A 144,179-nucleotide genomic window follows, 5' to 3' on the forward strand; every position below is an offset into this window, starting at 1 on the left:
AGGAAGAGGACTGCTGCAACTCCTGGACGACCGGTGATGCCCTGCTGCAGGTCTGAATTGCCTGAAACTCCATCGACAGAGAACCCTTTAAGGTTAACTTCTTCCCTTGAGTTTGGTGGGAACAACCAACTCGCCAGCCACATGGACACCGTCCCCATCTGTCGAATTCTCAACAGAGTGCTGTTGAAAACCGGATAGCCAGATGGGAAGGAAACCAGCCTGTGAACTTTAAGGCACTCACACCTTAAACTGACATCTTCCTAAAGCTTTTGGCCTCATCCCTGGGCAGTGCAGGAACCTCCCGATGTCCTCCTTCTTGGCCCCACGACTGAAGCACAGGAACAGCGAGATCTGCTCGAATTGCCAGTAACAACTGCCTCAGCTACAGCTCTTCTGCATTAACAAGGTACTATGCAAACGGGGTCCGGAAATCTTTTCGGCCATCGAGAAAGTGCGTGAAACTTTCCTCAACTATGAAGGCTTGTCCTTCCCTTAACATTCATCACACTTTTTGCCTAGCTAAATTCTTCTAATCTTTGTGGCAAAGACTTAATCGTTATCTACCAGAACTGTGTTATCCTATACAAAGACTCTGAACCATTGACTTTGGCCCAGGCCTATTGAGAAGAATTGCTGGTTGTATTTAACTGAAACACTTTGCCCTGCCTATGAATGTATTTGGGCTGTTTATTCTTATAACCTTGTCTTTTTACCCCTTTATTAAGCATCTGAAGTGCCATTTTGCTCCCACTTCAGGGGAGCTAAACTTGTTCATTTACTTACTGGTTGTGTCTTTGTGGTTTAATAGTGTGTGATATTGAGCGGCTCTTGCTAGTGTAATTTTTTCTAACTGACTGAGTAAATAAATGTATATTCTTTTACCAAGAAACCTTGAGTAAGTCTATATTTGAATCACTGTATTTGTTGGTCCTTTGTGTAACTTGTTCTACTGCTCACTTAAACTCTTGAGATAAGTCTGGCTGCTCAGCCATCGCTACCACTTTACTGTGTAGTACAGGCTTGTGCCAAAGGTGAAATTGTGCTTACCCTTGTAGTCTTAATTGCATGTAGTGTTCCCAAAGGATACTGCATGTAATTCTGCCTAACATTCACCATTCCCAGAGGGCCCAGCAGAACGCTCAGTGGCACACTGAGACAGCGATCGTTGGGCGAGATATGCCGAGTACAGACCTGGCAGACGAGGAGGAAGAGATATTCTTTATCTCGAGTATAGACTCTCTCAAGAATAACAGTAGGCAGCCCATGTGCACAGTGGCCGTAGGGGGAACAAATACATCCATACTTTTGGATACTGGGGCATCACTATGCGTGCTAGCAACCCACCACTATGAGGCACTACCAGGGCCCCCAACACCGGTGAAAGCATGGTCCAAAATATTTTCGCTTGGGGGCACTCAACCGTTACCTCTCAGGCGTGCGTTCGTGGCCAATGTTGCCCATGAAGGAAATGAAATTCAAGCAAAATTCTTTGTCACAGACATTAGCATGCATTCCCTATTTAGCTGCGCAGCAGCGAGGCCCTTGGCATTGTACACTTCACCCTCACCGTATCTGCTGAGGATATCAATGAGATTCTCGAGAGGTTCACAACAGTGTTTCGAGGTGTTAGCAAACTAAAGGGCGAGCCCATTAAGCTACACATAGATAACACCATGTGCCTAACGGCACTAAAACATTGTTGAATACTGTTTCACCTCCGATACCAGGTGGAGAATGAATTGCAAAACCTGGTGGACATGGACATCATAGAAAGGTTGGAGGGCCTCACCCCATGGGTGTCCCACATCATTATGGCAATCAAGCCAAAGCAGGCAGGATCTGTTCGCTTCTGGGTTGACATGAGGCTTCCCAATCCAGCCGTCAAGCGTGAGAGACACATCACACCGACTCTGAATGACATGGTGGGAGAACTATAGGGGGTGAGAGTGTTTTCAAGACTAGACCTGCGGTCCGGGTATCATCAGCTGGAGCTATACCCAGACTCGCGCTACATTGCTACCTTCACAACCCACCAAGGATTGGACCAGTACAAACCCTTAGGTTTCTGTGTCTCCTCAGCAGCTGAAGCTTTTCAAAATGTCATATGAGGGACTTTAGCTGGTCTCGAAGGGGTCATAAACCTAAGCAACGACATCCTAGTCTGCGCCACATCAAAAGCCGAACACATGGCTCGGCTTGTTAAAGCTCTAGAAAGGATTCAGAACCTTGGACTTACCCTGCACTGCGAAACGTGAGAGTTCCTGAAGCACAGCATTGAATTCTTTGGTTTTGTCTTCCATGAGAAGGGTATCTCCCCAGACTCGCAGAAGATCAAAGACATTTAGGATGCAAAACCACCAGGAAACGTCAGAAGCTTCCTAGGGATGGTGACGTACTGTGGAATGTTCATACCCAACCTGGTGACCCTCTCCGAGCCCCTCAGGATGCTGACAAGGAAAGACAAGGTCTGGGAGTGGTCGGCAGGGAGCAAGAAGCATTCGAGGGCATAAAGAAGGTGCTCATGGGGAAGGAATCGATGGCATTCTTCAACCCGCGGAAGGAGTTTGAAATCATTGTAGACGCCAGTCCGGTCGGACTGGGAGCAGTCCTGTCACAGCCGGATGCCTAAGGACAGATGAGGCCAATTGCTTACGCCAGCAAGGCGCTCACCAGCACAGAACAACGATACTCCCAGATAGAGAGAGAAGCGTTGGCTGTCCTATGGGGATGCCGGCATTTTAGAATATACATACTGGGGAAACCCATCACGGTGGTGACTGATCATAAACCGCTACTTCATATCATGGCGGGGTCATGGTCTAAGCTGCCCACCAGGATCGAACAGTGGATGCTGGACCTAACTGAATATGGGGTGGTGCTGACCTACAGACCCAGAGCCCATAATCATCCTGCTAATAACTTGTTTGCGACAACCGAGAAGTGGAGGAAAACAAGAGGAAACAGCACCTGTAGAAGTCGAAGTGCATGTTCGTCTGGTGGTGGGAGCAGCAGAACCTGTGGCTCTCACCATTCAGGAAGTGGCAGACGCCTCGAGAGAGGATGAGTGCTTTCCAGTAATCCGGGTGGCCATGATTAGTGGTGAGTGGAGAACTGTTCTATCTAATACCGGTAGCAGGAGCCGAGAGAAGCAGCAAGATCTAGATCAGCTGTGGCAAGTCAGGCACAAACTGTCGGCAACGGACGATGGATTTTGACTAAGAGGACAGCAGATAGTGATTCTACATGCACTGGGGGAAAGAGTACTGTAGTTGGCACACTGTGGCCACCAGGGAACAGCAAAGCCGAAAGCACTTCTATGACAAAAGGTCTGGTTCTCAGGTCTGGAAGCGAAAGTGGATGGACATGTTGCAAACTGTGTTTGGTGTCAAGCGACCACCCCAGCAAACAGAGAACCGAGGATTGAGTCCATGCCCCCGAGTGACCAACCGTGGGACGTCATCCACGTCAACTTCGGGTCCACAGGAAGAGGGATGTATTTCCTTGTAATGATAGACCAACGGTCCAGATACCCAGAGGTCGAGCTGGTGGAGTCCACCTCATGTGATCAGGTCATACAAGTCATGGAGAAAATATTTGCTATACATGGCTTATCCAGGATTATCAGCTCGGACAATGGACCACAATTTCATGGGGAAACTTCATGGAATTCATGGCGGACTGTGGAATCGAACACAGGAGAGTCACACCAGGATGGCCCAGGGCCAATGGAGAGGCTGAACGCTTTATGCAAACACTGAATAAAGTATTGCGCATACCCCAAGGCCAGGGAAACGAGTTTAGTTTAGTTTAGTTTAGTTTATTTATTTATAGAGTACACCGAGCCCTTAGACAACTGGGCGCTAATCTTACATGTTCCATAAAGTACAGGCATATAATAGGAAAACAGTAAGTTACAACATTTTACAGATATACACTATGAGAGCATAGAGTAGTACAAGTCACAGCATTTAGTCTATACATCAGATCTTACAAGGATATTTACAAAGAGAAATAAGTCAGATGGTTAAACCATCGAGGTGGTGTCTTGCTCCTGGAGCCAAACATTGGTCTTTTTCCGGAATGGATGGTAGGAAGGTTCTCCTAGGGAGAGAGGGAGGGCATTCCAATTTCTAGCCGCAAGGGCAGGGAAGCTAACCCCACCGGCTCATTGTTGTTTGAATCGGGGTATGTTGACGCAATGCCTCATGGCAGTTCTGGTCGGCCGAGTTGTTGTGTGGCGTGAAATGGTGTAAGCGAGGTAGATAGGCGCTTGGTTTGAGAGGCACTTGTGAGTGAGGGACAAGGTTTTGTAAGCTATTCTTTGCTTGAAGTTAAGCCATTTTAATGAGGTTCTGGTTTCCGAGATGTGTAGGTTCCTTGGGATGTTTAAGGCTGCGCGGATGGCGTTATTTTGCAAGACTTGCATCTTGTTCAAGTTTTGTTGTGAAGTGCCAAGGTATAGTGCGTTACAATAGTCGAGCTTAGAGAGTACTAGGGCTCTTGCTAAGGTAATGCAGTAGGCTGTGGACAGATATGGTCGACAGGCTGTTATAAGCTTACAGGTGTAGGCAGAGGAGGAGGCCAGGGCATTGGTTTGTTTATTAAGTGTCAATGCTGAGTCGATATAGATTACTGGTGTTTTCACTACATTAGCAACTTTAATAATGTTGCCATCAATATTGAATGAGGCGAATGTTACATCCAGTTTGTTCAAGTTTGCAGGTGAGCCGAGGAGGAGCAGCTCTGTCTTATCGTCGTTAAGACAGAGCCCATGCTTCGCGATCCAGGCTTGCACGATAAGATACATGTCATTGAGTGTCCTGCTATCTGCAGCATAATCACCAGTGATGGGGATGAGTACCTGGGTGTCGTCCGCATAGTTAGTGTAGGTTACACCCAGATAGTCAAGCTCATCAAAAAGTGGCTTAGTGAATACATTGTAGAAAGTAGGAGACACACAGGATCCTTGTGGAACCCAACAAGTGACTGGGGAAGGAATGGCAGAAGCAGAGGGTGTGAAGATCTGTTATTGAGGAAATATTCAATCCAGGCGTTGGTTTGGTTTGAAAAATGCACAGCTGATGTGAGGTGTTTGCATAAGATTTTGTGGTCCACTAAATCAAATGCTGCTGAGAGGTCCGTGTAAGAAGCAGGGCTAGATTGCCCTTGTCTTTCAAGGTTTGGATTTGAGTCTTGAGGTCAATAAGAGAGGTTTCAGTTCCATGCCTAGGTCTAAATCCTGATTGTCTTAGGCCTGGTAAGTTGTTTGATTCCAAATATTGCTGTATCTGTAGATAAGTAGCCCTGTCCAATATTTTTAGCAGAAATGGGAGCATTGTAATAGGTCTGTAGTTGGCTGAGTTGTTGGGGTCCAAGGAGGTTTTTTTTTAGCAACGGGAGTACTCAGGCGTCTATTAAGTTGTTGGGTACTGTGCTGGATTTGAACGAGGCGTTGATAACTGATGTAATGAAGGTGGCTAGTTCCTTCACGGCTTCCTTAATAAGAGGGGACAGGCATCTCCCTGACAATTAGATGGTTTAAGTTTCAGTATAATACTTTCCACCTCTTTGATTGATAGAGGCAGAAAGTTGAATTGCGGCTGTGCGTTCCTCATCTCGGAATGTGAGTTCTGGATGGGGTCAGCATTAGAGATAAGAGATTTCTTCATAGCTATTTTGTTTTGGAGCATTGTGATTTTGTCTTGGAGTGCATTCTGAATATTGGTACAACATTGGGTGTGCTTAATGCACGTGTCGGGGAGTGGGGCCGGGGTTTCTAATTCTTTCAGGATGTTAAAGACTTCCTTGGTATTGGACTCTGCTTCAGAGAAATGGGCATTGTAGTTGTCTCTTTTAGCTTGGATTATAGCTATTTTATAGTTGAAGGAGGCTGCGGCAAAGTTAGTCTTATTTGGCACTGAAGGTGTGTTCTTCCATAATGCCTCAGAGGATCTTTTAATTTTCCTAAGCTCCTTAAGGTGAGGGTTATACCAGGTATTGAGATGAGCACGTGCTTTAGATTTGCGTAGTTTCATGGGCGCAGGTGTGTTGATGGCCTTAAGGATGGTGTGATTGTACAGGTCGACCAGCACTGTGGGGTCAGAGATATTTGTGGTGGGGTTGGTGATAGGTTCAAGTAGAGGGATGAGTTTATCTAGGGTTAGATTGCGTTTATTCCTAGCCATTGTGGCTGGTGCTGTAGTATTTGGAATATGTAATACAGATTCATTAATATTGAACAGGATGAGGTGATGGTCGGTCCAGACGCAAGGGGGTATTACAAAGGATATCGATATTGCAATTGAAGTCCGCTATCCAATCTAGGATTCTACCTTTATTGTGAGTGGGTCTGGAGATGCGATGGATAAGTCCTAGTTCAATCATCGTGTTCTTAAGAGCAAACGCTTTCTGGTCATTGGAGTCAAGTTAGTCTAAGTTGAAATCGCCCAGGATGAAGATTTGAGAGTTATTCTTGGTATTGGTGGATAGTAGGTGAGAGATATCATTTTCAAAGGTGGTGGTGGGACCTGGCGGATGAGAAACAAGGTGGATGGTAATAGTAGAGGTGGGTGACGTGGATAGCTTAACTGATAGAAGCTCTGCTGATGGCAGGTGTGAGTTGGAAATATTTGTCAGACCCAGTGAGGTTTGGTGTATAAATGGAATGCCTCCTCGGATGATCAAGCAATTGTCTGGAATGGCGAGGGCGAGGGCGGGACCTTAGGCTGTGTGTAGCCAGGTCTCTGTAATGGCGATGAAGTCTAGGTCGTGTAGTAGTATGATGTCAGCGATATCCAATGCGTGAGCCTGTAGGGATCGGGCATTGATAAGGGCACCTTTAATGGGAAGTGAGATGATTTTTTGTATACCATTAGAAGAATCCAGGCTGGGTTCCAGAGCCTGTGAGGCAGTTCGATTAGCTGTATTGGTTGCTGTGGTATTGACCAAGGTAGTGTGGGCACTGTGTTTGTGTAGAAATCTAGAACTAAGTCTATAGTTTATATGGTTGGTAGAGCAAGGCTGGGTAAGCGATGCTATGGGTGTGTGCCCACAATGTAATTGGCCATTAGAATTGCAGGGAGGGTTGCTCACATGTGTAACTAATATGCTATTGGGTGATCCACCCAGATGCAAAGCTTTGTGATTGGTACTTGATCTTAATGCCAGTACTTTTTGGGAGTGATTGGGTGTATAGGCCATACAGGATGGTACGAATTTTGAAGGCGGTATGTGAATAGAAGGGGGAAGGTTTGATGACATTGAGAGGCGATTGGTGGCCATACCATGATTGGGCAGGGACCCATATGTATCGTATGGACTTTGGCTAGGTTGGATGCTGATGGAATCATGTTCTGATGGGCAAGACACCAAATGAAGAAAGTTAGAGCTAAGTCTGGTGCCTTCATGGCTAAGGGGACCAAGTCGTGGGCCAGGCTGCTGTGATGCTGTTTAACATTTGGGAGCATTGATTACTAAGGAAGCCTAAGCACCAGGGACAGTCCATCCAGTACAGGAATTGCAATGATTTCACAAGCGGCAGGCAATGTGGTGATCGCAATTTGAGATGTAAGGCAATAGCATGATATGTAAGTATACTGCGGTCTTGCAGAAGCCCAATGGGAATCACCTGTGATGCACTCCTGGAGAGCAGAAGCCGCACAGTGTTGCAATACAGTCCAACAATGGAAAGGAGTGCATACGAAGGAATACATATCTGTACAATACCAGAGAATCAAACAGTGGCAGGAAAAACCAGTAAATGCTGGACAGTGCAGAAAGTCGAACAACGGCGATAGAATCGTGCAGAGAGTATCACAGTGTGTATATGCCGAGCAGTAGTCAGTCGATCCCTTAAGGAGAATGCCGGATAGCACCTTCGTGGATCATTTAAACGCAGTAGACGGGACCAGAGTTTGGAGTTCGCCGGGCGGGACAATGACCTGATACAATAATCGTGGTAGGCCCAATGTGCTTTCAGGATAGCGCGGAGGTCCTGGTCAGGTGCAATAGTCGGCGAAGTGAGTCAGCTGTTGTAACGTGATTAAATGCACGAAAGGTGCAGAGGTGCTGGGCGGCGCGAAGGTGCTGGGCAGTACTATTACAGGCAGAGCCTTGGGCGGCACAAATGCAAACAGAATGCTGGGCAATGCAGTTAGTGTCAAAGCAATAGGGGCACAGTTAATTGTGTGGTGCTCACAATGGGAGTGGTAGCAAGCAATAGGCGTCACAATTGAAGAGAGGTACTGGGCAGTGCAGATGGAAGCAAGGTCGTGGGCGGTACTCATGCAAGCAAAGTGCCGGCCAGTACCGTTGGTAATAGGCAATGGGGACGTAATTAATGGCGTGGTGCTAGGCAGCGGGATAATATGTGGCATGCTTGTGAGCAGGGTGCTAGATTGCTCAGTTGATACCAAAGCGGAGGGCTGCTTAAGTGACATCAGTGGGATGGAGGGCACGGTTGACCCCGTGGCCGAGAAGTTACGCCGATTGGAGGCAAGCGCAACACTATTTATACCCTTGCAAAAAGTGCTTCAATTGAGGGCAAGGTGGTGGCGTCCAGAGTGCGGATCGGTAAGATTATGGCGACGGCAGCACAGGTAGGTTTAATGACGACAGCGAGAAGTAGTGAGGAGGCATAAGCTTGATGGTTTTGGTACGGGGCAAAAAATACCTATGTACAGTTACGATACCAGTTGTAATGACATTAGGCGATTGAAGCGCTGTAGGCCCGCAGTTCGTTAGTGCACGGGCACATACATTAGTGCAGTGGCAAGAAATAGTAGTTACACATGTTAGATGGAGGGCTGTGCTTCTTGGGCCAGTACAGCGTAACAGGATGTCCTTAGGATGTGGTTAGGACTTGCGTGCAGTGACCTAATTATACAGGCCGCATTGAGCAAGTGGTTGCACCAAGTCACTCGGGTCACAGATGGGTGCAGGCCGTTAGGAATAAGGCTGTTGCCGAAATGAGGAGACTTCTTTATCAATTCCTAAGAGAATACAGAGCCACACCTCACCAATCTACAGGCGTGCCCCCCGCAGAGGCACTCTTTCGGAGGTGCCCACTGCGTCTCCTCCTGGAGGCGGAAGATCAGTCTCCAGGTATCATCGATGATAATAAGATGACTGAGGATTGAAGAACTCATAATGAGGGGGAAAACGTTCAACGGCACCTTAAACCACCGGACATAGTGGTGGGTGACACTGTACTGGTGCGACATCGTCATCCTGAAGGGAAGTTGTCTCTCACCTACGAGCCCTCCCCCATGGGAGTGGTCCAAGTCAAAGGCTCTATGGTGACTGCCGCCAATCGGAGGGGCACAGTGACGTGGAACACCAGTTTCTTTCGAAAGTTGAGAAGAAGAGAGTGGCTGCGAGAACGAGCGGGAGAAGGTTCCCCAGCCCGAATCACAAGCGCAGAGCGAACACCAGAAGAGAGGGTGGATGATGCAGAGCCCACACCAGGCGGGGTTGAAGGAGAGGCCAGGGAGGCGCCGGTAGGAGAAAGATAGCCCCGCCGAGAGGGCAGGAAATGCCCAGTGCGATTCCAAGACTACACAATGGGCGACCAGGCCGGAGAGGACTAAGTGACCTACTATTGCCCATGTTGCCATCACAGTTTGGTATGTTACTATGTTGAAGTCTGTCCTGTTGACATTGAATATGTCTGAAAAGTTATGTTTGTTATTTGTTGTGAAAAAGGAGGAATGTGATAATGTCACGTGGAGCGACGGCAACGCTCTGCCGTCGCATATGCATTACAATAAAGGGTGCGGTCCCGCGTCACAAGGAGCGCGCGCCGGGAGCCCAAGACAGGAAGTTCTGTGTCTGCTTCCCTCATTTCAGGCACTGGGGCAAGGCCTTCTCGACAGGAGTCCTGGGGCTATTATAACCATCACACCCAGGACCAAATTGGTCCTGGTCAGTTGAGGTGCGTTCTACTCTGCAGCGCCCAGTTTATGGGGTACATTGCCTCCTGATTTCAGGAGAATTACCTCTTTGGACATCTTTAAACAGGCCCTGAAAACCATGGCTTTCTACTGAGTTTCCTGACTTTTTGCTGTTTCTGTCCTTGGATTCGCTTTTTTAGTACTTGCTTGATTATTTGTGTGTTCTTTGTTAATTTAGCGGCCTGATGCCTACGGGCTTGGTCTTTTGGTGCTTTACAAACATTGAATAAATAAATAAATGTCCTTGCCCCCGTCACTCCTCCTTCCACCTTCCTCACCCTGCTCCCTGCGCGTCTTTGCAAAGACTCCTTTCCATTGGAACCCTCCGCGTGTGGGGAGGAGTGGGTTTGAAGCTGGTATTGCGCAGACTGAGGTGGTCCATTTCTTGGAGGGTTCTTTTAGCTTGGTTTTGTACCACACTTGCTGTTTCCCTAATAAATAACCAGTGGGTGGTCAGAGACCCCCTGACTATGGAGTCCATGTAGTTGGCCAGGAAGTGTTCCTGGATCCATGTGAAAGACCTTTAGCACCATTGAGTGACTGGTCTGCCAATGATGACTGCTCTGCAAATATATAGGTGACTGAAACTCCCTGTTAAATGACATGTCCAATCTGAACACTTTTTCTAATCTCTTTGGTGGTTTCTGCTGTCAAATAAAACACTTAGCGCTGTTGAAGAGTTGCTGCCCCAGCAGCCTGGCCATGGTTTTGCATCACACGTCCGAGCTTATCTGTGCCCATGAAGTTTCCACAAAGCAACCTAACCACATCATTTCCCCAAAAAACACTGTTCTGCAAAAGAAAAGAGGAACTGGGTTGGGGACTTTGGAGGAAGGAGCGTTTGCACAGTCAGCTGTCGCTTCAGCAGGGGATGAGAGCGTGTACAGGGAGGTAAGTCGGATCAATTTCTCTTCTCATATGCAGCATATGTTTTTTGTTGTTCTAATCCAGTGATCGAAGTGAGCGGGAATGGTCGGGAACGGTGTTCCACTACTTTTTTCTGTTTACCATTCCCCTACCTTTTCAACCCTATTCACCATTCTACACAGAGGATCTGTCAACTCATGTCCCTGTGTAAGTGTAAAGTTATAATAGGAGCCTTAGTTACTAGTCACTTAGACTATTGCAAGACCCCGGCTGCAAAACCTTGTCAAATGTTGCACTAGGCTTCCACCTATCCTCTCCTGCCGAGACCACAGTTCCACTACTTTTTTTGGTACACTTCTACCACTGTTCTAATCACATTTCATTGATGGGGTGTAGGAGGGCACACGCCCTTGCCTGGACCTAAGAAGCAGTCAGCACAGTATACCAATCGAGATGCACCCCAGCAATGAAGGGAGTGTTCTATTAGGTTAATATGCTTTTATACTGCGCCAAATCACCACTGTAGCTCCAAAGCGCCTTGTCTTGTCTGTGGAGGGGCATCCTGTGGCCCCCGCCAGGGCTGCTGCAGAAAGGAAAATGAGCGAGGGAAAGATGTTGTCAGCAGGTGGGCTAGGTTGCAGGTTTTCTTTTGGTAAAATGTATTGTTATAATTAATATTGCATAAACTAAGGGTATAGTAAATTTTTATTAGAGTGGTTGAGGATAGTGCTGGGATTTGCCTAAGAGCCCATTTGGTGCTTTTTAGTTCATAATATCCTTCACTGGTGAGTTCCAATTAACCCAGATTTGTTTCTAAAGATTTGCTCTAACAAAAAGCCAAAAAGAAATCGATAAATTAAAAAAAAAAAAGTGTTTTTTCAAAAAAGAAATCGACATTGGTGTAAACAAAAGCATTTTTATTCTATGTCCAGGATTCTGTATTTATTTCGCTTGCACAATTATGTTATGGTGTAATTTAATTTATACAGCACACGTCCACCACAGGGGTATCATGGTGCTACCCGACAGCAAGGCTGAAGGGGAAGAAGGGATTAGAGCACGGCAGAATGCCAGATGGTTAGGTAAAGAACGCATGGTGCGAGGAAGAGAATTCCAAAGAGCGGCCGCCACCACCGAGAATGCGCGGCCCCGCACCTGACAGAGCCCGACCCTAGGGACTTGCAGAATAGTGACAAAGATGTTGCAGTCTTGGGAGGATAGCTCAGGGGCAACATGCTCGCCTTGGAAGTAAGACGACACGGAGCAACACAGGTTCGATCCCTGCAGGTGATTCCCTAAAAAAAAGAAATGTGAGTTTGTTGAAAAGATGGGTGAGCGTGACACCCCTTTTTTTGCGCATTTCTGGTATCTTTAGCCCAAATAACCAATAGACATTGAGATCATTAAGAGGGATTGGCGGAGAAGATATCATGTGTTGGTACTCAGTTAAAATGACCCAGGAAATGGGGTAGAAGGGAAGTAGACATGATAAGTGTTATAGTTTGGGGAGGACTGGCATCAAGACAGAAGCAGGATGGGCGAATGCCCGATCCCCACTCCACATTTCAAACATGAAAAAATTCAGAATGTCACGAAAAATCTTTGATAGGGTTTCAAGATTGTTGAATGGTTTTCTGAAGATGTGGTTGTTAGAAGGTACTCTCAAAGGTGGATATTGAGAGATATCAAAAACGTAGACCCTGCACTCTGTGGTGCCCGTGCAATGCCCTTTTTGCAGAAGTATTTCAGTGGGAAGATTCATAGACTCTTGTTTGATCGCAGGTTTTAGTTTGGTACGAAAGGATTTCCAGCGTTATCCTCTCCTTCACCAGTGATGACAACATCCCAATTCATTTTAATACCAATATCCAGCCGGTTAAATGCCAGAATGTCTTAACTATATGCCTAAACCACCAATACACGTGGATTACAAACTGGTACCAAAGCTCTGGGCAACACCAATCGACATGATTAAGATCATGTAGGCCAAGATTAAACAGACTTTATAAAAGGTCGCCAAGGGACACACAGCATGCCACAGGCCCCTGATATAGTAGAAGGGCCTTGCATTAGGGAAAAGGAAATGGCTGTCGCCTGGAGGTGCTAGACATGGTTTCATGGAATTTTCTGACTGTGGTTTCTGTCGGAACACAACGGTGTATAGCCTTCCTGCAAGGCAGTAAAAGTTCTATACACACAGAACCAGGCTGCAATGCACACACATGGCCCCCTGCTGGGAAAAAAGGCACCAAGAGACCCCAGACAAGGTGGGCTCCTCTCGTGCTCCTATTCAGCCTGGCATTGGAAAACTTGGAGATGGCGCTTAGAGCGGGTTCGAAGATTGCCGGAATAAATTAAAAAGGCGTGGATCTTAAAATGTTGCTGTTTGCTGACGATCTGCGCCAGACAGTTAAAAAAAAAACAACAACAATACCACACCCAATGCAAGGAGTCAGCGATTTGCCTCCTTTGCAGAGGAGAAAAAAAGGAAACTTGTGCAAATCAGGCATATTTCTGATTTCACTTAATGTCAATAGCTCTCATTACCCCGAGTGGTCTTGGAAGTGGGTTGGAGAGTCCATCAAACACCTAAACATCTTCAGATTGAAAACAGCAGGAAAACACAGCCACCAAAATGTGACTGCTTGTCAAAGAGACAGAGGAGGGCATGCAAAGGTGGCACAAATTGCATAGAACCCATCCTAACACACTCTGTGCCCGACCATATATACTAACCTTGGTGTTCTGTTACACTTCGAGCGAGGTTTTAATTGAGTGCTCTCAATCACCCATTTATCACGTATGTATCACTGTATTCCTTGAGGCACTTGCTCCTTGTAACCTGAGCATTTCCTCCTGTCCATGTAACTAAGACATCTCTTTGAAACAGCACCTCAATGCCTCTGGGCTGTAGCGTACATTACCAATCCAAAAATAAATAAAAAATGAATACAAATTAAATCTTAGTTTCTGGGCAAAAATGCGCTGTGTTAAAATGAACATATATACTTTATCCAATACATTATTTATTTATTTAGTCATTTGTATAGCGCACAAAACCCAGAGGCATCCAGGCGCTTTTAACTTAAGAAGTTGGCTACGTCATCGTTGGTTGGTTATGCCAAGTGGAAAAGGCGGCTGCATGCAACAGAATAAAAAAAAGCGCCTGAAGCACTTCCTTTCATAACATCCCCCCATAAAAACCCTGTGATCTCAGACACAAAGTTTAAAATCATGTAAAAAAAGATGCAAAAGATGCAATAAAAACATTTTTTTAGAAAAATCAGTTTGTGGCAAAAACGAATCAATTCTTTAGTTAAATGTTTTTAATTAAAAATATATATTTGCCAAATATATTGGCCGGAAATACACTTATGGTAACGGTTAAGTAGTTATCCAGCGCAAATCTAGGCGATGAGAGGCAGAGAACTGGTGAGCCAATAGGAAAGGACGACTAGAACAGATGCGTTTTCGAAACCCCATAAACCCAATGTGATCAGTAATCTCGCGTAACGGAGGAGTCAGAGCGCTCCACAAAGATGGGGCCAGCACCGAGAAGGAGCCACCACCTAAATGCACTCTACAATGGCGAGGAAGTATTAGAGCATTCTGAGAGGCAGAGCGTAAGCACCTAGTAGGATGGTAACGGTTCACCTTTTCGTTGTACGTACTCTGCGCCTACGTGGTGAGTTGCCTGGTGAGTGATGCACAGCGTGTTACATTTAATGCCGGAGTTCACTGGAAGCCAATGAAGCTGATGTAGCACGGCCTGTGATGAAGTAAGACGCGGGGCAGCCAGCGCCAGCCACGTTGCCGAGTTTGCCGTCGCTGGATCCGGAAAGCAGGTTGACCAAGATATATACCACTACAATAGTTAAGCGACCGCATAATGGATGACGTGACAACCTGTACTCTGCAATCGGAAGGAAGAAAAGGAAGAATCTTCCATGATGGTTTTTAATTTGGCGAGACCGGCATTGCATACTGACGTGATGTGTGCGTCTCTAGAGCCGGATAGCAGGAGCTTCACGCCTAAGCTCTTTAGTGAACTACTAGGAGCAGGACACAGCCCCAAGGAATCAGCCCAGCATTCTGTGCTCCAGTCGCTATTAGGACTGGGGAGCTGATCACCAAGACTTTGGTTTTCTCCCCATTCAGTTTTAACCAGTTCTCTGCCCTCCAGTCCCCAATTGCTGAGAGGCAAGTTTTCAGTGTGCCTGGGGCTCAAGAACCGGTTAATCGAGGCGAAAAACTAGCTGCGTATCATCAGCATGTATAAGTGTATAAACGCACCGCGTGTTGAGACATGAGATCCGCCAGAGGGCAGAGATATAAATTAAACAGAGGTGGAAAGAGAGAAGAACCCTGGGGGACACCACAAGAAAGAGTAGTTGGTGTATAGTGGTAAGAACACAGGGGTACTTATTGCAGATGATCTGATGGAAATGAGGATAACCATGCAAGTGAAATTCCAGAAATGCCGGCCTGTTGCCGTCATGGCAGAAGGATCGCTTGATGAACTGTATCAAAGGCCACGGAGAGGCCAAGGATAGTCAACACCCCGACGTCCCTGCGTTCCAAAAGCAGCACAAGGTCGTCTAACGTTGAGACCATGACCGATTCTGTACCCATGCGAGGTCTAAAGCCAGACTGAAAAGAGTGTTAAAGTTTATTAGTTTCCAGGAAGCGAGAGAGCTAAGGTGTTTGAATCAGAAGGGGGGCTATAGGACGATAATTAGCTGATAAAGATGGGTATAAATGAGGCACTTTTCAACGAACAAGGAATAGTAGCAGATAAGCAAGAATGTTGAAGGTCATCAGTGAACAAAGGTATGATTGTTTCAGGAAGGGCCTGAAGACTATGGGCCTCTTTATGAGGTCGGCGGTAAGGGGTTAATGGCGCCGGTAAGGATGCCGGTGCCGTTAAACCCTTACCGCTGCATTACGGGGTCCCTTAGCGGGAGCCGCTAGAGGACCAGGGAGCTAATAACGGGCCCGCTATTAATAGGCACGTTGTTAGCTCTCTCCCCATTCCCATGGAGCCCTATGGGGGCTCGAATGGGAATGGGGATGGCTTCCCTGAATGGGGAAATACCGGGTCCTCCAAGGTTGGAATGACTCTGTAAGTCCCCAATCAGGGGACCCGGTATGCGGTATGGGGGTAGCCATGGCGCTACTCGTAATGAGGCCCTACGAAGGCGGATTGGGTGTATTGGGAGGCTGACTTCAGTTTGTTAAGCACAGTCACAACTGTCTCGTCAGTAACTGGCTCAAACTGAGAGGGTTCCGCAGAGCTGGTCGATATGGATGAGCTAGCCCTTATTGAAAGCTCAGAACAGTTCCTAGTATCAGTAGCAATAGATTATCGAGTGTTGCCAAGTTTCTCTAGAAAGACGGCACTAATTGCGTCACATCCTGATAAGCAGAGGCGTTGGTAGGGGGGGCTAAGCGGGCTATAGCCCCTGGTCGTTTGGTTGTAGCCCCAGATAGAATCTCAGGAGCTACAGCCAAAAGGCTAGCTAGCCCCCAGTCGTGACAGTTCCGACATTAGCGTAGCCCCGGGTCTTTTCCAGACCTAGCAACACCCCTGCTGATAAGTGATGTCTTAATGAGGGTGGCGCATATAGCGCTTTCGCAACTCTAAAGAGCTCTCTCGCAGAGCGACGGGCGGAAGCTATACGATTGGCGATAAAAAGAGAGTTCGCTTCTTTAATCGCGCCCTGATCAGGGTACACTGTTTCTGTGCTAATGTAACATCGGATCAGATCCAGCGCGCCATCCGCGTTCTGCCCACCGACAGACCCGGGTACAGGCCAGCAGATTTGGGGTGAACCGGGGCACCGAAGGCTTCGAGAAATCGGGGTTCCACTGGAGCCAAAGTGATGGCAAAACATGTATTGGGCTTTAACCCAATTTGGTATTTGAACGAAGAAAATAAAATGGCCAGCTCTTGTAGTGATGAGTTTTAGTAGCCATAAAAGGAATTAAAATAATAATAATAATATAAAGGATATCACTGCTATTCAAGGAAAGTCTAGTCAGTGTCTCGTCCTTATCACACCTGCACTTTTCTCGTCTATTCAAAAGCTCGACCGTTTTTCTCGACTAGCCTTTTATCTCGTTCCTCCAGTTGGTCGCCTCTGCGGCATTCAGGCACTCAGCAGAAATCAGAGTCTACATACGTTCGTTGTCACTTGGGAACGGATTTTTTAAAATTTCCCCGTGGGTAAAAGATTGAAACGTGCTCTGAGGAAGGTGCGTCTCAAGGTCTTATTTGGGAATTTTTTTACATATTCCGCAACTTCCTTTCTTTTGCGCACTATTTGAGGTAGATGAGACAGTAGTTTGTTTGAAGACACCTGATCTAGGGTTTTGATCCAGTCTACATCCTCCATCTTAGTTTTTATCCTCACCGGGTTGGCCATCAACTCGTCTTCTGTGCACGCTATTGAATCCAACAGAGTTCTGTTTCTTTCGCACCAGCCAGATAGTTGGGGACACGTCCCTTTAGTGGCTTCCTCTTTGATCTTGAGATAGAGCGTCAGACTATCCAGAAGCAGGTGTTTTCTGAATAGTTGGATTCTGCTGTTGTTTAATGACGCCAATGGAGAAAGCAGGCCAAGTTCACGTCTAATCACCAAAATAGCTGTTGACTTGGGGATTTTCAAGACTGAGCGCCAAAAGAAGCCCTCCAATTTTGGCCATATAGTCTCTGGCATTGACAGAGAGGCGTCCATGCCGTATATCATTGACACGATAACCTTCGTTTTGTAAAATTGGATGGCCGGCAACAAGGAAAACCTTCCATACTTCTTGTCGAGCGTTCTTGCTTGGGCGGTGAGATTGCGGATCTTGGACCTGAGCACTCGCTGCATCTGGGACTCGGATTTGGAGCAGTCGAAGGTGACACCCAAATATTTAAAATGGTCGACTGACTCCAGCTTTAATCCTTCCAAGAACCAGACTGTTTTTTTTTTTAGCGGGGCTTTTTCCATAATCAGGATTTTAGTTTTGTTCTTATTAATCTCCAGATGGTTTAGAGATAGATAGGACGCCAGATTATCGAGCTTGCAAAGGAGCCCGATCGGGGTTTGATCGATCAGGATCACATCGTCCGCGTACATTAGGTACGGGATCTCGTATGAGCCAATTTTGGGCGGAAGGCCCGAACTTGAAGTGCCGAGTCTTTATAGACCCCCAGGTGGGCAGCCCTGTTTGACCCCTCCGAATGATGGAATCTCTGTAGACATCAAGCCATTTTGGCTTAGGCAGACTCTCATGCTAGTTCCTGTATGGAGAGCTCTGATGGGTGCCAAGATGGATGGTGGGCAATTCCAGGCCACTAATTTCTCCCAAAGCTTATAGTGATCGACCCGGTCAAATGCTTGGGTTAAGTCCACGAAGGGGAGGTACACTCGCGGAGCACCTGCTCAAATTTTACTTTTCAGAATGTTGAGAGTCATGATGTTAGCCGATGTATTGGTATTTTTCAAAAAGCCGGTTTGAAGCGACTCCGCACAGGCCGACGATTTGGCCCAATGTTGGAATTTTCCAAGCAGTAGCGAGGCAAAGATCTTACCGATGATATCCAAAAGTGCTATCGGCCGATAGTTGGATGGATCCTCTCTCATGCCCTTTTTAAAAATGGGCTCTACCACCGTTGTCGTCCAAGATGGAGGAATGGTTTTGAATTCAATACAGCATGCGAAGATTTGACTGATCAATGGTGCCCATTCCTCTGGGAACTTCTTTAGGTCCGAGTTGGTAAGGCTGTCTGGGCCCGGTGCTCTGGAGACTTTTAACTTCTGGATCTTCCTAAGGATATCCTCCTTGTCTGTTACATCTTCCCAAGGGACCAAGATGGATTCTTTGGACCATGTAGGGACATCTGGAATTTGGGCGAAGAGATTCTTGAAGTGAAGCACCCACTTCTCTTCGCTTACAGAATTAGTTATTATCTTGTTGAGTTGAGAGCCCAAGGGCCTAACCAGCGACCAAAATTCCTTTGTTTTTTTTTTAGCAACAACCTGGAGCATACGCTCGGCATCTTGTTGGTATAGGATGATCCTGTGAGATTAAAGCCAGGCGCTGTAACTCTTGCGTTCGGTCGCAAATTGGGACCAAGCTTCAGTAGTGTTTCAGAATAAGTCTTTTAAGCTGTCTTAGCTTGCGACATTGTTGAACAAGAATAGTATTGTAGACGTGCAGGCCTTTTGTTTGGCTGAGTTTAGTTGGCAGGCGATGCTTCATATGTAGAGGATGGTAGTCTACTATTAGTTCATTTCCTTTGTCTGAATTAGCTTTAGACTGCTGCTTATTTTTTTTCACCAAGTCGATGATGGTAGCTGATGATAGCTTGAGTCTTGTTTGTTGGCGATTAGGTCTGATGGTAATATTCCATGAAGGGTTTTGGATACGCCAAGCAGACCAGGTTATGGTCACCAGGTTGTGGTCACTTTCGTCTGTCCTCAGCACTTCAAACGAGTCCAGTATGGCCAATAAAGCTGTGGAGACAAATATGTAATCCAAGGTTGCAGAGGATGCTGCTCGTTCCAATGCAGGTATCATTTGGTCGGCTCGGGAAATAGACGAGGCTTTGTGTAGAGATCTGGAGCTCATACGCCTCTGCCATTCAGCTCCTCTTTCATCTGATGCTGACCTTGTTGATGTTGGTCTAGTACATGGATTGGAGCAGGTAGCATTCAAGTCGCCACAGATGAGGATATTGGATAGTTGGTGATCAGACAAGAATTCGTCTCATGATCAATGTAACGCGGTGTTGCCCCCTCCTGCCTGTCTCTAAGTGTCTCTTTTCCGTGTCCTGTGGTTGCTCCTCATTCCAGGGTCCTGTTTGTGACTCTTGTGTTCTCGTTCTGTGACTATGCGTGCGTGTGTGTGTGTGTGTGCGTGCGTGCGTGCGTGCGTGCGTGTGTGTGTGTGTGTGTGTGTGTGTGTGTGTGTGTGTGTGTGTAGGTTCTATTTCATACCTCTTTGACTTAATTCTCATGGCCCTGTTGGTGACCCATTGCATTACTCATTTCTTAGTTCTCCTGTGTTACTATCCTTACCCTGGTGTTTATGTCTCTTTTCCTTGAGTTTGTGGTTGTTCTCCTTTCCAGAGCTCTGTATGCAACTCTCTCTCTGCCTTTCCATGGCTTTGTCTCAGTGCTGCATGCACGCGTGTCTGCGTTTCTACGTGTGTGCTTGTGTGTGTGCATGTCTGTCTGCGTGTTGAGTGGTGTTTCTCTGTGTGTGTGTGTGCATATATGCTTGTGTGTAGGTTCTATTTCACACCGCACTCTTTGACTTCATTCTCATGGCCCTGTTGGGGATCCACTTAATGACTTTGTGATTGGTCCAGCTTTCTAGGGTGCAGACTTATATGTCTCTACCGATGCAATTTATGGCGCAGCATTTGACCTAGGTGATATCATGGGGGAGTGACATCAAGTGAGTCACGCCATAGGAAATGACATCATAGGCCTTTAGTCAAGATGCTTTCTATGGTCATGTGATGCGTGACAACCACATTAAAAAGTGACTATTGAAAGTTGTTAAATGAATCATAACCACTGGCCTTACTTTGGCTAACCTCACATACAGTAATTATTCTCACCTGTCGGTAGCTTGACGACTTGCTGGCTAGGCTTGCCTCCACTGCCACTGTGATGTAACTGAATATCCATGTATACTGTGACTGGGAAGAAATATAGCCACACCTTCTCAGAGAGGTCTAACTCCAGTCCTCGATGGCCAGGGACATGTCAGATTTTCATGCTACTCCTCATTAATATTCATGGTACATTTGCATACAATGCTTCTAAAGGCACCTTTTCCTCTCCTGAATATTAATGAGGGATTTCCTGAAATCCCATCAGGAGAGCGGCCCTTGAGGCCTGGGGCCTCATTACACGGTAGGCGGTAGGGGATTACCGGCACCGGTAAGGGCACTACGAGGTCCCTCAGCGGGTCCCGTCCTTAAGGTGTGGTCTGCCCAGGCGTTATGGACGGTTCCCGCTGAGAGACCTCAGAGCTAATAACGGTACTGCAAATTGCGGTACCGTTATTAGCTCCTTCCCCATTCCCATTGAGCCCTATGGGGGCTCAAATGGGAATGGGGAATGGTTCCCGGAATGGGGATTTACCGGTCCCGCAAAGGTCGGAATAGACCGGTAAGTCCCTATTCCGGGAACCCGGACTCCAACAGCGGTAGGGGGTAGCCTTGGCGCTAATAGCACCATGGCTACCGCCTACCGTGTAATGAGGCCCCTGGAGTTGGACACCCGTGCAGGCTATGCCCTCACTTCACCGGAACATGGACCTTCTCAGATGTGTTTTGGACTTGTTGAACCTATTCAGAAGTGTAGAGATTGATTGCCTGGGTGTCACACAGACAAACTAAAGCCAACAGGTGATGGATGCAATGCTTCTATGCATCTTAACCGCTGCCCTTGCTCTTACCATGGTATGCCAATCTTCCCTTGGTCCTGCCATTAATGGGAGCTGTTCGGCCCAAATGCAAGACCACAAGGCCAAGTTATGTCCGGCATTGGTTATGTTGTGGAACATAGGTTGTGGCCAAGTTGTTTGTGCTTGACTGGCACCTTTGGTGGCAGCACCAAGACTGACATGCATATAGTGGACCACAACAGGGATGGCGCAGATGGACGAAGAATGATAATATGGAAGGCTGGCAAGAGCAATGACAGTGATTATAATTAATTCTAAGCCTTGCGTTCATCACATTGCGCCAAGAGGCTGTCTTCGGGAGGATAGCTCAGTGGCAACGTGCTCGATTTGGAAGCAAGACGACACAGAGCAACACAGGTTCGATCCCCGGTCCGCGCTTAGAAAACTCCGGGTATTAAGCGCGTTATAAATAACCTATCATATCAGCAAGTCCCACTCTAGCGACCCAGTTAAAATGCATTGCTTTTGGATTGCAGTCTGCTTTACACTGCAGCATTGGATGCACGGTGTAAGACGCCTTATTGTTTTCACCTACCGTTTAGCATCTACACCTTAGAATTCCTTTGCAAGGGAGCTCAGTGGATTGATGCACATGCTGCAGTGATCTGTGTTTAAGTTGCAGGTCACACATCTGTATCCTGGATGAGCTGGCTAGGCATGCCATCCTTTTAGCATTTCATACAGTCACAGCGCTTCCTTGTTTCTTTGTTTTCACTCTTGTGAGATGAGAACCATGGCTCACAGGTCGCAAGCATTGAACATGAGCAATGAACAAGCAAAGGGAAAACTCAGTCTGCCGCATGCACTCTGACACGATCAATGCTATCTCATATGGGGAAAACACTCTAGTCCATTACATTATTTCTATTTCTATATATTTGTAGAGCGCCAAAGTCCTCAGGCATCCAGGCGCTACATAGAAAGACTAACAGGCGAGGACATGACAAAATACAATAGCAGGTGATCGTATAGATATATTAGCTATATTTTTTAGCATTTATAGGTGATTTTGGAGGTACTTGCTATAAGTATAGTCACTTCTCAGTGCCCCAAAGGGGAAAGAGGAGTGAAGGGGTGTAGGGACGGCTTTGTAATATGAGGTTTAGTTACGTGTAGCAATGGGCGGAAAAGAGGGAAGTAGTAGCAGAGTAAAGCAAGCGAGAAAGGGCCAGCAACAAGCACTTGACTGACTGAGCTGTTTCCAGGCTCCACCACTTACATGCACCACAATTCTGGCTCTGTCTCCGGTTTAATGAATCATTCCTTTCTCCTTTGAAATAATGCCATCAAGTTGTCACTTACTGCATCAATTAAGTTTCCTCTCTCTTCTAAGCGCTTTAATATACGTGCTATTATTACCCGTGTCAATACTGCTCAATATATTGACCTGAGGAGGATGAAGGACTGGTGGGCTCTGAGCTTGCACGTGGGATGTTGGCCCCATGTTAGAGGCAAGCACGTACTCACTCTGTTACTCACCCACTGATTAATTCATAACTCATCATTCTATGCAAGGAAACCACTTTTAGTAAGATAGGTAAATACTCCACTGTGTACTATGCACTCCTCCTTGTTTATATTATCTTGCAGAAGGAACTTAAAGAAGTAGCGTTCTCTATTACTCTATTTATTTGAGTGCTGCATTGTCACCTTGCGACCCTCTGAGGGCGCTTAAATATCCAGGTGTTGGGCCTGTTACTTGTCTTATTTCGTACGAGCATGTATGGAGGACCAGCCAACATCTGGCATACGTTTTAAGGCCATTCAGCCCTGTTTTTTTCCCTTTGAATTCTGGGATTTGTAGTTTTTTTCTAATTTTTTTAATTTTATTTATATACTTGTTTTATAGCCAATAAAGGCTTTTACAAGACGTAGATGATAGAAGAGTCTGAAGTTTACATGACTTATTCCATATGTCTAGAACGTAGAAGGACGGTTAGACTGAAAAGTAGAAAAATTGGTCCACAAGATCTGGAAAGTCAGAAGAAAATGCTTTGTTTAATTTGCAGTAGAAATCACAGGTTAGAGATCTGCAATTTTATCCATTGGCAGATTTAAAATTTTTGCCGCTGCAATTGTCCATTTAGTGTTATCACCAGCCAGAAGGCGTGTCCACCAGAGGTCCTCCTCCAGAAAATCACTGTCCAAGAACAATGGCGAGAGATAGGTCTTTCTAAGAGTTTGCGTAGCTGGGCATTTCGTCATTAAGTGGTCGCTGTCCAGACAGAGTCTACATACGTTCGTTGCCACTTGGGAACGGATTTTTTAAAATTTCCCCGTGGGTAAAAGATTGAAACGTGCTCTGAGGAAGGTGCGTCTCAAGGTCTTATTTGGGAATTTTTTTTACATATTCCGCAACTTCCTTTCTTCTGCGCACTATTTGAGGTAGATGAGACAGTAGTTTGTTTGAAGACACCTGATCTAGGGTTTTGATCCAGTCTACATCCTCCATCTTAGTTTTTATCCTCACCGGGTTGGCCATCAACTCGTCTTCTGTGCACGCTATTGAATCCAACAGAGTTCTCTTTCTTTCGCACCAGCCAGATAGTTGGGGACACGTCCCTTTAGTGGCTTCCTCTTTGATCTTGAGATAGAGCGTCGGACTATCCAGAAGCAGGAGTTTTCTGAATAGTTGGATTCTGCTGTTGTTTAATGACGCCAATGGAGAAAGCAGGCCAAGTTCACGTCTAATCACCAAAATAGCTGTTGACTTGGTGATTTTCAAGACTGAGCGCCAAAAGAAGCCCTCCAATTTTGGCCATATAGTCTCTGGGATTGACAGAGAGGCGTCCATGCCGTATATCATTGACACGATAACCTTTGTTTTGTAAAATTGGATGGCCGGCAACAAGGAAAACCTTCCATACTTCTTGTCGAGCGTTCTTGCTTGGGCGGTGAGATTGCGGATCTTGGACCTGAGCACTCGCTGCATCTGGGACTCGGATTTGGAGCAGCTGAAGGTGACACCCAAATATTTAAAATGGTCGACTGACTCCAGCTTTGATCCTTCCAAGAACCAGACTGTTTTTTGTTTTAGCGGGGCTTTTTCCATAATCAGGATTTTAGTTTTGTTCTTATTAATCTCCAGATGGTTTAGAGATAGATAGGACGCCATATTATCGAGCTTGCACTGGAGCCCGATCGGGGTTTGATCGATCAGGATCACATCGTCCGCGTACATTAGGTATGGGATCTCGTATGAGCCAATTTTGGGCGGAAGGCCCGAACTTGAAGTGCCGAGTCTTTATAGACCCCCAGGTGGGCAGCCCTGTTTGACCCCTCCGAATGATGGAATCTCTGTAGACATCAAGCCATTTTGGCTTAGGCAGACTCTCATGATAGTTCCTGTATGGAGAGCTCTGATGGGTGCCAAGATGGATGGTGGGCAATTCCAGGCCACTAATTTCTCCCAAAGCTTATAGTGATCGACCCGGTCAAATGCTTGGGTTAAGTCCACGAAGGCGAGGTACACTCGCAGAGCACCTGTTCAAATTTTACTTTTCAGAATGTTGAGAGTCATGATGCTAGCCGATGTATTGGTATTTTTCAAAAAGCCGGTTTGAAGCGGCTCCGCACAGGCCGACGATTTGGCCCAATGTTGGAATTTTCCAAGCAGTAGCGAGACAAAGATCTTACCGATGATATCCAAAAGTTCTATCGGCCGATAGTTGGATGGATCCTCTCTCATGCCCTTTTTAAAAATGGGCTCCACCAACGTTGTCGTCCAAGATGGAGGAATGGTTTTGAATTCAATACAGCATGCAAAGATTTGACTGATCAATGGTGCCCATTCCTCTGGGTACTTCTTTAGGTCCGAGTTGGTAAGGCTGTCTGGGCCCGGGGCTCTGGAGACTTTTAACTTCTGGATCTTCCTAAAGATATCCTCCTTGTCTGTTACATCTTCCCAAGGGACCAAGATGGATTCTTTGGACCATGTAGGGACATCTGGAATTTGGGCGAAGAGATTGTTGAAGTGAAGCACCCACTTCTCTTCGCTTACAGAATTAGTTATTATCTTGTTGAGTTGAGAGCCCAAGGGCCTAACCAGCGACCAAAATTCCTTTGTTTTTTTTTAGCAACAACCTGGAGCATAGGTTCGGCATCTTGTTGGTATAGGATGATCCTGTGAGATTTAAGCCAGGCGCTGTAACTCTTGCGTTCGGTCACAAATTGGGACCAAGCTTCAGTACTGTTTCAGAATAAGTATTTTAAGCTTTCTTAGCTTGCAACATTGTTCAACAAGAATAGTATTGTAGACGTGCAGGCCTTTTGTTTGGCTGAGTTTAGTTGGCAGGCGATGCTTCATATGTAGAGGTTGGTAGTCTACTATTAGTTCATTTCCTTTGTCTGAATTAGCTTTAGACTGCTGCTTATATTTTTTCACCAAGTCGATGATGGTAGCTGATGATAGCTTGAGTCTTGTTTGTTGGCGATTAGGTTTGATGGTAATATTCCATGAAGGGTTTTGGATACGCCAAGCAGACCAGGTTATGGTCACCAGGTTGTGGTCACTTTCGTCTGTCCTCAGCACTTCAAACGAGTCCAGTATGGCCAATAGAGCTGTGGAGACAAATATGTAATCCAAGGTTGCAGAGGATGCTGCTCGTTCCCATGCAGGAATCATTTGGTCGGCTCGGGAAATAGACAAGGCTTTGTGTAGGGATCTGGAGCTTATAAGCCTCTGCCATTCAGCACCTCTTTCATCTGATGCTGACCTTGTTGATGTTGGTCTAGTACATGGATTGGAGCAGGTAGCGTTCAAGTCGCCACAGATGAGGATATTGGATAGTTGGTGATCAGACAAGAATTCGTCAATCACTTCTCCTACGGTTGCACAGAAAGCTTCTGTTGATGTTCTCTGGGGGTTCCAATAAACAGTGATTACCCCCAGTTTTATTTTCCTAAGCGCCATTTTCAGATTGTCCCAGGCGTCCCAGGTTAAGAGGGCGGCTAAGTGGCCATAGGATTCTGATGTTTTCTTGATCAGGGTTATCCCCGAGCCATTACGAACAGCTAGAAGCAGGCCAGATGAGGGTCTGCCCAGAAGGCCTCTGGTTGCAGGGGAGGTGATTATTGTGAAGCCGTCGAAGAGAGGAATCCCTTCCAACCAAGTTTCTTGGAGGCATATTACATCGAAGGCGCCAAGGTCAATTCCTCCTGGTTGCGTGAGGTGCTGGTGCCCTCTCGTGTTCCATTATCCGAACTTCAGTCGTGACTGTTTTATTTGATCTTCACGTTTGTCAAAGTTTTTGGTGAGAATCTTTTGCAGCGCCCGTGACTGCTATCTCTTGATCGTTGGGTCAAGTGATTTCAGTAACCATGCCCATATTCCTTTCCTAAAGCTTACTTCTCGATGATTTTCTGGAGACGTGGGTTCCAAAACGTTCCGTTCCATGGACCTATCTGATCTTCTACGCAGGTATGGGCTCCTATTCCGACGTGCTTGTGGGGATCTTGACAATTGATCAAAGTCCTTAGATATTGTGTATGGAGTAGGAGGGACCTGCAACTCACGATAGTCTGCATCACCGTGATCAATCTCTGTTGGCTTAGAGATGTCTCGTTGGTTTGTAAAAGACTCGGAATCCTTTGTGGCTCTATAGGGGCCTCTTGGGAGTCTTCCCCACCTTGAATTCCTGTATAGCTCTTCTGTCTTTGAGATGAACCGGTTGTTTGTTCCACTTTTGGGGGTGGCATCTCTTCCGCAGGTCGTGGTCAATCTGCTGGTTTGTAGCTCTGTGAGTCAGAAACCCCGGGATTCAAGATTGTGATAGGCATCCGAATGTGTGCTAATGAGAGACAAAGTTTTAATGTGCAGGTATGCTTTGTCCAGCCCTTCTCTGTGGTAAGGTTCGATAAGGATGAAATCCTCAGTTTTCAAAGTTTTCATCTTGGCTGTTTTGGAAAGGAGGCGTAGTATAGTCCGCCTGTTGAGGATCAAATTCTCCTTTATCTTTGGAGTTTGTTCCAATTTGAAAAGGCGAGTCGTTGGATTCATCTTTTCGCCTTGCTTTCAGTCCTTATGTGGTTTTGAAGTCTCAGAGATTCTTGTGAGGTGGTGGTCGTAGTTTGATCTGTCTTCTTTCCGGATGTTTTCGTGAATTGATATTTTTTTTTCATATCGGTCTCTCACGGGCGATCTTTGTTGTTCGACCTTCGGAGAGCTCTCTGAAGTAGAGGGATGATATCCTCGGTGGATGGTTGGAGTGTGGTCAGTAGGTCTCCGGGAAGTTTCTTTATTGTGCTTCTCAGAAAGTGCCAAGGTTGAACCTTTGAGAGTTGGAACCGCAAGAGGAGGAGCCCCCTGTTGCTCACAATATTTGCCTTGGATGTTCGACCGAAGTTCAGGAATTGGCGTCTTCTGTACTGATTTCGGGCTTTCAGCAGGTTCGGGATGGATGGTTAAATCCATTGAATCTTTGTCCTGTATGAAGTCATTTATTGTGACAGGTGAAGATGGCAGTAAGCCCCTGTTGGGGGCAGAGGCTATAGGGTTTCAAGAGTCTTGTTGAATAGTGGTTAAAGGAACAAGGTTCAATGTTGAGGGCTCCTGGCCACAAGAGGTCCTTTCTGAGGGTGACAGAAGTTTTGTAGGAATTTGCAAAACCACTTGTCTCGCGTTTTCACTAGGTTTTTTAAAGTTGGCTTTTGCCTTTTCAAAGATAGAGTAGCCTTCAGAAAGACCACTAGGTAGAACCAAGCCAGAAAGTTGGGCCCTCGGCGGTCCATCCTCAAGAGATTCCGTGGAAAGGCAAGGAATCGTTGGTGTGTTGGTTAGGTCAATTGTCATGGCAGGCTGCTGTTGAACCTCTGAAAACTTTGGAAGGGTAGGGCCGAAACCTGCCTTCTCCTCTGAGGACAGATTGCATTGCTTACCTTTAGAAGACTGACAACCCTGGGAAGGGACATTGCAGGACTTCTTTAAGTGAGCCATTTGGAGGTCGAAGGTGGCCAAGTATTCTTTCGACTTTGATTCCATTGCAGTAATGTAGCCCTCCAGATAAATCATCTTTGAGTGGGTCATCGCAAGAAGAGTTTCTGATCTTTAAGTGATTCATTTAGGGCTTCGTACAACGTACTGAATGGTGCTAAGGCTACAGTTACCGTTGCCATTATCGACATGAGGTCTGGTTTCTTGTTAGGTATGGAACTTGGAGTAGCAGAGTTGAAATTGCGTCTGATAGATTTTGGGCTGGAGCCACGAGACAGCCGCCTAGGTGGTGAAGAGAAGGGGAAGTCTACATGTCCTTTTTTGGTTAATCGCCCCTGGGTCGACACTCTGTTGGATGTAGATTCCTATTCCATCTACTGCGGAGTGACATGGTCTCGTTGTTGAGGATCCAGAAACTCCTGCGCCATCTGTACTTCCTCCCTTTCTAAAGGGTACGTTGGATCTGAAGGCCGTTGCAATCCTGAATTGTGTGGAGAGATAGGAGATCTAGGCCAGAAGGAACCTCCCTCGCTGTTAGCCTCCGCGGTCCTCGTCATAGGAGAGAGGGACTCGTGGGTAGGTGCAACCGGGGTTTGCATGGCCCGAATATCTGAAGATATTTTCGAGGCTATGGGAGGGACGCCAGCACTGGGCAGGGCCAGTGTTTCCAAATTTGAGTCGTTGGTAATCTGGCCTATTGTTTGGTTGTTAGCTTCCAATGGACGTGAAGCACCTAGTCATGGAGAAAGTTGAACAGGTGTAGGCAAGAGGCTAGTCGTACTTGTTGGAGGAGGTTCGACTCTACGCTCTTTGAGAGGTGGTAGGTCTTGAATAGCATCCAGTATTTCGCTGTCTGAGAGTTCCGAGGAAGAATCAGATTTCCTCTTGCATTGTTTTTGAAACATTTTTTCAAAGCCTTTCACAATAGTAGAGTCGGTAGAGGTTTTGCCTTAGGGCCTCCTGTTTTTCTTTGCTGGACAGTGGAACCTTTGGTGGAAATGTTCCTTCCGTCCAAAACTTCCTGAGTTTCCGCTAAATGGTTCGTGGTCTTCGAGTTTCTACTGGCTCTTGGCTTTGTTTTACTATGTCCAGTTTGCCCTTGTGGTCTTAAAGATGATAATAAATCTTGCAGTTTTGTTGATGGCATACTTGAAGAGGTGTCAAAGGGTACTGCCAAGTTAGAGGCTAGGAAGAGCTGCAGGTCAGTGGTAGGCTGAGGGTGTGGATCTATACTGCCACATGACATGTGATCTTTATCTAAGGAGTCCATGCAGTGAACATGCAAGGATGCATATTCAGGCGTAGCATGGATCATCGCCGTTGTCTTGAGGGTCTTTGTCCCGCCCGCTCCAGCGGGAAGGTTGTTTCTATCGAGCAGAGGTGGAGCAGGGGGCAGAGTTTCACAGCTCCGTGTTTTGCTTTCGCTTTCGTCGTGAGGCGGAAGGTTGACGCTGTGGATGGGCTGGTCGGGCTCACTAGACGTGAGAATGCCCCATCCAACGTCAGCTGAGGCCAAAGAGGGCCGCTGGGGGACCGCGAGAGCCCTGTCGCCGCTCGGGCCAAGGAGAGCACAAGGACGCTCCAGACCGCCCTGAGGGAGCCCATCAAGAGCTCCGGCAGCGACAGGCTCAACGGCCACCCCCAAACCCTCCTCCAACTCCCAGGCGGGCAACCTGCCATCAAAATCAACATCGGCAAGGCAGAGGGGCAGTTTACCTTAAATTTAGGTAAACTACAAGTTCCATAATTCAATGAGTACAACGGGACTGGATGGCCTTCTAATGCATGGCAATGGGAAACTTCCTGGCTCTGGTTCTTGTGAGTAAAAACCTGATGATTTACCCTCAGCTGGGGGCAGAGTGATGGTGGGCCTTGTGATGCCACTTCTGTGCCAGCTTGTTGGAGAGGGTTCTTGGGCTTCTCACGCTTACTTTTGGTGTTGGAGAGTGACTTGTCTGAACAGAGCTGGCTTCAAGATAATACAAGAGGATACAGCAGGCCAACATGATCTATATAACCAGATTGTCACATGCTTGGACTACAAAGGGTGCAGAAAATACAATGCAGTACGAACATGTTTTATTGTCATGACAAAAAAATAGGCATTGCCAAAGTTGACAAGAATCAATTGTATCTTAGATGGAGCAAGCGCCGGCTTCTGGCAGACAGTGAGCGGTGTGAGCTTCAGGCGTTGGTGAAGCATTGGCGAGTAGGTGGTGCCAGCGAGGTGGTGCCGGATCTGACTGCATCCTGCCCTTGCATTTCACTAAAGCCTCAGAGAGGCTGCTTGGTCTCAGGCTCTCTTGGTTGTTGTCGGTTCTTTCGATGCATTCTGCTAGCGTCTGCTTTCTGCTGCTTTGCCTTCTGTCTCTGCTTGGGGGATTTGCATTTTCTGCTCATCTTTTAGTTTTGGGAGGTTTCTGCTATTCTTCATTTCTTGTGTCTTTGTATTGGTGCAAAAAAAAGGAAGTGGGTTTCCCCTTCGATAAGTACCATGCTGCCCTAGGGGCAGATCATGTGCTCGTCAGTCATCTGGGTTTGTCTGTGATCTCTCAGCCTGTAATTAGCCTGTATAAGGTTGTGTAATTTCTTCAATAGGCTAGGGCATTTCATTTTGTTCTGTGTCACTTTCTGGGTTTGCCAGTGGAGTACACGTGGTGTTTTCAAATAGGGGCTCTACGAGTTAATTTTCCACATTTTGGCCAGTTCTCTTTTATGCAGCAGTTGCACTGTTATTTGTGTTGAAAGTTTTACAGACCAACCCACTTTCTTTGTAAAACCTGTTATCACAGCCAACTACTGGAATGCCATGCCCCCTGAGCTAAGGACTGACCCTTCACTTTTGTCATTCCGCAAAAAACTCAAAACCTGGCTCTTTAACCAAGACATCAAAAATCATCCCTAAGCACTAAACACCCTCGTAGCCCCCTCAGACGAGGCACCTCTAAGGGTTCTAGGAACAATTTGGCGTATCATGTTTATTTGCTTGGATATGGGCTAAGCCTGAAACTTAACTTTAGTACAACGTACCTGCAACTGTACTTGCACCCTGTACTTGGACCAAGCACGAATGTAACTGGTTGTAACCAATATGTGTTTGCATTTGGATTTGGACTAAGCATGAAAAGTAACTGGATGTAACCATCTCCTTAAGCACAAGACTAAAATGTAACTGGCTGTAACCATATTCTTATGCACAAGCACCCTGATGCCAGAGGGTTAGGTGCGCTATATAAATGTTTTAAATAAATAAATAACCTCATAGATTGATTTAGTATCCCTTGCAAGTGGTTTGCACACCTCTAATTCATTTATCATGCTTTATTCGACAGTTTTGCCATTAGCAGACATAATTCAATACATCACTATTCAGTACTCACATGTGACATCCAGGATACATATGTCATACGTTAAAAGCAGAAAATATTCAAAATCCACACAATATATACAGTATACATCTAAGAAAGATTAAAAAGCGCTGAAGATCAGACCTTGTTCAATTTCCTAATCAAACAGTTCCTACGTAACCATGCTCGATAGATAAATCTTGCAACAAAATATATCTTTGATGGGTTCAGTCGACTGACATGAGACTGACGCTTCCACGGTGCAATTAACACAGGCTTTCTTAAAGAGAGGTAATAGGTACAATCTTCTTGAGTCACACAGCGGCCAGTATTTGGAATTATGTGCTTTGCAGCGCTATCTGCAGAAATGATTGAATACAAAAATACCTAATGAGAAATGACCACATTCTTTGGGCCGAATTCATTACGTATTGTTGTTCATTTGTTTTTAAAATAGATGTGGTGGTGGGTAAGGGCTTAGGTTAAGGTAGGGGGAAGTGAGGGAGAGTGGGGATCTCCCCCCGCATTATAAAAAAAGAATTTGATCCCAAAAATGGCGGTAATTTCTCAGTAGGTCATTTTTTTCCAACCTATCATGGTAATCCCTTTCCAGCCACTGGTGAATTGCGCCGTTTTTTTGAGTACCAGTTCTAAATTCTATAAATAATACACGTGCATATGCCGGTGTACTAAAATCTGGGCAAACGTTAATAGCAGGGGATGCAGCTCTTTCTCCATTCTCTACAAAAAATATTTCTAAGACCATTGCTGTTTCTTTTAAGAATGACCAGTGATTTTTCCATCTGGGCAGGCCATGCCCCACTGTCAGTGAATCTTACTCCCAAGTATTCGCAATAATTGACTTGCTCGAGGTTAGTCCCATCTACCTTCATGGGGCATAAACAGGGCTTCAATTTCTTCGGTCTGAATACCAGTATTTTGGTCTTGTTCTTGTTTAGGGTTAAGCCCAATTGGGAGCATTTGGTGACAAAACATTCCAGGCAATTCCTGATCCCCACAGGGGATGTTGACAGCAGCAATGCATCATTGTCAAAAAATAATGCCGGAAGCATGTCTGTGCTGAGTTTCGGGGGATCAAATCCAGAATGACCTCATTAATGTAGAGGCAAAACAGGAGCGGGGCAAGGACGCAGCCTTGCCGCACGCCCCTGTCCACCCTAAAATGATCGGTGGTTGCACCTGCAAGGCCCCACCTCGCCACCGCTGTGTTGTTAGAATAAAGTTGGTGAATTACAGCTACCAATTGGGCCGTCACCCGCTGCTTCAACATTACCTGCCACAGCTGATCCCTAGGAACACAATCAAAACCACTCTGGAGGTCTACAAAGACCGGATACACCCCATCCTCTTCAATACCATATAGTTATGTAAGACAAGGGACAGGTGAAAACTTGATCCACCCTGGTTGTCCCTTGCTGGAAAGCAGCCTGAAGGTGGAACATGAGTTTGTTTGAAGTCACCCAATCCTGCTACTGCTTTAATGCAACCGTAGCTGATATATTTCCGGTGGCATCAAGTAGTGAAATAGGCCTATAATTGCCAGGTTTTTCCCTGCCACCTTTTTTAAATCAGCACTATTTCAGCGGTTCGCCAGGAATCGGGGACTTTGCTAAGTTTGACGACTGCTAAAATCATTTCAATATAATAGGAACCAAAACATCTGGTTCATCCTTCAACAAATCGGGCAGTATCACGTCTGGACAAGGGGCCTTCTGGCTCTTGGAGTTCAAGATTGCACTCTTCTGGCAATGTGATAGTCATTGTTGGTCTATTGCATTCAATCAGCTCTGTACCTGTTTTTGAAAGACCCTCAATTTTCACACATTCATCGGTCGCACCATCTTTATGAAACCCACAACAATGGTTAAGCCAATCCTCAGGGGGAATGTGACAGAGGAGCCCATTGTCAATTCCCTTTTTTTCTTTTATCAGAGAACAGGATCCAGGAGGTCTTGACGTCCCACCTGGAAGCTGCCTCTAGAAGGTCACCCCACTTAGCTTATTTTTTTTTTCTTTTTTTTTAATATCCCCACTTAGCTTTGTGGTGTCCCTCTTTTCTTCCCCAGATTTTACTTTTATAGTTGGTTCTGCAGGAGCACAGTTCCTCTTTCTTCACTTTGCTTTCTTTTACAAGATCATGTGACAAGGCTATCTTAGCCGACCCGCACTCGTCATCAAACGATTCAGGCTTTGCCAGCCCTTTCCGCTTTATCTGATTTTCTGGTCTTGTGAAAGAAGAATAAATGCCTACAACCAAATGATCACACTCATCCAAGACCTCTGCATTACTTAGATCCCTGCCGCAAATACTCTCAATGCTTGTCAATACCCTTTGTTGTAGCCCACCCCTCTCTATTTCATCCAATTTGATAACACGTCTAGCATTTCCAGAGATCGTAATCGGTGCGGTCAGCACCGGCGCGTCACACAAGTCACCTTTTAGTCTCATAAACAAAGAGGGGGGTTTGTGGTCACTTTCTCTATGATCAATGACAGTGAACTCCTCAACAAGTTCCCAATTGCTCATTAACACAAGGATGTAATCCATCCGTCAAGAACAATCAAACCCAAAAAACGTATTCCTTCCGGGACGATCACCACTGCACCCGCCATTGCATGCCCTTAGATTAAACCCTTGCAATATCCAGGCTGAGTCTAACGCCTGCCTGTGCACCCAGGGGGATAACCTGCCTCTCTAGCAGGGATCTCCCACTCCAGATCAACTTCATCCCATAACCCTACCAGTTCTCTTAGGGGCTCAACCTGCAGATTAAAATCACTCTTGGCTAAAATATGTATATTCCTAGTTGTCGTATGATCCCGGCTAGTAATTAACTCCTGCAAGAGTGTTAAAGTCCTCAGAGGGTTACTCTCATAAGGTCTTTTATACAAATTAAATAAAAGTAAGATGTGCCACTCTCTGTTTTGACCAATTACTAACTGCAGATCTGGTGAGCTCTGACCACACTTTTTAATTTGCTACCCTGAGCCTACCGCTACTAGTGCCAATAGCCCCCCCCCCATGGTCTCCCTTTAGCACCTTTCGTCGCTGGGGTGTTTAATGCTTTAGACCCCTGTATCTCACCAGTGATAAAGCCCAGGTTTCCTGGATACATATGATCTCACTGCTATGTATTAAGGCTATCAAATCTGGGTCCATCAGGTGCCTTTCAATCCCAGAAAGGTTTCAAGACAGCACCCTTCTTCCCTTGGACTTTGTTGGGGCTTCTGGGATGGGGGCAGAGATGTCAATCCACCTTTTCTAGTTCTGCACCCATTGGAAGTGGATTACGCTTGCCTTCCGTTAGCAATTGCCTAGTGTTTCTCTGTTGCTACCTGCTACAGGGTAAGGGCTTTAGCAAAATTGATGTTCCAAGTGGAGGAGAGGTTCTTTCCTCAATTGCCAATAACCCTGCAACCAATGTCTTATCCTTCAACATGAATTGATATAATCATTATGCCCATTAGGCATAGTCCCTCAATGGCAGGTAATGATGTCCTCTCCTATGTCAGAAGTACATCCTCTGACGTGACAAACCCAATGGAAACTCTTGTTAATTAGCATCTCTTTATTCTCATAGGATCCTAATCTTAGTTTGGGGACGTTACACATATAGACAGGCACACTACTCTTGACCCCAACTTGTTTTCTAGTATGAGTAGTAGGGCTGGATCATTTTATGTAGGGCGATGGATTAAGCCTGCCATTGCAACTTGGCGGGTGGGTAGACACAGGCTTATTGATAGTATCTGTTATTGATTTCGCCCTCTGAGGGTCTAGTACTAGCCTTAACATTTGTCGACTCCTGCTCATTAATAAAACTGTTGGCCTCGCTCTGGTGCAAGTGAAACCCCTTATCTGTGGCTTGTTTTACATCCATCGCAGGCAGGGATATCGAGGGGTGGAGAGACATACTCCTTTTGTATCCTCGAAAGCTACTCCCCCTGTTAGTCGATTTAGCCACCATGTCTTTGAGTCTCCCACCCTCACCTATTATCTCCTTTATATTACTGCTTAGGTTGCATTTTCACCCACCAATCGGCAATACTTGTTCTAATTGGGAGTTTGATGGCAATCTTTTTGAGACATCTTGTGTCCCCACTCTGTATTTAGGTGTTGTTTTCCTGAGACTACTGCTCTCCATTGTTGTATGGCTATTTTTGCCAACCTCACAGTGGCCAGCTACCCTTGCTGTTGGTACATTTAAAATTGCACTCCACTGAACCATTTCACCAGAATCCTCCCCGGCTAGGGGAGAGATCCTGTTCTGCAGGTGAATTTCGGGCGCGATTATGGTGGAGCTAGAAAGCTGTACAGGACTTACTAAATTAAACATTTAAAACAAATCTTGCATCTGGTCCCATCATGCTTGCCCCTCTAGTTCATTAAGAGCATCTGCTCCCATCATGCATGTCATGCCCCTCTAGTTCATTAAGAGCATCTGGTCCAATCATGCATGCCCCCTCTAGTTCATTAAAAGCATCTGGTCCCATCACCCATGCCCCCTCTAGTTCATTAAGAGTATCTGGTCCCATCACGCATGCCCCCTCTAGTTCATTAAGAGCATCTGGTCCCATCACGCATGCCCCTGCTAGTTCGTTAAGAGCATCTGGTCCCATCATGCATGCCCACTCTAGTTTGTTAAGAGCATCTGGTCCCATCACTTGTGCCCCCTCAAGTTCATTAAGAGCATCTGGTCTCACCAAACATGCCCTCTCTATTTCATTAAGAGCATCTACTCCCATCATGCATGTCATGCCCCTCTAGTTCATTAAGAGCATCTGGTCCCATCACGCAATCCCTCTTTAGTTCATTAAGAGCATCTGGTGCCATCACGCATGCCCCCTCTAGTTCATTAAGAGCATCTGGTCCGATCACGCATGCCCCTGCTAGTTCGTTAAGAGAATCTGTTCCCATCACGCATGCCCACTCTAGTTCGTTAAGAGCATCTAGTCCCATCACTTGTGCCCCCTCAAGTTCATTAAGAGCACCTGGTCTCACCAAACATGCCCTCTCTAGTTCATTAAGAGCATCTGCTCCCATCATGCATGTCATGCCCCTCTAGTTCATTAAGAGCATCTGGTCCCATCACGCAATCCCTCTTTAGTTCATTAAGAGCATCTGGTGCCATCACGCATGCCCCCTCTAGTTTGTTAAGAGCATCTGGTCTCATCATGCATGCCCGCTCTAATTCGTTAAGAGTTAGGTCAGTCAGAGCCATCTCAGAACATATCATTTTTCCCACTTGCTCTGGTTGGGGATATACTGCAATCATATTACTGGATGGGGAACCCAATGATTTAGACCCATGTACGGCAATAAATTAATCCCCCTTCCCTTCCTGACCCCTGGTTTTCTCCAATATAAATGTATCTAGTGGGTCCTCATTGCCGGGTCTCCTTGCACATCTTGAGCTCATTGTTCTGGGGTTACTAAAAGCAGTTCCACCCTCATCTGCTACCTCTATGACATCCAGTGCATTTGTACCCTCATATACAAGTGCACAATTAGATGTTATTGTTCTTGGGGCCCCCGCACCCCCCGTCAATATCGTGCAACAGGCCTTTAATTTCCGAGATGAGTACATTTACTTCGTTAATAGGCTCAAAGAGTTTATTTACTCTTTTTGGACCACCCCCAGGCGAGATTGTAGTATTAGCTTCATACTACACCATCCTCAATATCAGTGTGTTACTCCTCTCTGCATCAAAATCAGCAGCAGCTGATTGAGAACCAGCACCTGCACAGCACAGCGCCTGCTGTATAATACTCTACAAGGTCCCCAATCTGTTCTAAGACTTCACCACCAAATGGGAACCCTTTGTAGTTGCAACCTCCCCAGTCTCCAGAAAAGCTGCTACCAAGACTGGTACTTCTACTTCAAAGAGGTGCTTTAGTGTTTCAAAATGCAACCTCCCCTGCTACCAGTGAGCTGCCTATACCGCTACTCCTCTAAAGTGCTTTTCTATCAAAGTGCTTTAGTGGTTCAAAGTGCTTATGCAATGTGCAAAGTGCAAAGTACGGGTGACTAGAATATGCAAATAGACTAGAAATATGCTGTCATCTGACACCCCAAAGAAGAACTATACCTAGAATATATAAACATATAAAAAACCTTCAGGTCTACAGTATAAAAAGCTGTGCACAGCCTAGTATATCAAATGTGCAAAAATGCAATTAATACGAATCTGAGCCTCCAGATAATTTCCTTTTTCAAAAACTAACCAATGCTATTAAAAGCTTTTTGAGATGTTTTAAAATGTTTTTACAAGATTATTCAAAACTCCTGAATGTCTGATGAAACAGTAAAAATAGTTAAAAAAGCGAAGAAATAAAACGCGTGGAGATCAGGGGTCGTCGCATAGTCCGTCTCCCCCTCCCTGCTCCTCCCAACGCTTTTTATGAGCCACTGTAGCTAAAACGTGGCATTCAGGCAACGCTAGCCTCTTAAGAGCAGGTACAAAGTGCCATTGTCCCAATGTCAATGAGATAATTATTCCACTGTAAAATATGTTGCCTCTTTAGGGCAGTGACGGGCCACAGAGAAGTTTGTAGCTGGTACTTAATAATAGCTTGACAAATGAACACGTTCCATAAGGTTGATTATCCCTGCAGTCTTAGAGCCTTGCAGTCTCTGGCGCAGTCTACAAGGTATAGTGTCCCGCTCTCGGGGCACCGGAGCGGGTCACACCAGTAACCAGGACCAACCGGTGGGACAGAATGGCTGCGATCACGCAGCGGGTTCCTGGCAGCGGTCACCCTGCTGAGGTCGGGATTACCTGACCGAACAGCAAGGCTGGGGGCACCCAACAGACGTTAGCCTCGGCCCTGTGATCTCATTATTGGCTCGAGTCACGACAAAGTTATGAGTCGTCTTCTTAAAGGGGCAACACGCCCCAGTTAAAGGGCCGACACACCACACTCCTCCTTTATCATAACAAATCCCAACAAAACAGTAACAATGGCTGTGCAACCGAGCCCACAACTTTGGCGCATTCCAGTCCGCACACCAGTGCTATCAGGCATGTATTCAAACAGAGCACACTTTGGTGCTTCCCAGTCCGAGCACCCACTTCAGACCCAGCGGCCCTTTATTCCTGGATCAAAATATTCCTGGATCAAACTGTCCTCCCTGGGGAGTCATGCTCCCATCGTCCTGCCTTCGCTGAAGGCGCCCCTGGCCACTTGTATTATTACAGGACAAGAAGAATACATCCCCGTCTTCGTCATCCTCCGCGTAGTCAAACTGCCTTCTCTGGTTCTCTGCCACCTGAATCGTCTCTCTTTTGGGCGGTTTCCTACCCATAGCTTGTCTCAATTCCTCCCTCGAAGCACTCCCTGCTGCTGGCCCCACTGGGCTTGCAGGTGATGGGTCTGGGCACATCCTTGAGAAATGATCTTCTTTCCCGCACCTCCCGCACATATGTCCTTTGGCTGGGCACTCATGTGTGTGCAGCAGGCCCCATCTTCACTGAGGGCATAACTTGACACCCGTCTACTTTCGTGGCCACTCCCCTTTTCTTGCCGGCTTACTTCCTTGCCATTTTCCCACGACACACACATCCTCCAATTTCACCCGCTGCATATGGTCTTCCAGCTTGAGCTGCTGCCTGGAGATGTTCATGGCCAAGGCACGCACCTCCACCAGCTCCTGGGCGCATCCCAAGTTCTAGGATTCGGTCTAAACTCAGCCCTAGATCCCTGAGGACCTGCTTCTGCAGCATGGGAGAGCTACAGCCATAAATGATCTGGGCCCTGACCTTGTTATCCCCAAAGTCACCCAGAGCGCAGGACAGCACGATATTCCGTAGCGTGCCATGAAACACGTCCAAGCTCTCCCCTTTCTCTTGTCTTGCGCATCTCATCCTGAACCATCCATAGTCACGATTGATCATGGGCATAAAATATTCATTCATCGCAGCAATGGCTGTGGCATAAGTTTGGTTTCTAGGCCGCAAAGTCTTTTTTGATTTTAATAATTTTTATTAATATTTATAACACAACAATAATGTAATTGTTAGAAAACAATGCAGTAATCCATTAAGCATATAAGAAGTAGAAAAATACTGAAGAAAGAGCAAGAGGATGCTCTTGAAGGTGTTCTACATATGTATCACAAGAACATTAAGCAATTTTATTTAAAGATGAGTTATATGGAACCAAATATTGTGAGAGACTTTGCAAAGAAGTATCCTGCAAGGCAGCTAAGTAAGTGGGGGGAAGACAAACGAGAAGACGAACAAGTTACTAACAAGAAACAAAGGGGAGAAGAGGGAGACGGTTACCAGTCAAATGGTCGAAAACATTTGGTCGACAGGACAATTGGTCGACACCATTTGGTCGAATGCCAAATGGTCGAATTTTTTTTCTTTTTTTTTTTTTACCCATTTTTTGGTTTTTTTTGGGGGGGTCCCCCCTCAACCCCCTTTTTTTTCTTTTTTTTTTTTTTCCCCACACGAAAACCCACAAAACACATATATATATATAAAAAAAAAAAATTCGACCATTTGGCATTCGACCAAATGGTGTCGACCAAATTGCAGTCGACCAGTTTGTTGTCGACCAGTTGACTGGACACCGAGGGGGACATAAGGAAGCAAATAAAGAAGATATGGCACATTAGAGTTTCATGAAAACATTCTATATGGCATCAGGCATTATATACAAGTAAATATATCCAAAGAACATCTGAGGAGTTTGAGATACATGTAGAGGGCACATTCCATGCGTGGTTACATTAAAACAATCCAAATAGCGGATGAAAAAAGCCCATTTAGCATTGTACTTGGGAATAGAATGTATATTGTTTGTCATGCATAGTTCCATTCTTTGTGTGAGACATATGTTATTCCACCAGCCTCTGATAGATAAGGAACGAAAGTCTTTCCAATTGGCCGTTATACTCTTCAGTGCCATAATGATGAGACGATCGTAGAGTTTGGCAGCTTCCAGTGGTAAGTGGGTGGTTATAGCAAGGCTCCCCAAAACAATGTTCAGAAAAGATAATGGGACCTCAACAGAAACAATAAATTTCAGGCATTTCCATACCTGTTGCCAGAACTTGAAAGTAAAGGAGAAGTTAAAAAAACATATGCTTGTAAGAGGCGGAAGCGACGCCACATGTCCAGCATTTTTCGTTGTTGCTTATCTTAGATGAAGATAATTTAGCAGGTGTGATGCACGCTCTGTGTATAAAGAAGAAAAAATGTTGTGTAATATTAGCTGACACAGAGATATATCTAATTCTGGAGAAGAGGAGGGACCATGTGTGGTCATCAAAAGTGTAAGCAAAATCATTTTCCCATTTTAAAAGCACAGAACACATCATAAAGGATGAGGTGAGAATGCTGTAGAATTTGGAAGCCTTGATATCAGAGAGCATTGTTAGCTGCAATAGTCTGAAGGCATCAGGAATAAGAATACCATTAGAAAAACTATGAAGTGCGTCAAAACAAGAGTTGACTAACTTGTTGTAGAAATTGAAATCAGTATTGGGAATGGAAAATTGATATTTGAGTTGTTGAAAAGAAAGAATAGAAGAGCCGTCTATGATTTGTTGTATAAATCGAATGCCCTTTTTTAACAAGGATTTTCGGTTCAAGGCTCTGTTATTGATCAATATCTTTTTGTTATGCCATAGTAAAGGGGAGAGGCATTTATTTGGGAGTTTTGTATGAGGAAAAAGAAAGAATTGTAGGGCTGAGATGGAGGCTCTAATGGGGTCAGAGATAGCCAACGAGGAATGATTAAATATGTAGATATGGTCTACTATTTCTTAGGGATGAACTAGATGTTTCTCTAAGGTACACCATGTAAGAATATCTGATATTCTGGGATATGCAAACCAACACCTGGATTGTTTCAGGAGAAAAGCAGAGTGATATAATTTAAAATCAGGTAATTTAACCCCACCCTTATAATAGGGCGCTTTCAGTTTGACCAAGGCAATCCATTTACTTTTACCCACACCCCAAAGGGAATTTAGTAGGATAGAGTAAATAGATTTAAAAAAGGAAGGAGCTGTAGGGACACAAAGGAGTTGCAAAGGACCCGTTCAGTGCACCCACTCCTATTTCACCTCTGAGGAGCAGGTGAGTGTTCCCCCCCATGAGCGACCCCATTTTGAGTGATTTTTGGGGTTTATTTGCTCCCCTGGGCCCTGCGTTGCCCCGTGCTTTCCCGGCCTCCCCTTCCCGGTTTCTCCCTCGCTCGCCCGCCTCCCAGCCCGCCCCCCACCCCTGATTGGATACCGGCAACGGTCGCCTGGGTCTAGCGACCCGTTCAGTGCACCCACTCCTCTTTCACTTCTGAGGAGCAGGTGAGTGTTCCCCCCCCATGAGCGACCCCATTTGAGTGATTTTTGGGGTTTATTTGCTCCCCTGGGCCCCGCGTTGCCCCGTGCTTTCCCGGCCTCCCCTTCCCGGTTTCTCCCTCGCTCGCCCGCCTCCCAGCCCGCCCCCCACCCCTGATTGGATACCGGCAACGGTCGCCTGGGTCTAGCGACCCGTTCAGTGCACCCACTCCTCTTTCACTTCTGAGGAGCAGGTGAGTGTTCCCCCCCATGAGCGACCCCAGTTGAGTGATTTTTGGGGTTTATTTGCTCCCCCAGGCCCCGCGTTGCCCCGTGCTTTCCCGGCCTCCCCTTCCTGGTTTCTCCCTCGCTCGCCCGCCTCCCAGCCCGCCCCCCACCCCTGATTGGATACCGGCAACGGTCGCCTGGGTCTAGCGACCCGTTCAGTGCACCCACTCCTCTTTCACTTCTGAGGAGCAGGTGACTGTTCCCCCCCATGAGCGACCCCATTTTAGTGATTTTTGGGGTTTATTTGCTCCCCCAGGCCCCGCGTTGCCCCGTGCTTTCCCGGCCTCCCCTTCCTGGCTTCTCCCTCGCCCGCCCCACGCCCATCAAGGTCCCGCTCCCGCCTCCCAACCCGCCCATCCCCTCCCTTCATCACTGGTCCTCCCAGGGCAGCCCTCTGCCCGGCAGCCCCAGCAGCTAAGGGCCCCGAGGCCAAGGGCGGCCCCAACAGAGGCGGCTCCAGAAAGTGTCTGCAGGTGTCCGCAGGGGACGCCAAGGAAGCCAGCAACCAACAGACACCAACGAAAACCGTGAGTGTGGCATGGGTGGGGAGTAGAGCAATCACTCTACTCCAGAAAGTTCCTGCCACTCTAACTTACCTATAAATGGCCTAGACTGCTACAGACCTGCACCATGCATTATTAGAGAGATGTGACCACCAGCCCAAACCTATTAATGGCGGGACAGCAAACACTGCCTGCAGTATAATGCTAACCATACCACGAGTGAACCACAAAGACTAGCCTGCGCCAAATCTAGACAGAAATATGATTGTTAGCATATGCCACACTTAGATGGGTTCTCAAGTTTTATGAATCTTAGCATGTCCACACTTAAATAGAATTATGAATGTTAGCATGCCCACTCTCAGATGGAATTGTGAATACTGGCATGTCCACTCTCAGATGGAATTGTGAATGTTAGCACTTAGATGGAATTGTGATTCTTAGCATGCCCACACTTAGATAGAATTATGAATGTTAGCATGTCCACTCTCAGATGGAATTGTGAATACTGGCATGTCCACACCTAGATAGAATTGTGAATGTTAGCATGTCCACTCTCAGATGGAATTGTGAATACTGGCATGTCCACACCTAGATAGAATTGTGAATGTTAGCATGTCCACTCTCAGATGGAATTGTGAATGTTAGCACTTAGATGGAATTGTAATTCTTAGCATGCCCACACTTAGATAGAATTATGAATGTTACCATGTCCACTCTCAGATGGAATTGTGAATACTGGCATGTCCACTCTCAGATGGAATTGTGAATGTTAGCACTTAGATGGAATTGTGATTCTTAGCATGCCCACACTTAGATAGAATTATGAATCTTAGCATGTCCACACTTAGATAGAATTATGAATGTTAGCATGCCCACTCTTAGATGGAATTGTGAATGTTGGCATGTCCACACCTAGATAGAATTGTGAATGTTAGCATGTCCACACCTAGATAGAATTATGAATGTTTGGCATGTCCACTCTTGGATGGAGTTGTGAATGTTAGCATGTACACACGTGGATAGAATTGTGAATGTTGGCATGTCCACTCTTGGATGGAGTTGTGAATGTTAGCATGTCCACACGTGGATAGAATTGTGAATGTTGGCATGTCCACTCTTGGATGGAGTTGTGAATGTTAGCATGTCCACACTTAGACAGAATTGCGAATGTTGGCATGTCCACTCTTGGATGGAGTTGTGAATGTTAGCATGTCCACTCTTGGATGGAGTTGTGAATGTTAGCATGTCCACTCTTGGATGGAGTTGTGAATGTTAGCATGTCCACTCTTGGATGGAGTTGTGAATGTTAGCATGTCCACATTTGGATAGAATTGTGAATGTTAGCATGTCCACACTTGGATAGAATTGTGAATGTTAGCATGTCCACACTTGGATAGAATTGTGAATGTTAGCATGTCCACACTTAGATGGAGTTGTGAATATTGGCCTGCGTCGCATCTAGATGGAATTGTAAATGTTAACATGTGAAAGATGCATTAAGAAAGCGTGCCCGATAGCCTCTCCATGAATTTAGAAATGTGCCCAATAGCCTGTCTGGTAAACTGAATTTAGAAGTGTACCCAAGATCCTCTGTGACAGTTGCATTTAGAAGTGTGCCCAATAGACACTCTGGAAAGTTGCATCTAGAAGTGTGCCCAATACCGTCTGTGAAAGTTGATTATAGAAGTGTATCCAATAGACGCTCTGTAAAGTTGAATTTAGAAGTGTTCCCAATAGTCGCTCTGTGAAGTTGAATTTAGAAGTGTTCCCAATAGCATCTGTGAAAGTTGACGATAGAAATGTATCCTATAGACACTCTGGAAAGTCTCATTTATAAGTGTGCCCAATAGCCTCTAGTAAACTGAATCTAGAAGTGTGCCCAATAGCCTCTCTGTGGAAAACTGTATTTAGAAGTGCGCCCAGTACCCTCTCTGGGAAAGTTGCAATTAGAAGTGTGCTCAGTGAAAGAGCATATAACCGATCATACCACACGACCATGCTTACTCTCTCCTTACATCACCACTCAACTAGAACACAGAGATACTATGACACCATTCGGTATAACTGTTCTCATACCAACATTCCGCCGCTTACTCCACATCATCCTATGTAATCACTGCTGGTTCCACACCCCCAGCCAGGCGTTTTCCTCAGGCTTAACGCAGCCACATCCGTTCCGGATAAATCATGCCAGAACAAACACATTCTCCTGATCTCTCAACCACCACACCTACCGCTAAGAAGCAGCTATTACACGAGTACCACACGAGCTGCACACATACCCGGTGCTCACACGCACCTTTTGACTCTCCCTACTCTCTCTACTGATCTGAACTTCGGTTCCCAAGGGCGTTCAACCTACAAGCGCCTTCAGACCATACCAATGGTATATAAGGCGCTATATAAGTGCAAAATAACATAACAATAACATAACATAAAATATAAGACAATTGGCGACATCATCACTTTAATTGTGTTGAGTCGTTCTCACCATGAGAGATAAAGGGGGGACCATCTAGAGGTTATATCTCTTAGTTTATCCAACAAAGATTGGGTATTAAGTTTCATAGTATCATGGATTGTGGGGGCAAAATGCATACCTAAGTACTTTATAGAGGAACTACACCATTTAAAACCAAATGGGTCAATGTCATGTTTGAGGCAGTAAGGATTGAGAGGCAGGATTTCAGATTTGTCTTTGTTAAGTTTATAACCTGATACTTGGCCGAATTGAGATGGTACATTGAGTAGACAAGGGAGGTGTAGTTTAGGATTCTTAATGAGAATAAGGATGTCATCGGCATACGCTGTGATTTTAATATGGGATATTTTTATTAGACCTGATTAGTTCGAATAACGGATCTAAAAGAGAGGATGTATAAGCTAGGTGAGAGGGGACAACCCTGTCAGGTACCTCTGAGGAGAGGATAGAAGGGGGAGGATAAGCTGTTAATACATATTGAGGATTTAGAGTAACTTAACAAGGGAGATAAACTTATCACCACAGCCGTGCCAATGTAGTGACTGAAACATGAAGTCCCAATTGAACCGATGGAAAGCTTTTTCTGCATCTAATGCTATGGCAGCAAAGCCCTGCCTATCCTTTTTATATATCAGGTTTTATTAAAGCAGGAAGAGAGGATTTGATTCTGTTGGCTAGGATTTTCGTGAAGATTTTGCTCTCCACATTGATAAGGGAAATGGGACTGTAATTGCCAGGGAGTGAAGGATCCTTACCAGGTTTGGGGAAAAGTACAAGTAGGGCTTCAGAAAAAGAGCCAGAGGAGAATTTTCGGGAAATAAAATAAGAGAATAGATTTTGGAGCTTGGGAGTGAGGGCTTGAGATAGACTTTCAAAGAATTCAGCGGAGAGACCATCTGGGCCTGGTGCCTTGCCTCTACCCAGGCCTTTAATGGCTTTGGAGATTTCTGGAAGGGTAATGTCATTATCTAAGTGGGAGAGATCTAACTTAGGATCTGTTGATGTTATCAAAAAAAGAGGCAATATTATTATGGGGAATACAATTCTCAGGAGTGTATAAATTAGCATAAAACCTTTTAAAGCAGTTTAGTATATTGTTAGGATGATGATGTAAGTAACCAGATGTATCTTTGATATGAGAGATAAGCCATTTTTCTTTTTTTGTTTTCAAGTAAGAGGCTAATGCTTTACCGGCTTTATTGGATGTTTGGTAGATTTTTGTTTTGTATTTAAGAATGGTCCCAGCAACTAGATCGGTGATCTCAGTATTGATTTGGAAGCTTAGGGCCATGACCTGATGGATATTATTTGGGTTAGAGTTGGGATAATACCTTTGCTCAGCTAAAGTAAGCTGGGAGTAAAGGTCATCAAGATGCTTTCTGCGCAGAGCCTTCTTTTTCCCTGAGAAAGCCATAATGTGGCCTCTTGGAGCAGCCTTGAACGCATCCCAATTGTTCACAACCGATGTATCGCAGTCTAGATTATCAGTATAGAACTGTTGGGCAAAGGATTTAACGGATAAAATGAATTGAGGATCTTGTAAAAGAAAGTTATTAAGTTTCCAACGAGATGAGGGTTTATGCACATCTGAAAGACTAAAGGAGGTACATACAGGGGCATGATCTGATATTATAATGTTAGCTATTTTTGAATCAACAATGGAACCTCTAAGGGTTTTGGTGGAAAAAATATAATCAAGGCGAGAGAGAGTGTTATGTGGTGATGAGTGGAAAGTATAGTCAAGTTGAGTAGGGTGAGATAATCTCCATGAATCTATAAGGCCGGTTTCAGCTAAACACCCCAAAAAGGATTTGTGGAACTTGGTAGTTTTGAACAAGCAACTGGATTTTCTGTCAAGAAAAGGATCAAGGACCTGATTTGTGTCCCCACACATGATTAAATTGGTGAAGTTATTTTGAATTATCATTTGTTTAATGGAAACCCAAAAATTGGGGTCAGGCATAGTAGGACCATGGATGTTTAGAATGGTAACGTGTAGATTCGATCAGGAGTTCAACCCAAACCCATCTCCTAATATCAGCACCTTGGTCTAGGATTTTGAAGGGTAATGTTTTACTAATTAATATACCTACTCCATTTGTCTTACTAACTGCCGGACTAGAGATGATTTCCTTGACCCAGAGGGATTTAAGCTTCAGTGCTTCTTTGTTGGATAGATGTGTTTCTTTTATACAGGCTCTGGAAGGACTGGATTTATTGAGATGAGGTACGACATTACATATTTTAATGGGGTTATTGCAACGTTTGATGCTGCACGTAACACATATAAAGATCATTTTAACATTTAAAAAATTATAGTAATATAGCCTGAAACCGTGTAAATACAAATATGAAGTGCCAAAGAGATATATCTTCAATCACAAATATTCAGGGAGAGACATGAGGAAGACACATCGGGTAGAGGGAGGGGGGGTAGGGAGTCTGATCATAGAAAAGTTAATAGGGTTCTCAGGTTTAAGACAGGGACAAAGATCGGACAGGATAAGGGAAACAAAGGGAGAGTAAAATTGCAGGGATGTGTGATGCCTGCTGAGTCGTCAAAAAGGTAAAATAGTGACTCAGGATGGAAGAAGGACACTGCAACGACACCCGTCCCATCAGCTTATAGTAAAAACAATAATCAAGGCATTAAGTAGAAGACAGCAAAGCATAAAAAAGGATAATACATTCAAGTAATAGAGGAAGTAGAGGTACTGGCAGGAGAGGATGTGTCCATGCCTTCGGAATGATGGAGCGTATTAAAGCTCTTAGGTCAGCAGGCTCATCGAGCATGGCGGTACGACCATCATGTTTTACTTTAAATGAACAAGGGTGGTATAGACCGTAATATTGAGCTGCTTTAAGGCAGAACGAAAGAATAAAAATACTTTTCTAGGTTGGACCAATTCTATGAGAATGTTGAATGTTGAGTACTATATCTGAAGATAAGTGAAGTTAGGCGGGTAGACATTTTGCAAAAAAGCAATGGTATTGATTCCTTCTGAGCCCTGTGGCAGACCTGAAATCCTAAGATTGTGACGTCGGCTTTGATTTTCTAAATCTTCATTATGTCTTTGAAGATCTTTGATAGACTTCTCAAGTTGTGCCACTTTAGGGGATATCTCCTCCACAAGACCAACTCTTCTTTCCACCTCATCCATTCTGTTTTCGAAATCCTTCCATCGGTCGTCTAATTGTTGTAATTTTTGATTTGTGGTCTCAATGAAGGGTTCGAGTGATCTGATTTCTGATAAAATGGCATCAATGGCAGGGTCTGAGATGCTTATCGGAGGTGGTGAGTCCCTTTTGGGTCTCTTAAGGTTAGAGGCTGAGACATTGGATTCCTTTGTAGTAGGCATATTTATTTTATTGGTGGCCATGTTATTAGCTGAGATAGACAGGAATATGTAGAATGGCAAAATACTTGAATAAGTATATGGATGCTGGAAAGCAAGGAAATGCGTACATTAACTGTAGCTAAAGCCAAAGTCCAACAATGATGTAGTACCACTCTGATGAAAAAATGAAGTAGTCTTCAAGAAGGCTTGTAGTAGTATATTCAGAACAGAATACACTCCTAGAGATTGGTCTGTGAGACGTTATATCCTACAGTTTACAATTATTATATCCATATTATGCATGCAGTGTTACTCCTGATGAAGGAGATAAAATGGGAACACCAGAGAAGAATAAAGAGTAAACTTAGGAGAGGGTTATGAAGTGCCACCAGTCATGTAACAGTGATGACGCACCAAGCTTGCACAATCAAATAATTGAATAAGGATCAGTGTGGATTTACAATGACATCCACCTCCAAGTGTATTCCATCAAGTTTGAGCAAATAGTTCAAGTATATTCAGAGGCGGCAGGAGGCAATCAGATATTTTCAGGAGAGGCCAAAAAATAGCAGTAGAAAGGGTGATAGTTTATAGCATTACACAATGACATCAGTAAACTGACAGCGTTGTGTCAAAATATCTTGTAGAATGTCACTGTGTTTCCAACTATGTTTCCCACTGCTTATCACAAAAATAGTCTTGTAAATATATGTATTATAGAAAGACAATGCTGTGGGCAATATTTTTTTCAGATGCCGTGAGGAGATATAAGATGCAGAGGGCATTTATAATGAAAACTCCTGTACCTTTAAACGCTCTAAGGCTTAAATTAAGTTACAGAGCGTTACGTTGCAAGGAATGTTCTTCTTTGCGCTGGCCAATGCAGTTGAGTGCAGGCACCAGAGGCGGCGATGTTGTGGGAGAAGGGCTGACTAGGCTGCAACCGGCACGTCACAGTGGGCTGATGCTGGATATTGCCTCAGGGAACCCGGACACTCGAAGCAGCAGCCGTCGGAGTCAAAGCTCAGGAGCAAGCAATGAAACAAAAAAAAGGCGGAGCAACGCCAGAATAGAAGCGGCAGCTGGAACATGCAGCTTAGACCATATTATTGAAGAAAGGGAGGTAAAAAGGTAATGAAACACAAAGATAATGCCTTATATTATGACACGTGGGACGGAGCGTCAAGGCTATGCGGCCATCTTCTTTGGCATCAGACCACGCCCCGGCCGCAAAGTCTTAAACAGTTTCTGGACAGCTGGGCCCGCTGAGTATAGCAGAGTTGGCCGCTTTGCCCTTACTTTGATCTCCACTGTCTCAAAATACAGCTCGAGGTTCTCCAACCATACACTCAAATGAGGTCCCAGACTGGCAGGTGCTCCTACCACATCAAAAGGATACTCTGGTGCATGATGTCCATTCTGCCGATACACCCCTTGGCCATCATTCTCCTCATCCCGCATGATGGGCACCTGATGTTGCACAGTTCCTTGTCATGAGCACTCGCTAGGAGCCGCTACCCGCCTGTGATCCCTCGCTAGGAGCCACTACCCTCGTGTGATCCCTCGTTTGTATCTCCCTGTTGCTTGAGCCTGCGCCCTCCACAGCACCTCAGGGCCAAACTCCGGTCTGATGTGCTCCTCTGACCGCACCCCCACCCGGAAGAAAAATGGTTCACCCTCCCTTTCAGATCTGGGGCAGCAGGGGCGGGGCTCTACTCCCTTTTAGGGTTTGCACCACTACAGAGCACCGTGCACCTCACCGCCAGGCAGCCCGGTTAGGTGTTAGATGTGGAGCCCTTTTTATTTCCTACTTTAGATGTGGAGTCCTTTCTTTTTCCTGCTCCAGGTATGAATGTACACGACACGTGCATCCACATTATGTCCTTTTCCTTTCCCCTTCTCCTCAGGACTGCTGGCAACTGCGGACAAAATGTTGCAGTACAAGGCAGCCACACCCCCTTCATCGGTGCTCACGGTGGGAGTGGGCTGAAACAAACACATGGCTCCTCCTTGTCCTGGCAGAGAATTGCTGGAATTTCACCTAAACGTGGTGGGGGATGGACACACATGACCATGCAATTCCCCCCACAACCAGCAGGACAGGGAGAATGTCAGTGGCCACAGGTCTTACCACACAGCTCCACTTTGCCTCACCCTGGTGGGCCCGGGAACTTCCTGACAACACCAGGCCTTTTTTATAGTGCGGCCGACACCGCTCTCCTCACCTTCGGCCAATGCCGCTTCCCCGAGGCCTTCTCCTCCACAGACGCTCAGTAGGCCGCACAGGGCCCGTTCTCCTCTTCAGCAATATAGTGTCCCGCTTTCGGGGCCCCAGAGCGGGACACACCAGATACTGGAACCACCCGGTGGGACAGAATGTCTGCGATCATGCAGCTCATGCAGCGGGTTCCTGGCAGGGGTCACCCTGCTGCGGTCAGGATGACCCAACCTGGGGGCACCCAGCAGATGTCAGCCTCGGACTTGTGATCACAGAGGCCGGGGCTCTGACACAGGCTGTCGGCACACGGCGAGCACACCACAAAAGAATACACGGACACAGAGTTGTCGTTTACTGGGTCTCTGCTGCGGGGCCTGCACAATTGGCTTGAGTAATGATCAAGTCAAGACTCATCTTCTTAAAGGGGCGACACACCACAGAAGTGTTTGGAGGGATTTGCTGGACGCACACCAGTTCTGCTGCGCAGCGCAGACTCTCCTCGCGACCATAGCTGAACACCACTTGCCGTCCAAACAATCCGGTAAGGTGTGCCGAGTTCCGAGTGCCCTCCCCAGCTTTCCGAACAGCTCATGAACAGCAGTGCCCCTTTGCCGCACGTGGCTTCGCTGCTCCGGTGGCTATGCTGCAGTTATGAACTCAGGGGGGTGTGTGCACACACCGTCATTTATAGTTGAATGAAGCTGAGTGACTGGAAGGAAATGCCAACACCGCCCTTAGCTGCACCAGGCTCCACCGCTCTTGGGCTACGCTGCAGTTTTGAACTCTGGGGGGGTGTGTCCACACACTGGCGTTCACAGCTGAATTAATCTGAGTCTGGTCTGCTTGCAATGACGTGGAGGTTCTGTGGCTGTCGGGCATTTGCAGACAGCATAGTAGGTGCATGCTTTTTGTTCCATTGTCGCACTTGACAAAGGTTTGCTTGAGAGTTATTTCCCACTCCTCGCTTCCAAACAAGAGAATTGGCTTAAGGATGGAATCAAATAATGTTACACCGATTCTTACGGATGGTTCATACTAAACCAGCGGTTTTGGACTACAACTACCATCAACCTAAGCAGTATAGTCGATGGTGAGGGGGTCATGGGATTTGTAGTAAAACATATCTGGTGAGCATCCGTTATTATAACGCTGATGCAGTATGCATTATTTGGCAGAGGTAGCCCCTTAATGCGGTTTCATATAGTATTGTGTGGATATCAGCATAGGTTTATGACGCTAACCGAAAACAATGCTGATTTTGAGTCCACACAGCACTCATTGAGGTAGAGGTCACATATTTTGGGTTCTATGACTCACCTTTATGAGCCTGAGACATTTCTACATGGGCTTAGATACAATATAATACAATTAATGGCCCATGGTTAGATATATTTTCTGCATCCTAAATACAGGATGTTTTCTATAGCGATGTTGAATCTGAAGATCCAAAAAGTATTCGATAGAATATCGGGGGTTGTCTGTGTTTTGGATGCATTTTTTATAAAAGCTGTAGAACTTCTTTGCATAAGTGACTTGAATTAAATGTTCTGTTTGTGGCAGTGTGTAAACACCAAGGGCACGATTCACGGAAATGGGCCCATAGATCCTGCAAAGCCTGCGCGCCGAGAAGGACCCTGCATGACCCATTGCGCATAAGACAATCTGTGCGCCGTGCGCATTCATTGAATTGTTCACGCAGTGCTGGTTTGGGGAGGGGTGTTCGTATAGACTGGTCAAGAAGGGACTGGTGCCATGTAAAACTCATAAGGGACCAGGCCGCCAGTCACAGCTGCAGATGGGGGCATTAGCAAGGGAGGGCAAGAGGGAAGGAAGTAGAGAAGAGCAGGGTCGTGAGAAGCTTCTGCAACCTAAAGTGGTCAGGCTCAAGTCTGGGAGGGGCCTGCCGAAGAGAGAGATCCACCCTCCACTCTTTGCTTGGAAAAAAAGTCTGATCTGCAGATAATTGGAGCTAGAGGACCGAAGAGCTCTAGCAGGGAGGTATTTAGGGAGCTAGAGTTGGATCTAGCAGGGTCCCAGGCCCCGGAAAGCCTTGTGGAGGATGCAGAGTGTCTTGAATTTGATCATTGCAGCCACTGGGCACCAGTGGACAGATGTTAGGACTGGAGAGATGCAATTCCTGGGTGACGCCATGGATAAGTCTTGCAGTGCTATTCTGGATTAGTTGAATGGGGCAAAGAGTGGAAAGAGGCAGATTGAGGAAGAGGCTGTTGCAATAGTCCAGCCTAGAGAGGACCAGAGCTCTGGAGACATTGAGTTTCTGAGGAAGGTGAGGAAGGGGAGAATGCCTCTGAGGAGGTGAAGCTGAAAGAGGGCCTTCTCGGCAAAGTTCATGATGTGAGGAGAGAGAGGAGTCAAAGATGACACCAAGGATTTTAGCCTCACAAGATGGTGAAAGGAGGGGACCCAAGGAGGGTGGCCAGAGAGTGGGAGGGAAGCAGGGAGCAGGGGTCCCAATGAGAGGAACACAGGCTTACTGGCATTAAGTCAGAGATCATTAGCCGTGCATCATGCCTGATTAGTAGTCAGACAGTCAAGAATGAGAGGGGAAGAAGAGGAAGTAGTGAAGGGAAGCTGGAAGGAGAGCTGTGTGTCATCAGCTTAACACTGGAAATGAGGAGAGAATGAGGAGATCAAGTGAGCCAGGGGGGCAAGATAGATGTTGAAGAGCCATGGTGATAGGGTAGAGCACTGAGGGACGTCGCAGGAGAGAGTGAGGTGGAGGAGAGAAAAGGGTCCAGTTGCACCTGGGAACTTCGGTTAGATAGGAAGTAGGTCAGCCAATCCAGTGCCAGGTCCGTGATACCACAGGAATCACGGATCCGCTTTATGAGTATGCCATGTTTGACCGTGTCAGAGGCAGAGGACAAATCGAGGAGGATGAGAACAGGAGAGTTGGAATCAAGGTTTGAGAGCAGGTCTTCATGGGTGTTTAGGAGAGCGGTTGCCGTGCCATTGGATGCTCTGAAGCCAGCATGATGCTGGAGGTAAATCCCCTACTCCCGGGCCATACTCGGAATATGGTGGTGTGGGAAACGTGGCAGTAATTCCGTTAGTGCCACTATTTTCCTGCACCGCCAGGCTTGTAGTGAGGCCCTATATAGACTTGTACATTTGGGAATAAGATTACTGATTGACTGACTGATGCAGAAATGATTTCTCTTCTGTTCTAAGAATTCTGCAAACTGTTGACAACCTTCTATAAACCTCTTCCTTTGTTGCCCCGCATTGACTTTTTTAAGAAATGTGTAACTATGGGCTACGTACATCAACAAAAATGAATAGGATGATGTCACCTATTGACCGTCCGGTCTGTATGACGCGGTCCCTGAATTGATAGAAATGGTAATAATTTGGTTTGTGGAAGTCTACATGAAGGCACTTTTGCCTTGAACTGGTCATAAGTTGTTGTAGATTGTGTTTAGTATTATATGTTACATGTTATTATTGTATTCTGTTTTTTTTGTATTGCTGATTTTGTAAGACGTTTTTGGGACTGCTGTTATGTCTGAAATAAACTTACTGAAGAAGACATTTAAAAATGTGTTCATATTTTATTTTCATGACACTTCTGCTGGGATGAGTGGAGTGCTGCACCTATCATCTCATACTTTGTACATTCTTTTATTTTATGTAGACAAGACCCCTTTAAATCCTTTTTTTAAATGTATTTTACCCCACGCTTAGCTGTCAACGGCTATTATTGAAAAAGTAGTTGACTATGAGTTTACCTGGGAAAGCTAGGCTGCTTATGCCGACTGCTAACCTCTGTTAGTCAACTATATTAAGCATCTATATTTTATTTGGTTTTTGTAGAGAAAAGGATGCAAGCATTTGACTTGTAGACCTTTACATCAATTGTACATCACCTTAACAGCTGTGACCATCACCGTTCATTTATCCTACTTAAATGCCAGGTCCCGCTGGCACCTATTCAGCATTTATGGATTAAAAGAAAGGGAGTAGATCGACTTGAAGTGCGATAGGTGTCCTAGAATAAGTGTTTCAATAGACAACACCAAATCTTGTCAAAAAATATATATATTTATTTATATGTATCTTACAGAAATTCTTATTGTTCTCAACATCCACATTTATATAGCACCATTCATTCCATCATTCATTCACACTCTCACAAAACTTGTCAATATTCCACACTTAGGGTACTTGGTCCACCAAGAAACATATATATGTACATAAATGTCAACACTTCTTTGTAATTACAGTAAGTGTTAACACACACAAAAAAATAGCATCCTGCTTAATTGATATAACTCAACATATGTTTCGGTCGTCATATGTTGAGTTACATCAAATAAGCAGGGTGGTATATAAATAATGGTGTTATATAAATGTGGATGTTGAGAACAATAAGGATTTGTGTAAGATACATATGAATAAACATGTATATTGTTTGACAAGATTTGGTGTTGTCTATTGAAACAGCTGTTCTGATCTCATTTCGCCCAGGTTCATTTTTTGTTGTCCCATTATATTTAGCCTGAAGGACCTGTGGCAGTAAGGCATTCCCTATTTTGAACTGTCCTAGAATAAGGTAAGGCTGGCTGCACCACTAGACCCTTGAGGCTCCACTCATAACCTCAACAAAAGAAAAGAAAAGAAAAAAAAAGAAAAAAAAAAAAAAAGAAAGAGTGCGGCTCTGGGTAATTGCACTAGCCTGAAGAATAGTTGAGTCCAATGACACAATTCAATTATTAATCAATTACACAAATGACACATGTATTTTCAAGAACTTGATAAGGTAAGATTCAATGAATATGTGTCACAGAAATCTTTATTTTCAGCCTACGCGTGTTTCGACAGAAAGGTGTCTTTGCCAAGGCAAGGTTGATTCTTGGTAATGACCTGATTGGTGCGGCTAAAGAGTCCCGTAGTGTATTGGGTCGTAGTCATATATGAGTAATCAGATCATACAACATTTCAACATAGTGACACAGATATATTCATATATTCCGTGTCCAATGGCTCTGTTCCAATATATGTCCCTAATGAGAAGGACGAGGGCCGCAATCTCTGTTGGTGTTATATGTTATAATGTTACATGATCTGATTGCCCATATGTGACCATGACCCAATACACTACAGGACTCTTTAGCCGCACCAGTCAGGACATTACCAAGAATCGACCTTGCCTTGACAAAGACACCTTTCTGTCGAAACACGTGTAGGCTGAAATGAAGATTTCTGTGACACATATAAATTACATCTCAGTGTATCAAGCTCTTCATGATACTTGTGTCGATTGTAATTGATTAATAATTGAAGTGTGTCTTTGAACTCAACCAATCTTCAGGCTCGTGCAATTACCCAGAGCCACACGCTTTCTATTCGGCATTTATGCATCAGCTACCCCGGCCACAATGAACAGTTGCATATTGCCATGGAAGACTTTTTCTGGGTCCAGCTTCCAAACATACATATCAGTGTGGTTCGGATTGCTTGAGTTTGCCATCTCTTTTTAAAAACCGCTCTGATCTTCTCCTTCACTCTCTTCTTTCCCCTTCTGAAATCCCATCTTTTCTTTCCTCCTAAGCCCCCCAAGCTACCTGCGGCTATTCTACTAGACCTAAATTATGGGGCGTTTGTATTGTTCTCTGTCCAGAGCTGAGACAGTCCTGGCTGGTAATTTAAGTAGTTAATGCCAAGTGTTTAATGTAAAAAAGCAGAACCTATAACCATGTGCCAAGATAAGTGCTGCGGATCAATAGCGCGGGGGAGTTATTCCTAGGGGTCAAGTCCTAAAAATTAAAATAGGGGGGGCTCATCAACAATCTCAATGCCAGAAAATAGAATATGAAGGTGAAATATGCACATTTCATTAAATTAGCTTTGGATAACAATGCAAATTAAACAGGACGAATGGCATTTGCCTTTCATAAAATCAACACACACAAAACCAAGAGAGGATATTTTATTCTAATAGTGTTTTTGAAAACTTTAAAAGATGTGCCTGTTTTAAGCTCCAAGAACCAATAAAAATGTTTTACCAGGAACTTGCAGTACCGAAATGGGATATTTCACCTTGAGTTGTTTGTTATTTTTCATCAAGCTATATAGTGTAGTGGTGAAGTGTCCGGCCTACAAATCTTCCGACTGCCGAGGATGGCTTTAATTCATCAATTCAAAGAGGATATTCAATGTTTCTCATTTTTGCTGGGGGAGGGGACTGAGTCCACCCTCTGAATAAAGTGGGTGGACTCCGTCCCCCCGCGTGTACCCTCAACTTGAGCCCTGGTTATTCCAAATCAGTTGATGTCTTGCCCCATTTGTTAAGAGTGCCCATAATCAGACAGGTCCAGGACATAGTTTCTTGTGTGATGCAATATATATAATATATATATAAGTAGGAAAATCCATTGGAGATGATTCACACACTCCACAGTGCCCCTAGTAGCCATCGCTGGTAGTTCAACTCCGGTTCTGTGCCCCAACAGCAAGGCATTGTGGGTATGCAAATTAGCCCACAACACTTTCTTGAGGAAGTTGTCTTTGTCTAAGAGGGGAGTGCTACTTTATGCATAGCTTAATCAACTCAAGACACTGAACTTCCAGCAATGGCCACTAGGGGCGCTGTGGAGTGGGTGAATCGGCTAAAATGTATTTTCCTACTTTCATATTTCAGGTGAAAGAGTTTTTTCCAAACCTTTTTAAACCCACCATAACTTTCTTGGTGATATCTATATATATGTGGCCATTGTTGACAGAATGTGGAAATCTGAAAGAATTAGTAATTTGCAAATTGGTTCTTTGATGCCCGGCTGGCTGGCTTTGCGGACTGGGTAAGTCCAGTAGCAACCTTAACCCATTACTTGTCTGGAAAATATTATTTATTTATTTGATTTTTATAACGCCTTCCACCAAAACACTCAGCTGCCAATACTAAGTGGTACAATAGAGGTAAATGCAAAAATCAGAAAGATTAATCCAGGCAGGAAAAACAAGATGGTCCTTAAGCCGGGTTTTAAACAGAGGTAACGTAGGAATAGAAAGAAAGGAGAAGTGAAGAGAATTCACTTATTTGGAAACAAACAAAGAGAAAGATCGCAATTGAGAGGGCGTGCATGGAGGACGAGGGACAGACGAGAAGTTGAGATTGAGACTAGAGAGTATGACTAAGAGTGTAGAAAGAGACGAGAGAGGGGAGATACGGGTGCAAGGAAATTAAAGCATTTAAAGACTATACAAAGAAAATCGACCAGTAGGCGGTGGTGTAAAGAAAGCAGAGCAGGAGCAATTGACTCGAGTGAAGATAGAGAAAAAAAGAAGCGTATGCAGTGTTTATATCGAATATTTTATATGGAAAGAACATATATCGAATATTTTATATCGAACATTTTTATAGAGAATACATCTAGGGGTGGGGTAAAGGGTTAAATATTTTTGGGAAACGGTTGGTGTGGGTTTTTAGGGGTCAGACCCCCACCCCCAAAAAAGTGCATTCACTATAAAATGTTTTGTTATAAAAGTTTCAATATATAATCATTCTTTATATAATATCTCGATATAAAGATAAAGACATGTAACCAAAAGAAGGTGTGTAGAGGAATTGTATATTGAACAGAGGAGGGCGAGTCTGTACGCAGGAAGGGAGAGAGGATAGAGGAGCAATAGAATAGGCGACGGAAGAACAACAAGGAAATCTTTGAGAAATAAAGGAGAGGGAACAGTCAAATTCGACATTAGAATGAGTTAAAGATTATATGAAATTGAATGCTATTTACACTACTTTAATCAAACCTTTGATTTTCCCATATACCAAGGCTAAGCATGTTTACCAACGCTTGTCCATGATAACAAATGTGATCCTTTTTTTAATAAAGAGTTAAAATGCTTATTTGAAATACGTTCAGTTATAGAACAAGCAGATTTGCAAGTTAGATCTGGTCTTCATTTACAGAAATCTGGGAGAGCAGTGGGTAGGAAAGGGTGTATTTATTATTAGCACTCTAGATAGATGCGACAGCCAATCAGGTTGCTCCATACATGGTCTGAAGCTCATGATCAAAGACATGGGGCCTCATTATGAGCTTGCCGGTCCGGATACAACGGTACCGGTAAGCTTGCCGGTACCGTTGTATCCGGACCGGCAAATTCTGAGCTGTGCTCGCGGGTGCCTTTCATTCCACCAGGTCAGAAGGCACCCACGAGCACAGCATGTCGGATGCACAGCCACCGTTATAAACGGTGGCTCTGCATCCGGCTTCCCCATTCCCATTTGAGCCCTATAGGGCTCAAATGGGAATGGGAAGAATTTTTTCCGGCCCCCAGGAATGGGCAAATACCGGGTCCGGCAAGGCTGTAATGACCAGGTAATTGCCCTTTTCTGGGTGCCGGAAAAAAATGAATACCAGCGGCAGCTGTGCCTGTATTACAGGGACGGCTACCAACAGCCTCGTAATGAGGCCCATGGTTTGGAACAACCGCATGCTGAACTCACTCACTGGCCATCTTCGCTTCCTCTCTCCACTGCTCCCACACCCTCACCAGCCCTCATTTACCTTAGCTGTCACTGTGCCCCCGTGCTGTATTGCGAGACTCCGCCTGCTCCGGTACCCATGACGATACGAGAGGGCCTACGCAAGGAGTCCTGCCCTTCATTTCCATATTGGACATGTTGGGTGATAATTGATTTGTCAGAACAATGAACCGTGTGCTCACCACCACTAACCAATAACGATTCCTGTCAAATTCATTGCTCTTAGCACTGTGTGGCTTTGGCTTGGGGTACCGTAACAAATTAGCACCCTGTCTGGGGGTTTTATCTGTCAGTAATTGCACCGGGGCCCAATGTTAAGGCCCTCATTTTGCTTGGGCCTATAACTTGGGCCCTTGGCCCTTACCAGTTGGTGAACACTCCAGAACTGGTGTTTATTGGTATAAAGAACTATTGATTTTCTGTTCATTTTTAACATTCCTTTTTAATACAATCAGTGTTCATATATTTTTTTTTTTTTTCTTTCAACATTTGTATAGCGCACAAGGTAGCCCTCGGGCATCGCGGCGCTGATACTTGTGAAGAGCTTAGTTGCAAAGGGAATAGTTGCATGGTTACAGTATATTCGTAGTATACATAGCAGTGACATGTCATACAATATACATTTTCATACAGGTATCATTCCAGGCTAAACGAGTGAGGTGGGAGAGGATCAGGCGAAGATCCAAGTTGTTACAGCTTTTCGGAATGCTAGATGAGAGTTTTTGGCTCGCACGGGTGGTCGAAGGGCATTCCAGTGTTTGGCTGCTAGGTAAGGGAAAATGACCCCTCCTGCTCGAGCTCTCTTAATTTTGGGTAAAGTGAGCAGCCTGTTTCTTTAGGGCGTTCTGGTGGGTCTTGTTGGTGTGGAGAAGTGTATTCGTGCTGAGAGGTAAGGAGGGGCAGTTGGGTGGACACACTTGTGAGTCAAGGCTAGGGCTTTAAAGAGTACTCACTCTTTGATTGGGAGCCAGTGTGCTTCTTTCCTGGCGGCAGTAATGTGCTCCCATTTGGGAATGCCGATGGCTGCGCACAGGGAGTTGTTTTGGATAACTTGTAGTTTATCCATGTTTTTTTGAGATGTGCTTAGGAAGAGGGCATTGCAGTAGTCTAGCCTCGACCTTCTAATGACTCTAGCAATGGTGATGCAGTTGTCCTTGAAGTGGAACGGTCTGACTGAATTTAGGATTTTGCCTTGGTAGGCTGCGCATGAGGCGATTGCATTGACATGCCTGGTCATTGATAGAGGTTGGAATCAAGCTAGACTCCCAGAGTTTTTACTGAGTCTGCAACTGGGATTCTGACTCCATCGATGTTGGAGTGGCTGAATTGAGAATCGAGGGTTTTGAGTGTTAGTAACCCTTTGAGCTTGTTAGTTGCAGAGATTGTTCTGCTGTATGAGAATAGAAAAGGTTTAAGTCCTAGTGCATATATATGCCAATATCATGGATTGATGCAGTAGCAAAAATCGATGGCAAATTTGTGTCATTTCCCCTCGAAGAATGGCTTAAGGAAAAAAATCAATTCTCGATCTACAAGGCGGTTGGGGTTAGGGCTGCCGTACTATTGAGCAAGCATTTTTGTTGCCCATTATTTTCTAAAAGTATGTTTTGAAGACAGCTATTTTCTATTGGCCCTTTGCCTTCAGAAGGTTGCAACACGTGCCTCTAAAATTGTAGGAAGGAAGGAAATTGTAGGAATATCTCTTTTTGCCGATGATGCTGCGATTATATCTCAATCGCTGTCTGGGATGGAGAAACAGCTTGTAATTCTACGCAACACCTGCTCTGACCCTGGTATGGGCGTCTATGCACAGAAACTGTGGTAACAGCTCACCATTCATTTAAATCCTTGAAAATCATTCTCGACATTCATGACAATGATGGAGATGTTAGGGTGGGCCCAGAGTCGCAATAGCATAAAATATCATATTCAATACAGGAGTACTCAACGTGCACGGAACACCCCAGCTTTAGTCAAAGCATTTAACATTGCTGGGAAAGCATTCACTCAGCTCTCAGGATTCCAATGAGTGTAGGTGGTTTTAAAACTAGAAACACATCAATGGCACCATACTACAATATCAATTACAAACCTTATGAGGTTAATATTCCAAGCTACATATAGAGTATATAGGGGTTAGTTCTATGATTGGGTTAGGCATATCGGGTGGCCTCTCTGAGGTCCAGCCCATTACAGATACTACTTCCATTAGATCATTACAATTGCACTTAATTTTGTGGCTCTGTTCATTATAGGTGCTGTGGCAGGAGGGATTTTCATTGGTTGGCCATTTACTCACCATCCTTGGACACTTTGATGAGACATCAAGATATAAGAGAGACATATGGTGGGGGGGAGAAGTTATGGTCTGCAATAATTACAATTAAAAGTACTCCCCGTCATTCCCAGCCCATGTGTTATGTTATCAGTATTTATAGTGCGCACGCATGCCAAAAGGCATTATGGCGCTAAGGGAACCAGAAGAGTTTGATACAATCGAAGTGAAGAGCGCTCTAGAATAGTAAAGTTTTCAGTTTACGCCAGAAGACAACGTGATCAACAATCCTCTGTAAATCGACTATTAAGAGAGCAGAGTGAGAGCAAAGAGCGCGGGTAGGAGTATAGCACACACATTTCGCTTGCAAGTGCTCTGCTCCAATGCCGTAAAAAGACAGATGAACCATACACATAGATTTGAATGTAATCCGAGCTGCCACAGGGAGCCAGTAAAGTTACTCCAACAGAGGGGACATGTGAGTACAAAATGGTGGGCCAAGAATGGATATTGCCGCCTGAGCAGGTACAGAGGCTGTCCTAGATAGAGTGAGTTACAATAATCAACTCCACTTAAGACTAGTGCAGCTACCACAGGAGCCTGAGAAGCAGTGGGAATGAAAGGAAGAACCTTCCTCAGGACCCAGAGTGTAAAGTGGCGGGTCTTGCAGACTGCTACCACCTGCTCATCCATGGCCAGGGAGGTGGTGATTTTTATTCTCAGATTTCTGACTCACAAGACAGGCGTAGGAAGTGGGCCCAGGAAAGAGGGCCAGAAGTCATTGGTCCAAAACAAGTTGGGGGAGGTAGTACCTACAACCAGGACCTCAGTTTTGCTAGTGTTTAGCTTGAGCCAGTTGGAGGCCATCCATCCCCCTAGCTCCTCCAGGCACTTCCTTAAACGGCTGCTGTGTCAGATTGAGATAAGTCCAAACAAACCAAAATCTGGGTATCGTCTGCATAGGAGTAAAAGCGGAACCCGTGAGACTGAAGGAGGACCAGCAAGAGTCTAATGTACACATTATACAAAATGGGGGACTGTGCTGATCCCTGTGGGACCCCGCAAGAAAGATAGATGGGAGCTGACCAAAAAGGGGAAGAGATACCGATTGTGAGCGGTCTGCCAAGAAGGCAGAGAACCAAACAAGAACTTGGCCAGACAGACCAGCTGCAGATAGCCGGGAAACCAGGGTAGGAGGATCAACAGCGTCGAAGGCCGCAGACAGGTCTAATAACAGGACGGCTCCGACACCACGCTGATCAACCAAACATGTTAGGTCATCACATACCGAGTTCAAGACAGATTCCGTACCTCTTCCTGGATGGAAGCCCGATTGAAACCCATCAAAGTATTTAGAGGACTCACGAAAATTAGACAGGAGGGGGGATACCAATTCTTCTAGGACCTTCATGAGAAATGGCAGTAGGGAGATGGGCTGAGAGGTGGCCAGTACTTCAGGATCCGACAAAGGTTTATTTTAACAAAGGAATAAACAGGGCGTGCTTAAGTGAGGGAGGAATCACTCCAGTGGTAAAAGAAAGATTTACAGTAGAGGTGATGTGAGCAATCAAGTCACCTGACGTTTCCTTCATAAGGAACAATGGTATGGCATCTGCAGGGGAGGCAGAGTTTAATTGCTGAAGAGCTAAAAGAATATCAGAAGGTGAGAAAAAAGGCAGGGTGGACCAAGGCCCTGTAGCAGGGAGGGGTTAAAAAAAAGTAGACTGGGAGTCACATAGTGCCTGGGAGGATGCACAGAGGGACGACCTGATACTGGGGTCGAGAGTGATTGAACTAGATCAAATAGGGCCTTGGGCTTATTTAGTGCCTCCTCCACCGTGTGGCAAAAATAGGCTTTCTTTGCGTTAGTAATAGCTATATGGTAGGAGCCAAGAGTACTACGAAAGCGAGTTTCAGCTTCGCACGAATACGAAGCGTGCAATTTCCTCTCGGCTTGTCTACACTGAAGTTTAAGAACTCCAAGTTCCCTGGTAAAACAAGGTTCGGCGGAGCGGCATCTTTGCTTACATAGTTTTATAGGAGCTAATAGATTAGCCGTAGCTGTACAGGCCTCTTCTAAGGTGAGCAGGGAGCAATTGTCGACCTGTCCACAGTGAGCTAGCAAGGAGGTAGCAAGCCCATGGTTGCAAACCCCACGCCAGCTATGTTTAAAAATGGATGGTTTAAGGCAGGGGGATGGAGGGGTCTTAATTACACATGAAAAAGACATAAGAAGATGGTCTGACCAAACTACAGGTCTAGGGTGGACAATGTTAATAGGACTGTCTGGGCCACAAATAAGATCCAAAACATTGCCATGAACATGAGTAGGGTGTTTAACCCTCTGTGGAAGGCCTAAATCTTTAATAGTGGCTGTAAAATTGGCCACTTGTCCTACAGTAGAAAGAATCAAGGGCAGATTGAAATCGCCAATGACTACCAAATCAGGATGTATGGTCTGAAGTTCAAGTATCAGTGCAGGGAATGCCATGCAAAACCACTATCTGTGCCAGGCAGTTGATGTACCAAAAGAACAGAAAGAGTGTCATTAAAAGACACAGTAATATGAAACAAAAGGCACTCCATTTTAAGGGAATGATTAGGGGTGGTGCACAGCACCTTGTATTTAGATTTGTAGATCAGGGCCACACCACCACCAGGATGGGAGGACACACGGTCTAGGTGAGCCACAGCATAATTCGGAGGTAGGGTCTGGACAAGGGCAGGACCAGACGAGTCTCTCAGTCAAGTATCAGTAATAAACAGGAACTCAAAGTCATTAGCAGATATGAGATGGTGGCAGTCCATAGAGTGCGCGTCATGTGAGCGCACGTTCAATAGGCCACCTTTTAAATCAGCCTGTTGTTTAAGAATGTCAAGAGTAATAGAGGGTATAGCAAACCCCAAGGGTAATCTGGTGTCCACAGGGGAAAGTGAAAGCAACATAGTGCGCTTCCACATGCGTGGTGCCCTACCAGCAGCATGACGCACACCCAGCACTTTCTGTGCACGGATGGGCATAGACGGGCTTGCCTTAAGAGCACCTTCGACGCGTTGACAGCGGGCCTGCTGCACCCGTCCACTGTGCGGATGAGCTCCTTGGCACATAAATGCCGGGAGCCACTCGGAGTGAGGCAAGAAACCGCCCACTCAAAGTGATAGAAAGAGGACTGTTCAAAACAAACGTCCGTAGGATAGGAGACCAAGAATAATGTCAGGGTCCAACGTTAGCAGTGTAATCACACACAATCACACTAGTAGGTCCTATCACGTCAAAAATTAGGATAAAATCACTGAATAAAATCAATAGCAGCACAGTGATAAAAAAGTATTAAACTGTCACTAATTCCCAACAGAGAGGCTTTAAAATGGTAGTCCCAAGGGGGAAGACCTCATGTCTACTGATAGCGTGGGCGAGCTCCTCAGCACATATATGCCAGGAGCCACTCGGAGTGAGGCAAGGAACCGCCCACTTAAAGTGATAGAAAGAGGACCGTTCGGAACGAACATCCGTAGGAAAGGAGACAGAGAATAATGTCAGGGTCCAACGTTAGCAGTGTAGTCACACACAATAACACTAGTAGGTCCTATCACGTCAATAATATGGATAAAATCACAGAATGAAATCAATAGCAGCACAGTGCTAAAAAAGTTTTAAACTGTCATAAATTCACAAAAGAGTGGCTTTAAAATGGTAGTCCCAAGGGGGAAGACCTCACCTCTATGTGTCCTCTCTGCTCCTTTGTATTCGGCATTGTGTATCATCTTGTGTCTGCCAATGTGCAAAGGAGTTCGGCAGGTGTCTTATCTGTACTTGGCTCATGATGAATAACCAGTGTTCTTCATGTCTTGATCATGTGTTAGGGGACCGTGTTGGAGAATGATTTTCTTCCTATTTACGGAGTTTTGTTGTTATTTCTAACACGTATGTTGTACTCATTGTGGCCACTTGGGACATTCATCGATGCTGTATGGAATGTTTGAGTATTCTATTCTCATGCACCTGGACATGAATGGCTGTTTGTGCTTCTATTCATCTAATTAACTTGGAAGGCTACTGCTTTGCATCCTGAGAACTGTCATCTCATCCCTGCAGTCACACTACTCCCTTCCATGTGTCTGACCTTGGCGGGTGCTACAAATTGATGTCTGGGCAGCTACAAAGCTTCTAAAATAAAAGTTTTTATGCATTTAGCATCTCATCTGAGGCCTTTCTAACTTCTAGGCCTCCCGTAGCCTCTGTTCTGGGAAAATAGCCTTACACCTGTGCTTCTCGCCTCCATATTGGAGAGCTATGTTTGTCTCTTGTCACATTACATTCACCTTGTGCATCTGCCACACATTGGTTTCCCTGGTCGTGTATGGTGCATCTAACCTGCCTATAATTTCCTCTGCCCAATCAGGGTAATGAGTCTCTTGCTTGGTATTCAGGAATCCCCCTCCCTTCTATGCTATTTACAGCAGACTACTTGTGCTTTCTGCTATATAACTATGATCTGATCCCTACTAGTGTCGCACAACCTAACAAATTCTTTATGGCCGAAGCGTATACATTGATTGTTTAAAACATTCTTCTTTGGAAGCTGTTTTAGTTTGTCTCGTCTTTCACCCCTAGACTCATGGAGCAGTGGGGCTGCCTCAGCTGGTATCGTTTCTAACCTATAGGCTAAAGATGAGGATTAGGGGAAGGAGTTGGTACTTGCATATTTATCTGAGTAGGGACAGTAGGCGATACCTGCATATTCATCAGCTCCATGTGATGGATCCTGCAGAGTCCTCAGAAAGCCCTACCTGAAGTCTGCTCCCAGGTGTCCAGGGATAGGCAGATGCTTCCTGATCCTGGCCGTGGGGGCGGTGTTAGCTGAGAGGATCACCTGGGAGGAGAAAGGCCCCAAGTGAACAAACAGGCTTTGTGGGAGGAGACGCAGCATTTGTCTCCATCAAGGAAGGGAATATCATTGATATCGGCATATGCAATGGATTGCTGTCAGAGAGAGCTTTTATTTTTCTCAAACTAACTGTCGGAATGTGGGTGAAGACAATTATACCAAGTCATGTATTGGGAGTAGGAAATACCCCTTTAAAGCCATTGACATTCATAGAAATGAAAGCTCCTATGTGTCCCACGGGAATAATGAAGAGGAGTCGTTAAATGGTACCAATTTAGACGCTGACAATCCCATTCTTCTGTAAAAGCAATATACTCCTTTAGGGAATATGTATAAGGAGAGAAGTGAACTTGGTGATGATAATTTCATTGAGAAAGTGGAGTTTAATGTTGTGGACTTCAAGTCCCACAATTCACAAAGTACTGGGATGAAGAAGAGGACTGCAGAGGCACAAGACTGAATGTTGCAGCCTATTAGGGATAATGACCCACATCTGAGGGGGACAGGGAGGCATAAAACGCCCCCCTCAGGTGCACGCATAGCAGTACCAGAAGGTGGAGTAGTTTTGACACCTCTACGTGGTGGCAGCAGAAGCAGAAGGTACATGAGAGCTGAGACCACTGTGGTGTGTAAAGCTGATGCCGGTCCTGAGAGAGTCTCTTATGCTCGTGACCTTGACTGCAGAGATTGCACATCGGGAACCATTGGGAGTGATGGCTCTCCCCCTGAGGATCACTGCTGCGGAGGTCACGCCGCAGACAATGCACCATTTAACAGTTTTCCCCATTGACAGACAAGCAGCAGTGGCAGGCATACCTTTGGGAGCAAGGCGAGCTCTGGTATTGAGAGATGCGGGCTGCCGGAAGCCGTGAAGGAGAGGTTGCTGGGCCACGCAGGAAAACAGAAGCAGAAGATCTGGAGGTAGCGAGGCAAGAGGACCTGCAAGCCTGCCCCGGTGAGTTCACTGTTATATTGTGACCCCCAGAGCGCTCCGTAACCGCCTGCTGGCCAAGCCCATGGATCTGAACCTCAGAAATCATATAAACAGAGTAAAGTTGAAGAAGAGGAACATGTTTGAATACCAAACCAGTGTAAAGAAGGCTAATTACTCTATTGCAAACCAAGCTAAAAAAGGAGCAGATGGCAGAACAAGAACTTAATAATCGGACCAGGAAGTTGTGATTATAACATAATGGGTCATATTAAAAGTCAAAAACAAGAAAGGGCAATGACCCAAGAAGAAAATACAACCCCTTATTGCCAAAGCAAAAAGAGAATCATACATAGGCAATTTATAAAGAACTAGTATTCACCAAGCCAAAAGAACGCAATTGAGAATGTCAGCCCATATGTAAAGAAAGCCATAAGAGGAACTGGCTTAAACCTACATTGCCAAAGTCAAAGAAATGTGAAAGTGAAACGGAATCATTATCAGCATTTGGTTAGTGCAGAAGGGGGGAAACAAGAGTGGCAGGAAGCTGCCCTTCTGATAGAAGATACCTAGGAAGAGTGGAGCTTAACCTGCATTGCGCAAGGAAATCACAAGAGTGTACCAAACAGCACCAATATGTTTCTTGTTCTCCCAGAAATAATATTTGAATTCTAAGTTGTGCAGCAGAAGTGGGGAGATAAGAGTGGCAGGAGGGCTGCCCTTCTGATACATGATATTCAGGAGGAGTGGCGCATAGCCTGTATTACATATGGTAATCAGAAACATGGAACAAATAGCACCATTGTGGTTCTTATTTCCCATGAAGAAACTCTTGATGATGTGAAGCAAGAGACATTCCTAATGTGTTGGAAACTGACCTTTTTCACAGAAGTAATGGTAGTTAGTAGCTTATTCTGGCCTGGCTGGAGAGTACACCATGTCAAAGGACTTTGCAACACTTTGTTTTGTTCTGGCAGGAGAGTACACCAGAACAGAGAACTTTAAAGTAGTAGGTCTGGCACGTGAGCGGCCAGGTGGAAGCCATTGAAGTATTGAGGTGTGGTAAAGATTCTTGACGAAGCAATTGAAGAGCCACTAAAGTGTTTTTGTTGATTAATGTAGAATCATCCTGACAAATTAATATCACTGAAGCAACCGTTGTGTGACACACTGCAGGATTATTTAATATTGTCAAACAATTGGTTTTGTGAACCTGTACAGAAATATCCCAACAAATAAATTTTTGTTGAAAATAATGAAATTCGGAAATATTCTTTGCTGATGAAAATAAGTTGTTTCAAGACCTTTGTCACAAGTGAAAAGAAGAAAACGTTTGTTGAACACTTGTGAACTGCTGGTTGAATTTGAGTTGGAACTTTGTATTATTAAGTTGGACCAAAAAGAGAACTGAAGTGGAACTTTTGTTATGAGACAGGATTTACTTATCCTTTTCGAACAGTTAAACACAATCCTGCTTGAATCTGGGGAAGGGGAATTCACCCAGATTATAAGGAGAAACAGTTATCATGATGTGAACGTAACTGTTATATTTCTTGCTTTTGAACTGCCATATATTACCTTGTTGAGTTGGTGTATATAAAGGTGTGAGGGACAGAAACCTTTTGTTAGAGTGTGTCCTTTAGTTTATTTTATGGCAGGAAATCTTCATCAGGGTAGGGATAGTGAGGCGTTTATCCAACCTTTCGAGTTAATAAAATTGCATCTTTTGAAAAACCTTCACAAAGTTGCCACCTCACATGTCTGACCCCTCAGACCCATTACAGAGAACTAATTTGGTAAGTTGACACTTTTTTTTTTTTTATTTAATATTTTTCAAATTGTACAAGTTACAAAGCAACCAAACATTGCTAAATAATTTGCTTCGCATGTTACAAACACAGAGATTGCTATCACTGTCACAGTGCGTTGATTGCATATTCATGTGCACCAGTGTTGAGCCTGATTTCAGCATAACAACTAAATACTGCTTCTACTAGGGCTCAGTCTGCTAGTTTTCAGTTTGAGTGCCAGAATGTGTGGAATACGTATGCACAGTTTATTTATTGGGGGTCTTCTACCATTCTCCAGGGTGAAGCACCCTGTTAGGCTTGCTAGTCTCTTGCCTGTATGTATGCCGAGTGCTTGTGGTGTGATGTCACTGATGGAGTGTTTGGGTATGATTGAGTGGAATGCTGTGTGGTGAGTGTTACACCCCAGGCAGCTGACATGATATAGTCTGGGTGGTGGGAGCCAGTGGGCTCCGCTCTGATCCTATGACTGAATCTCCTGATGTACCATCTGATTAAAGTAACATGAAGATTTCCTGGCGTCCAGAGTATCCTTTATACCTGAGGACCCCACTTAGGGTCACAACACACCCATCCTGAGCATTTAGCCATGCCTGTCACTCTCATGCCTATCTTATCATTCTGTATTGTGTTCAGGACGACCTGTCATCCGATGGCAGAAACATTGCCAGCAGTATGCTATCCCGTGCCACAGCCTGGTCTGACTGATCCTCGTTGAGATGGTTCCTGGAGTAAACAAGTAGAACTTAGCAGAATTGGGCTTGGCTGAAGAGCAGAATCATCAATTTCACTCTAGACTCTTTTGAGGAAGAACGGTGCTACCCGTCATTGAACTGTACAAAGTCTCAATTGAATCAGCTATTCTTTATGAAGCTGAGTGATGCTGGTTTAATCTGTGGGTTTTGGTGAAAAGTGATTTCTGTAGAGTCTACTGCAACTCCCATTGAGCACGCCAACAACTTCCATGTGTATGGAGTTAGGTTTATCTCCGATTGCATGTGAAGCACAATCCAATCCAACGTATTTGACCAAAGATTGAAATGCTCTAGTGAATTCAATCTACATTACAAAAATGTGTCAAACTCGTACCTATATCCTTGCTGTAAATTGTTCTTTTGTAGAAAGGAATGTGTTGACCTGGCTTGGATTTATACATTTAACTAAACCAGAAGAAGATATTTCTGACCAGGTAACTGTGAAAGGAAGGAAGGAAGGAAGCACTCTGGAGACTATGGAATCGGGTCAAGCTTCGTCTAGCATTTATTTGGCCGATGAAACCAAACCTGTCCTAAACATTCTCATCAATGGATTTCAGAACAGACATAAAAGATGCCAATTTTGTAATAATTAAGTGGCCCATTTTCTCTTGTTATATCTTTTCTGTAAAAGATATCAAAAATCCTGTATTATTCTAGCCTGAATCTGGAGGGCATAAAATGGCTGTGTGCATTTTTATTTTAGCTATTTCATGGAGACCAAGTGACATCCATTTAAATCTTGCCCTTCAATTTATTTTAGCAATTATTTGTAGCCATGCCTCGCATAAGTGGTCAAACAACTCACACTCTGGTTTAAATGATGTTTGTATTGCACTTTTAGGATAGTTTGCTTTGATTTTTGTAATGCATACTTTATTTTTATGCTAGTTTTCTGTGCGATTGTGCAAGGGCTGATAATGGTTGTAGTCCAAAACATCTGGAGAGCCAAATTTTGTCAACCACTGGTATGTTGTGTATGCTATTGCCCTTTTTATACCGAAGCACATTTGGTATTTACACTATTTGCTATGACTTATTGGTCCATTTTGTACATGATTTTCCTATACAATTTGCTATAGGTTATGAGTGTTGTGGATTTTATTGTTTTTTAATGCTGATTTATTAATACGAAACAGATGTTATCACTAGTTGTAAATTAGATGGCAATTCTTTCTGAGTCAATTATGTAACAACATTTTCATACATTGTTAATCAATACCATGCTTACATTGATGCTAATAAGATGAACAATACGTTTGAGACCCAGGGAAGGAACATGCTATAAAGGGCTAATGTACGCCTCTCTTATTTTATTGCAGCCACTGACAGAAGACACAATGGGTGGCGGCAGCTCAAGTTAGTACGAAGGTCATGGTAAAGTATTGAAATGGTTGGATCATACACCCCGCTGTGATAGGCAAGGCCTTGTTCTCAATTTCAGGAAGGTCTGCATTCAAGACCCACAATAAAAAAGGTGTGACACCATTGCCTGGCATACTGCCTAAGTACCTCAACATCACCCGCAAGTACCCCTTACCCATCCCCGTATCGATCACTCGCTGTTTGCCACATGGCCCCTTTCTGTTTACCAACACTGAACCGCGCAGCTCTTCTCCGGTATCACAGATGACTTTGCCTTGCTGAACTCACAGACTTTTTCCTAACACTGGTTTATATTCCTGTCTACTCAGTAAGCTGGGGCGCCCAGCACTAAGCCCTATCTACAATTTCTAGGCAGGCTTACAAAACTGCCCATTGTCCGGCATTAAAGATCTGGGGACCTCATGAATCTATGGCAGAATTGGTCCTTCATCCAGATGAGTCTCTCTGTGGGCCAATGTAGAGTCTCTGCCCATCTTAACAGCCCAGCCATTCGCACATGTTCACGCACCACTTTATGCTTATCTATGTATAGATATGTATACATATGTATAGCATTCCTGTGATAATGAACATTGGGGCATGGTGCTTTAATATCAAAATCCACTCCTGCCGTAACTTGCCGCTTAAAAAAACCAGCACTCCCCAAAGACAGAAAAACAACCCTAACCACCAGATTTTAGGAGGGAGGATGGGTAAATTGCATCAGCTGTGATTTCAAAAATTACCCCCCCCCCGGCCCCTTTGTGGTCTTGCAATGCCCCATCTTACCTACCCACCCCCTGCAGAAATGATGAACTGGGAAATCCATAGCCACGCCTGCTCATGTTGATGGCACACCAACAGCCACACAGCGCACAACTGGGTGTGGCCAGGTCATAATGCATACCACAAATTCGAGAATGTTTTAATTGTTTGCAATACTGTGGCATTAAGCAGCCATTCCAAGGGCTGGAACTGGTGGTAACGGCCTGGCAGCCCGAGGTTTAGGCCTGAGAGGAGCGAGACCCTATAACGAGGGGACTGGGCTGTTAGCCCCCATTCCAGCCCTTGGAATGGGTGCTTAATGCCATTAGCACATGTCCCAACGGCTGGGACGGGGTTAATTTAAAGTATTTTCGTTCCGTGAACAGGACGCCTCTCGGAACTCCGTTCGCGGAAGTAAAATACTATTCATAGATGATCACCATGGAACTGGAAGGCCGGGCTCCGTACGGAGACACTCTTCCCTTTCCATGGCGGCCTACGGGAGCAGAAAGGAAGGAGCGGGTGCACTGCCAAAATGAAGTAATTAGCGGATGGGGATACTAAAAAGAAAAAACTGGACGGAGGGTGGAGGGTGGGGGGGCAAGATGGCAGCGGTGGAAGCAGTCATCAGGTGGCTTGGTACGCGGGCTGAGATTGGCGGTTTCAGCCTGCGTTCCTAGCCACCTGATTGGCTGGTTCCCCCCATCGGGGCACTAACGGTGCTTTCAGACCTAGAGTTAGATTACATAAAGTTTGCAATAGTGGTAAAAGTGGATTCAATTCAATTAGTTTTTCCTGCAACGCAATAATGAATGGAGCCTACTGTTTTTCTCCATTTCATATTTTAAAAAGGTTTTTGCATGGTCACGAGAATTAAAGAAATGATTTTGGTCCCTTATTTTCTACTTGCGTGAAAAGGAATGAAGCTAACAAGGATTGCTTCAGATTTAGAAATGACTCTATTAGGCAACTAATGTGTCGAGAGCAAAAGAAGAAAAACGATTTTTCAATGTTTTGCTTATTATTTAATAAGAAACAAAGAGATACATGTTGCTTAACTGTGAAGGATATGAGGGTCTTTGAGGAACTATCTGTTTGCTCCTTTACTTAAGAAAATAAACAGAAAATATAACATTTCACTTAATTTTATATCTCTTAGAAATTAATTTATGTTCTGTGGATTGGCGCAAAACCTCTTTTGAACAATCAAGTAAATTCGTGCAAAGTGAATTTGTTCCTTTTTTTGTACCACTTCAAAATGTTTGTTATCTGGACCTTAGTCCCATAGCATTAGTACTACAACAGATCATAACTTTAAACTAATCCAATATTCCATGTGTCTGCAACCTGGGACTCTCCGGATGTTTTTGAACTATGATTCCCATAATCCCTCACAACTTACTATGCTGACGAGGGGTGATGATAGTTGTAGTGCAAAACATCTGGACAGCCAAATGTTGCTGATGCCTGTCTCTCTATTCACCATGCTCGCTAGGGAGGATGGAAGTTTCAGTTCAAAACAGCTGGAGAGCCAAAGGTTGCAGACCTCTGCAGGACTCAGTCTGAAATCATCGCCACAGTGGAGCGATTCTTGAATGGTATGGATGAGTAAGGTTTGGGATTCGTAATCAATGTTTCTTCCTCTGAACGCCAAGGGAGCAAGAATGAAAGGAAAAGGCAAAATATTGCTGTTATCACATTAACAATGGCAACTTTCCACCCCCGCAGACTAAACAAAGGGCAAAGAAAAGACATACTAAATAACTGTTTCCTGTGTTACAGAAAATAGGCGACATAGATCTCACACAGAATATGAGTAAGGGACCCTTTTTACTCCCAGAGTGCATTGTGCTTCAATATTTAACATACTCTCAGTGATGACTAATGGGGAAGGGCAGGCTGGGCGGGAAAGGATAAGAAGCGGAGAGTAAAATGGGGGAGAGAGCATTGGCTTCAAATGCATGCACATTATTCTGCTCCGCCTCCCACGCGTAGCTTTTTCTTAGGAGTGATCGAACAATCGCGGGCAGTTGTCAAATTCAGGAGATAATATTTCCAACCGTGTTCTTTGTTTTGGAAAAGCTGAAACAACTCAAGCACCGGTCACCACAACCACAAAACCAACAACTGTTACAACAACAACCGAAGCAACAACCACCACAATTGCAACGACCACCACTACAATGGCCGCATCACAAGCACATTGCAAGTATGCACATTTATTATTATTATCATTATTATCATTATTATTATTATTATTATTAAGGTGTTTACTAAGCACGGACCTAGCTTCGAGAAGCAATGGAGCATTTTACAGAGAATTACCAGTATTGCAGTTTAGAACCCTACAGAATCTTCTATGCTTCTAAAAACATTTCACAAGTCAATCTGGTGCATGCCCGTATGGAGCCCACAAAGTTATTGTAGGCAACGCTGTGTATCAGAGAGACTGGCTGGGCTTCAAGACTAAAGACTTGCTTCTTAGCCTTGATTGTCGATGGTACGTTTCGCGAGTTTAGGAAGAGGCTAATACCAATTATAAAATCCCTCCACTGGCTCCCAGTTTCTGCTAGGATCAAGTTCAAGACCCTTTGACTCCAACTCTCTCTCCCTAAATACCTCCCTAGAGTCCTTCCGTCTTCTAGCTCCAACTCTCTGCAGATCAGATGCTTTTCTGAGCAGAGAGTGGGGGGGAAGATCTCTCTCCTCTGCAGAAGCCTCCCCCTCTGGAATGGCCTCCCTGCCCTTCTCAGGCTTGAGCCGGATCTCCTTAAGTTCCGGAAGCTCCTCAAGACCATCCTTTTCTCTTCTTACTTCCCTCCCCCCTTCCCCTGCTAACAACCCGCCTGCAGCTCTGACGGGCTTCCTTGTTCCCTCTGAGTTCTACAGGGCACCAGGCCCCCCCAGCCAGTCCACCACCCTCTTCGCACTTAGCATGTGGACCCTCAACCCCTGCGCCCCATGCAATCCCTGGCACTTGCCCTCCTGATCTCTCCTTAGCACTGTGGCTCCACCCCCCCCTCCACACCCTCTTTCACCTACAATCTCTCCACTTTACCCTGCACTTCCCTTCCCACCCTTGCACTTTACATTTCGTGCAGACCGACACCACCCTCTCTCCCTCTCACTTCTTGTTACTGCACTTGCATGATCCAAATGTTACAAGGTCTAGTAGGACCGTTATTGTTATCTTTCTCCCTTGTCCCCCCACCCCGTTTTTGTCTTGTAGCGCCTTGAAACATCACTTGTTATATAGGCGCCTTACAAATATCCAATAAATAAAGAATTAAACAAAGTAACTGGGTAGGCCCTAAAATCCTGCTTAAACTTCATAGTAATCTAATGTTGTTGAGTAATCCAAGGCAGTGATTGTAATTAAGGATGAATATCTTTATAATGTTGTTTTATTGGGATCTATAAAGACCCCAAAGATCTATGATTCTGAGCCCCCTGTGCACGTATATTTTATAACTATCAAGCAATTATATAATAGACGGTTATGGTTCAAAATAAACTTTTCCCCAAAATTCTGATTCTATTGAGTTGTAAAAAGAATGTTAATTGTTGACATTTTGATCCACAAAAAATGCAAATATCAGCTCTGTGGTGTTCTTGGCAATATTAGTTTTTTAATATGGGCACCCTCACAGGTGTGATTTATATTGCATATCAGTAGCTGCATATATATAAAGTTTGTTACATTATTTGTTTTTATTGTGCAGTTAGTTTATAACAAACTTTAGACACATAAAAGAAAGAATCGAAATATAGAAGAAAATTATAATACAATACAGTAAATACAAAACAAAAATGCATCAAAACAAAACCATCTATGCATTTCAATTCGTCACAGGTCAAGTTAATTTGGAGAATTCATAAGAGTTAAGATTACAACATACTTATGCCAATTTAAAATTTCTTCAATGCTTCTCTCCATATCTAAGTAGCTTTTTGACATTTTAAACGTGGGACACTCTAGAACACCTGCCTTAATTTTTGGTACTTCAAAGGTCATAAGATTTTGTTTAGTGTCACCCAAGACGGAATTTTCTGGACATCTTGCAGGCGTCAATTGTTTATAGAGTGCGGGCAAAAAAACTGTCGTCAGCACTTACAACAAACTCGGTGGATACGAGTGAATCAAGGAAGACAGTGATTTTATATAAAACAAGCAGCGACACAAACCTATGTACATTCCCTTGCATAAATGCTAAGAGGTATATATGCCTTTTTCCTGATCAGTGCCTTGTCAAAGGGAAACTACATTTTGCTTATTAGCTCCACACTGCTGGGAAGATGCTTCAACACAACGCATGCTGCAACTCTACATTTATAATTGTAGTGTCTTTGAGCTTTTTTAAATGGGATCTTCGTGATTGGTTAATCCGCAAATTTTCTGAACAGAATACAATTGTGTGCGCAATGGCCATCTGGCACCTCTGTCTAATGCCAAAGTTCCGTGCTGTGGCACCTTTTCCCTCTGGCTGCCTCTGACAGATACTTGTACCCAACCTGCAACCCATCTCACAGTCATCTATTTCCCACTCGCTGCCTACATTTTCCACTTTGCAAATGGTATCCTGCATCCAGGCAGCCATATTGTATACAATGATTCTGTCATTCAACATTTTTGCATCTGCATTCTTGATTCCCCTTTCCGCTCTTCTGCACTCACTGGCCTCCAACAGCAGATCAGCTGCTTTGCCCAGTTCCTGACCATGTTTGTCACCAACTTGCATGAGATAACCATCGTCCGAATTCCACTATTTTTAGGCAATTATTTGTTTGTGCACTTTTGGTCATACAGCAAATTGGTTGTCAGGAAAAATCATCCATGCCCCTGGTAGAGTGTACCTTTCTCTGAGGAAGGACGGGCAGAAATCTCAGTTTATTGATCACCTGGCAAGACACACATGAGAAATATCTTAATGAATGTCATGCTTGTGAAATGCGTAGGACTGAGCAATTAGGGATGCACTCCTCTGTGGCCTTAGTGTTAGGTATCACGCGTTATTGGCTGGTTGTACCTTTAAATACTGACCCACAAATGGTTCACAATCTTGTAGATAAGAGGGTAATACAATCATCAGGGATTTCATTTTGGACCTGAGCAGACATATGCTAACTTAATGTGGAGACTCTATGGACCTAGCCAATATTTGGGGCTTTACAAAAACAAAATAGTCTAGAAATACAAAATCTTTCAGCAGAAGACAAATCTTTGCATTACAATTTCAGTCCAATAAGGGGACCATTAATGCCAGGTATTGCTAATATGAGAAAGCTTTGAGCAGGAGGAGAAATTCACGTCGGCAGCATGAAAGTTGATTTATTATTTAATAAAAAATAACAGATGAGCGGTTTCTATGGTAATTTGCACTACAGTTATTCCACGGACTGGAACAGCATTCAGAAAATATTTCTTTGCTTGATCCCCATTCTGGATCAGTAAACATCGGCGCTGAGGCCAAGGTGTCCAGATCTCCACCCACCACTCTTGGCCATTTTCCAACTTGCTCTTGCAGATTGTGAGAAGAAACAAGCCTTATTTAAAAAAAAAAACACACACACTTTGCTGGTGAAAGGGTTAAGGCCAGTTAGAATTGATGCCCAAATTAAGACAGTCGGGCCTGCCCAATTCCTGCTAGGGCACAGCTTCACGCCGCTCACAGATTTCAATCCGATTGTCATTCAGTCTTCGAGCTTTCTGTGATTCTCTGTGGTAACATGAAATGTTGAGTTGTCCCGGAGGCATTAGCCAGCAAAAAACAGACATTGGATTTGGCGAACTGATCCAATATAAAACGATTGAAGCACTGCTTCTACTAGCATCCGCCATATCGGGCATCCGTCGGTTCCAAAATTATTTGAAAATATTTTTGTGCTGACATATGCAGAAGAATCTTAGAATTAATTCAGAAGACAAAGATTTTCTTCACACAAATGAAAATTCTCTGTGTCTAAAATAAAGGTTGACGGGGTGACCGGTCTCATTTTAGAGGCAGGATCCTAAATAGGTTGGTCCAAAATGGGTGGATGCAATCACTATCAGAAGAGATCTGAAAATTCCACTTTATTTTGCCTTCAAGATTCAGTTGGGTCTAAATTTCCCACTCACTCACATCCTCATTCATTTGTTCACACTCACTCATCCACCCTCAAATCCACTCATCCACCTAAACACCACTCAGCGACCCACGACCCTCTCGTCCATTTACACACTCACTCTCCCACTTATCAAAAAAACACTGATACACCCACCAACCTACTCATCCATCTAGTCACTCAATTCCATCTCCCACTCCCTCTTGGAACTTTCACATTCTGCCACCTACTCATTCACCAAACATCTAACATTCTCTTCGTCAATTAATTATGCACCTACCTATTTGTGTGCAATTTTCCCATTGTATTGAATGCAATTTTCAAACATACAGTATTTTTGTAAATAAGTGAGCAGTGGAATTGTTTTCAAGATAAGAAGAAAAAATCAAAAATCAGACAAAGTGTAAACCAATACTTTTTTGTTGTGAATGTTTAAGACCCTAAATTCTGATTGGAGACTTTCTGTAGCAATCACATTACTGAATCTTCTTTATTTGTTTATCACAGTGAGATTCAATATTTCCATTTAATCCTGAGTTTCTTCTCTGGAGTTCTGCTGACAATGTTGATATTTGCTCTAATCTTCTGCATTTGGAAAAAGAAGAAAAGCGGTATGTTAACTTGCTTTCCGTTAATCTTACACAGCCCTTTACTTTGCAATAACTATTATCTGATAAAGATTGGTCCGATAATTCCAAGTGTACTTTGTGTTTCGACTTTAAGTGATGCTGGCAAATAATAAAATGAGCAAAGAATGTTTTGATGTCATAGTTGTCAAGTTTTAAAACAGACACATTCCAAGTTTAGATACTTTTGAATTGAAGATATTATGCTGACATGATAAAATTTGATAGACTGCATTTTGTGTTGTTTTGTCCAGGATACGTGCTTTTAAGGAAATGCGCAATTCTTCATATTCTGAGACAATAGCAATTTGTACTATGCCGTTCTGCACTTTGTTACCTCCTCTCAGCTAATTCACGATGTGTTGCGTGGGCATTTTTGTCGTATTTTAGGAGGGCGACAAAAGTGAGTAAAGAATTTATGGACAGTTGTCTTCATGCGCCTACAGATAATTGATGGGCTTGTTTTATGCTTAGATTGTACATTTATGTTTATTTTATCTTCAGTGGATTTTAAGGCTTGGTTTTATTTATTACTAGTGTACAGGCCCATGTGTACACGGGTCAAAGTGCATGTTTTCATTGACAGAGTAGGACTACTATATATCCTAAGTCAACAGCTCCCTCCAGCGGTGACAACAGGCAAAGCTATGCGAATTGGCATTGTCTCTATTTATTCTAAAGCAACAGCTCCCTCTCGTGGTGACAATAGGGGAAGCTACTGCATCAGACAAAAATGCAGGGACAAACATACATCTGACCTTTTATTATATTGTTAGATTAGATTCTGCATATTTCGTATTATGCGCTTTTATGCTAATCTGTAGTATTCATATTATATGAATTTTTGTGTATGGTTTGATGGATTTTATCTGAATAAACTTATTTAAGGTTATGTTATCTATCAAAGTCCAATAGACACTTTCATCATTCATAGACTACAAAGGGCTGCGTAAGAACACAGCACTGGCCATTCCTTTCACGTAGATAAGTAACAAGGGAAGATATGTCCTTTAAAGTCCAGTGGCTGCAAGAAGAGTATGTCTGGACCCACCCCTTACTGATAGAGCAAAAAATGATGGATCAGGATAGACACATACATGGTGTACATTGAAAAACAACGTAGTGGTCTCATACTGCTGGGAAATTACATTTTAAACAGACACATGCTACTTACACAACATCGTCACATGTCAAGTATTTGCAAAATTAAGTGCAAGTCATCTTAAAGTGGAACCCAGTAAGCTTGAGAAAGAAAAAGCTTCATGGCACATTAGGAAAGCGAAAAACCCACATCCTGCAAGGAGGATGTGTTGTTGGCACGTAGCTCTGACAGAGTTTAGAGATGGTTGTTGGTAGGCTTACAGTGCCATTGCAGCATCCATCTTTCAGCTCTTGCTAATGCAATGTGCGTCTGCGTCTCTCTGCCCACATTTCTATTCTAAAGCAGTTTGGGCATTGCAGTCACTGCAGGTAATTTACATAGGCCTTGCTGCAGGGAGATGCAGACTAGCATTGCACTTGGAAAACCCGAAAGCCGGTTGCAGCAGCTGAACTTTGGGTCTTATTGATGACATTTCTATCGCAGTGCAAAGCGACTTTGCACAGCCAACTAACACCCTAATTCACAGAGCGGTACAAAGTGTATATTTTTGCACCAGACTAAATGGGGCTAATTCACAGTGCAAAGAGTACTTTTGCAGTGCAAAGTGACTTTGCACTGCAAAAATACACTTTGCACCACTCTGTGAATCAGTGTACCAGTGTAAAGTGACTTTGCACCAGTGTAAAGTCACTTTGCTCTCGAGTAGGCCCTTTATCCTTTAGCGTGAGAAAGCTATAACATTGAAACCTAAAACGTGGAACTCGTTTAATGCTTCAGGAAGTCAAAATGATTTCATGATTAACATTGTGGTAGTGAATGACAAACACATTGAAGGAAATAGTTAAGTAAAGGAGAGACAGACCAAATAGCAATTACATTCGTAAAAGTCCCAGTTAGATGAGCCTGATTTATGGAATTTTTAGCACTGCCAACAAACACCAGAGCGGAGCAAAGTGTGTTTTTGCAGTGCAAAGTCACTTTGCACCACGCAATAAATTCCATGAATCAGGCTCTAGAATGGAGGGGAAACTTTGAAGGGACCCAATGAAAATAAAAATACCCTCAGCAGGATTAACAAAAATTATGAGGTTACGCATTGGCACATTTTGTTTCAGGTGCTGTGGAAGTCTTCATTGCTCCTAATTATGGACGTCTTTTGGATTTCCCACAGTTGAAAATGTCCAGAAATGACTTAACAGAAGCACAACCTGCCTTGCGATATTGCAAATCGAGCTGTTTTCTGTCAAAGCCGCAGGCTCTTTTGAAATCACTTCCCGCAAGTTTTTATTTCGTGATTTGTCCACACTCTCTCTGCGTCAACAAACTTTTCGCAACTACACACAGGAGCACAGAAGGCAGCAATGAACTGCCGAACTCGTCTAGTCCGCTTATTATTTTTCAGAAAATGATAGCAGGCGCCCCTCTACAGAAAGAACAGGGCATGATAACCTGTTCTGTGGTTTTTTCCCCACTTTGAGATTTTGCAGCCATCTGCTTTTTGCTCACTGTGCCTTTCACAGATGGGAAATATCCATTTGCATATCATTCTTTGTCCTGCCCACATGGGCAGTCCAGCACCGAAATGCTATGGCAATTCCCTTCTGAACAAGAGTACCAACAGCAACCCCAGATTCGTGTTTCAGCCTTGTTGGGCCTCATCAGTGAGGTGGAGCTGTCCTCTCTGAGCACAGAGAGAGGGGTGCCTGGTACCTTTTTTGCAGTCTGCTTATTAGTTCACTCCAGACCATGCATGGTCTCCAGCTTTACGCTTACCCTCATCTAGTCTTCTTATTATTTCACTCCAGTCCATGCATGGTCTCCAGCTTTACGCTTACCCTCATCTAGTCTGTGTGTTAGTTCAATGTTCTTCACTCCAGATCATGCATGGTCTCCAGCTTTACGCTTACCCTCATCTAGTCTGTGTGTTAGTTCAATGCTCTTCACTCCAGGTCATGCATGGTCTCCAGCTTTAGGCTTACCCTCATCTAGTCTGCTTATTAGTTCAATGTTCTTCACTCCAGATCATGCATGTTCTCCAGCTTTACGCTTACCCTTGTCTAGTGTGCTTATTAGTTCAATGTTCTTCACTCCAGATCGTGCATGGTCTCCAGCTTTACGCTTACCCTCGTCTAGTCTGCTTATTAGTTAAATGTTCTTCACTCCGGATCATGCATGGTCTCCAGGTTTACGCTTACACTTGTCTAGTCTGCTTATTAGTTCAATGTTCTTCACTCCGGATCATGCATGGTCTCCAGCTTTATACTTACCCTCATATAGTCTGCTTGTTAGTTCAATGTTCTTCACTCCAGATCATGCATGTTCTCCAGCTTTACGCTTACCCTTGTCTAGTGTGCTTATTAGTTCAATGTTCTTCACTCCAGATCATGCATGGTCTCCAGCTTTACGCTTACCCTCGTCTAGTCTGCTTATTAGTTAAATGTTCTTCACTCCGGATCATGCATGGTCTCCAGGTTTACGCTTACACTTGTCTAGTCTGCTTATTAGTTCAATGTTCTTCACTCCGGATCATGCATGGTCTCCAGCTTTATACTTACCCTCATATAGTCTGCTTGTTAGTTCAATGCTCTTCAATCCAGGTCATGCATGGTCTCCAGCTTTATGCTTACCCTTGTCTATTCTGCTTGTTAGTTCAATGATCCAGGTCCTGATTGGTCTCCAGTTTTAAGCATGCCCTTGTCTAATTGGCGTATTAGTTCAATGTTCTTCACTCCGGATGATGCATGGTCTCCAGCTTTATGCGTACCCTCATCTAGTCTGCTTATTAGTTCAATGTTCTTCACTCCGGAACATGCATGGTCTCCAGCTTTACGTGTACCCTCGTCTAATCTGCTTATTAGTTTAATGTTCTTTCCTCTGGATCATGCATGGTCTCCAGCTTTACGCTTACCCTCATCTAGTCTGCTTATTAGTTCAATGTTCTTCACTCCGGATCATGCATGGTCTCCAGCTTTACGCTTACCCTCATCTAGTCTGCTTATTAGTTCAATGTTCTTCACTCCGGAACATGCATGGTCTCCAGCTTTACGTGTACCCTCGTCTAATCTGCTTATTAGTTTAATGTTCTTTCCTCTGGATCATGCATGGTCTCCAGCTTTACGCTTACCCTCATCTAGTCTGCTTATTAGTTCAATGTTCTTCACTCCGGATCATGCATGGTCTCCAGCTTTACGCTTACCCTCATCTAGTCTGCTTATTAGTTCAATGTTCTTCACTCCGGATCATGCATGGTCTCCAGCTTTATGCTTACCCTTGTCTATTCTGCTTGTTAGTTCAATGATCCAGGTCCTGATTGGTCTCCAGCTTTAAGCATGCCCTTGTCTAATTGGCGTATTAGTTCAATGTTCTTCACTCCGGATTATGCATGGTCTCCAGCTTTATGCGTACCCTCATCTAGTCTGCTTATTACTTCAATGTTCTTCACTCCGGAACATGCATGGTCTCCAGCTTTACGTGTACCCTCGTCTAATCTGCTTATTAGTTTAATGTTCTTTCCTCTGGATCATGCATGGTCTCCAGCTTTACGCTTACCCACATCTAGTCTGCTTGTTAGTTCAATGCTCTTCACTCCAGGTCATGCATGGTCTCCAGCTTTACACTTACTCTCACCCAGTCTGCTTGTTAGTTCAGTGCTCTTCACTTTCGGATCATGCATGGTCTCCAGCTTTATGCTTAACCTCGTCTAGTCTGCCTATTATTTCAATGTTCTTCCCTCCAGATCATGCATGGTCTCTGTATGGGCGTGATATAAATAAAATATCATATCATATTTTATCAGCTTTACACTTGCCCTCGTCTAGTCTGCTTGTTAGTTCAATACTCTTCACTTTCGGATCATGCATGGTCTACAGCTTTAAGCTGACCCTCGTCTAATCTGCTTATTAGTTCAATGTTCTTCACTCTGGATCATGTATGGTCTCCAGCTTTATGCTTACCTTCATTTAGTCTGTTTGTTCGTTCAATGCTCTTCACTCAAGGTCATGCATTGTCTCCAGCTTTACAATTACTCTCCTCTAGTCTGCGTATTAGTTCAATTTTCTTCACTCCAGATCATGCATGGTCTCCAGGTTTATGCATACCCTCATCTAGTCTGCTTATTAGTTCGATGCTCTTCACTCCAGACCATACATGGTCTGCAGCTTTAAACTTATCCTCATCCAGTCTGCTTGTAAGTTTAATGCTCTTCACTCCAGACTATGCGTGGCCTCCAGCTTTAGTTGACTGTTCTTCACTCTAGAACATACACGGTCTCCAGATTTCCCCTTGCACTCTTCAGTGCTCTTTGTATCGAATTGTTTTCTTATCTTCATTTTAATGCTTGTTCAAGCTTTTATTCAGTGGAACATATTTTGTAGTGTTACTCCTCATTTCCACATTTCCTACTCCCAACCTTCCTTCTCACTCTCACCAACCCACTGCAGGTAACGTAAGCACTAAATCAAGAGGATTTTCCATTGGGAATGCTTTTCTCTTGCACGTGACATAGTAAACTGCAGCCAGCCTATCCAGAATTTTGTTCCTATCAGTGCGTCCATATTCCCCTGTTAAGTGTCTCCTTGTTACACTTCTGTTTAAATCCCTATAACTATTTGGTGAATACACTTTTGGCGGTTCCACGTGTTGATATCCTCGCAAAATATCACCATACAAAAATATCGCCATATTTTTGCGGCAATATTAAGGCATGGAACCTGCGGCGGACACCCCTGCAACCCCCACATTATTTTTAAAGGAGCGGGGGACACCCCCGCAACCCCGGCTCCCAAAAACCCCAAAAATTATCCACCCCAAAAATATTGCCTATGGCTGTTCCAGACGACCATATATACAGCAATATTTGTGATGGGGATAATATGTAGTGATACCCTTTTGGCCAGTTCACAATCTGTCTAGTTAAGAGGTCTGCAACCTCCGACTCAGCAGATGTTTTCCCTACAACTCCCATGACCCCTCACCATTGACTATGCTGGATCAGGCTGATGGGAGTTGTCCAAAACATTTTGCGAGCCAAAAGTTGCAGAACAACTCCCTCAATACTCCCAATTAGACATGTTCATCAATTTATGAATTAGTACATGACCCCTCTGTGGCTGATGTATATATATATAATATATATATATATATATATATATAATATATATATATATATATATATATATATATATATATATATATATATATATATATATATATATATGTCTAACAAAAACATTGTTAAAGGGACAGGTACAGGTAAAACCGAAACCCCCCCGAAATTCGACAGTTATGGTAAGCTAAGCAATCATAACTCGTGGCACCAGTGTGCACTGCAAGGACTAACACCCATTACATGAAAGATGCCATCACAAATCTCATTCATGACATCACTGATGACATGACATGTGCATTTAGTTTTAATGGGAAGCCTCCGCAAGGAATCGTTATTGTAATGGTGGCACAAAACTATCAAACATTATTGGAGGAACTATTATGGGAGAAGTAGGTAATGGAGGAATGCATTGCTATATGTACCAATGTATTGCACACTTCACTTTACATGAAGGAACTAATTTGCAAACAAGGCCATTGTCTGCAACATGCCTCATAGAAGTGTACCTTTCAAAATCTTGTAGATATTAACACTTTATTGTGGGTTTTTTTATGTCTTGTTTTGTAAACTGTACTTTGATGGTGGCTTGTCTTCCGAATAAAGTTATACTACTACCACAAAATCTTTCCATGTTACATAGTGAAATCATGAATGCATTTGTTTTAGAGTGTCGGGTACTTTGAAACTTGTAAGAAGTAGCTACCATTGTCTTTATAGCTACATAAATGCAGTACTGCACAGAAACCACAAAGACAACACAATGCATACAAACATGACAATATGCAAGGGAATTAAAGGAAGATGAAAAGGAGCAGTATTAGCAGAAAATGTTGATAACATAACGTATTATCTTCATGAACAGAAACCAGTGCTGTGTTTTACGCTTTCCCCTTCCCCTATATGTATATGAGTCATATGATGTGAGTGAACCGTAAGGAAAGTAGTGTAAGAACATATGAAAGGAGTGGTGTACACAAATATAGAACCTTTTGAATTGTTTGTTCCTGACTGTTAGTGAAGAAAAGCACCTTCCCTATGTGGGGTACATTGACCCACTCAGCAGAATCCCCATCCATGATCAAACAGCAATGCAGCAGTTAACAGCAAAATGACTGAGCTGGCTCCTTGGAGCACCATTGCCCGGCGTCAAAACTGTGTTTTGCAGCTACAAAATGATGACTGCACTATCTTGCCAAACAACTATTGGGCAAGTGGGAACAGAGAGCACACAGAGAAAGGCCGCCAGTATTTGTTCTTTCGTGCACCAAAGAAGCGAATTCAAAAGTGGCACTGTTCTTCTGCTTGCAAAAAGTTTGTATCAAAAAGGGAATATTTTACATTGAAAAGGAGTCTGCCCGGACGCTTATGATATGATAGGTTATTTATAACGCGCTTAATACCCAGAGGTTTCTAAGCGTGGACCCCGGGATCGAACTGTGTTGCTCCGTATCATCTTGCTTCCAAGGTGAGAACGTTGCCGCTGAGCTATCCTCCCGAGATTCATATATTCAACATCACGTTGCTTTTATCAATGAGGCCCTGCCATGCCCATCCATATCCAGATTGTGCTCTAGTGGGAGAGAGCATTATCCCTGTATGTCAGGCTGTGTCAGGCCAGAACTTGCAAACTAAAAAAAGCTTTACTTTCAGCCGCACGGGAAAACGCTTGCCTTTTGGGTTACAATATGTCCATTTCAGTGAACCAGTGTCTGGAACAAACTGCTGTATAAAAGAAACTGACTGGGGTTGCAGAACAATGTGGGAATTCAGATGGAAGAGAAAAACCGAATTTGAGAGAGAATTGGCAGCAGCATTCACCATGTGTCAAAATAGGCTTTTTTAAACCAAAATAAATGCCTATTTTACAAGTACAATGTTGAATAAAAACTTGTCTTTGCCTAGCAATGTAAAGGGGATTTTGCTGGGAAACATATATGGGATGTTTTATTTTAACAGGCTTGATTCTGATTCACAACAAAATAAAATAAAGTAAGGAATTAAAATGCGTTGGCTGGATTTTTGAAGCTCCAGAACAGATTTTTCTTCTGGCTAAACTGAGTGCCTCCCCCAAAAGGAGCTTCAATAGATTCTAGGACACATGCGTGCTAATTGCTACCTTTGAAAACTTTGAATGGACCAAAAGCACTAAACATCCCATGCCCATCAGACTTTTGTCTGGGCAGAGGCCTCTTACAATAGAGATTCTGGGACACATGTGTGTGAAATAGGGAATCACACATCCTCGCAACTTTTACTGGGAGCTTCAAAGCAAACTCCAGAGGAGCCATGTAAGCTATGCCCTTATTTGGGAGATAATGCTGACCATTTGTTTCAAAAGGCTATTTTATTAATAAACTTTTAAGACTTTTCTCTCTGCAACAGGACTTCGCAGGAATGTAAAAAGTTAACAGTTTAAATGTCATTTTAATGATTTTTAAACAAGACATGGTAGCCTTCACTGCCATATTGGGAACAGAAATGGCAAAGAATTGGATATTTTGAGAAAAGTGTACAGTTATAGGATGTTAGGTCAAATATGTCTCACCGAAAATGATGAAAAGTTATTAGGTGGATGAAACAAAGTCTTACAAACTGTAGAGTTGGACTGTCATGCTCTGCATGAAATATGTAATCTGCCTAGATAATTTGTAAAAATTCCACAAATGCGTAAATGTGTGATTTATGTGAAGAATGATTTTAGCTAAAGTAACTGAAGGGTGATCCTGTGCATTGTAAAGCCACGTAATAAAGCTGATGTCATGTCCCTAAAAATCCAACCAGCTAACCGCAAGGCGGTAAGACTCACCCCTGACCAATCCAATGGTTAAGAGGCATGCCCAGCTAAGCCTTCCCCACCATATAATCCTATGATGTGACCATGCCTTATAAATAAGGAAGGCTGACAGAACTCCAGGGACTCTCTCCTGAATTTCCAGCGCCTACGTATCCTGATATTCTACATTCATCTTGCCAGATTCCAGATTATACTGCCAGGCCAAAGCATAGCTGACCCTATTTCAGCAAGGCCTTGATCCAGAAATCCCACTAAAAACCCCAGTAACAAAAGGGAAAAGCGGTGGTACCCTTTTGTGGAGCATCCTGTGACCAAACCGGCTTTTTGCCCACTAACTGCATGCCCACTGTACTCCTGCCATCCAGCTGTACATTTGCAATCCAGTGCCCCGACTTGCCCAGTTGTTTGCTGTAAGGAGCGCCCGCCGTGCGGTGACCAGAACCCAGTTGACTGTCTCAAAATCCCAAACTCAAGTGTGGACTGTGAGTATTTCCACATCCCATAGCAACACATAGCCTACTCCATCTTTATTCTTTGTCCTACTCTCTAAGCAACCCTGTCCATGCTGTGTTCATTTGTTCAACTGTCAGAATTATTTGTGCATCTGGTCCGTGATTTCCTAGTGTTAGCGCCATTCTTTCATTCAACCCATCTTGTAACTCCTCAATAATATTTTGAATAATCTAAGTAATTTCTACATAAAGAGAAAAGCGACGTGGAGCTGGTTAATCCGGCCGCTTAACCTGTTTCATGGTTAGCGCTATCTTCTTCATAATCTAGTATAAGTAAACTTGGTCTTTTTCCAAACTAATTTTCCCTCTTCACAGCTTTATTTTACCAAAACCGAGCCTCCTTTCATCTTGCAAATCTCATCCAATTCTTCAGATATAGCCTTCCTTTCACTTCTATATTGTCCCTTTGATGGGAATCTATTCCCCAACCCAAAAACCACATTCCAATTTGGAGTATTTACCCCTTTTTCTTAAAAAACGTTTATGACATTTAAAACTGCAATTGAGAATTATGCAACTTTCCAACGTGTGATTCGGCTTCATCGTGTTCTTACTTTCAGCTTGATTTCGAACTGTATGCCTTTTGTTGATACCTTGCCTTGCGGTTGCCAGTGGTTATACATTCCTGATATTGTGAGAAATCAGATTTGCCTCATTGATTTAATTACACATATAATTAATTATTTGTTAACATTCCGAATGTCATTTTAGGCCATTGCCAAGGTTTTTTCCTCTTATTTTGTGTAGGGAAGGTCGGATTTTGATTCTTTATGTTGCCTCATGTCCCTGACTACCTGCTGCTTCTTCCTATCCACTCAGTAATTGTGAGTTGAGGGAACATTGCAGGGGGAAAGCTTAACTTGGGTGCTATCTATCCTAATTGAAAAAGTGCTCCTATTCATTTGTGCTTTGAATATGTTCTTGTAGAAGGTTACCCAAGTGTATTTCAGTGGTTTTCATTGTAATTATCACCCCACTTGTGATCGCTGCCCAATATTAAAATTGTATGATTTCCTTTGAATTTTAAAATAAATAAATATTGCATTCTCACCCACCGGCCTAGTTCATGGTCCATTGTGACCCAGGGTATTTGTAAATGGGGGTGTGAGATGGGTTGTGTGCCATCTCAAATTTAATTCACAGAAAATAAAGAGAACGCATTCCAATTGTGCGCTACATCCAAGGCTAAGGGCAATGGTCCTGGTCCGGTGTGTGTCATCTGATTGAAATCCTTAACACCTACTTATGGTAGTGAAGAAAAGAGAGGGAGCCAAACATGTGATGTCACCAGTGATGTCATGAATTAGATTTGTGATGGCATCTTTCAAGTCATGGGTGTTAGTCATTGCAGTGCACACTGGTGCCATGAGTTATGGTTGCTTGTTTTACCTGTAACCATAACGTCCCTTTAACAACGTTTTTCCATAGAATTTAATAGGTTTTTCCTAGTGCAACTTAACCATAATGCCCCTTTAACAATGTTTTTGTTAGTGAATTTCCTAGGTTTTCACTAGGACACTGTAGGCAGAACATTGCTTTAGCATAGCGTTTCCTGTAAAGAGGATACGTATTTGATACAGCCCCATAACCTTAACGTCCTGTTAACAACTGATTGTTACTGAGTCCTCGGCTGCCCTCATGATGAACGTGTGGAAAGGCAAATTGTCTTGTATATGTCTCCATTTCCGCTACCCTTACTTTTCCAAATAGTGTTGCTGTATCGTACCAATTACAGGTGTACATAGTAAATGTTGTTTAGTGTTTCAGTAGGCTGTCTTTTTGTGTTTACAGTGCATGATAAATCTGTGCCGCCCACTAGTGGCCGAGATGACTACAGATGAGCAATATGGACATTTCCTAGGGACATTCCACCTGGTTGGCATATGGGCAATCACACTGCAAGTATCCGCATGACTCCACTAGTGGGTGCATATCCGCATCTTCGAATGCACTTTTAAGTAGTTGTGTAAGCGCACATGTTTCCGTTCCACATCTAGACCCATGCATAGGTCATCCACTGAATACTGGTAACACCGCCCCTGTCGCCAGCCCTATGGATTCATGCAGTAGGCTACCGCATTTAAAGTACTGCTGCCGACTTAGTGGTGGATGGGCAAACCTACCAATGTGTGGCGAATGTAATCCTAACTGTATAACGTCCAATAGTAAGCAAGGAACAGCAACCTGCAGTGTCATGTGGGTGTAGTAAATGTCGCATTACTTTGATTTATCTGCTTCTTACCTTTCCATGACCCGAGAAACAGATACATTGGGCCTCATTACGAGAACGGCGGTAGCCATGGCGCTATTAGCTCCATGGCTGCCACCGTTCCGGGCTCCATTACCGGGTTCCTGTAATGGGGACTTACCGAGTTACTCCGAGAGAGGAGGACCCGGTAAGTCCTCCATGCAGGAACCCTTCCCCATTTCCATTTGAGCCCCTATAAGGCTCAATGGGAATGGGGAGGGAGGTAATAACGGGCAGATTACATCTGGCCCGTTATTGCCTCCCTCTTCCCCTCGCGGGACCCGGAAAGCACGCCTGGTTTTATCTGAAGCTTGTGTAACATGCTGTCGAATTTTCCCTGCACAATAAACAACAGTAATATCGGCATGATTGCGTGTCACCAAAGTGTCACACAGAGAAAGCAAAATCAGGTACTTCATTGTAGCTACTCCATAGCACAACACATGCACATGATAGATTGCAAAATGAGTAGCCACTGCACAGTGTTTTTCAATCACTTTCAGTCAATGTATGTCGGAATCCCTTAAAACCCACATGCTTTGCCTCGTGAAACACACAGTTTAACTGCACCCTCTGCATTTCTGTTGCTAATTACACCGTGTAGCACAGTCTGTCAGTACACACCACACCCACAAACTTTATAGGCCAATCCCGTAGCCTCTGCAGGTCCATTTCTATGGGCGTCATCTGCAAAAGGGGCATATGGAACATGTGCCACGCTGCAACTATCGCGATATTTGTGCAATTTTCGTGCTGGGTGCGCGCAAGAGTGGGGGAATAACTTTCAACCAGGGGAGCGGACCTCGTTACTTGTGGTGGCTCTTAAAATAACCTTTGGGGGTTTTAAAAATGTTTTATTTTATTTTTTTAACATATTGCGCTACAAACAGTTTTGGTGCGGTTTCCATATGTAAATGTGTGTTTTTATTGTCAGTTCACATTGCTACAATAGGGTCTTTACTGCAGTTTGTAGATTGTGAAAGAACATTTAATTGCCACTGTGCGACAAAGACATGCCATTTGCCTTGAAAAGGTGTATGTATCGCAAATCAATGTTCTCATTCTCACAGGAGAACATCCCAGCAGCACTCAGAAAGTCACACATGCTTCTGTTGATGAGACCCCTTCCGACCACTGGCTCGCGACAGCAAATATTGGAATCCTTCCACACTGGTCTTGGGGGTATACATGAGAAAAGCACCTTGGCAGTAGGAAAAATGCACTGCACTGCGAAAGTTCAATTTCCATTGGGCAGCATGCTCAAATGAGCAGAATTTTAGCACATGCCTTTCTCCAAGTACCGTGAGGGCTGCGCCCTAGTAAAGCAGGAGGCGTCCTTCTTCCTATTGGTGCGCTTTCCTGTGACGCACACCCTAAGCACGACCTGATAGCACAATCGCTACAGTCCCATTTCCATAGGTCAGCATGGTGAGAAGCGCCCAAAGTGGCATGTGCGGGTTCCTAAGTATGTCGAGGCACCTTGCTGCGTCTGTCTCGGAGCAAAATCTGTGAGCATTGGGCCATACTCTTTGTGGTATTATGGATGAGAAAACCACCTTGGCTGTCAGAAAAAGCTTCCGCACCACATCCAGCAATCTCCCCAGTCTACGGAACAAAACTAAGCAAGGCAGGTAACCCATATGCATGCTGCCATGATGGATGATGATAACATATAATACTGGAAAAGTGGCGACGTCTTTGCAAAGTGCATGCATATTGCTGAAATAGCACTCAGACACAGTGTTGCACAGTGCTTCCACTCCTTGCAAATCAAAATTGCCATCAAAGTATCTTTGTAGGGCATAGCTCTGTAGATCTATGACAAAGGGATCACCTACAATGAACACAATGCAGGTCGCCATGTCAGCCACCCTCAGTACGCTGAGTATAATGTACAACAGTTTCACCTCCCCTTCCTGTTAACCACAACCACACTACTTGATTGACTGAAGCCCACACTGCCATGACAATTGGTCAAGTTGCTGTAAAGCACAGATTTTGGCACATGTGCCTCCCAAAGTAGCGGGAGGAGCGCACCCCTGTAAAGCTGGAGCAGTCCTTCTTCCATTTGCACTATCTTCTGTGCACCTCTACTTCATTGGGTTACGCGTAAATAGGCACACACGCATCACCAATCACTTTGAAGCCGCCATCCTCCAACAATGTCACTCCTGTACAACAGTTCAAATGTACCGTTACACATTTACAGTACAAATGTCGTGCCATTCCAAACCACGTCCACTACACAGTTCGATGAAGGTATGCATGATTTTTCCATCTGCATACATCCACATAGCCACCCAGGATGTGGCACGTGTAATTCTGAAAGTACTGCATAGTCCACTTCAGGTGGAGGGCAGGGTTTAACAATATCAAACTGGGTAGGGGATCCAGTCTTGCTTCATACATGTTGAAAGTATTTTTTTTGTTTTTTCTTCACGTGAGTCAGAGCAACTTTTTTGTATTTTCCCTTTATATGCGTTTCTGTGTGACTCTCCTAACATTTTCACCACATTCTAGTCAATACTTCTTGCACAGTGTAAAAGCAAACGGCATTGCCAATGGTACTCAAATAAATGCCATTTCTATGGAACCACTGTACATTTTGCGACCTAATGATCTCATAGTGGGTGGAGAACATGCCAGCAGTCTGCATAAACTCACGCATAATTCTGTTTATAGCACACCTTCCAACCTCAGGCTGGGGACAAACTACACCGTCATGGACCCACACTCCTCTTGGTGTTATGCATGAGAAAACGACCTTGGCAGTCGGAAAAATACGCATCACTGCAGTCAGCAACCTCTTCAAATGACGGAGTGATCGACCACACGACATGTTACCCAAATGTTGACTTACATAGTGCACTACGACAAAGTCAACGTTCTTGATGGACGCCACATATCTGCACAGGCAAACCATGCCGGCGAAACTGCAGTCAGCCTTACAGGTCCAGAAAGCGTCCACTCCTTCCAACCTGAAATTACCAGCAACTCCTCTTTGCACACAACACCTGTGCAGATGGCGCACAACGGTATCACCGACGAAAAGCACTGTGCGTCTGTCCATGTTCACCTCCCTCACAACACAGTATTGGGACGAAATGGTACCGCCCCTTACTGTGAACCACGCCCTAAACACCTAATTGCCTATTTCCCACAATTCCTTTTCCCTTTCCACACTGCTCATAATGGCAGGCTGTGCACATGCGCTTTCCCATTTACAGTGAGGTCCACGGGCCAGTAAAGCTCAGATAATACGTCTTACCCTTGGACGGTCATGTTTTTCAGCACTCCCCCATTGGGTGCTGTCAAATTTTCAAACACGTATGTAGCAATCACATACAAAACCTCTGCATTGCACACGGTCATTTCTATACAGCACTGCATATTTACCTTAAACACACTCATTAAATGTTCCGTTTGATTGCAAAGATCCTAAGATGCACCAAGCACACCTTTGGCCATGCACACAACATTGCAGCCCTTTCCACACCCGCCACAACAGTATACATCCAAGCAAGCGACTATGTGGGCACCTATCATTATGCGCAAATGTAACATACGTAGCAGCACTTCTACCCAACTCTCACACCATAAAACACCCATTCACGAAAACGTGTCACACTTAGCACACTCCACAAACATACCACAGCCTGCACCACCACTATGCACTGCCATTCACAAAGCATTGTGTCACTGGCAACCTATGCACAACAGCTTCACAATATTGGGCCTACTTCAATAAATCTGCACACAGCAGAGTAACCAACCACATCTAAGATGCACTTCAACCATACCCAATTTCCATACTCTCATTATGTATACACTGCACCATGTGGCCACACTACACAACTTCTCACTGCACCATCTGCGGCCGCACACCATATGCTGTAGCATGTTGGAACTATCACCACAACCATGGAATGCACAATACACGCTTTTCAACTGACTTGTGGTGCTGTAGCACGTCCACAATTTGCTTCCCACCCATTCTCCAAAGATTAACACCCTGTGCCTAATGCACTGTCAAACCTGCATTGCTCCACTGGGAGTCCTCCTTGCACACATTCCCCACACCGTAATGCAACCATGCATGTCAGCATGTCACCAACTACCACTATGCACATACGCACCACTGGAACAAGCACTCTTAACCAACCTCCACACCACAATGGACATGCACAGTGTTACATGCAACAGTTACCAAAATGTATAAACATTACACTGTGTCCGGCATCCCTACGCCCTTTCATTCACATACTATTGTCTTACCCACTTCCACTCACAAAGTAGTGTATCACTGCCAACTTAACCACATAATGTTAACAGCATTGCCCATACTGCAAGCATTTTGCACACAACACACTATCCAAGCACATATAAGTTGCCCTTCAACCATACCCTCTACCATGCTGACAGTATGCAAACAGTGCACCCAGTGCCTACACTGTGGGCCTTTTCACTGCAGCATCTCCAACCACAGCGCACCGCCATGAGCTATGCAGAAATAATTTCAAACAGTTACCATAATGTACAAATAAAACACTCTCTGCTGCATCCCTGTGCACTTTCAATCGAATTCTATGGGCTTGCTAACTTCCATTCACAAAGTATTGTGCCACTGCCAACCTACCCACAATCTTTTTGCAACACTGGCCTATAACGGCTGAAATATGCTCCATAACCATTCAACTATTCTTTACATGTCAACACCCTCTAACTGATGCACATTGAAAACTGCATTAGTGGCGTGGGTGGCTGCAAGGCCTAGGCTCTTGAGTGCATGGTCTACGGCCTACGGCCGTCGGCCGTGCACCCAACAGTCTAGGCCTTGAACACACCCACAGCAACGTAATGCCACTATGCATGTCACGATGTCACCAACTACGACCATCCACACACATACCACCAGTGTGTGAGGAATGTTGCTTGCAACATCAAGGCCTGGGCTGCAGTAGCTCCTCTCAGGCTATTCTGCGTGCACAGCATTTTGTGGCTTAAGGCTTCTACGAGACGATCCTGGATTGTTAGATTTTTCTAAGGCCTTCTTCGGCTCTGACTGGGTAGTTTATCGCAATGTCCATCGGTTTAGTGGGTATGACGGTCGGTCACGTCCCCTCGAGTGCTTCTGCCCTTCCATAGGGTTACTAGCATGTAGCATAGGGTTAATAGCGTGTAGCATCTGCAAGCATATACTCAAGCTCTTCTGGCATCTTGCGTTTCTGCGGTGCTGCAGCTGTCCTAAGTGGAAAAATAATAAACGTGCAGACAATATGTATATGTCACTGTCCTCTAGCCCATAGAACTGTAGACGTATATTCTTCATTTAGATTGGTGTGTGAGTGTTCCGCATTGTGCAGATTGCACGTGTGCTTCCTGTCTAACGCATCTATGTCGTCATGGCATCTCTAGCGAATTGCAGCATTTCGACGCTTCGGACGCTAGTCGATCTGGTGCATGTAATCATTTCCAGCTCGGTCTTGGTTATCTCTGCTTGCTTTGGGCAGGTACGTGCCGCCGCAGAGCTGCACGGTCTAGTGGTCGAACATTGTTCATGGTGCGTATTTGTGGCAGGAGCGGTGGGAATAGGTGCAAACACATACAGTCGGTGGTTCTTCTGTCAGGGTTGCTTCTTCCAGTTTGGGGGTCTGTCGGGAGGGAATGGGCATTCAGATTTCCCCTCTTCAACATACTATGGGCGTACCCACTTCCATTTACAAAGTATTGTGTCACTGACAACCTACCCACATTCTGTTCGCAACACTGGCCCTACTGCAACCAATGTGCACAGACCACACTATGCAAGCACAACCCTTTACCGAATGCAAAGTCAAACATAGGTTCCTACGGTGGGTATGTTGCAGCCCTACGCTCTTGGGTACATGCCCTACACACTACGGCATACGACCTTCGGCCATGCACCCAATAGTGTAATCCTTTAATAGACCCAATGCACCTTCATTCATCCAAGCATACCACCATGTGCCCAACTACCGAATTCCATCAGCAGCGCACAGCCTCCCCCGCCCCCGCTCCCACCCAACCTCATGTGCAATTCACTCCCCTTCTGCAATTCACCTGCCACCACTCACCACAAAAGGAGCACGCCACAAACAGGACGTGCCAGAAGCTATGGGACCGTTACGACAGCTGCCTCCAACCGCCACACAAAGTAGTCGCCTACATATGTCACATGAACCACTTCTCATTCCCCCACCCGTTCCCTCCCTTATTGCCGCCAACACATTCCGGTCGGTACATTTTCCAGACCCTTCTGCCACTGCACTGTGCTCCGATACACCATGGTGGCTTTCCCAAAACTTTTTGACGCACACCACGCTTCCCTCCAGCCAACCACCAGCCGCGTCCAAACTTCTCCACCGTACCGTGAGCCAATGACACTTCTGTCCGCGTAGCGAACAGGGAAATGGGTCCACGGAGCCAGATATCACTAATTTTTTGGGACGTGCATTTCAGTAATTTGCAACTAAAGTACTGGTCGGATTTCCACCAAACACAGAAAAGCATGCTTTCTGGCCCAAGCCCCCGCTCCTCCCGCAAATCTGGTGAACATCCGTTCAGCCGTTCGGCCTGTAGCTGTGCGCAAAGTTTTTCCCCATTCAGTCTATGGGAAAAAAAAAAATTGGGACCCCCCCTATAACTTTGCTCCCCTCACACGAAACCTCAACCAATTTAGCGAAAAAATTCAGAGCTGCCCATATAACTTTTTCTGCAAAGTTTGGTGAGGATTCCTCCAGGGCGAGCGAAGGTATAAGCCGCCGAAAAAGTGCTCTTCCTATGAGTTTAGTAACTTAACCATAACTGCACGGCCACTACCGCGGGCTGTGTAATATACATACACTAGCAGTATCACCCCTGGCGTTGCCCGGGTCTGCAGCTGACATGCACGTGTGGGTCTGCTATATCCTTGTGTTTGTTATATTGTGTCCTGTCTTCCTATTTTTGAAAAATCATGAAATCGTCTATATCCCGAAATCACCTACACTGATAGCACAGGGCCGGACTCTGCTCCACCCCTGCGCAGGGCAATGGGTGGGGTTGGTCAAATTTCACTATCGCCAGTACACCCCAGACTGGTATGCCGGTCTTGGGCCAAAATCTCAGCCCACTAACTGTTATGGGGCCCAAGCCAACCTCGAACATACAAACACACTTTCACAAATATATTTAGATTTATAATAGCGCATGATCTCACAGAGCGCGCCACGCCAGAGTCCTTCAGCTTCTAAGTGCTGAAATGTTATTATCACGCAGTTTAATGGTGCTCAATTTATCAACCTTGGAATGATGAAAGGGTGAGCGGACCCTGTCAGCAGATCCGAAATTACAGAGTTCAAGCTGGTTGTTTGTTTCAGGAGAGCACTAATCTCATGAGCTATCTGCATGGAAGCTTTCAGTGTTTGGTAGTGATGTTTCCTACAACTATCTTTGAGATGAAAAGGGGCATTCAGATTTCATACAGGGCCACAGGTAAGATATAGCATATTCTCTGTATTTTCTTCACTTGAGGCAATTTTTTTAGAAAATCTGGCCACTGATATTTTTCCTGGCATGCGGCCAGTAAATAGGGTCCTGGAACTCCTGGTTTTGTGTTAATGAAATCAAGCCGAAGGGATGAGACTAGGCGTATGTATTCCTTAATTCAGGACAATAAGATCTTGTAGAAGTTCTTTCTGACTCTTCAAAGCAGTGTGAGTTGATTACTAAAAGGAGACTGTCGCCCTCACAGTTGAATGCTAGGAAACCTGAGAAATGGTGTTGCAGCAAATAGAAACAAGCAGTGGCAAAGCAGGCATCTTTTGTTTTTCAAATGAGAAGCTTGAGGTCTTACAAAATTTAAACTTAGATGTGCTACCTGCAAATTTAATAACATTTAACTACTTATACAAAACAAAATAAAACAATCAAAGGATACCCGCTCAGTACCTCAATTCAGTGGTGTGAGCTGGTGCACAGATCTCAATTGGACAAGGGAACAGTTTGTTAAGACATTTTTCTAACACCTGGGCTTTTGATGGCGGAAATTGATGCCTTAAATCACCTTAATGTGACACGGGTTTACATCATTAGCAGATAAGTAGCTGCAATGATCGGGTTACCTATCACACAGCTATTTTTGCATACAGAATTTTAACTCACATTAAAAACGTTTAGATAGCACAGGCCTTTAACCACTGGTCACGCTACTGGCATAGTTATAGTCCTCTAATAATGTCAGAATAGGTTTCTAGGCCCCAAATAATCCTTTCGATAACTATAGTCTTTTTCCTCACAGAGGTGACTACTGAAAACTCTCTGTGCTAAAACGAACAAAAAATGAATTGAATGGTTACCCTCTTTTTTTGTATTGTCATACTTGGTGTGGGATGTTTTAACCCACTAGTCTCTGCCCTGCAACATCACTGTGCGCTGCTTGCATCACAAACAACAGAGTGGCCGCCAAAAAGATCTTTGCGCTAAAAAACTCTGAAAGTGTGCAGGAAAACCCGAAAAATAGGCCGCCAATCCATTTTGCCTATGTCAGTGGTAACACAGGAGACCACTGCCAAAACCTATAATTTGGCTGCCCACAGAGGAAAATGAAGCTACTTGAAAAAGCAATGTTGCATTGCAAGGGAAACCCAGAACTGCTTTAAAAATCCGTTTTTCCTTGGCTGTGGAAAGTGCAAAAATCATGGTTCCCAAACATCACAAATGATCCAACACCCTTGTTGGGTGTTAAACATCACTTTATTTAAAGAATTCACCTAAGCACAATGTCAGCAGAAGCATATTTTATCAGAAGAAAATCCACATTCAAAGATGCTTGCTTGGAAAAATATGTTAAAAATGGGCGCAGTACCGCCGCTCGCCTATGTCAGAAGCTGGCATTTACTTATACTGTCATTTAAACTTGTGCCTTAAAATCAAAGTATGGAAACGAAGAGACTTCCCATCAAAAGCAATATACTGTGACAATTCAATCTCTATGTTTTAAAAAGGCTGGAATTAAGAGATTTGTGGCTATATTTGTAAAAATGTAAATTGTATTTTAGAAAAAGGCTATTTTAAACATTGTTTTAAAAGTAAGTTAAAGCCAGCCACACTGAGCTTCAAAGACATTCCACAGTTTCTTCCAAACAAAGGAATCTTCCCCCTTGATCTCTGCTGAGGAACTGGCAGGGAGGTGTGAAAGGAAGTGGGAGGTTACTTTGGCCTGTTGCTCTGACAAGAAACAAAAGACTCCCTTGAATGAAAGGAAATGCAAATTCAGGTGTGACAGAAGACAACTGCTGGCAGGAAGAAGCCTGGGACTGCTCTGGCCCAGCCAAACCTTGGGGGCGGGGACAGACAGTTTTGTTTATTCGGAGAGCACAGAAAATATCTTTTTGAAAAAGACTCATAGAAAACTGAACAAAATTGGTAAAAATCTGTAAATATAGTGTGGTTAAAATGAAATTTCTGCTCACGTTTTAAAATTACTCTGGAATTTGTGCAATATTCAGAGACAGAACTATCAAAATGTTGAATTTGTAGCAGTTGTGATAATCCTAAAAATATGAAACTTCACAGGAGTATGCTCAGATGTTATGTGCGTGTATGTGGAATAATTTGTACAGATCTGACACTGGGTAACCAACCAAAAGCGCAAAAAACTGTAATTTGTGAACCAAAACTCTTAAAAAGATGGGACTTTGATGGATACGTGCCTTATTTAATTTGGGATGTAAATATCTAGTATTAGCAAGTTGGTGATATTGGAAATATGTTTTATATGAAAAATAGATTTTCTGTGTAGGAATAAAGAGGAGATTTTTCCCTGGATTGTAAAATGCATCATCACTATGACACATTATGACACTCTGGTTGCTTCTCAAATCAGGAGAGAGGGAAGGCTTTAAACAATAGGCTTCTTAGAGGGTTGGGCTTAATATAATAAGCCTACCCACCCCTTGAGAAATACATAAATAGGGACTGTTGAGGACCTAGAGACACACACATTCACCCATCAACTGATTTACTGGTGAAGCGCTCTGCAGGAAGAACCTAGATCAAGACTCCAGAACCCTGAAAGCAGAAGGCCCAGAATACAAAGCTGAACCCTTCTCAACTGGCCTTTAAAATCTTGCAACCTGATTTTAACCCCAAACTTCCAAGGGGCACATAACCAATTCAACAGCCGGGCTGTGCTGTTTTTCTGCTTCTTGCCAAGAACCTTGCTAGAACCCAGAGATCCAAACCAGTAGAGCAGAGCTGTAACCCAGAACCAACCCATCAGATCAGTCCAGTAGGCCGTGCAGAGACAGAATGCTGTGATAAGAGCAGAACTAGGTGCCCTGAATCCTGTCTGGTGGCGAGCATATTCCAGTCCAAAACCCTTGACCAGATCTTTGATGGGCCTATTCCAAAACCATAGTTGTGAGTATCTAGCATAGAATTGTCCATAGCCAATCTCTTACCCTTAAGTAATTCTATCCAACCCATTGCAACATATTTAGACTGTATTGTAGAATCTCTTTTGTCTATCCTGAATCCTTCTCTCATCCATATAATCCTGTGATAATTGTAGTGATAAATCATCTTTGCGCTAATATATATTTGCTGAAGAAAGGCAAGTGTCGCAGCGGGCAAAGATCAGACAGAGGCGCCTCTGGACTGGTTGCTGTACCATTGGTATCTCGCATCTTCATAGCCTGTTAGTGTAAAGCCAATCCTTGTTTGTGATTTTCAAAAGCACATCTTTCATTTGAAATTTTGACTCCGATTGAGAAAAATCGACCTTTACTAAAACCTTCCTAACTGCTGAACCGTACATGTTTGGAATGAAATTTAAGTGTCAAGCTAACATCCTCAGCTTTCAAACAAACCCAGAATCACACTCCTTATATTTTTATTGTGATATTGTGAATGAAATGTCTTCTGAAGGGTTCACTAAGGGGCAGTCTTAGGCTGGGGTAGATTCACCCACCCATGTACACACTAAAATCACTCATCGAAACTGAAGAAAATGGGTAACTAAACACTGACCAGAGCAGTGCCAGTTTGATATAAAGTTGTCATAAAAGTCGATATTGTCCGCATTTGCATCCATCCCTTCACCATAAAATAAAAATGGAACGTAAAAAATAACCAATAAAATGAAAGATGAAAAAGTAAAAACATCCCCATGATGTGCTTGGAAAGTACATAGAGAAAAGATAACTTTAACATCAAAGAGTAGTACATTATCAGAAATGTGTGTACTATTTACACAATGTGGCGTATGAAAGCTTAGGTACTTCTTTTTTAAAATTTATTTTACTGTCCTTTTATAGCAATTATCACAAAATCCACCCCATCTCCTCTTCTCTGTGAAATTTCAAGTTTTCCTGATGCGTTTGTTAAATGGTTTTGTGATGTTATAGTTATTCTTTGATTATTTTTAACTCAAATTTATATTATATTCCTATTAAATTAGCTGCCCAATAGGTATGAAACAACAGAACGCTACACCTCTACGATCACCTCTGCGATCACCTCTATACGATCAACGTACACATCAGAGTCCCGGCTCAATGTACTAAGGGCACGCAAAGCTCTCCTCTGGTCACAAATGCCACTATCCATGTGCCAGAGAACACCTCTACAATCAACTTGCATCTCACAGTCCCAGGCCAATGCACCCTGGCACTAATTGTACGCAAGGCTGCCATCTGGTCACGAATGTCTCTTTACTTGTGACACAGAACACCTCTACAATCAATTTCGACATCACAGTCCTGGCCCAATGCACCCTGGCACAAAGGGCACGCAAGGCTGCCCTCTGGTCACAAATGCCTCTATCCATGTGCCACAGAACACCTCTACAATCAACTGGCTTATCACAGTCCCGGCCCAATGCACCCTGGCACTAAGGGCACACAAGGCTGCCATCTGGTCACGAATGCCTCTATCCATGTGCCAGAGAACACCTCTACAATCAACTTGCATATCACAGTCCCAGGCCAATGCACCCTGGCACTAAGGGCCCTCTGGTCACAAATGCCTCTATCCACGTGACACAGAACACCCCTCTGCAATCAACTTACACGTTACAGTCCCGGGCCCCTACGCTGTGGCACTAAGGGCATGCAAGGCTTCCCTCTGGTCACACATGCCTCTATACTTGTGACTCAGGACACCTAGAAAGTGACCCACACGCAGGACTCAGGGTGCTTACGGTCTACACGCATCAACACAACAACAAAGCTACCTTGCATTTCATCCTCCACTGGGGGCCAACAGCCTCTCTCTTTCAGATCCGTCAGAGCGCCCTTAGCTCACGCAATTGGCAGCGGTGTGCGGTGACAATTTATCCTGATTATGAGTGCGCCACTGCACATTCACATGCGCATTTTGAGGGAACTCCTCAAGACCAGACTCTTTGCCTAGAACGGGACTAGAACGGCCTAGAACGGGACTCCAGTCTGCTGTTTGTAGTTTTTGTTCTTGTCGCACATTTCTCTGTTATAGCGCCTAGCAAAAATGCAATTAAAATATCTTTCAGCGTTAAAAAACATAATCACAACAGCAACGTTCACATATTTGTTAGAGTCAAAATAAATTGAAAATGGAGCATAAATTCGCCCCAAATTCCTATGCCACCCCCCACACATATTCTCACGAGCGGCTTTGTGGTTCTTGAAGCCGCCTTCGTTGTTCCGAAGCGCCCCAAAAACCAGTGGTAGGGAAGCCAACATCCAGGCGCTAACTGCATTCATTCCAAAGATCCGGGTAGTCGTTCCTCCTCCCCCAGCTAATATAAAGCTGGCACAGGAACATAAATAAGTCTCAAAGGTTAGAGGGCCATGCTTCCACACCCACAGGCACCAGTCTGTGCCATGCCCAACTTGAATGAAAGTGCCCAGGAGAGAGACAGCCTATGCCAAGCTGCACTAAAAGCTTCCTACCTCCTTGTGATACCAGACACACATGTTTTTTCTTTCACCATATGTGTTGATTTGCCAAGTACCATAGCACCATGGAACGCTGACCTGGATTTCTCAGGATACCATGCCGCTTCGAATCCTGGAACCTCCTCCTCACCACCCACTGAAATGTTCCCAATAGTAGTTCCCAGAATCTCCCAAAAGACTGCAAAGCTGTAACATAAACAAAGAGTTTTCTTCACTCGGGCCAGCCATGAGACAACATTATGGATTCAAGACCAGGAATAACCTTCAACGTGGCTTGAGAGGTGCCAACTTCCGTACTGAACCACAAGCTGATCCAATATAGCACTGGGTGGAAGGTGACACCGTCCATTGTTTGGCTGATCCCAATTCCCAGACCAAAAACTGTGGCGGTACGATGGGATCTGCACGAGAGGACATCACTACTTCCAAGAAGAGAAGATTCACCCTAGATGTGTTCAAACCTTGGAATCATACTTGGTCAAATTTCCATCAGCCAAATACAGAAATTTGTTTTTTGAGATTCCCTCTCAATTTGTGGCAAACTAAGGACATTTCAGCGAAACGTAGAATAATTTCTAAGGAAAGGAATATATGCGGGTGTTGTCTAAATCCCGAACAACCTGAAACCCTCCGACACCCATTGGCCTCTTGTTCTGTTCTACTGATAAAACAGAAATTGTACTTTCAGTGCTTCTTTTATGATTATCTGATTTTAACATATGAATCTCTGTGCAACAGGCTATTCGATTCTCAACAAACATCCATCAGAATGGCGATTGTACATTTTTTAATTTCTTTTAAATTTCACTAGATGAATCTATATTATCCTCACTATGTATTTTTAAATTTCATATTTTTCTCGTTTCATAAGATGCATGTGAAATGGATATGCAAATAACCTTCTTTTCCTTTCTTTTACCCGATTCATCGAGATCGTTTTATCAATGCTGAAATATGAAAAATGTAGTAATTCATTTTGTTACTTATTGAAAGGCTGATTTTATTTCAACTTTATCAATACAAAACAAACAAATAAAAAAAGATCTTGGGGGAGCAGTATTCCGGTCTAAAAATTGGAACTCCCTACTCTGATCCTTCAGATCTGAGCAATCCTACTGGTCTTTCAGGAAACATATGAAACTCGACTTTTCTCCCCTAACCGGCTAAGGACCTGAACTGTAAATATTGCTTGTCTTAGTATTGCCTTACCATTGATAGTACTGTCTTTGACCAGCGCCTTGATGCCTGTGGGCTTAGTGCGCTTAACAAATGTATAAATAAATAAATAAATAAATAAAAAAGGGCTTGCACTCAGGAATCCCAGGCATTTTTTTGCTGACTCTTAGTACACCTCCTGCTGCCTGCCAACATCTAAACACACGGTTTGGGTATATTTGACCTAAAACATTTGAACCAATCACATTTGATCGAATTTATTTGACCTTATTTTGGTCTAATCCCTCCCACTTCCCCTCAGCCTAATCTATACCCTTACCCACCCCCACATATATATTTAATTAAATTTGACAGAAAAAAAGTCAAAAAAATTCGATCAAATGTTTAGGTCAAATGTCTTTAGGTCAATTATGCTAATACCACACACACACTCTTTTCCACCTGTGCCTTCCCCTTCAATTTGCCATCAAAGGGGATGCCTAATTAATGGAATTGTGTCACCACCAATAGCTGATTATTATTATTATTATCACATATCATACCCTAGGTCAATTTTTGCTACCTTAATGCTACCTTATAAGAGCATCTGGGACGCCTTTTAAACTTATGGGAAACTTCTTAAGATTGAAATTATGGTACACAGCACCCATGGGCTTCTAGATGTGTAGAGCATTTTACGCCAGCAGCACTGCTTTGAACATCCTACCGACTCCCTTAGCACGGCATGTTTGTAGGCAATCGAAAATTCCTCCAAGACATTTAAAAATAAACTCGAGTAGAAGCCAGGATGAACCCCTTCATTTCCCCCCTTTTGAATTGAGGTGAAAGTTCCCCTTTCGGACAATACCTCACTTTGGCTCTCATAGGGGCAGGGAATTTCCTCCTGAGTGCCTTCCCTGGCAGTAATCTATCATAAAATAATGGAAAGACTGCTTTTAGGTGATTCAGCTGATGGAGGAAGGGTGACTTTTTAGGGTAAGATTCGGAGATATAACCAGGTACGTCTGATTGGCCGATTCTTTCAAGGCCATCCCCAAACCCTGCTTGTCCTCGGCTTAGTATTTTGCAGTGGTATAAGTGTACCAAAAAAAGTAGTGGAACTGTGACTCCAGTGGGGTACGGACTGGCAGGAGGGGGGAACCGTGCAACACATTTTGCAAGAGTGGCACCCATACTGGTTGACAGCCATTTGAGTTGAAACCGCTTTCAGTTTAGCTGCAACTCATATTGGGTGGTAAAGTTGAGACGTGTGCTTTAACTTCACATAGATCAGTTCCGGAATGGAGAAAATGGTGGCAAGAAGTAGTGAAACTGTTAATAAAAGTAGTGGACCTCTGCTCCGAACCGTTCCCGCTCACTTCGACCACTGTTAATTTGCTATTGTCCAGACACCCTTGGACCAGGCTCAACCTGGCTCCCTAATTATTTTGCGCATCGAGGAGTGATTCGGGGAATTCATTTTGTAGCCTTTTACCCCTTTTTGAAATTAGGCATGAGTTCAGATTCTTTAGATAGAGGGAGAGATCCCTGCTGCTTATAGTGTGCATTTGTCACTTTGGAGAAGGACCGGTGCACAGAGTTTCAACAAGTCCACTGGAATCCTGTCCCGATCTTGGGCCTTGTTTCCTTTCTGGACTCTAATGGCACGAACCAGCCTTCTGTAGAGAAAAGGGTAGAATATAGTAATATTCAGCGATGCACAACGGTCCTTAACCATCTCTTGCTCTAAAAATCCATATAAGGAGGGGACATTATGATGCCGCATGCAGGGACGTCATTTCACCAAAATGCCTGGGGTAGTGGAAGTGACATCACATGACCGATGACACCCTGATGACATCACAGGAAGTGATGTAATTTGACCCAACAATGAAGTGACATCACGGGAAGCGAAGGAACACAACCTTTCGCCTCTTGGCAAAACAGGAAAGGCCATCACATAGCATTGTTCCGAAGTACACAACGAAAAATATGGTTACGATAGCACTATAATGTGATATACATTTCATACAAAAATGGAAACCATATGTATCATTAATATAGGCCCATATTACCAAATGACTGTAAATGCAAGTAGACATCCAAGGCCAAATGATAATGATGTGTTATTATATACCACTTACGCTAAAGTGCTATATATAGAACAATTATACATACAATATCACCCAACCTGTTTTGGTACTCATTTCTCAACCTCCGAAGGATGAAAGGCTGAGTTGAGATGTTTAAGAACAGACTAAATCAAGAACTCGCCCCCTGAAGTGTGCCTGAAATAAACCTTTAATGAGTCTAGCAATTATTGTATAGAATTCCAGAAAGACACATTATTTGTTATTCCTATTCTTGCTTATTTAGGGTCAGTGCTCAAAGTGTAACACAAGTGCAACCCCTGTTTTTTCTTTTTTTTTTAAGAAGCCTGAACACGAATGCCAGTCACTCCAGAAACAAAGAGCCACAGGGCACTGGCCACAACCAGCCCAGGAGCTAACATGTAAAACACATTTTACAAAGTAAAATCTTTTTTATAGGGGTAGCAAGTGACACCACAAGGGTAGCAAGGGAGACCTCAGGGGTCTGCGACCCCTGGCAACCACCAATTGGCTTCCCTGCCTGCATGCTCACACTTATTGTGCATTGCCGTCGTGACTCTTAACCTTTAACCCACTCATGCCACAAACAGCAAGACCACTCTGCTGTCTTTACTCCTAGCTGCTGCCACCTTCACATTCACGAACTGTGAATTGTGACGCGAAAGAGAGAATATCAAATGAAGACAAACCAACAACGCAACACAATGAGACACTCCGAAACCAGAGCACCCAGAGAAATAACACACTCGACCGCTAAAACCATAAAATAAGATTAACCCTAGAGATCAAGCCAACACACAGAAAAAGACTCAGATGTGACCCCCTACTAACCCTACGAAAAACTCTCTAATACTCTCCATACCCACCACCGAACACTGAAAAAATAATACATAAATTTGCCACAAATACACTGCAAACTACGAGCAATCTACCAACTCTCCACAACATCCAAGAAGCACATAAAACACCCACCAAACAGCACACAACATCGGCCAACAGAAAACAGCACAAAGTGACTGGTTTTTCCAAAATGAAGCTACCAACAACACATCAAGGCTCTCCTGCGCTTTTCTCTCTCAATCCCACTAAACTAACCCATCCCAACCACCCTTCCTTTTCAGATCCAACTGGGCACTTGGAGACCATGAAAATGGCTGTGCTGTGCGTATAATTCACAATCACATAACATAACATGAGCCTAGCCCATTTGACCTCATTAGAGCTTTGTATTCCCCTCTAACTTTCCCATCCTTCCTGCTACCACTGCTGAAGTGGTGGTTTGACTGGCAGGCACTCTGCACAGAGCCAAGCAACTAATACGGGCCTCTACTCATGCCTCTGCTGATCCATAATACAAATAACCCTAGTCCTCCAGCTTTGAGCTCTTCACAAGACGCCGCAATGTTTCCAAAACTTTCACCGAAGATTGTACCAACTTTGTTACCAATAAATCAAGGTCCCGTCTATCGCCCCTCAATCCAGATGCCATAAGAAGGTCAGTTTCTCTGATCTTGTAATTCTCCACTATAGGGGTGAATAGATCTTCAGTTGTTACTGTGGGGTGGTCATAGCCACTTTCCAGCGGTCGTTGTATCTTGAATCCTGCTGAGAAAGCCCCGCCTCTGAACCTGCAAGGGAATAGCAAATTTAACTAAATTATATGTGCAATTAAAGTGAACATATTGACATAGCATTTTGTATAAGCAGTATATGCAAGGGTTTGCAAACTATAGTCCTCCAGATATTTTGGACTACAACTTCCATGATCCCTCACTATTGACCATGATGACTACCACAAATGGGAGTTGTACTGCAAAACCTCTGGAGAGCCTAAGGTTGCAGACTGCTGAAGTAGGACATTCAACAAATGACATTCTGATTAATCGCATTAGAGGGAATTAATCGTATGCACAAGGCCATTTTCCCTGAATGCCACACAGAGAAGTATTATTCTTTTTGTAAGGGTATGAATCTGTAGCTGAGTCACACAGAACCTAACAGAAGTAAATCTGACTTACTCTCATCTTTCCAGGAGTAGAGCAGGAGGAAGATGGATTTAATCCAGGTAACTTCTTTGTGATCTGAATAGACACTGTAGAGGAGCAAGTCAAGACTAAGTCATAGTTACTCCATGAAACCTCTTTGTGAATCAACTAGTGTTTCTACAGGAGTTGGTAAAAAGTAGGTCGGAGTTACTATCATTAACTTCGTGAATTGACTAGTCTTTCTACAGGAGTAAGTAAAGAGTAAGTCAGACTTACTATCATTAACTTCTTTGTGAATCGACAAGCTTTTCTACACGAGTAAGTCAATGTTACTCCATGAAACCTCTTTGTGAATCAACTAGTGTTTCTACAGGAGTGAGTCAAGAGTAAGTCAGAGTTACTATCATTAACTTCTTCATGAATTGACTAGTCTTTCTACAGGAGTAAGTCAAGAGTAGGTCAGAGTTACTATCATTAACTTCTTTGTGAATTGACAAGTCTTTCTACAGGAGTAAGTCAAAAGTAAGTCAGAGTTACTATCATTAACTTCTTCGTGAATTGACTAGTCTTTCTACAGGAGTAAGTAAAGAGTAAGTCAGAGTTACTATCATTAACTTCTTCGTGAATTGACTAGTCTTTCTACAGGAGTAAGTAAAGAGTAAGTCAGACTTAATATCATTAACTTCTTTGTGAATCAACAAGCTTTTCTACAGGAGTAAGTCAAAGTTACTCTATGAAACCTCTTTGTGAATCAACTAGTGTTTCTACAAGAGTAAGTCAAGAGTAGGTCAGAGTTAATATCATTAACTTCTTTGTGAATTAACAAGTCTTTCTACAGGAGTAAGTCAAGAGTAAGTCAGAGTTACTTTCATTAACTTCTTCGTGAATTGACAAGTCTTTCTACAGGAGTAAGTCAAGAGTAAGTCAGAGTTACTATCATTAACTTCCATTGTGCCAAGACTTGACTCAATGTATTATTTCATCTGAAATCTGCACCTTATTCACCTAAGATGATTTTCCCGCACCTTCCCCACCATTTTGAACACAATCCGTTTTGAAGTATACATGAGAAATAAATAAATATAAATGTTGTCATTTGATAATTAGGAATAAGTAAAAGAGGGCATAGACATCTAACTGTAGATGTCATCAGCGCTCGTGTGTTTCGCATAGGAACGGCTTTATGTGCTGTTCTCATACTGACATTTAATTTGTAAACCTTATCATAGGTCTCTCTGATGAGATCCCGCTCTCCGATCCACCTGATCCATTGGACCTTCCTCGACGGACGGTAACATGTTTGCTTGCTTTGTCTTTTTAATTATCAGGGGCATGGACTATGGATGTTCTGGGCTTCACATGGTGGGAACCAAGCTGTGAATGACTGGAGCAGTGCACAATAATGGAATGGAGGCAAATAGGAGTATAGTCTATTTAGGGTACACTTAGAGCACACAGAGGGGGGTACAAAAGGCCACAGGCAGGGATTAGAGTTGAGGGACTGTTACTCCAGTAGACACACACATTGGATTTACTGGCATTTAGGCAAACAAAAATAACCTGTACATAGCTAAGCATGAACACATTGAACCAATAGTACATTTCCTGCACTGGCTCCCTGTGTAGCAGTGAATGAAGTTCACAAATTGCTGCAGCATGCACAAGGCGTTTTAGATCACAGGCACAGAGTCTGCAGGTAGCTTGCGCCTTTCTTCACACCACACAAGACATCTACAACCAGGCAAGTCACATACAATCAGAGAGTATCCAGCTAACCCCCTGCCTCCAGGTTTTCCTGCTACTATTTGTTTAATCAGCGGGCTTTGCCTGAAGGTAAAGAATGTTGATTGTATTATGTCTCACTCACACCCGTGTCTTGCACTCCTTCTGGCGTGTTACCCACCACCTCTGGTTTCCTTGCTCTCATGCCCACCTCCTTGTCATGCTAACAGTCCTACTGCCATCCATCCCCTGACTCCTTTGTCATGACTCAAAGCCTTCTCTCAGCACTCCTCAGTCTTCCAGCACCGGTCGCCATGCATCCCAACGGTGTCTCGCATTGCTTTTCGTCACTGTGGGCCACATTCACACTTCCTCCAATGCTTTCCACATGCTGGGTCGAACCTTCCAGACACCGATTTCCACCCCATAACTCCTCCTCCACACGACCGTGGTCCTGGGGTACTCATTTCCATAACCCACCTTTGTAAATGCCATTAGCTAGTGAGAACAAAATGGGTGATCATGTGATAAGCTGCTGGTGGAGAAGGATGTTCCGTTAGCCAACATCTGCAGGTCTACTGATGATCATGGAAGCCCCTTTCACAAAATCCTTTAGTTTTTTTGTAGAGTTATACATTTTATGATAACATTTTTAAAACAGTCATCTCAATGCCACTGATAAAAAACTAAGGACCCTGAGTGCAACTTATTTTAAAAAAGGAAGTTAAATGAAAACAGAACTGAAGCTTCGGTCACAAAAGTAATATCTGAGTTTCATCTGTGTTTTGATGCAGGCTTCCAGGAACCCCGAAGAAGGTCTGACGTATGCAAGTTTGAATTTTCAGCAGCACACCCTCTCTCAAAGAAATGGATCGAGTCAAAGAAAGCGACATGAAACTGACTCTGTGCCCATGTCAAATGCAAGCTTGTATGCAGACATTCAACTAAACTCCTGAGCATTTTTCGAGAAGCTGTTGGAATTTGACATCTTACTTAAAAATCTTGACTGGGGCTCGACATCTTATTATATACAAAATATTGTTAAGCAAGCAAAAAAAAGGAGCATGTGGAATTGAAGGTCGCTGGCACAGTGTTTCTCCAAATATTTTCTACATTTTGGATGTGCTGGCGTGGAGGGTTCCATGTACAGACCTGAATCCCAACTTTTTGATACTTTAGTCAAAAGCGGAAAATTGGCAGCTGAACTCTGCTCTGCTCATTGAGTCCAATCGCATGAGAAAGGGAGTTGGTCTTATCTCCCCAATAAATTGGCTGGAACATGCTTCCAATGCTTCCAATGCAGATGGGAATCATCTTTATCCAACCTTCGGTCATTAGTTCTTCAGATGATCATGAAATGTACACTGTTGCATTGGGCAGGATCACCGGAAGCCTATTGCTTATTTAAACATCTGGCCTCTAGAACTATCTAGGGATGAAGGAAACATCTTTAGACATTGCTCAAATGTGTAACTGGGGAAGATTACAGTGTGGACAGAATTGCAACATTTTAACGGTTCATTACGTTTTGTCTCCATAAAATGGGATGACTTCAAGGTTTTACTTGTGTAACTATTGAAGTCAACCAGATCTTCAATAGAATTACCAACTAGCACCAAATATGGGGAACAAATAATCACATGTATGTAAGATGGAGTGAAATGGACAATTGCATGAATTCCTTATTAAAATAATTGATGTTCTTTCTCTCAATGCCAAGAGATGTCAACACTGCTTCATGGGATTTGTATTTTTTGCCAGTTTCGCTTACATCTTTTATGAATTGGTTTGAATACGTTGGTTTTGTTTCCTATGTTCCAATAGATCTCTCCCTTTTTCATTCTCAACAGATCTATCTCTTGGGCATGAATCACACATTATGCTTATAATACATAACATTCTTTTTTCAGCTTGTGGACCTGATTATTTCAGTGGAGTGGTGGCTCAAGTTATGTGTTTTCACAATTTTGCATTTCATGTTTTTCAAGTAATCTTATGAGGACATAATACATTCATAGAAATTGTCCCTTTTTTTGCATTGATAGCCAAAGGAACTGGGCAATGTAGCTCAGTGAGTTAATCAATATCTGTACCATAACTGCAATGTTTAATGATGCACTCGTGTTCAAGTCAGCCCTTGGGTAAGAACAAGGCAATCATTTGGTGCCAAGTAGGAACACATTTGAAATGAAGGTTGTAATCCCAAGTCTGGTAATATTCCAAGAGACCAAAAGGCCTCGACAATAAAGAAAGCTCTGCAAGTTAATGAAATGTTTGGAGAAAAAGTATGCAAGTTACAGGTTTACAGGCATGAATTCCAGCAAGTTCCACACAATCGTTCGAGGGTCTATTGAGTTGGTTAATAGCAACACCTGGTGGAGATAGTGCTTCAGATTCTCCATATTCTGGTACCAATCACTGGATTAATGTCTGATGTAATAATTGATGGTAGTCACAGCAACGTTATTACTGAATCAAACCCTCATTTACTGTGAAACCTCAGTTGAACAATTGGTTGTAAAAAAGGGAAAGGGCGCACTCAGCAAGGAATCTTCACTTATTTCTCTTGCACGCTACTTTTAAGGCTTAGCGAAGATGTGTGTCACACCTCAGATGTCAGGTAGCCAAGCTTAAATACCACTACCTTTGCTGTTACAGATCCACGTGTACATGGAAGGGTTCTCTTTCCAGTGAAAGTTAAACAGAAAATGCATAAATAAAGAAATCCTCTAAGTAAATTCTAAATTTTAAAACAAAATTGGATAACAACTCATATGTCTTGGCCATAATAAGAGGACTACCTAAGCGGGATTCACCAAATCTGTGAGCGACCCTCTAATAAGAAGGAAAAGGGCCTAGTAACCAGTTCTATTGCCCACTCATGGAGTCTACAATCACATCTCACCACACCATGCCATACTAGAGGTGAAACATCCATAGGCTTATCAAACTGGTATCTCCTCCTGTAAGAAGAGTCCAACACTGAAGTGCTAGGCAATTCTCCTCCGAACGTTAGAAACCACAGACACCAGATTCTACTCTATAATGAGCCATCTATGAGGTGGACCTGCAGTGCTTGGCCTCTCTTGGCTCCGAGGGCATAGGGCAAACCCCCAAGTGTGCTAACATTTGCCAAATATGGGTGGGGGCTCTATTCTGAGTAAACACAGACACAAATAACCTATTCTTTTGGTTGGGTCCCTCTCAAGAAGGTCTAGTGTGTGTGTGTGTGTGTGGCATTTATATAGCATGAGCTAGCTCATAAGCATTGAAGCACTGCTCTAAGGCAAATTAGAGGTTTACAGCGTTGACATGCTGTGTAGTCTCCTAGGATGATGGGGCGGCATGCACAAGCTTCAGTTCTTTCCTGAACATTAGTAGTGTTGGAAATGTATGGATGCTCAGTGCGATGTTTTGCCAGTGACAAAAGGCCTCTTTCCAGTTTCTCTCTCTCTCTCTCACACCTTGCCCCTCTCTTTCTCTCTCTCCCCTCCATCTCTCTCCATCTCCCCTCTCTATCTCTCTCTCTCTCTCTCCCTCCCTCTCCCTCTCTCCCTCTCTCCCCCCTCTCTCTCCCTCCCTCTCTCAGTCTCTGTCACTCTCTCTCTTTCTCTCCTTTTCCTTCTCTCTCTCTCTTGCACCCTTCCTCACTCTCTCTCTCTTTTTTTCTCTCTGTCTCTTTCTCTTTCTCACTCTCTCTGTCTCTTTCTTTTTCTCTCTCTCTGTCTGCCGCTCTCTGCCTCTCCCTCCCTCTCTCTTGCTCTTTCCCTGTCTCTCTCTCTTTTTCTCTCTCATTGCCTCTTTCTCTCTCTCTCCACCTGTCTCTTTCTCTCTCTATGTGTCTCTCTCTTTCTCCTTCTATCTCTCTCTCTCTCCGCCTCTCTCTCTCTCTTTATCTCCCTCTCTCATTATTTTTAAGTTTTACAACATTGCTGCTTCTGGTGTTGCGCTGGCCGCTGGAGGTGGCCAAAGCATTCGCTAAACATGGATTAAAAATAAATGGCACGCCATTGTGGGGTCCATTCCATCCTCCACTGGGCACCCTTTTTTCCCTCCTCAATGCCCCCGTTCCCCACATTAGGACCCTCCTTTACACACCCCACCTTCCACAATTCAGGGCCCTCTCCCCCCCATGACACCCTCCCCAGGGCCAACTTATTCCCTGTCTCCTCACGGCCAACTTTATCCTACATCCTCATGCCCCTCTAGACCTCCCCCCACTCACCCAGCCCCTCCTCCTCTCCACAGGGACCCATTCATCTGGCCCTTCCTCCCTCTCTAGCCTGCCCCACCTCCTCCTTTACCCTGCACTTCCTCGCCTCCATAGTCTCACCTCTCTGCTTTCTTCCACCGTCCCTTTACCAGGGAATTGTTTAGAAGGAGTGGGGGTACCCGCAACTGTACAAGGAGATTACCCAACTATTCAATTTATGTGCCGAAAGAAGGACTCGAACCCAGGAACCCAGCGCTGTAACGCAAACACTTAACCTCTAAGCCACTGCAATTAGCTGTTATTTGGTGGAGCGGGGGGCAGATGTTCTATCCCGTTGGCTTCAGGGAACATGTTTCACAATGCAAATGGTATGCTCACAGGGGCATGCAGGAGAAAGATATACAAGCCCAAAAGCTGCTCTCAGAAGCACAGCCTCCAGTTGCTCAAGTGGTAAGTGCTTGGGCTTGGAATGCTGCAGACCTGAATTCTAATCATATGTCCTGGGGATGTTTTAATTTTTTTTTTTTAATTAAAAATGGGTATGCATTGCCATGCACGGTCAGCCAACAGCTAATACCCCTTCAATACCTCCATTCCCACTAACATTTGTGCCTTTGTTTTCTGCACTCTGGCCTTGGTAACACCCATACAAAAGCTTGTCTCTCTGGCCCCAAATGACTGGAAAAAACAAGGGGAAGAAGTGTAATCTATGGGTCATGGTTGATAAGATAATTGCACTCGAGGTGCTGCGAAGTGACCACCAGCCCCTGCATAGCAAGCAACCCTGTATCAGCATCTTACCGGTAACTGAATGTGTTGCACTGCAGGCTACACATAGGAGGCTGCAGCAAGTGCATTAACCCATTTGGCTGTTGACCCTCCTTCCTCTGAGAGCAGGACACTGAATTTCCATGTTGCCTTCCTTTGGTACATTAGATCTATCTTTCACCCCAATTCAGAGGATGATTTGTTTCAAGGAGAGATGATAATCATTGTGATGTGAGCCATTAATAGCTAAACAGGTCAGTTAAATCTTTGACTTTGTCATTGGGGTGTATTGATATGTGCAAGGCAGTCTTCTGTCCTCTGCTACTGTATGATTTGTTATTGCTGCTTGTTCATGATTTTTAAATGTAAACACTCTGCTCTCAAAAGTGAAAGATTTGAAAGAATCTTGCTGTAACAAGCCTTTCCCACTCTTTGGCCTGGGGGTGAGAGGGCTGCTTTCTGTCTTCAACTTCCTCAATTTCGGACTGTCTGGCTCCACCACTGACAATCAGGGCCTAATTCTGGAGGGAAATGGGCAGAGGTCTGCATCCTGCATCCTCCACGCATCCCTAATGCTCCCAAACATGACCACAGCCCTTACAGGCACAACCCTATGTCCTATGCAGCCCCTCTGGTGCAGCCACCCACGAAGCTTAGGGTTAGGATTTGTGCTCTTCCACGTAGGCGTGGTCACCTAGGCCCCAGAAAGTGTCACAGCCTGCTTTGGAAACCTTACTGATGGTGGCCTAGGTCAAGATGATCTTGCTGGAATAATGATGCCCTTTTCCTCCCAAAAGCCACCTGAGAGCATATTAAAATGAAGGGGTGTGCCTGCTCAGTGCCCTCTTTTTAGCCTCTGCCTAAGTGACATTATGTCTGGGCTCTCCAGGCAAATGTATCCTTTCGGGAGAGAGCTAGGAATAGGATGTCTCTTTCTGCAGGCACAGTGGGGAAGACTCAGAGAGCTGCATGTCTGAGACGTCTTCTTTTCTTGTTCCTAGCTCATTGTTGTGTTCCCTAACTTCTAAATCTCTGCCAGCCCAGGCCCTGTTTCTATTACTGCCAACCCCCTAACCCTTCGTCTTCCACCTACTTACCGCTCTGTTATGCCTTCTCCTTTTTTGCATTCTTCCATGGCCCTTTGAAAAGCAATGCAGGCACAGCTAAGCATCATGAAGGAAATCTACCAACAAAAGATGCATTCCTCACTTATGGGAGGTCTTGTGAGACGAGTAAGAAGGACTGAAGGGGTGATTGTGTTGTTGAGTTGGAAGCAGTAGGTTTTGGCTAGTCGTGGGGCACAGGAGGTGATGGAGCCTTGAATATCATTCCGCCATTTGTACGTATGATCCGGGCAGGGATCGGAAGCCAGCAAGACACCTTTTAAGAATGCCACCTATGCGGTCCAAATTCCGTGTACCAGTGATTAATTAGTCTGTGGGCATTACAATATGCGCATTTTGTCACGCTGTGCCACACCAGAGGAGAAATATCCATGACCACATCCGTCTAGTCACAACGACAAAGACAATTCAGCACACAAACAGAGGCAGGCAATTCACCTGTGAAAAGGAGCACAGCTAGCACCGCCATCTGTCGTTTCTGCCCTGTCGGGTGTCATCAGTGAGGTGTAGCTGTGGTGCAGCTTCCCCCTGGACACCAGGGAGTAAGGGGTCCACATCTACTAACTTAGGTTGAACGCCCCCACGCATTTCAACATTTCCTAATAAGTTTATAAGAGTACCTCCCTCACTGAAGAGGATCAAAGGGAAAAGCTACGTTTCAGCTGTCTGTTGTCTTACAGATATGTGAGCACCTGACCAGTTTCACTTTCCAAAGCAGCTTTAACAAAAAATAGCAAATAAAATAGTCCACTTAGACTCCGAATAGTAAAAGAAGGCTGATTTGCAGCCTCTTGTCCTCTCCCCTTTAGCCAGTAGAAGAGCTCTGCCTCAATGTGGTATTGTAATGTTCTGCCTGCCCTCTAGTGACCAGCAATAAGAACTGCAGCCCAAATAAAGTGGCCAGCAGAAGAGATCTGCCTCAATATGCTATTGTAATGTTCTGCGTGACCTCTAGTGACCAATATTAAGAACTGCAGCCTAAATAAAGTTGCCAGCAGCAGAGCTCTGCCTCAATGTCGTATTGTAATGTTTTGCCTGACCTCTAGTGACCAACAATAAGAACTGCAGGCCAAATAAAGTGGCCAGTAGAAGAGCTCTGCCTCAATGTGGTATTGTAATGTTCTGCGTGACCTCTAGTGACCAGCAATAAGAACTGCAGCCCAAATAAAGCGGAATCATGATGGTTTGTAATCACCGAGAAAGGAAAAGGTTATATTAAGAACGTGCACTTGAAGAAAACATTAATTTGAAAGCATTAATAACCTAGCAAAACCATCTCTTTGCACCCTATTTGCATCGTCTGCATGACATTTAAAATCAGCTTTTAGAGTTAACAAGCCAAATTAACGTTCCACGCTGCAGTTATTTTGGTCTGCCCATTTGCCCGGCAATGTCTAGGACAGCAGTCTGGAATACGCGGCTCTCCGGGTGTTTTCGACTACGACTCCCATGATCCTACAGCATTCACTATGCTGGCTAGAGCTGATGGGAGTTGAAGTCCAACACATCTGGAAAGCCCTAAGTTGTAGACATCCCTTCCAGTGGAAAGTCTTTTGGGAGCATGCATTAAAGCTGCTGCACAGTGTCAGTGATTAGCAGAACATAAAAGAGACACCACTATGAAGTGCTGCAACATGCATGTCCCAGTCCATGTGTGTTGAATTTCAAGAAAAAACGTTTTTCCCAGTGACAGGATTCTTTACACTTCACTTCTCATACTCTGAGACATTGGGGTAGAATAGGAGCGAGTGAAAGAAAGCAAATTGAAGCACTCTTTGACTACTCCTTGGCAAGCCAGGAGGGATGGTCTGGTGTCAGTCACAAGTCATAAATATAGACCCCCAAAGTTATGGCTGGAAACATTAGAATTAATCAGGAACACTGGCATTGCTTGGGGCATTTCCTTACATTTGCTGGGACTAGCAGTGGTCTGAAGGGGACCAGACGTCTTGCTTGAGGCACGCACGGGACTAGTGCGGTACGTGACGTCCCCACTGCACTGACATATAAGCCATCCAGCCCTTGCTTGGGCCTTACCCGTGGACTTCAGCGCGATTCCCTAGACCTGGCATGCCTGCACAGCTGCCTAGAAGTCATGCTGCACTTCATTGGTTTGGGATCACGCCTGACCTTCATATGGCCATCCCATTCTGTAATCATATGGCAGGTGGGAAAACAATGGTGTGTAGGTTGCCCAGAAAGGTATACAGTGTTTATTTCGAATCACTACAAAGGTTTTCAATATAAAAGATTCAATATATGTGCATTCAATATAAAGTATTTCGATATAAAGACATCTAACCACCCAGAGAAATGCCAGTGGTTATGAAAGATTCAAAACCTTCCATCTATCACTCTTTAGTTGTATGTACCGACGTGCTCCCAGTAGAAGCAGATCATAGAGGAGAATGGACGGCTGAGGTGGTCGGTGCTGGAATACATGCTCTGGAACTCCCTTTTACTGCCTTGGTGTTAGGAAATAGATCAGGACCGGGCTGGGTGCCCGATGAGCTGGTCCTCTGATTACCACCTCTGTCTCCATTTGGACCTTAAAGCAACGGTCAGTGTATGCCCACTTTTCACTCCAAATGACCACTGCGATGGATGGACTTTATTTTCAACTCCAAAAAATGAAATCAAATATAAGTGTTCTCACTAAAACAGGAGGCTTATCCAGTAGGAGCTCTTGTTCACAGCAGACCACACCTCTAAAATGTCATATTTCTGGTCCTGCCTTAAGAAAACACAAACAATAATAACTGTGCAGACAGAATATTGTAGGCCTTAGGAAAAGAGCCAGTGTCGCGCAGGCCCATGTATCTAGCTGCAAACTTACATGTTAGTCAAGTAAGGGACCCACCGGGGTCATGGCCCCAGAGGCCTTTGTTCTTCTCACAAATTAGCCCCAAAGTGAATGGGGGTCTACAGGCCTGCCAGATTTCTTACAGCAAGTCAAAGATTCTAAAAAACCTGGAGCTCACATTTCAAAGAAACCATCTTGAATTTCAGAAATCATCCCATTTATTTTACAAAGGAGATCTCCCCCATAATTGTTTGCTCGCCTGGTTCTAGGTGCAGTGTGAGAGTAGAATAGTCTTTTTCAGCTAACAAGCCACGCAGGCCACAGCGCCACCCAGTGTCAATCTCTGGAAGTTCACCTCCGGTTCAGATCCACGAGCAAAGTCTTGAGCCTGTGCAAGTTAGCTAAAAAGAATATTTTATTGTATTAATTATAGCGCACACCTAGCTCAGTAGCAGTGAAGCGCTTTATAACAGGAGGGTATCAGAATTGAGCTTGGCACTTTGTACAGTAGTGCAGTAAGGGCAGTAGCTGCATCCATCTCGGAGGCATTGTTGAAAGAGACATGTTTTTATGTTTTGTGGAACTGAGGGATGGTGGAGGCATTTCCAGCCTCTCTCGGGATTGAGTTCCAGATGGCTCTGGCATGCCAGAAGAAGGACTGCTTCTCTTTGTGGGCTAGCGTTGACTCCAACCTTTTAATATTTTTACTGCGCGGCGGTGTGCGAGAGCCTCCAGAGAAGTGGAGTTTAGACGCCAAGTAAGCTGGTCTTCTGTTTGAGACTGCTTTCATCATTTATTAATTTGCATTTTTAAAGCGCTCACACAGCCCGGGGGCATTGAGGTGCTGTTACAGGAATTTATGTCTTAGTTGTGTATTCATAACACACTTATTAACCAGAGGTTTCTAAGCGCGGACCCGGGGATCAAACCTGTGTTGCTTCTTTGTCTTGTTTCCAAGGCGAGCACGTTGCTGCTGAGCTATTCTACTGGGATCATTCATAGCTCTATCGTGACAGCATTGTCATAAAAATCACGAATACAAAGATAGCAATGACAAACATCCAACATCATATAAATAAAGAGTTACCATAAGTCGTGCACATAGACAAACACATCATAAAGTTGTACAGGGCATTAATGACCGATAATTAAACTCCTGATGGATTGCCAATCATAGGACAGTTAAACGGTTGATTCTTGCAAGCCATGCTGAGTGAATACAAGCAGCTATTGCTGAGGAGGTCTTCATGGCAGAAGTGGATTTACTGACACATATGGCTGCAGGCTTTCGGCGCATTATAAATGTATAAATAAATAACATGAACCTAACACCACTCTCCCTTAAGGATGATTTCAAGTGGATCTTTATGCACAGAGCAAAGAGACGAAAAGTGTACAGATGTCTCGGCAACATTAACTCAATAGGAACATTTGTCATCATTCGTTAAGTTCCAGGTTTCATGCACGTAGCCAGAGGGCAAACAACCCAACCTGAACTTAATATATAGGAACTGTTAGATGAAGTTTAGGCTAAATTCAGTCCAGTCTGTGCAGGGAATGCGCGGTAGTGTGAGTATATGCTGCTTGGGATGGTGTACTAAGGTTAGCCCTAACTTTCAGCAATGATAGTTTTATCAATATTACACCATGCACTATGTGCTATGCTCTAAATACTGCATAACATCCACATTTATATTGCCATATTCAGATGAGTCTAAACAGACCAGAAGAGATATGATACCAGTGAAACACTTGGTTTTTAATTCCAAAGGTTTCTTCAAATCATTTAACAGTCTGTGTTGCAATCAATGCCCTGTTTACACATCATAGAGTCAGATATTCAATTAAGGAAATTACCTTTCTTTGATTCACAAGGTTCTCGTTCATATGCAAATGTATAACATGTTGTCCATCATTCTCATGAAAAAGTAAATGATATTCACAACTGATCATCTCAATAGTGGTATTCCAACGGGAGTCATGCCAGCGGAATGCAACAATGTTCAATCAACAGGACATAACCGACAAAAATGAAAAGGAAGGACCCCCAAGTCCTCACCACAGATCGACCCTACATAAGACCAAAGTTCATTGTAAAAAACTGTATTTATTTCATTTTTTCATCAATATTAAAATACATATTAAACCATCATGAGCTCATATTTAATATAAACCAAGTACATCAAAGATAAAGTCCATATTCATAAAGTGCTTATTTAAAGAAAAAGCAAAAGAAGGGGGGAGGACCATCTAATTGGTCCGAATCGCTAATTCGCTGGTGCAATGTCGAGAACCCCGAGTGAGTGAAGGGGACCACTCAAGGGGGGAGCCGACACTCACCTGTGAAGTATATAGTGAAAAAGAAGCAAGGAATGGAACAATCTCACAATAGTCAAAAACACACAAAGGATAACAATGGGATGCCGTGCATCAACTACTAAGGTGTCGAGGCAATGAAATGCATGCAATAGGCCGGGCACTGATAGTAAATAGTAGTTTGGATGGTGAAGCGCATCTAGTGCAGTTGATGCCCATCTTCTTCAGGACGAAGCATTCCCTTAAAAATCATGCTCCCTTGACGCTTCATCTGTGACTTTGTTGCAAAAATATTATTAAAACTAACAATACAGACTTGCATATTAAAAGCAATAGTCACACCGTTATTTCAACCCAGAAGGCTGGTCCCAGGGTCCTGCAAATGAATCCAGGAATGTATATATGGGCCGTGCCAAAAATAGATCGCAATAAATTAGATCTGTAGGCGATTACTGGCAAGTCCACGGAAACTGAATACTCGCATAATTTAGATATAAGCAATATGAACGGTGTTGAAGTCATTAGACCGCCGTCAATAGTCAACCTTTGCCAAAGTAACTGCAACGCTATTTTCTAATTGCACAGGATTTCACCATTAGGGCTGCTTCCGTCAACGCTGCCTCGCCGCAACAAGGAGAACAAGGAGAAACAGGAAAGTGACGAATCATCTCAATAGTGGTGCCCTCAATACCCTAAATGTGCCATATTGCCTACACATGTTTTGACCTTCCTTTTTAGGTCTTCATCAAGGCTGGGCTTATCTTGTTACAACGTGTACTCACTCAATTACCCAATCCTATTTACGGTGTACTGTCTATGTTGGTTTCCAAGAGACATGTACACCTGTTGGTAACAGAGAAAATATATGTTTACAGAGCCATACTTGGAGTTCTGACTAGGCTGAGCACATATGTGATTTATACTAGAGTGGTTCCACCACCATTTATCTTGTTAGTGCTGGTGATTCCCCAAAGTGCTAAAATATGTCGAGTTCCCATCTTTATAAAGTTTGATTTTGGTCACAATTGGCAGGTGATCCGTCCTGTCACTTGGGTCTGTTATCATGCATCTAATCCCTTCCAACGTGAACAAAGAACATTGATTCTTGTGACCCAGGCTTCCCGGTGCACTGCATGTAGTGCTTAATTATCCCATATTTTATTATCATGACGTCATTGCCAACATGATTCAAAAGTTCAAACTGATCTATATGCTCCCTCTCTCCTGATTATGGTGAATGGTAAATCCTCCCTTATTTAATTAGGTTGAATCTTCCAATGTTTCTAATTTGATCATGTTAATGATATGGAAGAGAAATAATGCCTTAGTCGCTATTTCTTATTTATAGCGTAGTGGCTGATTGGGCCTATTCACCTGTTGGCACGACTCATTACTAAACAATCAATTACCAGTCTTCAAACAAGAGGCATGAATACGTCTCTTCTTGTATCAATATTGAGGTAGTTATAATCAAATAATATAGTTATAGTCTATACAAAAGAAAGGTTCATCCCTAATTAATTGTGATAAATACTAGTGCCCATTAGTGCTCTGCGGATCACAATAGTCATGTACATGCTTACCACTTTGGTTCAATCTTTACTGAAAGTTATAACAATTGCAAGTGCAAATTCTTCTAGTTGGTTATACCACTGCACAATAGCACGTCATACTCCCTTAGTACGACTAACAAGATTTTAAATAATATACATTTGTACATGCTAGTACTAATAATTATGTTGTATTTACTCACCTGTTCCTGTCAAGACAAGAGGCATTGGCCTCATTATTCATGGCCCTCAGAACGCAAATCTCAGTGTGTTCCTATTGCGACTACCATTGTGCATCAGTATTTATATTGAATGAATGATGTCACACGTTTTACGTTCCGCAGGCATCCGCGCGTTGCGGGGACGTCATTTATTTACAATTTCAAAGTGCAAAAAAAGGCAATTGCCAAAAGCTCACAATGTCATGAGTTAAGCACAATGACCTCTGTTATGCACAGCAAATAGCATCCTCTCTTTGAGGTAGAATAATGTATCAATAACAGATCCAACATTACTATATCAATACATATTAAAGCTAATCTCTAGGTATTAAGATTGAATATTTCAAATAAAAACTAAATTACTGTGCGTCTCCATGTTACAAACAATTATGCAAACCAATCATTAGGATAATGATTCGTTCTGGGTATTGCACTAACAATACCATGGATCTATAGGAGGATCCTATTTGATTCAACTGAAGTAAGGTCACCTACTAGTAGTGATCTCATCTCACTAGAGGCTTATGGCCCATCGACTGCTACTTACATTAGACATTTCTCTTAAATCATAACAATACTTTGAACCACATCAATTGTGCCTACAGCTTACATGAGTGATTTGGACTTGGAATCCCAGTCTCGAGAGTATACTTCAGGGGCAACGTGCTTGCCTTGGATGCAAAACGATATGGAGCAACACAGGTTCGATCACTGGGTCCGTGCTTAGAAACCTCTGGGTATTAAGCATGTTATAAATAACCAATCATATCATGTTAGAGTGGCATCACATTTCCTATCCAAAGCCTTGACCAAACATTGCATTCCACATGTATGCAAAGCGAATATTAAAGCAACATATCTTATTTAGTCCATCCAGGTAATGCAATCAATAAACAATTGCTATTTGTCTCCTTGGTTCATACAGACAAAGCCTTGTGTCATCATAAAAAGACTGCCATGTTGTGGTCAGTATTCAGCCCAGTCAAGGTCGTATGAAGCTTACATATACACTTCGCCTCCATTTTGTGTACCTTCAGCTCTTTGTCACTGCCTGTTTGGCCCACTGTAGACTTCAACAGTCAAATAACTCTGATTGGTGATTTTTTGTCCCATTGGTGCTTCTCCTACTAATGGGATGCAAGCGGGTATCTTTGATCCTGGCTTTGAAGTGTTGCCATATGTTCACAAGTTCTAACTCTCAGGTGTCTAATAGTGCTACTGACATAACCTTTGTTACACAGACATATGATAGCGTGTACTACACATTTCGTATGCCAATTAATACATATATAAGGACCTTGTGTATTGCGAGCCAATCAGATCAAGGTAGCTTCCAAAGCCAAACTCGGTTTCGATAAAACAGTAAGAACGAGAAAGAACAGATTGTTGCCACTACCTAAGTAAACATTCACCACATACATGCACATGGTAAGCAGATTTAGTTCTACCTTTCATCATGCTGGTTGTGGGCACAGGAGGTTGTGGGTCATGGAGATTCAATGTAGAGAGCATTGTTCTTACATGTCTGATCCAAGGAATTACAGAACCTCCGTCTTGAAATTGCATTTCAATTAATGCTTCCTTAAATCTAACCAACAACGGCAAAGACAAGATGCCAGCCCAGTACAACACCGGCTTTATCCTGAAATCAAACCGATACAACGCCAATGAATTTCCATCTTAACTGGGGTGTTAGCTGTTCCCTTGGCTATGTTTAAAATTTTTCTTAAAAGGGAATACTCAATAATTGTTAATTTATTAGCCTTTGAAGATCCCCAGAGCTCAGAGCATACAGCGCTGGAGATTTAGCTTTGCTTTTGTAAACTTTGAGTGATGGGCTCAATGCCCTGTTGCCATATTGTTTTGCTTATGTTAGCAATTGCAATACATGTTCCACCAAGGATATGTTCAGCACTAGTCATTTGCTTGACCCAGGAACATTTTCAAATCTGATGCCTAAGTCATCATAAGCAAATACGTGCTTCAATGGTTTATCCTCAACTTAGGAAACTACGTCCTCACAGGATGGAAAACCAAGGCTTTGGATTCAGAATGGTTGATCTCTAGCCCATTAGTAGTGCAGAATCAGGGGAAAACTTTGCACTGCTTTCCTAAACCAGTATGTGTCAGAGAGATAAGAAAAGCCTCATCTGTAAAGAGGAGAGTTGGGAGCTTGTCACCCCTCATTGTGGGCGCGTCAGTATGTACTTGCATAATATCATCAATGAGGAAGTTAATGTACAACAGAAGAGTTTTGGTACAAGGGCGCAGGCTTGATGCACTCCTTTTTGTATCAGAGAAAAAGAAGTAACTTCAACATTGAGGCGCCACCTTAAACATGGCTCTGTACAACACAGCAAGTGCTCTAACCAATTCCAGGGGGACACCAACCGAGATCAGTCTTCCCCACGATATCATTCTCGGGAACCCATCAAATGCTGTTTTTAGGTCAACAAAGAGGGCATGCAGCTTTATCTTCCTTAGTACCACATGCTTTTGCTGCAGCAAAAATAGTCTAAAGATTGGTCTGCCGTACATAGACCATGCGGGAGGCCTGCTCGACGATGATCACTTATCCCTCTTTGATCCAACCACAAAATGAGGTGATTAAGAAGCACTTTTTTGCGTAAATCTTTCCAGCGTCATCCCAGAGTGAGATGGCACTATAGTTGCCCACTTCACTCCTGTCCCCTTTTTTTAAAGATAGGAATGATCTCTTCCAGAATACACGTCTTGGGCACCATGGAAAAATCACCTACCGCACATATCAAGTGGAGAAACAGGGGAGCCCAGATGTGTATATCCTTTTTATGCAAATCCACTGGGATTCTGTCCACACCAACAGTCCTCCCACCTTTTTGAGAAAAGATAGCAATCCTAATCTCCTACAAATGGAACTGTAAAGCCATATTAGGCTCACTGATTTCAACAGGTCCACTAGGATCATTTGTACTATATTGTGGTTCAGATTCATCATATAATGAAGAATACTAATCGTACCACTTTTCTCTGCCTGTACTAGTGATAATCCCATGGCTTGAGTCCTGGGCCTCATCATTATCAGCTGGTGCTATCGCCAGTTCTAATAGCTTCAAGCATATTGTTCCATTGGCTCTCCACACACAGCTTCTTTTTTCCTCTTAATTAGACTCTTAAAGAAGCTTTGCAGAAACTGTATCGATTCTCTAGGGAACTTACGCATATAGAAGGGTAAGTTCCCTAGAGTTCCCACGTTCTTTAAACTGGCAATTAAGGCCGACTTGACTACTCGCAATATTTGTCAGGCCAGTTCACTGCAATTGTTCCTATAAATTTAACAAGTTTAGTTACAAATTGGGTGATAGCTGAGGTAATGTCTTCTAGGTATCTCTTAATTTTCCACATACGTATCACTGAAGACTTTTTACAGGTGTGGTAGAATAATACTATATATCACAGGGGGAAACCTCTCCATGTCTCTGTGCTGCCATTGCGCAATAGAACCTTGAAGCGTTTATTATGCACAGAATGGAATTACCATACTAAATGACCCCAGACTCAAATACCCAGACAGACACAAAGAATATGGCAAAGTACTACTTTATTGTAAATTCAAAATAAAGAGGGGAAATCTGGCAAACCACAAGCAGTAGCCAGCACACTCACACACGGTTTTAATTACACAAAGACTTTATACCTCAATATATGTCAGCTATGATAGAATCTTACGTGGCAAACTTAAAACCTATTCAACAGAGGGGTTGGTTAAGGGAGCAAATGTACCTATAGTATATGTAAGTGTTCATAACTGTATTGGCTTCCCCTCATCTAGTTGACATGCCTCTGAATACTTTTAATACTGATTATAACAGAATAAAGTAGCAGATTGGCCTGTGCAACTTTGTATAGCAGGTTGCTACATGCACCCATATGGTTGGTTGGGATTCTCTCCCAACCTTGGACTTTTGGCTCGTTAGCAGCACGTAAGCGAAACAAAAACCAGATGCAGAGAACGACATCAGACTACTACCCACTTGCTCCAATTAGTCCATCATCTCTCAACGGTCAGGCCCATAGCCAAACTTCTCCTTTATAGATGACCTTGCAGCCTGTTCTTTGCTCTGGGATCTTTCAGGGAGTGTGGGCACACCCTTATCTTCACCCGGAGCTTAATGAATTGCCCTGGTTTTCACCCTCTCAGTCATGTGTGAGGAGACAATGGATTTGCCCATTTCAACCTCCTACCTACTGCTATTTGATTTAATTGTACTAGGTGATATTACTCCTCTTGGCCTCTGGACACTTGATCACTCCATCTCATATATGCTTTCTGCATTATTTTTAATTATCCAATACTTGGCACTTGTGGATGTTTTCTTCTTAGCTTAATCTAAGAGGAATATGTGTCATGTTCATGGCTCATCCTCTTAACTCACTTTGTGCCTTGCAATTATTCCTTGATCGACATCCTTGATCCCAAGCCAAAAGGCTCCTCTCCATCCTTCACACAAAGCTGTTTTTCCAGCGCCTCCCGTCTCTGCAGCCTTGGTCTGTTTCTGAGGTTGCTCAGTTAGATTTAATACAAGGCTGAAATCCATCTTTTTCCCCATGGCCGTATTAGTCACATTATAGATTATATTGCAGCAAGCTTCTATATGTCTCCTCTACCTTGCATTTCCACATATATACATTTACTTCACCTCTTCTCACTTGTTTACATGTTTCTCTTGTTGCTTTAGTTACATCTTTTATTCTTTTGAATATTCATAGATGTTTCAGTGCGTCCATGCGTCTTTACTTCATGACGTCACTCTGAAGCTGTTAGATTTTCTTTACAGTTCTTCAATGTTCACTGCAGTATGTCGACATCTGTCTCCTGTCTCAGTATGAGGCTGTTGTCTAAGTGCATAACGTCTCTCGTACACTCAATGTGGCATCGGTACAATGCCTGGAGTCATATATACAACTCTTTTACTGTCGTTCCAACATGACAGAGGTGAGAGGTCGAGCTTAACAATTACGTATTTGTCTGCTCCTCTACAACCCCCTTCCAGTTGAGTCCTTGACCACCTCGTGTTCTTCAATCTTCTTAATCTCTTCTGTCCATCTTGACTTCTTCGGGATCCACACCTTTGTCACCCCCCTCAGGTCACCTGTATTCTTTATATGCTCATCAACACTCCAGGTCATGTCACAACATTCACCGGTGGGCTGGCAGAATACTCAACATCCAATATAGTTCTTACAATCCTTTGGGTAGTAGAACTTAATTCCTGGGTGTGCCAGCAAACTTTTCTTTATGTTTTCACGGGTGGTGTCTGCAATCTGTGGTGTGTGACCACCTTTTACATCAATCATTACCGTTATCACAATAGCTTTCTTTGCATTTGTCTTGTATTGTCCTATAAATATCCGTATAAGACAGAATCCTAGCAATATCAACACTAGTATTGCTCCAAGTAGTTTGAAGGCATTCACCATCCAAGTTGGAACCCATGAGAACAAGGATGAGAACCAATCATCTTCATCTGTTCTCATCAGCTTCATCTTCCATTTTTGTATGCAGGGTTGTCAACATAGTTATCTCCTCTGCCAGGGTTCCATTTTCCCCATCGTGGGCGAATAAGAATGTTCAGCAAGAATGCCCGATGTTTGCGCAAACGCATTGTTCCATTGCTTTAATTTGGTCCAAAACATACAGATCGCGTTAAATTGTTTTATTGTCATATTGACCATTTGTAGCAGCTCCCATCTGGTGATCTGTATCCCTTTGGCATTCACTGAAAACTGTAGTCTTGTCATGAATATAGACATAAATATTACAGCTGATTTGCTAAATATTTGATGCTCCGCAAGAATGTTGTCAAAAGCGTCTTCTGATTTTGCTGAGAAATAGTTCTCTCTCTTCATTCTTTGTAGGCTAAGCGAACTCCGCTTCCTCTGGTGTGCATCCATCTTTGGAAACTCTTCAATATTTAGGTCACTTTGGGGTCTCACCAAAGCAGGAACATGTATGATCACAATAGAGCATATTCCTCCTCAGTTTTAAGCGAGCTGCATATAAGCTCTGGATCCCCAGGCCCAATAACGATCCATTAGCACAGCAGTTCCACCATTCATCCCTGGTACTTTGATCACGTGGTTGCATCCTTTATTTTCTCCAACTGGAACCAGGCCTTTGTTCCTAAAGCCTATGGTCAGATTCTGCATAGGTATTATGGACACCGGTCCTGCTTCATTTTCAACCCATGTTAGTAGCTTAGAATACTTGGCCCATAACTTTAGGTATATGTCATTTACTATTTGCACTATGCTTACTGATTCCTTCATCAATAGGTGTGCAGTGCATGATCACATTCCTTCTTCCCATCATGTGCTGGTTGCAACTCGTCCATATACCAATAGCTGAGGTCTCTCCCAGTATCCTAGCAAGCCTAGTGTTTCTTGTATATCTGCACATCCCAGTCTCTTCATTTCTGCAATCCTTACTTGTTCTCCGGTCAAGGATATATGAGCCTTCTGCTCAACCAGCCTCTATCTTTCTCCATCTTCTGTCTTTTTAGATAAGAATCTTCAAATGGAAATGAGTTCTTTTGATTGCCATCGTAAGGTTTCCCATATTCCTTCAAATTGGCCTCTTGTTGTGCACGCTGCTAGATGGCTGAGACACTTTGCATCGTGTGCAGGTATTTCATTTGCAATAAATGTTCTGGCTGCATTCATGACATAAGGGATGAGGGAGCATACGTAGCATCTATCATCTGACATTCTCTCCTGCACCTCCTTCATGCACTGATATCACATGTTGTTCTTTAAATGGGCCAATTTATCAAGATACATATTCATTTTTTCATGAACCTCTCCAACATCTCTTTTGGATCAAGCAATTTGTTCAAATATACCAGGCAAATATTACTTGTACCTTTGTTAGGGAGAGAAAGGGATGTCTCATTTTCAGGTATTACACTTAATTTATAAAACAATACCTGACAACATGCATAAATCATAAATAAAGAAAGAAACATCATGAAAACAAAATGCAACTAGAAGAAGCAATGCCATATTATTGAAATGCCACATAATTTCCTGTAGAGTAGCTGGTCTCCTTGTGAATGTGTGTTTTATATACTGGAAAATCTCAATTTTTTTATTCAGTTTATTCACTTTCACTTATTTTTTTGATTTAATATTTGACAGTATCAAATATTCAATTAAAATATCAACAACAGTGCTGTGAACAATAGGGCAATTTTTGGATCCTCTGAAAATGTAGCCGCATCCACTTATTGCCTTACTAAAGTTGGATAATACTGAAGAATATAGGTGTAAAGTACATTCATAAAGGTGCGTAACAATACTATTCTGGACTTCATGAAAAGATATATACAGACATAACATTGCTTTGTTGTTGACTCATTGTTCTGACATCACTGTAGTATCTCAAGCAGTGTAAAGTGTGCTCTGTAATTGTTATTTCTCCTGACTGTCGTATAGTCTATTTTGAGTTTTAATTGACAAAAGTTTTAGGAGCAGTGGCAAGTACCTTCACTTCCTACTTAAGCATTTAGTGAGTGTCTATTCATACCAGAATGTTTTTTCTTTAATCTGTAAATTGTGTATCCTTTCCCTTCGTAACCGATCTGGTCTGCATGTGCAGAACTTCTTCTCTTGCTTCGCAGTCAACGGGTGTCAGAGGGGTCCGGGTCTCTCCTTTGTAGATCTTCACATCAGTTAGGTGTAACCAGGCTCTTCTTCCCTTTAGTTTGACAGCCTTCATAACGGGGCTTATTACAGGTATGCACAAAGCTTTGTGCTAGCACCTTTTCCCCTGGGTGCAAACTAGGGGGCTTAAGTAAAGTATCAATATCTCTGTGTTGACCATCTTCTTCAAACTTCTTCGACCCTTCCCTCTGATATTTGAGCTGTTGAGAAATGAAAGAGACACTAGCAGCCATATGTGTTAAATAATCATGCATTTCATCACTATAGCCTTCGCTACACTGTGGGCAGCAGTTTCCACTCGAGTGGGAGGAGCAAGGGGTTTTCTCATTGGGTTGACAATCATCTTCAACCTTCTTCGACCCTTTCCTCCGATGTTTGATCTGTTGAGAAATGAAAGAGACACTAGCAGCCATATTTGTTAAATAATCATGCATTTCATCACTATAGCATTTGCTACACTGTGGGCATCAGTTTCCACTCGAGTGGGAGGAGGAAGGGGTATTCTCATTCGACATCCAGTTACCAACTCATGTGGAGTCCGGTGGTGATCTGAACCAGGCGGGTTCCTCATGGCAAACAAAGCCAGAGGTAAACAATGCAGCCACCCCTTCTTCAACATCATTTTATTCTTAGCTATCCTCTCCTTAAGGAGTCCATTTAAGCGTTCACAAATTTCATTTGCTTGTAGGTGTTAGGCAGAAGAGAACTTGTGCTTTATGCCTAATAGGAGAACTATCTGCTCAAACGACTCATTTATAAAATGTGGTCCATTGTCAGAACGAAGGACTTCTCACACACACCACATCTTGGAAATGCTTCAAGTGCGAGAAACTTGCCAGCACATGCAGCATCGGGGTGTGTGTATGGACCTGCCTCAATCCATCTGGAAAAGGGACATGCTACTACCAGCATGTACCTATAGCCATTGCATGCTTGCAACATATCCACATAATCAATATGAAGATGCTTAAAATGACCATTAGGCCTTGGGATGGCTCCTCTCACTGTTCTTTAAGTGTGTCCTGCTGTGAATTTCTGACACACAGTCCAATTTACAATAAACGGTGCCACATGTTCCAATACATTTGGTGTGAATGAGTCTTCTGCGATCGTGGCCGCAACACTCTCTCTCGTGATGTGCGCTGGGTAATGAAGCTGCTCCAGCACAACCTTCAATAATGCTATAGGCATAATTGGATTTCCAGTAGTATCTTTTCTCCATAAAGCCTCATTGGGGGATAAAGAACACCCCCATTTCTCCAAAGATCCTGTTCTTCCTGTGGTGCACGACCTTGTAACTCAATTGATTTTACAATAGATAACATATTAAACCCTGCCTTCATTATCATTCACCATCCTGACAATTGTCTCACACTCGCTGTATCAAAATCAGAAATGTTTGGGAAATACACTACCTTTTTGGCTTCTATATTTGCAGCTTTGTTTCTGCGAGAAATCATATCTGCCCTTTTAGCATGAGCTACGCACTTCACCACTGAGATAGCCAATGGTAGCATTAGTACTTTAATAAGCTTATCCAATGGCGATAGTTGCCCGGATGAGCCGTCTGAGCAGAGGAAATCCCTCCTTTTCCAATGTGACAATCTTGCGTGTACGGTTGATGTCACATAGGTGGAATCAGAGTACACTGTCACTTCCTCATCCTCGTATCTCTGGAGTGCAACGATAAGCGCCACTAACTCTGCAGCCTGTGCTGAACAATGCAAGGCAATCTCGCACTTGTCACTACCTCAAATTCACCCTCCTGATATAATTCCATCCCAGTATGCTTTCACCAGTTGTTTGGTCAATTTATGAACAACGGTCAATAAATAGAACCCTCCCCCGCAAGAGCAGTTTCTCTAACATGGGGAATATCATCATAGAATTCAGTATACGTTGTATAATATTGCATATCATGGATTCACTGCTCTTCATCTAACAATTTTAATTGCTGGGTTTGAAATGATTACGTCATAGCCTGATGCTCTTTGTAGACAATGTACTTTTATCTTTCTCTAAAATGGCAAATAAGGAATGCTCGACAAATAATATAATTGAGCACCCCATTATAACACTTGCAGCCTTTTCAATCACAAATGCATCAGCAGCTAAAGCCTGTTCGCAAGGGTAATGTCCCTGCATTATTAGGTCTAAAATCCCACTGTAATATGCTAGTGGTTGGTGCCCATCTCCTAAAGTTGTTTTCTGTGTCAAAACTGCTCTCAACACTACAACATTGGAGTGCGAAAATAAATAGAACTCTTCATTGTAATCTGGAATTCCTAGCACATGGGATGTACAAATCACCCGTTTTAATTCTTCAAATACTCAGACATTTCCTCTGTCCATATTATCTTTTACTTGTCTACCTGTGCTTCCTTAAGTCCCTTTAAACGTGGTTGAATGCAGTGTGTAATCAAAAACCCAGGCCCTACAATAATTACATAGGCCTAAAAACTGTTTCATTTGTCTTATGGTTTTTGGTTGTGGAGTCTTCTGAATCGTCTCTCCTCTTTCGGGTGTCACTTTTCTCCCCTCTTGAGAGATGAACTGTCCTATGTATAGGACCTCTTCCTGACAATATTGTAAATTCTCCTTGTCCACTGTGTATCCTTACTCTGCTAATGTAATCATGAGCTGAACTGAATCCTCTCTGTATCTTTCGTCTGTCTCACTGCATACTAAAATGTCATGCACATATTGAATTATTGGACTCTCAAGCTGTACATTACCCATATTCATTTGGATAACTCTGTTAAAGATTGAGGGGGACTAACAGTACTCCTGGGGCAATCAAGCATGTTTCAGGTGGATATTTCAAAATGAAAATGAAGTCAGATCATCTGAGTCCTTATATAGGGGAATTGAGAAGAACACATTTTTAAATCTATTATAGTAAAATACTTGGCTGTCGGTGGGACATTACATAATATTGTAGCTGGGTTTGTAACCAGAGAGAACTCTGCTTCAACAATATTATTAAGAGGGTGGAGGTCCTGAATACATCTTCATGACCCCCCTTTTAATTTCTTCACAGGGTACAGTGCTGTGTTGCATGGAGAGTCTAACAGTACCAATTTTCTTTGTTCATTAAAGTGGAAATGGTTTCAAATATGCCCTCACCAGCTTCTCTGGACTTGGGATATTGTGTTGCTCCTGGCAAGATAGCTCCAGGCTTGAGCTTAATTTTGACTGCTCCTAACCCCTTCAGTAGACCTACGTCATAAGGACTACTACTCCATAAAATGCTTTGTACCTTTTTAAATTCCTCCTGAAAGGATGATGGTTTCTGTCTCACTAATGCCATCCCCCGGTGGATGTCTCTGTTCTCTACTTTAATCCAATATGTAAGGCTTATGAAAAATACCAATTCATCATCTCTTAATAATTCCTCGTCTGTCAAATCTATCAATCTGTGTCCTTCCCAGAGAGCTAATACTGCTCTCCATCCTCTTCCTTCGTCATCTGTCCCATGAACACCCCCCTTTCCTCTCTGACAATTGCTGCTTCTAACTCTAGAGGAATTATCTGCTCATCTTCACTATCCATAGGTATTTGTTGTGTGAACAAAAATTAATCAGCTATTCTCAATATTTTACCCACTAGTCTGGGGAGCCATGTCAAAAGGACAGTTACTCCATGCAAAAATACTTTCCGGATCTAGAGGAACTCCTCTCAATGCTTTATGTTTTGCAACTTCTAATATAAGTTCTTTTATATTCATCAAATGTATTGCTGGAGTAGAACCCACAATCCTTTTTTCCGTGAAAGATATCATCATGTTTAATTTTGTCACTAAGTCACGTCGTAATACATTAACTGGCATTTGTTGGGAGAACAACAGTGGCATAGGTAGTTCATGTTCTCCTATAGAAATCGGTAACTCATAATTGAAAGGAAGTTGTCACTGGAGAAATCCCTGTGCATTCATAGCAATGCCAGACATTGGGTATTTATCCTCTCGAACACAGGAACGAGTTGCTCCAGTGTCTATCATCACCCTGACCCTTGGTTTCTCTTGGTCTGTCTGGAGTCACTGATAGTACTGAACAAATCAGGTCATTCTGTGGGCTGTCCTATTGTGGGTATAAGTTCATCCTAGTACCCGTGGAAGGATTTCCTCCTCACACTCCCTATCCTGGGTGAAGATGCCCATGGAGCCCTTGCATTAGTGTTCCTTTGCGGTGCCGCTGCTTGCTGAGTCTGTGTTTGCTGGTTTTGTTTAGGCACTTGCTGCAGATACCCTTGTGCAGTGGAGTGACTTTGCTGAAAATGTTGGGGGGACATGACATCTGAAGAAAAGGTTCTCCAGCCAAATGAATGGGGATGAAAGGGTGTGCCATCAAAGTTGGGAGGGACAAACACCCCTGACCCCCCTAAAATTACACCCATGCCCTTGTGGCATCTGCACTTGTGCTGGGCTTTGTTGTACTTGTATTTGCGGCGTATGTGTCTGATTCTGTGTGCGATCATGTCTTTATTTATTTATTTAGTTGTTATGTATATTATTATTTATTTTATAGTGTGCCGAAAGCCCTCGGGCATCGGGGCGCAAACATGAAGACAATGGACTTACATATATAACGTGACAGTATAGTCTGCTAAGTGACTGAACGGGATTAATGGGTCAGAGTCTTCCCTTGAATAAGTGTGTTTTAAGGGCCTTTCTGAATGTTGTGTAGTAGGATTTGTGTCTTAGCTGCATTGGTAGACTGTTTCATTTTTAGGCTGCTTTCACTGGGAAGGCCCGACCCTGGCCGTTTCACCGTTTATAGGCCGGGCATGTGATCTGTCCCTGTGCCTCTGATCTTAGTGATCACCTAGGTACATGCTGTATAATCCATTCTTTAAGGTGGGCCGGGCCCTGCCCATATAGACATCTATGAACTACAGTCATGGTCTTGAAATGTATCCTGTCCTCTACGGTTAGCCAGTGGAGAGCCATTCTGTCAGCTGCACTGTGCTCTCTCCTTGTTTTTCTTTTTTACTATTCTGACGGTGCTGTTTTGAATGATCGGGCACTTAGTTAATCATCCCTTGCTTGCGCCTTACACAAGTGCGTTACCATAATCTAGCCGTGATAATATGGTGGCCCTAACTATTTTTGCACAATTATCTTCACTCAGGTAGGGCCATATAGATTTAAGAAGGCATAGGTAGTACAGGTAGTTTTTGTTAAGGTACGTAACATGCACTTCTGGATTATGCTGTGGAGAGTAGCCCATTCTGCCCTCTTGGAGCCTACAAGTTAATTTATTTATTTAATCATATTTTTTACGCCTACTACCATATCTTTGGTTTGGTTTCTAAGCCCGGATCTGGGATTTAAACCTCTGTTGGTCTGTGTGGTTTTGAAACCAAGATCAGTGCATTGCCCCTATGCGATCCTCCGTTCACAGTTCTGTTGCATGCCTCCTCCTCTGCTCTTACACGTTCAGGTTATACGCCCCCTTTTCCCACAATTCCAACATTGCTGTGGCTGGCCTCCATTAAAGCCTCCTCCTCCTCCTCCTCCTTGGGAGTTCTGAAATCCCCCTCGCTCTCCTCTGAATGCATTCCTTCTTCCTCTTGGCCAAAAGTTACATACACCTTGATCCATAGGATAACCCCACATTACCTGCCTGTACTGGCTGCACCCCTTGTGCTATCACACTTTCCCCAGTTGTCAGTACCGCTTCTTCTATGGCAGACTTAGGCAATTTATTCTAGACTAACTTCACTTCCTCTTGCTTTCTACCTTCAGCTTTTTTCTTGTCCTTGTCTTGAAACAATCGACAATGATGTAAAATGGTCAATTGTATTTCTGGCCAAGGTTTTGCCTCCATTCACACCTGCTTCTTCATCTGCCTTTACACTGGCTATGGCAGGCACTGACATAAAATGTGGCAAAATAATGCCACTGTTCCCACGGTTCATGAGTATCAAGCATCCGGCGTTCTTGAATCTCTTGAATAAAGGCAACAGGGTCCTCATCCTCCCGCATTTTCCTAGTCATGATTGCACCCATGTCTGATGTGTCGGGATACTGTACTCTAAGCTCTCTCCATAAGCTGCTCTACAGTTATTGAATGGTGTTCGGTTGTGTGTCGTGTTTTGTGCTGTTAGACTTTCATACCCTGCTTGCTTCCAAATGTTATCAGCTCTCTCTTCTAGAATGGCTGACAATAGGTCTTTTATGTCACCAACTGCTAATGTTATTCCCACAGTCATTCATTCTAACTCATAAATCCATTTTCCCATGCCTGCCAGTAAACTAGGCAATTTGCACTTTAAATGTTCCTTATCCATCTGTGGCCACGGAATATATCATGGTCGTCCTCCCCCTTCCTCTAATAATGGAAATTGTGAAAACACTCGCCCATGGTCATCACCGCCTACACTCTTCATTCTCCAGTTGGGGCTAGTTTCCCCTGCCTGCCTTCAACCTAACAGTGACCTTAATAGGCTCACATATGACGGGAATGTATCCCCTGCATTGCGCGATCGTGCTGGTCGTCATTCAGAATATGGTGTTGGTTCCGGTGTTTATTCCTTAGGCTCTTCTATATCTGAGAATGTTATCCCTATTTCCATTATTGGGACTTTTGAGAAACTGCATGTATGTTCTCTTTGTGCCCTGTCGTTTTGTTCCCTCTCTTCGTCTGACATCATAATACCCCAACTCATATGACTATAGTCCCTTTCTTCATCATCAAGATCCAACCCACTTAAGGATAATGCCCTATGTTCATCTACCACTGTGTCCCCCAGTCTGCTTCCTGCTTCTTCCGGCAATGACTGTTCATTATTTCCTTTAGTTTTGTAACCATCCTTGTCCCTCAATTGTCTATATAAATCTCCAATCCTCTTCCCTACGTCTTCTGCCCCATGCTCATCAGCCCATGTCTGTATTCTTGGTATTCCCTGCAGCTCCCTCTGTGGCTGCTGTGAACCTCTCTTTTTGTCCCACCGTTTGTGTTTTCTTTGCAATTGACACCATACATCGGTTAACAAAATAGTCTATTTCATCATCCTTATGCTCCCTGCTCCTTGTCATTTTCTCTTCCCATTTCTTCATTTCTCAATTCTCTTCTTCCTCTTGCTTTCTTGCTACCTATGTTGTTTCATTCTCCAAGCTTCCACTTCACTGTGTTTCTTCTCCTCTAATCTCTCTTTCTCTTTCTCTTTCTTTTGCTCCTCATAACTTCTCCGTCTTCCTTTTGTTTCCTCTGTCTCTCTCTCTCTTTCTCTGCTGTTCATGCTCATTCTTGTTCCTTCTCTTTCTCTTCCCATTCTTCTCTTTCTTCCCTCTGTCTTACGCTGTCAATGCCCTTCCTATATAACTTAAGTAACATCTGTCCTCTCATCCATTCACTAGAATGCCTTCCTTGACTCTCTCCTTCCCCTCCTTTTGTCTCTTGGCTTCCTCCGCTGTTTCGTCACTCTCCTTATATTCACTGCGTGTAGTTATATGTTTTTGCTCCTTAACCTTACCTAGTGTCTTTACTATGATGAGCGGGAGGTGAGTATATTGGATTAGTACCCGGCGAGGGTCAATCAGAATTAAACAATCATTTTGATTGGCCCTCGCCAGGTCCATACCTTGCCGGGAATCCCTTGTCGGGGATTCTATTCCTTTGTCTCCGGCCGGGGGGTGTGGCAGCCCCTCAGCCAGGAGGAGGCTCGAAACGGGGCCATTCCTGCTCCAAGCCTCCACAAGGCTGGATGCTGCCCTTCTCCCCGCCGGGGAATCAGGTACGTTTTTTTCCCTCCCCCCACCCTCCCAACCCCCCCACTTCTTATCTGTCCTTTTTCGGGAGTGAACATGCTGGGAACAATTCTGTTCCCAGCGCGTCCACTCCCCATGGCCGCCATTTAAAGGGAAAACAGACTCTGTTTTCCCTTCCCCGGTGGCCATTTTATTAGTCTGTTTATCTGTTCGAAACACCGCCGCATTTCGGGACAGAAAAAGATGCTTTTAGTAGCCCTTTATTATATATTTACACTTATACTATAGCCCCTCTCCTGTGTTTGCCACCTTCAGTGCTCTACTTACATCTGTGGCTCAGCTTGTGTCCCTTGGCATTGATTCTCCCCCAAGCGACCAGTTCGCTGTCAGTCCGCCAGGCTCCTGCGAGGACCGGGCAGGGGTTTCTTCAAAGGGGCCCCTGCCAACCAATTCTTCCACACGGGTGATTATTCACTGATCTCCCCTGGAAGCTCCACTATCTTCTGGCTGAAGGTGGGAGTCGCTGATCATCCGGAAATCTAGCTCTGGGCCTAGGACGATTTGATCTTGAACCATCCACACTGCTAATAAAATGTGCAATAGCACCTGGAAACATTTATTATGTGCAGAATGGAATTACCATACTAAATGACCCTAGACTCAAATAACTGGACACACACAAAGAATATGGCATAGTACTACTTTATTGTCAGTTCAGAATGAAGTAGGGTAATCTGGCAAACCACAAGCAGTAGTCTGCACACTCACACACGAAGGCTTTATACCTCAATTTGTGTCAGCTATGATGCAATCCCACGTGGCTAACACAACCTATTAAAGGGAGGGATTGGTTAAGGGAACATATGTACCTATAGTATGTGTTAATTACTTCATTGGCTGCCCCCTATCTAATAGGGAACCCTTGAACTACCTCTAAATACTTTTAATACTGATTATAACAGAATAAAGTAGTGGATTGGCTGTGCAACTTTGTATAGCAGGTTGCTACATGGACCCATATGATTGGTTGGCATTTTCTCCTAACCTTGGACTTTCGGCGTGTTAGCAGCACGTAAGCAAAATGAAACCCAGGTGCAAAGAACAACATCAGACTACTATCCACTTGCTCCAATTAGTCCATCATCTCTCATCAGTCTGGCCCTTGGCCAAAGTTTCTCCTTTGTAGACATTGCAGCCTGTTCTTTGCTTGGGGATCTGTGAGGGAGTGTGGGTACACCCATATCTTCATCCGGCTCTTAATGAATGGCACTTGTTTTCACCCTCTAAGTCACATGTGAAGAGACCACGAATGTGTACATTTCGACTTCTTACTATTATTTGATTTAATTGCACTAGGTGGTATTACTCCTCTTGGCCTCTGGAGATTTTATCATTCTATCTCACATATGCTTTTTGCATTTTTAATTATCCAATACTTGGCACTTCTTAGTTTAATCTAAGCAAAATATGTGTCATGTCCATTGTCAAAAACATCATAGGGCCACAGAAGCCGAATGAAGTCAACCTTCCACCCGTGGTTGTCACAGATACCTGATATTCAAAAAACAGGATACCACGTGGCAGCCAATGGGGGGAAGAGGTTAGGGAGAGGTTGTGGACGGGGAAGGGGAGGTTAAGGAAAACCGGATAGAGGGTTAGGCAACACCTAAAGTGGATAGGATTGGGGGGAAGAACAGGAAAAAACCCTACACTGTCTAATATGTAGATCGTATACCATGAAACATAACACACACATAGGTCACCAAACATGGCCCCTTAATACAGGCCAAATAAGTACCTTAGCTAGTGTATTGGTGCTCTCTAATAGCTCCTTGATACAGGCACATGTAGAAATTACCAGGACATAGAATACATGTATGCAAGCGTAAATGAAACAAACTCATGGGATGTAATTCCCAACATGACGAACATGACACATGGCCCTTTGGGCAAGCATAAGCAACATAAAAACTCATAGAACATGTAGGACCAAAATGTGAGTTCAACACTAACAGAGAATGGATTCCAACAAACAAATACACTGAGGGAGCAGCCCCTAATCTAAACTGTATGCTGTACTGCATGCCAGCTTAGTGCCTCCATAGTAGAAACATTCAGTAATCCCTTAGACATGGACTATCATAGAGTTCTACCCATATGATATGCTCCTGAAAGTCTTTGTTTATGCAAACATTGCCTCACGTTAATGCACGCAAGCAAACAAACTCATTGCGCACTTATCTGTGCGTCTGGTAGACTCGCAAGCCGTCCCAGACGAAGAATGATGACGCCTTGATAGAAGTGAGGCACCGTTCACAGTGTCAGCGCCGGTATGGGAGCGGAGCTTGAACGAGGCGGCGCGAGTCCTCCTTGCATTTCCCTTGCTCCGCCGCTCGTTCTCTCATGGACCACGTAGTTCTCAGTGTGCTGCTGCTACCTAATACCCGGAATCCTCTAGGAAGTTTAGGATGTGCGCGAGACCGCACGAACCTCCGGCATGGCTTCGCCTTGTGGAAACAATAAGCCACACCTGCCGTGTGCCGTTGGCCCGTAATAAGCTGTTGCTAATTAAAGACAGCTGGCCAACGCGCACGGCAAGGACTACAAATTGTCAAAGCGGCTGCTGGGAAATGTAGTTTTTCCAACCCCATGTGGCAATACTTAAGCTCATTTCAGGTTTAAACACCTTCTCTTTCGCCTCCACCACCCCATTTTCCTGACATTACCTCCTCTCCCACGGCCCTTCCAGGGACTCCGTCTATCAGGATGTTGCCGATGAAATTGTCTGACCAATCTTGGAGCATGTACCTCAGCTGCGGGTTCCCAAAAACAATCTTCTGGTCCATACCCTTTCCACTGAATTAGATACCAAAATTGTCGATTCCTTTTTTTAACATCCAGAATATTCTGCACTTCATATTCCTCTTGGACATCTTTCATGATTGCTGGGGGTCGCTTCGTAGTCATGCCTGGAGCTGCAGGTTTAAGTAAAGAGACATGGAACACTGGGTGTATATGTAAAGATGCAGGCAAACGCAATTTCATAGCAGTTGCTGAGATACATTTGCAAATCTCATATGGCCCAATGAACCGAGGTAGAAATTTTCGTGATCCTATTAAAGACAAATTGCGAGTAGATAACCAAACTCTGTCCCCCACTTTATATTGAGGACCTTCCTGTCGGTGCTTGTCAGTTTGTCTTTTGTATTGTCGCTTGGCTCTCTCCAGATTTTCTCGTGCCGTCTAGCCTCAAGAAGCAACTGTTTGCACTAAAGTAACACTGGCATATTCCCTATTTCCGGCAAATCTTCTGGTATCATATTTTGTTCATGCCCATATAAACATTCATTAGGTGCCATGCCCAAGGAAGTATGGTAGGTATTGTTATAAGTAAATTCCGCTAACCATAAAGCTTGCACCCAAGAGTTTCAATCATCACTCAAATAACCCCGTAAATATATTTCAAGTGTTTGATTCACTCTCTCTGTCTGCCCATCTGTCTGGGGGTGATAACTGGTGGAAAGAGCACAGTTAATTCCCAATACTCGACAAAAAGCACGCCAAAATCTGGAGGTAAATTGCAAACTTCTATCTGAGATAATACTTTTTGGCAATCCATGCAGCCTTACAACATGTTGTAGAAATAGCTCAGCCAGTTTGCCTGCCCCAGGTATCTCTTCACAAGGAATGAAGTGAGCTTGTTTTGACAGAAAATCTACCACTACCCATATGGCGTCATATTGCTTATCAGGCGGCAGATCAGTAATAAAATCCATAGAAATGTGTGTCCATGGTTGCTCAGGAGTAGGTAATGGCTGTAATAAACCTCTTTTTCTAACATGCTCTGCTTTGTTCCGTGCAAAATTCTCACATAATTCCACATATTTTTTCATATCTTGTTTCAAGGAGGGCCACCAAAAGTATTTTTCCAACATGGTCTGCATTTTTCTGAACCCTGCGTGTCCTGCTAAAGGAGATTGATGACACTAGAATAAAGCCTTGTCTTGTAACTCTTTCATTGGTAAATATAATCGCTTCTGATGATAGGGCAACCCCTTTCGTATAATGCGTGCCGGATGACTGTTCCGCAACTGTGCCAACTGTCGTGATGTTAAAGCTTTCTTGACTAAGTCTGTGACTTGTGTGGTAATGCCCCCAACAATTTTATCTGGTGAGATAACAGTTTTAACTTCACCTACTGGATGTTCCAAATTTTGTTGTCTAGAAAGAGCATCTGCCTTCCCATTTTTGCTACCTGTTCTAAAAGTAACCACAAAATCAAATTCATTAAAGAGTTGAGACCATCGCAATTGTCTTGGACTAAGTGTGTGGGCTGTCTTAAAATATTGCACATTTTTGTGGTCAGTTACCACCACCACCTGATGTCTAGCACCCAATAAGTAGTGTCGCCACTCAAGGAATGCTGCTCGAATCGCCAACAACTCCTTATCAGTTATAGAATAATTTTGCTCACACCCTGACAACTTTCTGGAGTAAAATGCAACCGGGTGCCATATTTCTTTTTCATCTTTCTGTGACAGAATAGCGCCTATCGCCACATTGCTAGCATATGTCTCAACTTGAAATACTCTTTCCGTGTTAGGATGTTGTAACACAGGAGCAGTAGTGAAGACTACTTTCAGCTTCTGAAATGCGTTTTCCGCTTCATCACTCCAAGTAAATTTCACAGCCTTTTTTAACAAATGCGTGATGGGAGTGACTATGTTAGAGAAATTGCTGATGAATCGCCTATAAAAGTTGGCAAAGCCTAGAAAGGATTGTATATCTTTGATGCATTGCGGCGAAGGCCACTCTCTAACTGCCTGCACTTTCTTAGGGTCCATCACAATGCCTGTATTAGTCAAAATAAATCCCAAACATTCCACCTGTGTTACATTAAAGGCACATTTCACCACTTTGACACATAATGAACAATCCTGTAATCGTTGCAATACTGTTTTTACATGTCGCACATGCTGCTCTGGAGATTCAGAATAAATCAAGATATCGTATATATAAAAAATAACAAAAACATCAATGAATTCCTGTAAAACTTCTTGCATAAAGAACTGAAAAGCAGCAGGAGCATTACATAAACCAAAAGGCATTACAAGGTATTCAAACAAACCAAACTTTGTTCTAAAAGCCGTCTTCCATTCATCCCCCTCTTTAACCCGTATCAAATGATAAACTCCTCTCAAATCCAACTTGGTGTAAATCTTAGCGGACCTCACTTGGTCCAACAAAACTGAAATCAATGGCAACAGAAATCTATTCTTGATAGTTACCTTATTTAAGGCCCTGAAGTCAATACAAGTATGTAAAGTCCCTTCTTTCTTGGGAACAAAAAATAA

General features: G+C 43.8%; 1 protein-coding gene across 3 annotated transcripts; it reads left to right on the plus strand.

Annotated features, from left to right (window-relative positions):
- Window positions 1-8,978: 8,978 nt before the first annotated feature.
- On the plus strand, window positions 8,979-112,327 carry C13H1orf162 (chromosome 13 C1orf162 homolog). Of its 3 annotated transcripts, none has more exons than XR_011282889.1 (6): window positions 8,979-9,623; window positions 71,206-71,260; window positions 74,096-74,222; window positions 78,626-78,729; window positions 109,926-109,987; window positions 111,213-112,327. XR_011282889.1 is itself a non-coding variant. In XM_069633298.1 (6 exons), exons 1-6 carry the CDS (start codon window positions 10,653-10,655, stop codon window positions 111,372-111,374), a joined length of 681 nt encoding a protein of 226 aa, XP_069489399.1. In that variant the 5' UTR covers window positions 10,636-10,652; the 3' UTR covers window positions 111,375-112,327. The 3 variants fall into 3 exon arrangements, 2 of the variants coding, with proteins under 2 accessions (XP_069489399.1, XP_069489400.1); XM_069633298.1 differs by lacking the exon at window positions 8,979-9,623 and adding an exon at window positions 10,636-10,841 and having other exon boundaries at window positions 71,206-71,242; XM_069633299.1 differs by lacking the exons at window positions 8,979-9,623; window positions 109,926-109,987 and adding an exon at window positions 10,636-10,841 and having other exon boundaries at window positions 71,206-71,242.
- The last annotated feature ends 31,852 nt before the right edge of the window (window positions 112,328-144,179 follow it).

Source organism: Ambystoma mexicanum, chromosome 13, assembly GCF_040938575.1.
Source record: "Ambystoma mexicanum isolate Mex_15411 chromosome 13, UKY_AmexF1_1, whole genome shotgun sequence".
NCBI classification, from domain to species: Eukaryota; Metazoa; Chordata; class Amphibia; order Caudata; family Ambystomatidae; genus Ambystoma; species Ambystoma mexicanum.

Coding starts and splice junctions, on each gene's coding strand:
- C13H1orf162 (XM_069633298.1), top strand. CDS start 10,653: ATGGTTTTGCATCACACGTCCGAGCTTATCTGTGCCCATGAAGTTTCC. Junction 71,243..74,095: donor AATGGGTGGCGGCAGCTCAA/GTTAGTACGAAG, acceptor GTTTTGGAAAAG/CTGAAACAACTCAAGCACCG. Junction 74,223..78,625: donor GCATCACAAGCACATTGCAA/GTATGCACATTT, acceptor TGTTTATCACAG/TGAGATTCAATATTTCCATT.